General features: G+C 44.4%; 1 protein-coding gene across 1 annotated transcript; it reads right to left on the bottom strand.

The window, feature by feature from the left end:
* Positions 1 to 11,262: 11,262 nt before the first annotated feature.
* On the bottom strand, positions 11,263 to 96,637 carry SEC14L2 (SEC14 like lipid binding 2). Its single transcript, XM_040352039.1, has 12 exons — positions 96,485 to 96,637; positions 75,437 to 75,518; positions 68,595 to 68,638; positions 65,635 to 65,697; positions 47,087 to 47,275; positions 42,400 to 42,495; positions 39,192 to 39,252; positions 35,412 to 35,495; positions 33,550 to 33,656; positions 29,108 to 29,247; positions 19,389 to 19,558; positions 11,263 to 12,559 (listed from the first exon to the last, which is right to left on the bottom strand). Exons 1-12 carry the CDS (start codon positions 96,536 to 96,538, stop codon positions 12,417 to 12,419), a joined length of 1,233 nt encoding a protein of 410 aa, XP_040207973.1. The 5' UTR covers positions 96,539 to 96,637; the 3' UTR covers positions 11,263 to 12,416.
* Positions 96,638 to 117,447: the final 20,810 nt, after the last annotated feature.

Genomic DNA, 117,447 nt, shown 5'->3' with positions numbered 1-117,447 from the left:
TGACCGTGTGTGGGGAAAATGTCGTTTTATGTCTTCTGAAAAACGACAAAAAAAAATCGAAAATGCTTCAATTTTTAATGTCGTTTTTCAAAACGTTGTTTTTTGTGTCATAAAAAATGACCGTGTGTGGGCTAAAACGACCTTTAAAACAACGTTTTTAAACCCGCGCATGCTCAGAAGCAAGTTATGACTTGAGCTTGAATGGAACAGAGTGCCGCCGTATGTGCTGAACGTAACCGCGCTTTGCTAGTGCATTTTGAAAAAACGATAGTGTGTAGGCAACGTCGTTTCTTAAAATGAAGTTTGAAAAACGTTGTTTTTTTCATGAGAAAAAACAACGTTTTTCTACAAGACAAAAAACGACCGTGTGTACGCGGCATAAAAGTCACGCAACTTATGGTTGCAAGCGACTTTGCCAGGCGTTTTGCTGGCAATTTGAGTACTACTTTGATGCGGCTTTAGATGTAATGTCGGATCCAAATTACATCAATATAGATGAGGATGCAACTTGGAGGCGACTTCCATTATCCCCTTCCCGCCCTCGCAATCGCCAAAAGATGGCTACAGTGCGGGCCTACTTTGCTAGAAGGGGAATCCATAGACATTCTCTGTGATCGGAGTCCTTCAGGCTCAGCTGATCACAGAGCAGGGTAAAGTAGGGTTGCCACCTGTTTGGGATTCACCCGGACAGCTCGGGTTTTGAATCATGTGTTCAGGGCTCAGTGTTCCCCCTTACATCAAGGTTTACAGAGCATCCCTTATGTTAGAGTCCCCAGAGTTCTCCCTTACATCAGAGTCTGCAGAGTCCCCCCTTACAGTGAAAGGGAACTTTGTGAGTTCTGATGTAAAGGAGAACTCTTGTTATTAACTTCATATGATTAGAAATGTTATTTAATAGCAAAATATATGTAAAGTTTATACTATTAAAAAACAATTGCCATGCGCCGCTAAAGTGTTCGGGTTTGACATGAAGAAAAGTTGGAGGCCCTAGAGTAAAGGGCCAATCACATCAGTCCTTTACCACGTGATCAGCTGTGCCCAATGACAGCTGATCATGGTTGTAAACACAAGCCGGTTATTGGTTTTCATTTCCTACCGCTTACAGCATGAAGAGGGGAGAAGAGAGCTGACAACCAGGTGGTGCTAAAGGGACATCTACACTGATTATCACAACAGTGCTGCCTATCAGTGCCCACTAGTGCTGCCAATCAGTGCCCACTAGTGCTGACAATCAGTGCCCACTAGTGCTGACAATTAGTACCTCCTGATCATTGTTGCCAATCAGTGCCCACCAGTGCAGCCCATTAGTGCCTCCTCATCATTGTCACCTATCAGTGCCCATCAGTGCAGCCAATCAGTGCCCACTAGTGCTGCCAATTAGTACCTCCAGATGATTGTTGCCTATCAGTGCCCACTAGTGCTGCCAATCAGTGCCCACCAGTGCTGCCCATTAGTGCCTCCTCATCATTGTCACCTATCAGTGCCCATCCCTGCAGCCTCATCAGCACACATCAGTGGAGAAAAATTACCTGTTTGCAAAATTTTATAACAAACTATGAAAAATGTTTTTGTTTTGTTTCTTTCCAAATTTTCAGTCCTCTTTCATTTGTTTAGCAAACAAAAAAAACTCAGTGGTGATTAAATACCGCCAAAAGAAAGCTATATTTGTGTGAACAAAGTGGTACAAATTTAATGTGGGTACAGTGTTGCATGACCGCGCAATTGCCATTCAAAGTGTGACAGCGCTGAAATTGACCTCGCCCGAAGGGGGTAAAAGTGCTCAGTAGGTAAGTGGTTAAGGTCTATAGGCACAAGGCAGATAGTCAAGTCACCTTGAAGTAGTACAGGAACCTTTTCTAAAGTCGTGCTAATTAAGACTCTCTCATTGACTAACATGGGATTTCACATGTCATGCGACTTGGGAGATCTCAAGTCACGGCAGTGTGAATCAAGCTTTAAGCATACACATTATAAGTGCTAGCAAACATAACAAAACATACACAATTCCTTCTAAATATAAGGGATAAAACTGTATTGAGTTAATAAATAATTCTTTGTCAGTTTTAAATTGAGCTTTTTTGCAAAATGGTGAAAATCAAAGGAATGTAAAACTGTAAACAGGCAACCTGGAAGTTGTCTTATCACCTAGGTATTGTGCTAACGCCCCCAATCACCATGCTATATGTGCGCTGATTTGGTAAATTTGATAAAATTATGCAGGCTAACATTTTATTGTTATGCATTACATTGCAATGGGGGTTATTCACGAAAGGCAAATCCGCTTTGCGCTACAAGTGTAAAGTGCACTTGAAATTGCACTAAAAGTGCACTTGGAAGTGCAGTCGCTGCAAATCTGAGGGGTAGATCTAAAATTAGGGGAAGCTCTGCTGATTTTATTATCCAATCATGTGCAAGCTAAAACATTTTTTTTATTCTCCTTGCATGTCCCCCTCGAATATACAGCGACTGCACTTCCAAGTGCAATTTCAAGTGCACTTTGCGCTGTAGTGCAAAGTGTATTTGCCTTTCGTAAATAACCCCCAATGTGTTGCAATGCACTGCTGCACATACAGTTAGGCCTCGTACACACGGCCGAGGAACTCGACGTGCCAAACACGTCGAGTTCCTCGGCCAGTTCAGCCCTGAAGCCGCCGAGGACCTCGGCGGGAGGAGAGCTCCCATAGAACAACGAGGAAATAGAGAACATGTTCTCTATTTCCTCGCCGAGGTCCTCGTCGGCTTCCTCGGCCGAAAGTGTACACACGGCCAGTTTCCTCGGCAGAATTCAGCCAGAAACTCGGTCGGAAGCTGAATTCTGCCGAGGAAACTGGTCGTGTGTACGGGGCCTTACATTTTGGCCTCACTGTAATGCAAACATCACAGTCACTGCATTTGTACACCCCCCTTCTGCTGCCTTTGGGCAGGCGGGAAAAACAGGGCTCAGCCACGCATTTTTACCTCCCCCACAAGCACAAGTTTAAACAAGGCCATAGAGCTGTTTTTTTTATTGCTGCTACACATCCAGAAATACTGGTGTAGCACAAAAAGTATTGTTTTCTGTGGCCCAGATTCACAAAGACTTACGACGGCGTATCTCCAGATACACCGCCGTAAGTCCAAATGGCCGCTGGCGTATCTATGCGGCTGATTCATAGAATCAGTTACGCATAGATTTGGCCAAGATACGAGCGGCGTAAGTCTCCTACGCCGTCGTATCTTGGGGTGCAATAATTACGCTGGCCGCTAGGTGGCGCTTCCTTGATTTCTGCGTCAAATATGTAAATGAGCAAGATACGCCGATTCACGAACGTACGTACGTACGTACGCCCGTCGCAATTAATTATGCCGTTTACGTAAGACTTACGCCAGCGTAAAGATAAAGCTGGTCTCTAGGTGGCACAGCCCATGCAAAGTATGGACGTCGGAACAAGCGTATCTTTTTACGTCGTTTGCGTAAGTCGTACGCGAATAGGGCTGTGCGTAAGTTACGTTCACGTCACAGGCATTGAGCTGACGTATCTTTGGGCGTAAATACGACGTGATACTGAGCATGCGCGCGCATGCGCCGTTCGTTCGGCCATACATCTACATGGGGTCAAGCCTCATTTAAATACAACACGCCCCCTACCAGCCTACTTTGAATTACGTGCGCTTACGCCGGCACATTTACGCTACGCCGCCGTAACTTAGGACGCAAGTGCTTTGTGAATACAGCACTTGGCTCTCTAAGTTGCGGCGGCGTAGTGTAAATACGATACGCTACGCCCACGCAACGTAGAGCGGCCGTATGTGAATCTAGGCCTGTGTGTTTACATGAAGAGACAGAAAGATTTGAGGCAGCCTACATCTACAGAAGATCTGTGGTTAGTTCTCCAAGATGTTGGACAACCTCCAGTTTTCTTCAAAAACTGTGTGCAAGTACTGTGGGGGAGATTTACTAAAACTGGTGCATCTAGAAGACTTGATGCTGGTTTGAGGCCAAAGGGTAGTCCGACCAAATATTGATTTCAATTTTTTTTGTTTGCTCACTTTGCATTTTGTGAATTGATTAAAATAAACAATTAAAATATGATATATATTTTTTTCCTAAAAACTAGAATGTATATTTTTGAAAACGTTTGCACAGTACTGTATATATTATATATAAATACACACACTGTATATATAGAGTGTATACGTGTTGTCTTAAAAAAATAACAAAGACACAGTTGCTGACAGATTTATTCAATTTCATAAAAAATAAATGTAAGTGCTTTATGGGAGCTAAAACTGGTCACACAAGTGCAGATCTAGTAGGTCCATTAAATGCTTTTGCGCAAACAATAGGATAATTTTCTCTTTGTCTGGCCCTACATATGGAATAGCAGGTTCTACTAGATCACAGGTGTCAAACACAAGGCCCGCGGGCCGAATCTCATGTGGCCCTCGCACCTCTCCTGCAGCTCCAGCCCTCCTCTGGTCCTACTCCAGACCCTTACTTTCTGCTTTCAAGCAATACATCCAGCTTCTTCCCAGCAGCAGCATAAGTAAAGGGGGTGCACTGTGATGTAAGGGAGAGTGGGAGACTAAACTTCTGATGGTGGGGTGGCTCTTGACATCTAATGTAAGGGGAGGGGATGCGGTGGACATCTAATCTTCCATATACAACCCTTTTGAGGGCAATCATAATGCTGATGCGGCCCACAATGAAATCAAGTTTGACACCCCTGTACTAGATGAATGAATGAGACCACATTTACTGCTTGCTGACAATCAGATACACACATATATTTAGTTCAAGGAGTCTGGATGTTTGTGCTCCATTCACCACATGAAACCGTACGTTAAAGTAATTTGCATTACTTCCAGTTGTGCATTTTATAGTAATGTGCTTTAAACTATTAATGTTGTTTTGACAGCTATTTTAGTGTGCTGTGAATTGACTCAAAATGAATAAGCAAATTTTACAAAGTGTTTTAACCATAATACTACATAACAAATAAAATTGCACATAAATGTATTTTGTGTAAGTAGAGGCTCATACACACAAGCAAAGGTATGCGCAGCCTATTGCATTGGGGTGTGCACCCTAAACATACGTGTGTGTGTCTACATATATACTGTATGGCTCCGGCACATTGATCTCTCTGCCGACAGTGATAGAGAAGTGTGTACACACTTCTCTTATGGCAGAGCCGGTAAGAGGGAGAACTTTCCCATCTTCCTGCAGGTACACAGAATGATGATGCTCATGGGGTGATTAGGCACACGCCTATGCACACAAGTGTACCCCACACCAATACCTTCCTCTTTCCTGTAAAGGTTTCCTTTCTATTGGTCTCCTAAGCATGAATGACTGCTAACTAAAGGCAACATAATCAATAAATAGGAACCGATAAAGCAGATTTTATCTATGCCAATCGTGAATTAAATATATGTTTATAATGTAAACAAGCCTTGGGTTATCAAAGCACTAAGATGCCTGCAAGAAAAATAAAAAATAAAATCTATAGCAAAGTTTTTTGTTAAAAACACAGAAACATGTAAACTTATTATAATAGGTTTATCAACCAAAAAAGATGAAATAAAACTATTTTGTGATCCAGAACTAAAAAGAATTTAAATTAATTCAATCAATTAAAGCTGAACTCCGTACAGATACACTTTTTAAATATATTAACTGATGTGTATGTACCTGAATTTGTATTGAAATTGGTCCCCTGTAATCTGTTAAGAAGTAGCACACAGACTAGGAGAGGGATGGTTACCTTCTGCCGCAGAGGTTAAAAGATAAGTATGGCCAAAGCTATTTTGGCCATACATCTCATGTGGGTCACAGGAGTGCACTTTCTTGTGCCCACTGTCGGTAGACGTCACAGAAAATCAAGACTCTGCATGTTGCCTTAGAGGCAGCTGAATCAGCCTCTCAGTGTGCTTCTGAGAGCCTGAGTCAGCCGCTCCCACCCCCATCTCCTGCCCGATGCTCCAGTGGAGTAGTGACTGATAGGCATCTTTTCCTGCTCAGAGCAGAATGGAGAACTAAGCAAACAGCGCTTACGTGATTGCCCGTTTCTCGAGCCAATGGGAGACAACTTTCTGCATTGGATCAATGCTGCTGCAGATAGATAAGTACTGTATGTATGTTAATTTTTTTTTTATATTCCCACACTTCTCCTTTAGGGATCTGACTGTGTTGTCCGGCAGAAGTGCCAGAATCACAGAACCAGCTTTACACATCCTTTGGCAAGTAAAATAATTACATGGAAGTATTTCAATGCATGCCTGGAATTCAGCTTTAGGCTGGGTTCACACTACTGCCGCATACGGCTCACAGCAGGGGTCCGGTGGGTCCCTGTTCTAGTCCGATTTCAACCCAAGTTTTTGGGCTGAATTCAGACCTGAAATGGACCAAAAGACGCACAGGACCCAATGCAAATTCGCACCTGCAGCGGATATATGTAAACCAGCTCCATAGAAAGCCGGTCACAATCTACTGCTATTGCGAATTGAATGCGGAGAAACCGCATCTAATTTGCACTAGTGTGAACCCAGTCTTAATCAGTATTTGTAAACAGTAACGTAAAATTGTCTGATTGATGAAAAATTCTGAAAAGAAAATAGAACAGAACAATCCCAATGTAAGTATAACAGATCCTGTGGGAACAGCCCTTTTTCTAATTCCTCCCAAATTTCATGTACAAATCTGTGTCGTCTCTAGTAGTAAATCGGTCTAAAGCCTGGTACACAGCATTCGTTTTGTTTTTTTCATTCAACCCAGCTGGTCAATCCGATGTTAGTACAGTGATTTCCCTGCTGAGCTGTTGTGTTCTGACAGGGGGGTGGCCCTCCCTGCCAGAACACGCCAGTCAGCGCTCTCAGCCATAGGCTGATCGGGAGCCAATCGACTGCTGGTTTTCCAGCATGGACATCCGTCAGAAGTTTGCCGAATGGTGCCATACACACAGGCCGAATGTTGGCCAGTTTTTATTGAACCGGCCGATGCCGCATGGCATTTGGCCCGTGTGTACTAGACTTTAGACTTGTGTGAATGTGTCACAGTTGGCTGCCCATTACAGACGCATGGATACACATTATATTGTTTCTTTTGCAAATTTACAAAAATGTAAAAACATCGACACTATTCTTGCATCTAGAGAGGAATAATACATGAGGTAATTAAAATTCAAGTTTTAACAAAGAAAAAAAAAAAAGTGATTCAGGTAGAAACCAACTATTCATGACAAACACAATGGGGTGGGGGTGGGGGATATATCAATACTGGTGCAGACAGAATCTGGAGCTACTGTGCATGGCAACCAATTAGCTTCTACTTTCAGCTTGTTCAGCTAAGCTTTGAAAATGAAAGCTAAAAGCTGATTGGTTGCAATTAACAACTGATCCAGATTCTGTCTGCTCCAATTCTGATAAATTCCTCTCAATAACCAGTGAGGCGAAATTAGCAAAACTGGAGCAGCCAGAATCTGTGTGTGGCAATGAATCAGCTTCTATCTGTCAGTTTCAAAGCTTAAAGCCGAACTAAAGTCTCAGGCCTCGTACACACGGCCGAGAAACTCGACGGGCAAAGCACATCGTTTTGCTCGTCGAGTTCCTTGTGAAGCCGCCAAGGATCTCGGCGAGCCAAATTTTCCCACTGCCGTCAAGAAAATAGAGAACATGTTCTCTTTTTGGCCCGACGAGATCCTCTGAGCAGGTAGCCTCCTTTTTGCTTAAGAGACATGAAATAAACATACCTGCCTGCTCGCAGTCGTCTTTGGAATGCACATGCAGCTCAGTTTCCATTCTGGCACAGATCGTCTGTGCCAGGTTGACTGAACTCATACACATGTGCATCATGCGTCATCCTACACTGGCCAATAAAGAAGGCAGCTCGGCACCTGATAAAAAACAGCAAGAAGATGCCTGCACAGTCAAGGTGAGTATTGGAGACTTTAGGTCTGCTTTAATTGAACAAGCTGAAGATAAATCTGAAGCAGCTGTGCATGGCAACCAATCCGCTTCTGTCTTCAGTTTGTTCAGTAAGGCTTCATTTCCACTGGCGTTTTTACAGCCACTTTTCTGAGCGTTTTTTACAGCTTAAAAACGCCTGTCCATGTTATTCTATGGCATCATGCCCACATAGGCGTTTTTGAGCTGCAAATGGCATAGGCGTTTTTGAGCTGTAAAAAAAACGCAGGACCAGGGCGTTCTGAAGCTCCAGAGTAGAGCTGTAAAAACGCCAGACGTTAAAAAACCCTCAAAAACGCGCGAAAACGCTCAAAAACGCGACCGCGGCATTTTTAAAGCTTTTTTTTTTACAAAATAAACATGGACAGGCGTTTTTAAGCTGTAAAAAAGGCTAACAACAGTGGCTGTAAAAACGCCAGTGGAAATGAAGCCTTAAAGTGTTAATCTTTACAGGAAAAATGTAAAGGTGAACCAACACCAGACACCCTTGCCTCCCCCCTTTCCCCACTGTACTTCCTTACCACCAGGGTTGCCGAGTGGTCACCCCTGCAGCTGCTCCAGTAGTCAATATAACAATGCTGACCAATCAGAATCCATCTGGTCCATCCTGGAAGTTCTGATGAAGATCTGAAGAATCCCCAGACTGCTGGAGCAGCCGCAGGGGTGTTGACAGCTCAGCAACCCTGGTGGTAAGTTCAGTGGGGACCAGGGCGTGGGAAGGATGTCCAGTCTTAGTTCACCATTAAATTTTTTCTGTAATGGTGAACTAACCCATTAAGCTTTGAAAATGAAAGATAAAATCTGACTGGTTGCCGTGCATAGATTCTGGCTGATTCCCCAAATTCTGATTTGCCAAATTCCCCTCCTGTATGTATATCATTGAACTGTATGTATATCATTGAATTGCCGTAATATAAGTACCGTATTTATCAGCGTATATAGCGGGTGCGCGATATACGCCGCTTCCCGCGCCGAGTTTGAACCACTGCGCCGGCATATACCGAGCGCAGTACACTCGGGTATAGTTGGGCAGGCTCGGCTCCTCTCGCGGTCACGTCCTGGACGTACAGGATGCACAGGACGTGACCGCGAGAGGAGCCGAGCCTGCCCGACTATACCCGAGTGTACTGCGCTCGGTATATGCCGGCGCAGTGGTTCAAACTCGGCACGGGAAGCGGGGATCGAGCGGGGAGGACGCCGGACCCGACGAGGAGGACACCACCGAAGCCGCAGATGGACGCCGGACTGACGAGGCCGCCGATCGACGCCGCGCAAGACACCAAAACTGTAAGTACTAAAATGTTTTTTTTACAGGAATGCAGGTCCACTTTAGGGGTGCGCGCTATACGCCGGAGCGTGCAATACCCCGATAAATACGGTACATCTCAAGTGCCACATTAACGGCAATACAACATTTGTGATGACACTGAGCTACAGTTAAGTCTAGACTATAAAAAAAATAAAACAGCCTAAAACAGAAGAAATTCTCTGATTATCAGGTGACACTGACATGACAATCACAAGGATTAAAATGATTTATCTCTGTTGCCAGTAATGTGGCTAAGACATCCTAAAACACTAAAGTGCTTGTCAGAGAGGGCAATCACAAATACTCCAACGTATGTATATCGTAAGATCACTGTAGACTGGATGGTCACTTTTTTGCTGTATACTTTTAGTTACCTTACAGTAAATGTATTGGCTGCCTGAGTGAATACGGTTGTCAGGGAAATAGCCCCACTGTTCAAGGCACTTTCTGCATCTCGCCCCTTTTCTATTCAGCAAACAAAGTGTTTGAAAGACACTCTGAGCATGCTTTATGCCTGGAATCTTAAACACTGCGTTGTAGTGAATAGAGCAGCATATTCTGTCAATGACATCAGTTTCACATTAAGGCTGAACTCTAGGCAGACATAAAAAACACAAATTAATGTGGCTTGGTGTTCATTAATATGCCCCAAGTGTATTTACTTTTTAAATTCAAGTACATTCCTAAACTATACCTCGTATGAGCCTCTTGGAGTCCCCATACAGCAGAGCTCAGGCTGGGAGAGGCAGAAGTAGCACCATCAGGTCTGCGGCAGAGCTCATGTTCTAAAAGGAGCCTGCTGATAGGAGGAGAGAGAGACTGACAGAGGAACAAGCTCATCAGTCTGCTGCTTCTTCTACCACTGTTCAATCACAGGTTGAGGAGGGACAAGATATGTAAGGCCCCGTACACACGACCGAGGAACTCGACGTGCCAAACACATCGAGTTCCTCGTCGAGTTCAGTGTGGAAGCCGCCGAGGAACTCGGCAGGCCGACTTTTGCCATTGAACAACGAGGAAATAGAGAACATGTTCTCTATTTCCTCGCCGAGGTCCTCGTCGGCTTCCTCGGCCGAAAGTGTACACACGACCGGGTTTCTCGGCAGAATTCAGCTCTGAACCGAGTTTCTGGCTGAATTCTGCCGAGAAACTCGGTCGTGTGTACGGGGCCTCAGTGTTACTTAAAGTGGAACGTTAGTCAGAAAATGAAGTCCTGCTCGATCACTTCAGGCTGGCTCCTTTTGCAGATATAGCTATGTAAAACATAAAAAATAAGTGACTATGCTGTTTAAAATCCAGTAATACACTGTCTCACCCTGCTCTGCATCATGCTAAAAATAGCGCCTGTAAAGTGCCTGAAAAGCGCCTCTCAAGCCACCCCAGTGTGAAAGCCCAAATGCTTCCACACTGGGGCGGTGCACTTGCAGGATGGAAAAAAAAGTCCTGCAAGCAGCATCTTTGGGGAGGTGCGGGAGAGGTGTTTACACCACTCCCAAAACGCACTGCCCATTGAAATGAAAACGGGCACAATTAGCCCTTTCTTTGGCCGCTAACGGGGGTTAAAAGCACAACAATAGTGGCCGAAAAGCACCACTATAACAGCGGTAAAGCACCACTAAAACTAGCGGCACTATACCACTAACGCCCATACCGCCCCAGTGTGAAAGGAGTCTTGTACTTGTGTGCAGTTGGTTTTGCACCGAGCCGCCTGGATCCTCCTTTTCTCGGGTCCCTCTTCGGTGCTCCTGGCCCCTCCCTCCTGTCAAGATCCCCCCACAGCAAGCAGCCAAGTCGCAGCTCTGTGTGTCTATTCAGACACACAGCCCCCCTGGCCCCGCCCCCCTCTTCTGGAACGTAAAGTTCCGCTTTAAGTACAGCAGGTAAAAAAACAGATCTTCTGCCCTGCCAGTTACGGCTGTGCTGTGTAAATCTCAGGACTAGATGGACAGATAAACAGCTAAGTTAGCTGGTAAAACATATCTCTCTAAAAAAACAAAAAAACTTTTTACACACACATATATATATATATATATTTTTTTTTTCATATGTGTATTTAGCTGTTTACCTGGAGTTCAGCATTAACAACAGCTGCACAAGCAAATGTTACTCGCCATCATGTACAGTACCAAGAATAGTGTTACCTTTTGTGTTAGTCATTTTGCACCACTGTATTTTTACTTTTCTAACTGCCTTTTTAGATTTATCTCCAATTACCCAATTCTATTTATCATGTACAGTATATAGTTTACTCTCCTTGTTCCTGCATAAGTAACTAGAAAAGGTACAAAGCCACATTTCTAACAAGCAGAAATGTACACTATAACACATTTACAGTATATTACATCGGTGTGAGACTCGTGTGGGCACATTGGATAACAGATTTGTCATTTAACGGAAGGACAACTGGCATGAAATACATGGAGAGGGAAAATGAGTTAATTACTTATACTTAACCACGAAAGTATAAATAAAATTAAGTAGAAATTAGTAACATTTCAGAAAAGTAAGAATTTAAGAAGAAATTAAATGTCAGGATTATTGCCAGTCAGTCATAGTTGGCATTTTAAAGGGTTACATGGTCAATCATCTAATACCCAGCACAAAATAAATCCAAATGACAAGTTATTGTATATCTTATTGCAGAACTCCAGACAAAACCTTCATTTTGTTTTGGGTAGAATGGGTAAGCGGTAGAACCTCTGCAATTTCTCCCTATTGCAGCCTAAAAAGTCTGGAAATAAGATTAAACAGATCTAATGGGGGGATACAGCGATACAAACCTGACAAAGGTATTTTAGCCAAAAGTCTGGCTGGAGTTCCATTTTTATGTATTTTCAGTATTTTTGAAGGATGAATAAAATGAAGCAGACTGGCCTGAGTTACACCAATTTCAAGTATGTTTTTTATGTTTTGTGCTAACCTTATGTACTAATGTTTCAGTAGCCTATTTTTAGCATGTAAAAGATACTATGACAATCAAACACAGTCAATATGTTGCCACTTTAAAATGCAAAAAGGGTAAGTTGCGGTACGCCTCATTACATTTTAAGGTACTTTGTTGTATCCTATATATACATAAACTTCATACATATTATTTGTTTCACAACCAAACTTCAGGGTCTTTGATGGGCTTTACAACACTCATGGAATTTTTGGTGTCTACTTAGAGGCTGAGGCTGGTTTCCAGCTTTTCTTCTAGCTTCTGTATCTTCTCTTCAGAGCTGCGATCTGGCAGCAGGACTTCCACAGTGTAGCTAACTTTCTTGGCGTGAATGAAGCTGTATGTATTGTCAAAGCGAAGCACATCTAAACAGGAAACAGGGGGTGTCGGATTAACAGACAAGCAAATGACTTACTGATCACATCACCCACTGATTACATAAGAACCCATTAGTGAATAAAGTTGGCCATAAACAAGCACATGACTCTGAAAATGCTAGACATAAAGACATCTGATTTTCCTATGTAGCCCCATAATCTGATGCTACTTCTTCTGCATCTCAAATAACAGACAATATGTCAGGTCACCTGTGGCCAGGTGACAAGTGCACCCTGTAGGGGTCAGGGATGCACCGCAGGGAAGTGAACCCTATAGCCGACTACTGCTGGCAGGGAGGAAGCGTGACCCAAGATCACCCAGGGCGCGGAGTCTAAGACCCAGTTTTGTATTCACCAGAGCCCTTGGTGGTAGGGATGGTCTTGGCCGCAACTGGGTCCAGGTCGCGTTCCCGGGATTCCTCAGGTCACACTCCGCAGGGAGAAGGGGGAAGCAGCCAGCAAACAGTGGTGATGGACAGGCCGAGGTCAGGGCAACAGGCAGACAAGGATAACCGTGGAACATGCAAATAGTCAGGGGCACAGGCAGACAGGGAAGTCGGGGACAAGCCAAAACGGTACACGGAAGATGATCGTAGCACTCTGCAACCAGGAACTAGCAATACACTGCAGACAGGAACTGAGCATTGGAACACTGTTGAACAGCACTGCAGACCTGTAGAGCAAAGGTTAATATAGGCTTCCTGGGATGGACTAGGGTGGAGCCATACAGGAAGAGGAAGTGATAAGAAGGGAAACCAGAACAGGATCTGCCTCTAATGAACACATGGAGATCAGGTAGGCAGACAGACATGATGCATATTCATGACAGTACCCTCCCTCTTACGAGGCCTCCCCCTTCCCTGCCTGGGTCCGGGTTTAGAGGGAAACTTCAGATGAAAATTCTTCAATAGACGAGGTGCAAAGACCTCTGATGCAGGAACCCAAGACCTCTCCTCAGGACCAAAGCCTTTCCAATGAACAAGGTACTGAAGAGCGCCTCTACAGAGTCGGGAATCCAGTACTTGACTGACCTCATATTCCTGATTCTCCTCAGAGACTGGTGCCGTGGTGGGGAGAGGACGAGAGAACCTATTAAGGACTAAAGGCTTCAGAAGGGAAACATGGAAGGAGTTAGAGATTTTGAGGTTTTTGGGAATCTGAAGCTTGAAACAAACTGGATTCAGCTTAGCCATTATGGTGTATGGACCAATGAATCTTGGAGCAAACTTCAGAGAAGGAACTCGGAGCTTGATGTTTCTGGTGGAGAGCCAGACTTTGTCCCCTGGTTGAAGAGAAGGCGGTTTACGCCTGCGGCGGTCAGCAAAGCCTTTGAATTTGTCGGCAGCTGCCCGGAGGGAATCATGGACGTCGCTCCAGATGGAATTGAATGACTCTTGAGCTGAAGCCAAAGCTGGGATATCCAGAGAACAGGTCATGGGAAGTGGAAGTTGAGGATGTCTTCCATAAACTGAGAAAAAGGGTGTTCTCTGCGAACTGGTATTCACATGATTGTTATGGGAAAATTCCGCCCATGGAAGTAGAGAGGACCAATCGTCATGATGAGCGGAGACTAAGGTACGAAGAAAAACCTCTAACTCCTGATTAACCCTCTCCGTCTGCCCATTGGATTGAGGATGGTAAGAAGAGGAAAAATCCAAAGCAATATTGAGGGATTTGCAAAAGGCTCTCCAAAAACGAGACGTGAATTGAACACCCCTATCCGAAACAATATGAGAAGGAACCCCATGAAGACGGAAAATCTCTCGAACAAAAATGGGGACCAAAGCAGGAGCAGAAGGCAGACCAGGAAGGGGAACAAAATGTGCCATTTTGGAGAACCGATCGACTACCACCCAAATGACCGTATTACCGTCAGACAGTGGAAGATCGGTGATAAAATCCATGGCAATGTGAGCCCAGGGCTCCTTGGGAATGGGCAAGGGCATGAGGAGACCAGCAGGAGCTTGTGTGGAGGATTTGAACTGAGCACAGACATGACAAGCCTTGACATAGTCTTTAACCTCTGAGCGGAGATTTGGCCACCAATAGTGACGACTAATGAGTAGGAAGGACCGGAGGAAACCAGCATGGCCCGCCACCTTGGAATCATGTCCCCAACGAAGGATCTTGGCTCTTAGCTCAGTGGGGACAAAGGTCTTACCAGGAGGAATTTTTGAGTCCAGGGTGGTAGAATGGGCAACAATGCATGAAGTTGGAATGATCGGCTCAGGTTCAAGAGTGAGATCTTCGTCCAAGGTGTCAAAGGATCTAGAAAGCGCATCAGCCCGACCGTTGCAGGAACCAGGTTTGTATGTAATCGTGAAACTGAAACGGGAAAAGAAGAGACTCCACCTGGCCTGTCTGGGATTCAGACGTTTAGCATTCTGTAAGTACTGTAGATTCTTGTGATCGGTGAAGATCGTTATGGAGTGAGGAGAACCCTCCAAAAGATGACGCCACTCTTCTAGCGCCAATTTAATTGCGAGAAGTTCCCGGTCACCGATGGCATAATTTCTCTCTGCCTGAGAATTTTTTTTGGAAAAGAACGCACATGGTTGACGTCTCTTCTCAAAAAGTTGAAGAAGCACCGCTCCCACTCCCACAGAAGAAGCGTCCACTTCAATAAAGAATGCCTCCTCAGGGTTTGGTCTCCTCAAAAGAGGTCCAGAGACGAAGGCCTGTTTCAGATCGTGAAACGCAGAGACAGCTTCGGGAGGCCAGTCTTTGGCATTAGCACCCTTCTTGGTCAAAGCGATAATAGGCGCGGCAATGGAAGAATAATTCCTGATGAACTGCCTATAATAATTTGTGAAACCAAGAAAGCGCTGTGTGGCCTTGAGGCTAGCAGGAAGAGGCCAATTGGTAATGGCTAAGACCTTCCCAGGATCCATACGAAGGCCCAAGCTTGAAACAAAGCATCCTAGAAACAGGACCTCAGAACATTCAAAGGAGCATTTCTCCAGTTTGGCATAGAGATTATTCTCTCTGAGGCGCTGGAGTACAGTGCGAACATGGTTCCTGTGGACATGCAGATTTTCCGAAAAGATTAGAATGTCATCCAGATAGATGACAACAAACTGGTACAGCAGGTCCCTGAAGATTTCGTTGACAAAGTTTTGAAACACGGCTGGGGCATTACATAACCCGAAAGGCATGACCAGATACTCATAATGGCCGTCTCGAGTGTTAAACGCAGTCTTCCACTCATCGCCTTCTCGTATTCGAATGAGGTTGTACGCCCCCCTGAGATCCAACTTAGTGAAAATGGAGGCACCCCTCAACCTATCGAACAATTCAGATATCAAGGGTAAGGGGTAACGATTCTTAATAGTAACAGCGTTTAATCCTCGATAATCAATACAGGGTCTCAAGGTACCATCCTTCTTGGCAACAAAAAAGAACCCTGCTCCTGCAGGCGATGACGATTTCCGAATGAAACCTCTGTCAAGGTTTTCTGCGACATACTCAGACATGGCCTGGGTCTCTGGGATGGACAAAGGGTATGTGCGACCCCTGGGCAGAATTACTCCAGGAACAAGGTCAATGGCACAGTCAAAAGATCTGTGGGGAGGAAGCACCTCGGCTGATTTCTTACAGAACACATCCCGGTAATCGCTGTAAGCAGTGGGAAGATCCGAAGATACTGATGTGGTAGCAACCGGAAGTTCCCCCTTAGGAGTCACCTTGGAAAGACATGACGAGAAACATGAAGGACCCCAAGCCAGAATCTGCCCAGAAGCCCAGTCCACATGGGGAGAGTGGAGCTGTAGCCAAGGAAGGCCCAATACAATGGGAGTGGAGGCTTTAGGTAGGATGAGAAAGGATATCCACTCCTGGTGGAGAATCCCTATCGACATCCTAATGGGTAGTGTCTGGAAGCGAATAGGACCCCCTGGGAGAATAGTGCCATCAATTGCCGAGACTACCAGCGGCGTAGTGAGGGGTGAAAGGGTAAGCTTCATAGAAGAAGCAGTTCTCCAGTCCATAAAGTTGCCGGCAGCCCCGGAATCCAGATATGCAGAGATCGATAGGGGAGAAGTGCCTACATGAAGGGACACCGGAAGGAGCAGACGGGAAGGTGATGTTTCTGGGTCCAATACTCCACCTTCTAAATGTATTAGACCTGAGCGTTTCCCGGGCGAAGCGGGCAGGAGGCACGAAGATGGCCCTTGCCTCCACAATAGAGGCACAAGCCCAGAGTTCTGCGTCTAGCACGTTCTTCGGGTGTTAGTCTGGTCCGGCCCAACTGCATAGGTTCCTCAGCAGGCAGGGGGTGGTCTACGGGACGAAGTGAGGGAAGCACAGACTGACTACGACCTAGGGAGTGCTGGTGTCTTTTCTCAATGGACCTCTCCTGAAAACGAATATCGATCTGATTGCACAGGGAGATGACATCGTCCAGACCGACGGGGATGGTTCTTCCCGCTAATTCGTCCTTCACTTGGTCAGAGAGGCCATGTAAAAAGGTAGCGACCAGGGCCTCATTGTTCCAGCTCAATTCAGCAGAGAGTATACGGAACTGAAGAGCATATTGACCCACTGAACGAGATTCTTGGCGGAGACGTAGCAGAGCACTGGCTGCTGAAGAGGCCCGAGCCGGCTCTTCAAAGATGTTCCGAAAGAGCTTTAGGAAGTTGAACAGGCTGGAAACTACCGGATCATTCCTCTCCCACATAGGAGCAGCCCAGGCTAAAGCTTCACCGGAAAGGAGGGAAATAATATAGGCTACCTTTGCCCGATCAGACAAGAAGTTTTGAGGCTGTAGTTCAAAATGGATGGTGCACTGGCTAAGAAACCCCCTGCAGGCCTTGGAGTCTCCAGAAAAACGGACTGGAGGTGGTAGCTTCAGTGAATGCGACTCTGCGACTGGTGCGACGGGCGCAGCCGCTGCCGCTGGTTGTACTTGGGGTTGTAGATTCGGGGCTCCCAACGAGGTCTGAAGCTGATCAAAGCGGGAAGCCAGATCCTGAAGGAAACGCATCACCTGAGCCTGATTAGCTTCATGCGTCTCGAGTCTGTGAACAACGCCCTGTAATGGGTCATCTGCAGGAAGCGGCACGTCGGCCGGGTTCATGGCTGTTCAAACTGTCAGGTCACCTGTGGCCAGGTGACAAGTGCACCCTGTAGGGGTCAGGGATGCACCGCAGGGAAGTGAACCCTATAGCCGACTACTGCTGGCAGGGAGGAAGCGTGACCCAAGATCACCCAGGGCGCGGAGTCTAAGACCCAGTTTTGTATTCACCAGAGCCCTTGGTGGTAGGGATGGTCTTGGCCACAACTGGGTCCAGGTCGCGTTCCCGGGATTCCTCAGGTCACACTCCGCAGGGAGAAGGGGGAAGCAGCCAGCAAACAGTGGTGATGGACAGGCCGAGGTCAGGGCAACAGGCAGACAAGGATAACCGTGGAACATGCAAATAGTCAGGGGCACAGGCAGACAGGGAAGTCGGGGACAAGCCAAAACGGTACACGGAAGATGATCGTAGCACTCTGCAACCAGGAACTAGCAATACACTGCAGACAGGAACTGAGCATTGGAACACTGTTGAACAGCACTGCAGACCTGTAGAGCAAAGGTTAATATAGGCTTCCTGGGATGGACTAGGGTGGAGCCATACAGGAAGAGGAAGTGATAAGAAGGGAAACCAGAACAGGATCTGCCTCTAATGAACACATGGAGATCAGGTAGGCAGACAGACATGATGCATATTCATGACACAATATCAATGTGGTTAATGGCTTCCTTCCCTCTAACTGAGAAGAGAAAGGATTGTCAGGGTCATACCCATATGTATTAACAGGTAGCCCTAAACAGCCCAATCCCTGTCGAAATTTCATACTTGTAGATTGTGGACAATGTAAGCTGTATACGGTTACACCAGTCAGGTGTGCATCCCACATTTACCTTCAAGGCATTTACCAATATTCAAAATTAAAGTATAACTAAAAGGCAAAACTTTTTTTTTTTTTAGTTTTCGATAGAGTAGAGAGGGATAAGAATGATTGTCAGTTTTTAATGCTGTTTGGGCCCACCGTTAGGAAGATTTTGCCCTTTCTGTGATGAAATGCGTAGGGAGGAGCGACGTGCTGACGTCACCGCGTATACGCAGGTCCTGGAGTGATGAGCTGCAATCGAAAGTCGGCCAGCTCTGTATTTTTTTATGCCGTTTTTTCTGCATAAATGTAAGTGCTATTATTTTTATCCTTTAATAAAACTATAAGGATTTTACACTATGGAAGCTCTTTTTTTTCATATGGGAACCAATTGGATATACATACCTATGAGGATCTCCATTGGTGAAGACACTGAGATCATTGGTGTGCTACATAAAGGCCCAGGCTGGGTAATAAGTCAAAAGCAATTGTGATCTCCCATAATAGGAGATCATTTACAGCTGGTAAGCGGCAGTGTGTGCAGAGGTGGAGGCTGCATCTTTAATCTCTTCACATCTTCTGGGGTGATGTGTGTGTCACTGCGGACCATTCATTTATTGGCCAAGCACTCATACTATATGGACTATTCATTGTTGACTTTTTATTGTTAACTAACATTTAAACTTGGGATCATATCTCATGTAATCAGATAGAGTTTCTATTATAATATTTCATTCTTCAATGTTACTCACTCTACTGTATGTAATACACTTAAATTTAGCGCAGCTCAATCTTATAATTTACAGTTGTGTGTCTCTCACAGGAAGTTGCAGCTTTATTTGTCATATATTTTTCACTGTATTTAAACACTTTCAATTGTTTCACCGATAGCGCAGTCGTTTATTTTTGTTTAGTTGTATATATCACAGTTCACTCTTGGACTCACATGTTCCAGCCTCAGGACAGGTCAAGCTCCCATCTTCTGGTACCATATGCGCATTGTACCTTTCATTTGGCACAGCTTCAGCCATTTCTCCAGCCTTTTGTCTCTCTCCTGGTTTGGTCTTTCGGAAAACCCCAAACCCAATATCACCACCATCAGACTGGAATTGCCACCTGTGTAAACACAGTTATTGGTTAGTGACTAATCGATAGATTTACAGAAATAATCTACAATGCTTTTGATGTCACAAGCACATATAGTGACTTCTGACCTGCAGGTCCTCTTACTGCACAAAATCTGATTTAAAAAAAATGCACAAAAAAAAAGAAAAAGTATTTTATAGAAAAAGCTTATTTTCCCATTTTGAAAATCATAATGAACAGTGTATAATCACATTTCCATCATCAAGGTTAAAATCATTTAGTGAATGGACCTTCCCAAATAAAAACTACAGTAATTTGTTTGAAAAAAATCTTCCATGCTGTTCCTTCAATTTTTTTTGCGAGCAAAAACAAACACGATTTGACCCCACTCACGATTAAGAAAAAAAAAATTGAACAAACGTTCTTATTGTGAAAATAATCAAATAAAATTCTACTAGTGCATGACTAGCTTTACTCTGTCCCTGTAACAGAGAGTCGTCGTCACTGGGACAGGAAGACAAAGCAAGTAATATTAACTTACCGTATATACTCGAGTATAAGCCGACCCGTATATAAGCCGAGGCACCTAATTTTACCACAAAAAACTGGGAAAACTTATTGACTCGAGTATAAGCCTAGGGTGTCCATCTGCATGCCTCACTGTGTCCATGTGCATGCCTCACTGTGTCCATGCCTCACTGTGTCCATACCTCACTGTGCCCATGCCTCCCTGTGTCCATGACTAGACTGACGTTTAACATGGGAGTCTATGGAAGGGGTGCCCGGCTTTGAAAAATCGGTGCTCCCCAGCCGTTGGTCCCCCAGACAACAAATTTTGCACAGGTGTAGAGGAAAAATGGGGCTACGTCCAGCCAGTACCGGGTCCCCAAAGTCACCGGACAAATGACCGTTTAACATGGGAGTCTATAGAAGTGGTGCCCGGGTTTGAAAAATCAGTGCTCCCCAGCCGTAGGTCCCCTGGACAACAAACTTTGAGAGTGGGGCTACATGTGTGCCAAGTTTGGGGTCTAGGGGACCTACAGCTGTCCGGTACCGGGTCCCCAAAGTCTGGGAGATTAGGCACAAAAAGGTGACTCGAGTATAAGCTGAGGGGGACATTTTCAGCACAAAAAAATGTGCTGAAAAACTCGGCTTATACTCAAGTATATATGGTAATGAAGATTCTAACCCATGCTCATTTACTGAAGAAAAGTGTTTTGTTGCAGTCTTTTTTGTGATCCGATGATGCCACCATTGATTTTTGAAATTCGGCCAACCAAGCCTTCATGTTCCTACAGAAAATAATTTTCGTGGCCGGGAATCTTCTTTTCTCTCCGGGAATTTTCTTTTCTTGCACATGCGCATTTTTTTCTCTATTACATTTCTTGCACGATTCTCCCATCAATGATTAGAAAATCGTTTGTTTTTCAAAAAAATTCCAACATGTCCAATTCCTAAAATTTGATTGCCGCACGAAAATCGGCTATTGCTGCAGCGCACTAACAGTGCAAAATTCATACGAAAATTTTTAGATACGATTTTCGAAAGAAAATTATTTCAAAATTCGAACCGTGTATGGCCAGCATAAGGCCAACTTTAGGCAGAAGGAAATATATCTTCTAACATGTTTAATGGAGGACATCAGAGCACCTGAATGAAAACATGGCAAACATACACTCACAGGGCCACTTTATTAGGTACACCTTGCTAGTACCGGGTTGGACCCCCTTTTGCCTTCAGAACTGCCATCATTCTTCGCGGCATAGATTGAACAAGTGTTCAACAAGTGTTGGAAACATTCCTTAGAGATTTTGCTCCATATTGACATGATGGCATCACGCAGTTGCTGCATATTTGTTGGCTGCATATCTATGATACGATCTCCTGTTCTACTACATCTTAAAGGTGTTCTATTGGATTGAGATCTGGCGAGTGTGGAGGCCAGTGGAGTACAGTGACCTCATTGTCATGTTCAAGAAACCAGTGGGGAGAGGATTTGATCTTTGTGACATGGTGCATTATCCTGCTGGAAGGAGCCATCAGAAGACGGGTACACTGTAGTCATAAAGGGATGGACATGGTCAGCAACAAAACTAAGGTAGGCCGTGGCGTTTAAACAATGCTTAGTTGGTACTAAGGGGTCCAACGTGTGCCAAGAAAATATCCCCCACACCATTACACCACCAGCAGCCTGAACAGTTGATTAAAGGCCTGACCCTACCATCTGAATGTCACAGATGAAATCGAGACTCATCAGACCAGACAATGTTTTTCTACTCTTTTATTGTCCAATTTTGGTGAGCATGTGCGAATTGCCGGTGTGGTCATTTGCTGCTGTAGGCCATCTGCCTTAAGGTTCCATGTGTTGTGCATTCAAAGATGGTATTCTGCATACCTTGGTTGTAATGAGTGATTATTTGAGTTACTGTTGCCTTTCTATCATCTCAAACCAATCTGCCCATTCTCCTCTGACCTCTAAGGTATTTTCATCCACACAACTTCCGCTCACTGGATATTTTCTTTTTCCCGGACCATTCTCTGTAAACCCTAGAGATGGTTGTGCATGAAAATCCCAGTAGATCAGCAGTTTTTGAAATACTACAAACTTCAACAACCAATGGGCACCAACAACAATGCCACCTTCAAAGTCACTTAAATCCCCTCTCTGCCCCATTCTGATACTCAGTTTGAACTTCAGCAAGTTGTCTTCACCACATTTAGATGCCTAAATGCATTGAATTGCTGTCATGCGATTGGTTGATTAGTGTTACCAAGCTATTGAACGGGTGTACCTAATAAAGTGGCCAGTAAGTGTACAAGCTCAATATAGTTTTGGTAGGTACGCAATCTAGGACCCTGATGTTAGACAACATTGCTAAACATTAAGCAATAATCACCTTTAAAGTGGAAGTAAACCCTTCAATTTGATAGTTACAAAAACAGTTAACATTCCCGGGCATGCCGGAAATGCTAGCGGTGACATTTGTTTGTCAACCAAACTGCCAAACCATCCAATGGCTGGTTTCATAACAGGTCACATGTACAGCATCATAGCAGTTGCAGATTAAACAGAGGTCAAGATGGCCTCTTCCTTGGCTGAAAACGATAGGAGGGTTTACTTCCACTTTAAGTGTGATAATGCATGGGTTACAAAAAAGCAAAAATGTTACGGGATAATAGTTCTGTGATAGAAGAAAGTGGAAAATGTCCAGACAATCTCTATTAATATTGCAGAGCTCAAACCAATGCTGCCAGGAACTGAACAATTAGTTAGATGCAGGAAAGTAAGAAGAAATAATCAGAGTAAAATACATGGGTCAGTCAGATTGAATGAAAATAAGTGACCCTTTTCCCCCATCCACACATTCAATGTTGATACGGAAATCCTCCCCACTGTCTCATTGTATTCTGACAGCAGAACTCCCCCGCTGTCAGAATACACTGATCGGCACTACAGCTGATCGAATAGAAATTTTCCAGCAGGCCTTCATGAACAGGAACAGCTATAGATAGATTCAAATTCAGCTGGTTCCTGCTTAACCCGGGCCAGAATGTCGATCCATCTATGGCCAGCTTTACCTGTCTAAGCAATGATTAAGAATAACTGACTCTGGCTCCTTCAAGCTCAATGGGCCACTTTTTATTTTTTATACATACCTGAAGTGCCTGTTGCTAGGCAGATCGTCCTAATCTGCCACTTCCTGATCCGCGGCCCGTCTTCTTTCTTCTGCTCCTCGGCTGCCTCCTGTGGAATGGGGGAGCGGTGTCTTCTGGGACCTTGTGTGTGTCCCAAGAGACAGCATCCATTCACGTTGCACAGCTCGCGCATGCGCAGTAGGGAATCGAGCGGTGAAGCCGCAAGGCTTCACTTCCTGATTCCCTCACCGAGGATGGCGGCGGGGCAGCCGAGACGCAAGCGTTTTCTCGGCTTCGGCTGCCGTCATCGCGGGCACCCTGGACAGTTAAGTCTCCTTATTAAAAGTCAGCAGCTGCTGACTTTAAATTTTTTTTATTTTTTTTTAACCGGACCTCCGCTTTAAACAATGTAATCATTACAAAGAATAGAGATCAATAGAACGTGTGATTCCTAGCTACAGGGGTTGGACAAAATTATGGATATAAGTATGGTAAAAGAACAAAATCGTTACCCAAAATGATGTTGGAGCACCTTTGGCATCCAAGAAGGCCTGAATTATCCTGGAAATTTACCAATATAAGTCTTGGATGGTGGATAATAGAATGTGATACCACTCTTAATGCAAAATCTAGGTCACAATCCTGCGCAATGTTATTTTGTCTCTTTCGATCAGTTAAAGCATTACCCACAACAGTGAAATCAGTCTTCACCACGTGAGGCACACTCCCCTAAGGGGTTACACTCACCAGAACTTAGTATATCACAGGCCTTAAAGATAATCCTTATGTCACTTTTAAAGGAGAGTCATCAGCAATGTGGGCCAGGTTAGAGAATGTGAATCACTCCAGTCATATAAAATCATGGAAAGAAAAATGTCAACATATTTTTACACATTTATTGAAAACCAACTGATGCTCTCCTGTACGGTGGATTGGGGGTCAGGTTTGGTTTACAATAAATGTGTGAAAACAGGATTACGCTATGTTGGAATTTTTCTTTCCATGATTTTATATGACTAGAGTGATTCACATTCTCTAACCCGGCCCACATTCCTGATGACTCTCCTTTAAAAGTGACATAAGGATTATCTTTAAAGGGGTTGTAAAGGTACATGTTTTTTCAATACAATGCATTACGGTGAAAAATCATCTGACAATTAGCGACCCCGAGCCCCCCCGTTTACTTACCTGAGCCCTTGAAAGTCCCGCGTCACGAACGTGCTCGATTGTTGCCCGGGCTTCTCAGCTCTTCATTGGATAATTGATAGTAGCGCAGCCATTGTCTTGTGCTACTGTCAATCAAATCCAATGACACAGCGCGTCGGGGGCGGGGCCGAGTCATACACTTAGCGGCTATGGCCCGCCGACTGTATCACACGGGAGCGTGCCCTGCAAGGTAACCCCCCTTGGAAGAGAGCTTCCCAGAGGGGGTTAGCTCTTGCGGGCAGGAGCCGCGAGAGTCGCTGTGGGACCCCAGAAGAGGATGTTCGGGGCCACTCTGTGGAAAACGAAGTGCACAGTGGAGGTAAGTATGATATGTTTGTTATTTTTTTTTTTTTAAACCACAAAGCTTTAGTACCACTTTAAGGCCTGTGATCAGGGACGGACTGACAACTCATGGGGCCCCCGGGCAATAGAAGATTATGGGGCCCCCGGGCTTACAGATGGTCACAACGCCAGGAGGCAGTGCAGAGGCAGGGCAGCTAAAATCTCTCTCTACTGTCCCTTGTTTTATTGAGCCTGGCAACCCTGATTGTGCCCCCTAGTGGCATGGGGCCATCGTGCAGTGCCCGAGAGCCCCAATGGTCAGTCCGCCCCTGCCTGTGATATACTAAGCGCTGGTGAGTGTAACCCCTTAGGGGAGTGTGCCTCACGTGGTGAAGATCTGGGTGTTTGGTGCGCACTTTGACAACTATTAGGATCATCTGCTATCTTCAGAGTCTTATTCATTGAATGCCATTACATCATTACGTATATTGAGAACTATTTGTTGGTCAGAAATTTGATGGACTGGTACAAGCGTTGTTATAACATGGGACTTATACAGTGATTTGAATGGACTTTCTTGTGTTATTGCATTCTATAGTTTTTTTCTTTAAAGCGGTTGTATACCCGCTGACACTTTTTTTTTATATACACCTGTAAGGCAAAAGGCACCGCATACTAGCTCATTATGAAATACTTACCTTAGAACAAGGCGTCGGTACGGTATCTCACCTGGTCCATGCTGAGGGAGCCGACATGTTGCTTCGGCGTGTCTTCCGGGTATCGCGGCTCCAGCGCTGTGAGTGGCTGGAGCCGCGATATCGTCACCCCCGCGCATGCGTGCGGGAGACTTCTTTCCGGCAAGGTCCGCCGTCTGCCGGGATTTCAGCCGAGAATCCCCTGTGCGCACGCGCCGCTGAAGTCAGAGGCTTATTGCAAGGGGAATATCTCCTAAACCGTTCAGGTTTAGGAGATATTCTTTTTGCCTACAGGTAAGCCGTAATTATAGGCTTACCTGTAGGTAAAAGTAAAAAAATGTACTATACAACCGCTTTAACAGCAGCTTTTAAATCCTTGTATCTTTAACCCCTTTGGATCAATCATAGTGGTTAATGGGATTAGCACAGTTTTGTGTGTAATGTCTACCTGATTAGTTTATAACCTACAAGTAACTTAGCGGTGAGCAGTGTAGATAGGCTGATTTGTACACTTAGTTTAGTAAAATCAGTCTGTATATGCAGAATAGCATGTATGTTCTACTCACTGTGGAGGGGTTAATCCTCTGCATTGTGTAAAAAGGCTCTTTGAGAAATAAAAATTTTCGGCAGACTCAGGTCCAAGTAATGCCGCGTACACATGATCGGACATTCCGACATCAAAACCGTGGATTTTATTCTGACGGATTGTTCGCTCAAACTAGTCTTGCATACACACGGTCACACAAATGTTGTCGGAAATTCAATACGTCAAGAACGTGGTCACGTACAAGCATGCGTTGAATTGATTCCGAGCATGCGTAGGATTTTTGTGCGTCGGAATTGGTCACAGATGATCGGAATTTTCGACAAGAACTTTTGTTGTCGGAAAAATCGAGAACCAGCTCTCAAATATTTGTTGTCGAAAATTCCGACCTTATGTACGTGGCATATGAGTTACCAACTCGCATGTTCATCAGGTACTTACAAATCCAACACGCCTTCAGAGCACAATTCGCGACTGGTACCCCCCAACTGGACATCAATCCCTAAATGGAAGTGATACGAAGCTCTGACTCTAAAAAACAAATCTCTTTTTTTTTTAGTATGTTACTGCTACCTCTATCCTCCACATTGGCATATGCGTTGAAGGCCAGATGGGAGGGGGACGTGGGGGCAACAGAGGATGAGGAATAGAGTGAAGGCCTTGACACATGCAAACTAGTATCCCCAAAACTTTCCGACTGCCTCACACAGATCTATATACTCCACCGATCCTATCTTACTCCTCTTAAAATATCTACGTACAAACGAGACCAAACTGCTATCTGCCCAATGTGTAACTAGGCACATTCCATCACTTAATTTGGAGCTGCCCTAGGGTACGAGGCTACTGGACACAAGTGGTACAATTCCTACATGATACAATGGACACTGCATCCCAAACCTTGCCTACTGGGGATATACCCAGAACCAGATATGGATAGATTTACTAAAATCTTTCTAAATGAAACACTTTTCTGCACAGAAAGTCCTGGCAAGACAGTGGGTGAGACCTAATTCACCTGAGCTCAGTACATGGGTAGCAGAAGTAAATAATAGCTTACCATATAAAAAAAACTCATATATAAGCACAGAGGATGTCCATCAAAATACAATAAAATTTGGGATGAATGAATGAATGACTTGTATAGCGCAACGCATGCGAACTGAATCGCCTCTGGGCGCTTTTTCCAGCCAGTATCTACTTGGCTGGTGCGGTCATTATTACCCCGGAGGATCATGACACGCTAAGGACACACAGTCATACACACATATAAATAGGGGATAGGTGGATACAAGCCACAGAAACCCTTAGTTAGCAGGGAGAACCTTTCTTTGCATACCTACAGGGCCGCCATCAGGGGGGTACAGGCAGTACACCTGTAAGGGGCCCGGAGGTCCCCAAGGGCCCGGGTGGCAACCCCCTCTTTTTTTTGTAAGGGGCCCGGAGGTCCCCAGGGCCCCGGATGGCAACCCCCCCTTTTTTTTTACATAAATTTATATATATATATATATTTTTTTTTTATTAAAGGTCCCAGAGGTCCTCAGGTGCCCGGATGGCAACCCCCCCCCTCCCCATTTTTTATATATTTTTTTCTGACTCAAGAGCGGGGATGCCAGCGTCCCTAACAACCAGTGATTATCAGTGACACCACCCCTTGTGACGTCAATGACCCAGCCATGCCCTCAGTCAATGATGTCACAAGGGGGCGGGTTCACAAGGTGAACTCCCCGGGTGGCCCCCGCCCCTTAGTTATTAAAGAACAGGATCTGGGGGCCACCTTGTTAAACGGCGCTTGTAGATTCCGATAAGCCCCCTGCCCGCAGACCCCCACAACCACCGGCCAGCATTGTGGGGAAGAGGCTCTTGTCCTTATTATCTCCATCATGGGTGCGAGTGGGGCCCCATGTCAAGTTTTGCCTAAGGCCTCACAAAGCCTAGAGCCGCGCCTCTGCCAGGGCAACCCCCCAATCCGTGGCCCCCCCACTTCTCAATTCACGCCCCCCCCCCCCCCGGCCCCATAATTCCTGATGGAGGCCCTGCATACCTGCATATTGCCCTCCATCGTAATTTCTGTTATCTAATGGAGACTGAGTGTTGAGGAAACATATGTCAACTATGTACCAGGATTATTATTATTAATAATTTTTCTGATATATGTGTAAATGTGTAAATGCGTGTCATAGCATGTAGTATAATATATACGAGATGTCTGTAAAGAGATAACCATTGGTAAGATCGTCAATGCATATTTGACATTTCCTATGCATATAGTCCATTTGTAAATTGTTATTTTTTGTTACAATAAAGATAAGATACTGTTTAAAGTAAAAAAAGGCTATTTGATCCTGTATGCACAGATCCTTCCCTCCTGCACTGTCTATCTGGGGAAGGCCAGCTAACACACAGGCAGGATAGCCAACCTGCACATGCTCAGTTGTGTCTTTTTGCTGGAGAGAACATGTCCTTGTTCTCAGAGCTAACTAGGTCACATGATATTGACAACACACATGTGGGCATGTATACAGGCTATAGCGGAAATCTCCTCCTACCTGAACACACAGCTCTGGACAAACTCTGCAGGTTATGATGTGACCGTGGTATACAGATCAGCCAAAAAGGTATATAGTGGCAGTATTTTAATGTAAAAATACGTTTTATAAGCTGTGGGCACTGTGAGTGGGCAGATGAACTATTTTTATATTACTGGGTTTAGTAACACTTTAACCATGTCATATCGTGCTTATGCTTATCAGACAACGTTTTCCCAGGAAACTGTATAAGCCATCATAACCTTTGATACTGTACCTTGCATTCCCGCAAATAAAATGACAACTTCAGTCACAGAGGCGCCAGTTAAGGGAGCACCAACAATTTGCCCTCTTTGAAACTCAGTAAGCTCTGGCATGACTCTGGATTACTAGCTGCGCACACATTGAATGTCAAAAGTGAGACTTCCCACAAGTTAGCCAAGTGTCTAATCACACTGCGGAAGCAAAATTTTTTTGCATGACTTCTGCTTTCAAAGCGAAACATGTTGTCACTTTCAAACCTGCAAATCATGTAGTGTTTTCATACTTTTGGCCAAAATCTATATTTTTATTAAAGATCAGTCCGTATTCTATTGACAGAGTCAATATTACTTTACTTCATGTAGGTCCAGTTAACGCTCACAAAAGTGGAGAAATCAATTCAAAAGGGAGCTTATGACTTACTAACCTGAGCACACAACCTGGAAACAGAATCTCATACTCCATTTGCTGGCTGGATCCTCTATTGATTGTTGTATTATTCTCATAATTCTGCTGCACTTGGTCTCTCACACAGTAGGACTTAGGGACATCTCCTCCATAATTTATCTGTAAAACAAAAGTCACAGTCAGTGTACATGGAAAACCAGTATATACAAATGATGCTGTTTTTTTCCTTTGCTGTTCATATTCATTCAAACCTTACTTAATCCCATGCTTATGTTTGTCACTAAGAAGGCTTTAGCCCCATCTGCATTCATTTTCATCAGCTGAAACAGCAGATATGGTAATGATTCAACGAGAGATGCAAGATCTAGTCCATGGATGTTCTATTATTATACAGGATTTATATAGTTTGTGCAGTGCTTTACAATATAAAGGGAGACAATACAGCAACAATACAATTCATTTCAAAAGGGTTAGGAGGGGCCTCCTCCTGCGAGCTTACAATTTAATAGGGAAGGGCTGGTGAAACAAAAAGGCAGTAACTGTGAGGGGTGAACTGATGAGAGAAGTAGAACATTCGGTTGTTAGCCGAAGGAAGGATAGGCTTCCCTATAGAGAGGAGTGTTCAGGGATCGACTAAAAGTGGAGAGAGTAGGGGATTGTAACGGAATGGCCCGTGACACCCAGAGACTTTTGAAGGATGGGGGGTACTCCTGTGCCAGCTGCACTAATGACTCTTGGGTCTAGGGTCACCCTATGTCCCTTAGGGGCATAGGATGACTGAGAAATGATATCATAAATTACATGAGATGGGACATTACTGATAATTCATGTATTGCAGGAGATCTTGAAATATTACAAGTTGTTCCTTATGAACAGGTCAATAGACTGTTGCGGTGTTAATTGAGTCGGGCTGCTAAGATATTCCATTGTCCATTGTGTGATGCTAATACTGTTTTGTGTCTATTGTACTAAGTAAGTCTGTAAAGGTCAGATGTCTAACTTGGAGGTGTTAATTGAGTCTGGCTTCTGAAAGACCTTTCATTGTGGATGCTAATGACACTGTATGGTGTGAAAAGTCTATTGATGATAAGATTGGGTGGAGCGTTTCATTGTCCCTGTGCTTACTGAAGCATGCTTGTAACTGTATAAAAACCTGAGAGCTAACCATTAAAGATTCATTCATTTTGGAACCAGTAACAGAGCTGTCTGTCTCGTTATTTCTGGGGAAAATCCAATGGGTCCTGTCTGCTGGATTTTGGATTGTCGGATAAGCTGTCATGGTTGGTGGAATGGAAAATCGTAAACGGTGGTCACCGTTACAGGGATAACCGGACAGATTGGGTAGTGAGTTCCAGATGATGGGAGAGGCACTGGAGAAGTGCTGGAGATGAGCATGAGAGGAGTAGAAAAGGGAGCTAGAGTAGGAGGTCCTGGGAGGAGCAGAGAGGACAGTTTGGGTGATAGCTGGAGATAAGATTGGTGATGTAGCTTGAGGCAGAGTTGTAAATGGCTTTGTATGTTATTGTTTGTGTTTTAAATTTTATTCGTTGGGCAATGGAAAGCCAGTGGAGGGATTGGCAGAGAGGGGAGGTGGACACTGAACGGTTGGTAACGTGGATGAGTCTGGCATTCATGATAGACTGAAGAGGGGATAGCCTGTGAAGAGGAAGGCCAATGAGGTGGAAGTTACAATAGTCAAGGCAAGAGATGTTCTAGGAGCCAGGACATTTAGGGAAGCATTTCTCTGATTTACCCATGGTGTAGGTATATTGCACCACGTCAGTATTTGTTCTTCATAGCTGAATGTTTTTTTTTTTTTTTTGTGTCCTTTGAGGTTTGTTAGACTTGGGCTGGCTTTGCAGGAGACATTCAAAGTACTTCTACAGAAATCCTGAATCCACCATTAATTCTATTTCACAGTGCAGAGTGGAGTTTATGCTGGAGAGAAAAATTGATCTGCTTAGGCAGCTCTTGAATTTGTGGAGGCCTTGAAAATTGCCTAAAGCTCCTGAAGTAAAAGTAAACATGAATACTACACCAATAGTCCAAAAGTAATATTTTATAATAAATATTCAGGTTTACAATCCAATGTGTTTCAGTGATTGTAAAGTACTCTATTTCATCAAAGTGTAGACAAAGATGAAAATGGGAGGCTAAAAAGATCTCAGAAATTAAATATATCACTAAATTCCTTCCCTTAAAATCAGCCATAGTAGCTGATTGATATTAGCCTCACATTTCAGAAGACCTTGTTCCACATAGTAAAAGGTGTTCCATTAAACTGGAATTCCAGTCTATATCTAACTAAGCCTAAACCGGATCTTACCCCCCTTCTAACTGTTATTCCACCTACCCTGTAGAAGGAAGAGGCTTATACTTACCTATTCTTAGGGCACTCTGGTCCAGTCGTGTGATTGACTCCCAGCGGCAGCTTCAGGGGAGTGGAGGGACAGCTGACAACAGATGCCCCATAGTAAGGCTATGGGTGACATAACCGTGCATTTCAGATGTTGTCAGCAATATTTCCTCTCCCCTGAAGCTGGCCACTGGGGAGATCATGTGGCTGGACTGGAGCTCTGTCTGTGACAATAGGTAAGTGTATGCAAACTGACTTTCCATATTCAGCTGCTGCTTGCTTAAAAATGTTTATTTTTTTCAGAGACACTGCAAACATCTAAGTTAGTACGAATTTAAAGGAGAGTTTCACCTTTTAGAACATGTTATTAAGGATAACATGTAACAAGTTCCAGCACAGTAACCCCCTCACCCCACGACCCCACTCTCCCCCGTGACAGTGTATGTGGGTTCCTCTCCCTGGCACATTTAAATCAGCGTGGCTGTGTGGAACTCCGCCTGCACAGCTGCATCATTCCGAGATCTGTGAATAAATGAACTACAAGTTCCATCTTCCCCTGCAGCAGATGGGCTTGTAGTTTGAATGGGCTGCAAGGGTGCTGATCAGTTCGCTCGCAGACCATTCACACTTTACACTCTGAAATTGACAGCCCATACAGAGGTGTGGACACAGAGCTGTAAAAGTGTCTGCACGAGCCTGACATTGCACCTTCAATCCACTGGTGAAAAAAATTATAAATGCATATTTTTCCTGCAAAAACATGTGCATTTATTTATTTATTATAATACAAAGGTGAACTTATCCTTTGATGCATACACAATTTGGATATTCAATTATACTTGTGAACTCTAAATTGAATCTAGTGTTGCATTATGAGAAGCACAGGCACCATTTTACATGGTGTCTTAGTATTTTGTATTATTTGGCGTTTTGTAGCACATAGACTGGTCATTTTGCTGATGTTCCCCAAAACCAACACAAAATAGGCAAACATTACTAGTCCTCATGCAAACTCAAAAATACATATTTTACAGGCATTTGAGTTATTTTTTGAGCCTCTAAATGCCCCTCCATGTTAGCCATGTGTCCATACACACTATAGGTGTGAGGCCTCGTACACACGACTGTTTTCCTCGACAGAATCCATCAAGAAACTTGGTGGCAGAGCTTTTTTGCAGAGGAAAACGGTCGTGTGCATATTTTTCATCGAGAAAACTGTCGAGGAACTCTAAGAGAAAAAAAGAGAACAAGTTCTCTTTTTCCTCGACGGGAGTCTCAATTTCCTCGTCGGGCTGGTTTTCGACGAGAAACACGTTCGTGTGTATGCATAGAAACCCGCACATGCTCAGAAGGGTGGCGCCAGTGGAATAAATCTTCCCCTTTATAGTGCCGTCGTACGTGTTTTACGTCACCGCGTTTGAGAACGACGAGATTTTGTCTTGACAGTGTGTACGCAAAGAAAGCTTGTGAAGTTTCTCGACAAGCCTAACGAGGAACTCGTCGAGGAAAATGATGTTTCATTTACGACAAGTTCCTCGGTCGTGTGTACGAGGCCTCAGGCAGAAAACCCCCCACCAAAGTTGTGTTCAGTAGGAAAGCTTTTAAAAAGTTAACATTCTGGCAAAACCTGCATGCAAAAAAACTTTTGTGCTGCAGCTCCCCCCAGACCCCCCCCTCTTTTACTTACCTGAACCCGATCGTTCCAGTGATGGGAGTGAGCCCAGCAGCTATAGCCATTGTCTCGGGTCCTCGTTGGATAGATTGATAGCAGCAGGAGCCATTGGCTCTCGCTGCTGTCAATGGACGCAGCAGCAGGACTCGGGAGCGCGACCGCACGAGTTCCCCCTTGGAAAGCGGCTCTATGTGGGGGCACCTGAGACGAGGAGGAGCCAGGAGCGCCACGGGGGGACCCCAGAAGAGGAAGATCAGGGCAGCTCTGTGCAAAACCCTTGCACAGAGGAGGTAAGTATAACATGTTTGTTATTTTTATTTTATTTTTAAACAAAAAAAACAATGCTTTACAATCACTTTAAATGCTTATGAAAGCATTCAACAGTCACACTTCATGGCTTATAAATAAACTTTAATAATACTTTTACTTATACCTTGGATTTACATTTTGGATCACCGTCAGGGTCTGTTAGAGTTCCTCCATAGTACTTAGGGATCTGGTCTGCAGCTATATATTTCTGAAGTACTTCTTCCCAGTTATCTAGAGAATACAAACATAGTCGGTAAATTACACAAATAGTGTTTCTAGACAGTCAAAACAGAATCCCACACATGGAAACCCAACAGGCAATGATTATTTTGCTGCAATGGAAGACAAATAACTATCTCACTGTGCTCAGACATTTAGCTGAAAGTACAGCCTTTGTGAAAAAAAATATGTAGGTTGCCCTTACTAACCCTGACCTTCCTTTTTTTAAAAGCTAGTTTCCTGGCTTTCATGCCAAGGCTAATGGTTCAATTCTTTTTGAGTCACTGTCCTGGAACAAGTATAGAAATAAGTAATATGGAACATCTCTAAGGCCCCATACACACGATAGAATCCATCCGCTGAAAAATCCCAGCGAATGGGTTTCAGCGGATAGATCCTATGGTGTGTACACTCCAGCGGATCTGTTTCCGCGGATATTTCTCCCCTGGGATGGATTCCAGCAGATCGAATATTCGCTGACATGCTAAACAAATCTATCTGCTGGAATCCATCCCAACGGATGGATCCGCTCGTCTGTACAGACTCACCGGATCCATCCGTCCGAAGGGATCCCCCGCATGCGTCGTAATGATTCGACGCATGCGTGGAATTCCTTATATGACAGCGTCGCGCACGTCATCGCCAGAGGATTTTGGCGCGGATTTCAATGCGATGGTGAGTACACTCCATCGCAGAGAAATCCGCTGAAATCCTCGAGAGGATTTATCCGCGGAAACGTTCCGCTGTGTGTGTATGGGGCCTAAGGCCTCTTTCACATCAGCACCGATCGGGTCCCCCCGTCCATTTTTCAAGTGAACCCGATTGGACCCTCATTAATCTCTATGGGGTGGCGGGTGACAGTGGACAGGTGTCCACTGACACCCGCTGGCATCCGATCTGATCCGTTAAAAAACAGACGGGTGGTGATACGTTCGCCATCCGTCTGGCGAATCGGATGACATTCAGATAAAAACAGACATGCAGAATGTTTTCATCCGACTGCCCCATAGAGGAGGGCGGACACGGAACTGTCATCCACCTGCTCAGCGGGGCTGAGCGGACAGATCCCCCGCTCAGCAGATGGATCGGCTTGGACAGAAAGGGGCCTAAGGCGTCGTACACATGTCCGAGAATCTCGTCAGAAAAAACCCATTGTGTTCCCTGACGAGATTCTTGGCAAAAAAACTCTTGCCCCTGGAGTGTACTGACTTTCATTTCAAAAGAACCGCGGTTCTCTTAAAAGGAAAGAATGCGGTGACGTCATTGTGTATAACGAGCATGCGCTCGTCACATTCGATGCCGTCGCCGCCATCCTGCTTCACCTTACCTAAGCCGTGGAAGCTACCGCGCATGCGTCAAAGTAATTTCGAGCATGCTCGGGTTTCCACGGCGACAGGTAAGTATACACACTCTCGGGTTTCTCGTCTGGAAACAGGCAAACGAGAATCTCGACGAGAAAAAAGAGAGCAGGTTCTCTTTTTTTCTCGTCGAGATTCTTGCCTGATTTCCAGACGAGAAACCTGAATGCCTCGTACACACGAACGGGAATCTCGGCAAGAAGCAGTTTTCTTGCTGTTTTTTGCCGAGAAACCCGGTCGTGTGTACGAGGCCTAACACTCATAAAAGCATGCATGTTCATCAAATACTATTTTTGCCAACATAGCATAGTACAACAGCACCACAAAGCGGCCACATGGGTCACTAAAGCTAGTGGTTATGAGCTTAATAATGGTTACCTTTGCAAACAAAAAAAAAAAGGATCCATACCTCCTACTACAATGATCTTTCTTCTTGTGTCCTCACTCAGGAAATGTTTGATAAGGTTATATGCCACTGGGAAGAGTTTAGGAGCTGCAGCACAAAAAGACAAAAAAATGGTAAAATGATCAGTCTTAATAAACAAGAAATCAAAAGACATTTTTAAAACATGCACAGGCTAAAAATGTTTGGTTTGGAAACTGATTTTTTTTTTACTGGAGTACAGTATTTTTCTGAGGTGCTGTATATTTTTAAAGTCTATTGCCAGCATTTTGTTTTGTTTAAAGTGGAGAAGAGTTATCATTTCTTTCAGGTGACACTACCGAGGAGACAAGTAAACCTTCTAACAAGACATTTCCTTCACTCCCAGTTAGCCCAAGTTCACACCTATGCGTTTTCCGTTTTGCAGAAACACACTACAGTTCATTTAACCACTTAAGACCCGGACCAAAATGCAGGAAAAGGACCAGGCCCTTTTTTGCGATTCGGCACTGCGTCGCTTTAACTGACAATTGCGCGGGTCGTGCAACGTGGCTCCCAAACAAAATTGCCGTCCTTTTTTCCCCACAAATAGAGCTTTATTTTGGTGGTATTTGATCACCTCTGCGGTTTTTATTTTTTGCGCCATAAACAAAAATAGAGCGACAAGTTTGAAAGAAATGCAATATTTTTAAGTTTTTGCTATAATAAATATCCCCCCAAAAATATATAAAAAATAGTTTTTTTTCCTCAGTTTAGGCAGATACGTATTCTTCTACCTATTTTTGGTAAATAAGCGTTTATCAATTGGTTTGCACAAAATTTATAGCGGTTACAAAATAGGGGATAGTTTTATTGCATTTTTATTAATATTTTTTTTTTTACTACTAATGGTGGCGATCAGCGATTTTTTTCGTGACTGCGACATTATGGCGGACACTTCAGACAATTTTGACACATTTTTGGGACCATTGTCATTTTCACAGCAAAAAATGCTATAAAAATACATTGTTTACTGTGAAAATGACAATTGCAGTTTGGAAGTTATCCACTAGGGGGCGCTGAAGGGGTTAAGTGTGACCTCATATGTGTTTCTAACTGTAGGGGGGCGGGGCGGGACGTGTGACATCATTGATGGCCTTTGCCTATATCAGGGAACCGACGATCAATGACAGCGCACCAACGAAGAACAGGGAAGGTGTGTTTACACACACCTCTCTCCATTCTTCAGCTCTGGGGACCAATCGCAGGACTCCGGCGGCGATCGGGTCCGCGGGTCCCGCGGCCACGGAGCTTCGGACTGGGTCGCGGGCGCGCCCCACGGCTGGGCATTTAACAATCACGTACAGGTACGTGATTGTGCCCAGCCGTACCATTCTGCCGACGTATATCGTTGTTAGGCGGTCCTTAATTGGTTAACATGGTTTCCTATGATACATGTTCATATCTATCCAAGTGTTGCATTTTTGATGGGTTTTGTGTTTTTTTGTTTATGTCAAAAGAGGGCGGGGCCACTAGGTGATGTCACCTACCTATTTAAGAACTGTCAGATGGAGGAGCAGACAGCCAGCGGTTAGCCATCGACAAAAGCGTAGCTTTTTTAATTTAAATTTTTTTTTGGGTCCGGCAGTGCAGCTGGCATTGTGACTGACGATGGATCTACAGTGCCTTGAAAAAAAATATTTATACCCCTTGAAATTTTCCACATTTTGTCATGTTACAACCAAAAACTTAAATGTATTTTCTGTCAACAGCGGCACATAATTGTGAAGTGCAAATTATAAACCGTTTTAATTTTTTTTACAAATAAAGATGTGAAAAGTGTGGTGTGCATTTGTATTATACTTTGTAGAACCACCTTTCGTAGCAATTACAGCTGCAAGTCTTTTTGGGGATATCAGCTTTGCACATCTATAGAGTGACATTTTTGCCCATTCTTCTTTGCAAAATAGCTCAAGCTCTGTCAGATTGGATGGAGAGCGTCTGTGAACAGCAATTTTCAAGTCTTGCCACAGAATCTCAATTGGATTTAGGTCTGGACTTTGACTGGACCATTCTAATACATGAATATGCTTTGATCTAAACCATTCCATTGTAGCTCTGGCTGTATGTTTAACCACTTAACCACCGCACGCCGTAGAATAACGGCGGCAGGGTGGTTCCTTAACTCTGGGAGGACGTCATATGACGTCCTCCCAGAATCGCGCTCCCGCGCGCACCCTGGGGCGCACACACGGGAGTGTCCCTGACCGCCGGGTCCTCACGGATCACGGTAAATCGCCGCTGATAGCGGTGGTTTACCACGTGATCGCTCAATCCAATGACAGAGCGATCACTTGTAAACAAACCGGCGTCATGTGATGACGCCGGTTCCTCCCTCCCCTCTCTGTACCGAACGGTAAAGTGTGAGAGGAGAGGGGAGAGAGCGGAGGCAGCAGCAGTGCTGTGGGCTGGATCTGTGACAAATGCAGTCACAGATCCAGCCAACCATCCATCCCTGCCCAATACATACAATACTCTGCCCCATACTGTGCAATCCCTTCAATACCCTGCAATGCCCCGCAATACTCTGCAATGCCCCGCAATACTCTGCAATGCCCCGCAATACTCTGCAATACCCTGCAATGCCCCGCAATACTCTGCAATGCGAGCGTGTGCAATTTTGAAGGGTGACATGTTGGGTATCTATTTACTCTGCGTAACTTCATCTTTCACATTATGCAAAAGAATGAAGAAAAAATACTAATTTGCTAAATTTTATAACAGAAACAAAGAAAAATTATTTTTTTCTACTGAATTTTCAGTCAACGGTGATTAAATACCACCAGAAGAAAGCTCTATTTGTGTGAAAAAAAGGACGAAAATTTCATTTGGGTACAATGTTGTATGACTGAGTAATTGTCATTCAAATTGTGAGAGCACCGAAAGCTGAAAATTGGTCTGGTTATTAAGGGGGTTTAAGTACCCAGTGGTCAAGTGGTTAAGGTTGTTGTCCTGCTGGAAGGTGAACCTTCGCCCCAGTCTCAAGTCTTTTGCAGACTCTAATGCCATGTGCACACGATCGGTTTATCCGATAAAAACAGTCCGATGGACTTTTTTCATCGAACAAACCGATCGTGTGTGGGCCCCATCGGTCTTTTTTCCATCGGTGTAAAAAAATAGAACATGTTTTAAATTTTTCCTATGGATAAAAAACTATAGTAAATTCCGATCGTCTGTGTGGAAATCCATCGGAGAAAATTCCAATCATGTTCAGAATCAAGTCGACGCATGCTCGGAAGCATTAAACTTAATTTTTTTCGGCTCGTCGTAGTGTTTTACGTCACCGCGTTTTGGCACGGTCTGAATTTAGTCTGATAGTGTGTATGCAAGATTGATGAAAGTCAGCTTTATCGGATATCCGACGAAAAAATCCATCGGATTTTATTCCATCAGAAATCCGATCGTGTGTACAACGCATTACAGGTTTTCTTCTAAGATTGCCCTGTATGTGGATCCATCCATCTTCCCATCAACACTGACCATCTTCCCTGTCCCTGCTGAAGAAAATCATCCCCACAACATGATGCTGCCACCACTATGTGGAGTGTTCAGGGTGATGTGCAGTGTTAGTTTTCTGCCACAAATAGCGTTTCTGAAAAACTATGTAATAAAGACTGAGGGAGAAGCTTTTTTCAATCAGAGAAGGTTTGGGCTTGCATAGATTACATATAAAACAAGCAGATAATTAATATTTTTTAAGGATCATGTAATACCACCATAAAGCATATTATTCTCATACTTTTATTATAATAGTTATGTATAGCTTACCTTTAACTACAAAAAGTCTCTTCAGTGCCTCTGGGTAATTATCTTCAAACATTTTCAAGACCTGGAGAATAACATAGAATTGCAATAACTGTTCTTGATATTTGCATAAAGTGTTTTATAAGGAGGCACTTAGATAGACACCTTGCTGTAAAAATTCACTTTCAGAGCTCATGCACACAGGCATAAAGGGGGTTATTTACGAAAGTCAAATCCACTTTGCACTACAAGTGCACTGCAGGTGCACTAAAAAGTGCACTTGGAAGTGCAGCCACTGTAGACCTGAGGGGGACATGCATGGAAAATAAAAAACAGCATTTTTGCTTGTACATGATTGGATGATAAAATCAGCAGAGCTTCCCCTAATTTCAGATCTTCCCCTCAGATCTACAGCGATCTAAAGCGACTGCACTTACAGTGCACTTGTAGTGCAGAGTGGATTTCCCTTTAGTAAATCAACCCCAAAGTTTTTAATGCAGAATCTTGATGGGAGCAGAAAAAGGTCATTCATAGTTTATACATTGTACACATGTAACATTTGTGCTAACATTTACGTGCATACAGTATACTTGGACTCTATTGGCCACCACTGCTGCTCAAAGCCAGCATACAAATATTCACAATGTGTCGCCAGAGGCCCCACCGCCGCTGATCACACAATACTAATGTTTGCATTTTCCTGAGTCATTTATGACCTTAGACAACTCAGAATGACTGAAGGCTGAGGTGCTGCCATTGCATAGGAATCATCCAAGGGAAAATATAAATATCAATAATGTATAATCAGCGGCAGCAGCACTGGTGGTTTCACATTGTTAATATTTATTTACATGTACAAGGAAGAAAAATGTTTGGACTGCGATTTGGATGACCTGCATTTACAAATGCACGTCAAATGCAGGAAAACAACACCCATCCAAAAATATACAGTAGATGTAACCAATGAATGGCATTTTCTTATGATCACTTGCTCAACACAAAGGATTTTTAATCTTTAAGTGCCTATACATGAAAGTGTTGTCATGTCTACATTGCCACATGTACAGTATGTATAAAAATCTGTACATGTGCAATAATATTAAAATAGGATGATTTATAAATTCCAGAGTGCCAAGACTCATTATAAGCAGTTGTCACTAGGGATGAGCTTTATGTTCGACTCGAACATTGGCTGCTCGCCCGTTCGCCGAACAGCGAACAATTTAGGGTGTTTGCGGCAAATTCAAAAAAACACCGAACACCCTTTAAAAGTATATGGGAGAAATAAAAAGTGCTAATTTTAAAGGTTAATATGCAAGTTATTGTCATAAAAAGTGTTTGGAGACCTGGGTCCTGCCCCAGGGGACACGTATCAACGCAAATATTTTTTTTAAAAACTGCAGTTTTTTCGGGAGCAGTGATTTTAATAATCCTTAAAGTGAAACAAAAGTGAAATATTCCTTTAAATTTCGTACCTGGGGGGGGTGTTTATAGTATGCCTGTAAAGTAGCGCATGTTTCCCGTGTTTATAACAGTCTCTCTCTTCACAAAATAAAATTTCTAAAGGAAAAAAAAGTCATTTAAAACTACTTGTGGCTATAATGAATTGTCGTATTCTGGCAATACGGATAAAAGTAATTGAAAAAAACAAACGGTATGGGTCTGCCCCCCCCCCCAGTCCATTACCATGCCCTTTGGGTCTGGTATGAATATTAAGGGGTCCCCCCCAAATTCCATATCAGGCCCTTCAGGTCTAGTATGGATATTAAGGAGAACGTCACGGTAAAACCACATTGCGCTAGAGGAGGCGGGGTCACCCGTACACGTCACTGGGTAACCTGGCCTTTCTCCTTGCGCCACGCACGTGACGGGTGGACCCGCCCTCAGCTATGAAAGAGCTGTCAAGGCTGGAGAGCGTCATTCAGCCAGGCACCTCCTATGGAGGCGTTATCGTTCGTAGCGGCGGGGCTTTTTTTTTTTCTCCGTATCATTCAAGACTGGATTACATCGTTGGAATCTTTTTTTTTTCTCTTTTTAATAAAGAACTTGTCCCAAGCGGTCGCCTGTGGTTTTTAACATTTTGACACTTTTTTGTGAAATGGTAGGGGTACAATGTACCCTGTTACCAATTCACATGGGGGGGCCGGGATCTGGAGGTCCCCTTTGCTAAAGGGGGCTTCCAGATTCTGATAAGCCCCCCATCCGCAGGCCCCCACAACCACCGGGCAAGGGTTGTGGGGATAAGGCCCCATGTTGAGGGCATGTGGCCTGGTACGGTTCAGGAGGGGGGCGCTCTCTCGTCTTTTCCTGCGGCCTGTCAGGTTGCGTGCTCGGATAAGGGTCTGGTATAGATTTTTGGGGGGTACCCCACGCCATTTTTTTTTAATTGTCGCAGGTTCCCCTTAATATTCATACCAGACCTGAAGGGCCCGATATGGAATTTGGGGGGGAACCCCACGCATTTTTTTTTTTTCAATTTTGGTTCAGGCCGTTTTTTTTCAATGACTTTTATCTGTATTGCCAGGACCCGACAATTCATTATAGCCGTGAGTAGTTTTAAATTACTTTTTTTCCTTTAGAAATGTCATTGTGTGCTGTAAACACGGAAACATGCGCTACTTTACAGGCATACTATAGACACCCCCCTTTTATTGTTTCACTTTAAGCATTATTAAAATCACTGCTCCTGTAAAAACTGCAGTTTTTAAAGTTTTTTTTTTGCATTGATACATGTCCCCTGGTGCAGGACCCAGGTCTCCAAACACTTTTTATGACAATAACTCGCATATTAGCCTTTAAAATTAGCACTTTTGATTTCTCATGTTCGTGTCCCATAGACTTTAACGGTGTTCGCGTGTTCAAACAAATTCTTTGCCTGTTCGCATGTTCTGCTGCAAACCGGGGGGGGGGGGGGTTCGGCTCATCCCTAGTTGTCACAAGAGAATTTCTCATAGTGCCATAACAGTTAAATAGCAAAAAGGGCAATAAAAACCTTGTCAGTTAAATTGCAGAAATCATTTCAGTATCACTTGTGTATGTCATGTTTTTTTCTATACCAATTTTATTGTTAGTCGTTTAATCCAAAAAATTACGAAAACTGACAAATTGATCATAAACATGGGCACACGGGCATATAGATATGGTACAGGCTGAATGTTAACTTCACATCAGGTATAGTAGCGCCTTCTCAAATATATATTCCTAATCGAATATCCATGTATGCTATGCTTACCTCTCCATACAAATCCACCCCTGGTTTCCATAGATGCTTAAGTCCCAAACCTTCCACATCATAGATCATCACAACTTCTTCAACTCTTTTCCCCAGCTACAAAAGACAAAAACATAAACACATTTTTACCTGGGTGTTGTGCTATTTGTGATACTGTGCTGATAAATCAAATATGTCACATGTATAAAAATAGTAATGATTTTGGGTGAAGTATATTAACAGGTCTTTTCATATGAATGTAAAATCTAAAGTAAATGCACATGTTACACACTAAGGGGTAGATTCACGTAGATTTCGGCCGGCGTAGCGTATCTCAGATACACTACGCCCCCGTAAGTTTGAGCAGCAGGTCCTGTATTCACAAAGAACTTGCGCTGTAACTTACGGCGGCGCAGTGTAACTGGGCCGGCGTAAGCCCGCCTAATTCAAAATAGGCTGGTTGGGGGCGTGTTCTATGTAAAATACTAGTGACCCCACGTATTTGACGTTTTTAACGAACGGCGCATGCGCCGTCCGTGGACGTATCCCAGTGCGCATGCTCCAAATGACGTTGGCAAATCGTCATGCTTTCGCCGTGAACGTAAATTACGGCCAGCCCCATTCACGGACGAGTTACGCAAACGACGTAAAATTTTACGCGGTTCCGACGTCCATACTTAACATTGGCTGCGCCATGTTTTTGGTGGTTTATCTTTACGCCTGAAAACCCCTTACGTAAACGGCGTATATTTACTGCGACGGCCGGGCGTACGTTCGTGAATAGGCGCATCTAGCTGATTTACATATTCTAGGCGTAAATCAGCGTACACGCCCCTAGCGGCCAGCGTAAATATGCAGTTAAGATACGACGGCGTAGGAGACTTACGCCGGTCGTATCTTAGCAATATTTAAGCGTATCTCAGTTTGAGAATACGCTTAAATATACGACGGCGGGGATTCTGATTTACGACGGCGACTTATCTACTGATACGCCCGTCGTAAGTCTCTATGAATCTACCCCTAACTATACAATCTCCTTCAGATTTACCAACAACTATATAAAGCAGAGGTCTACCCTCAGCATCTGGCACATTTTTGGGAATGCCATATGACTGGTCCATGCTACACTATGTGGCTCCTTTCATCAGTCCCGTGTCCAGTAGTAACATGGAGATCAGTGGATAGAACCAGAGAGCAGATGGTGGCAAATCAACTTTGCACTATAAGTGCAAACTACAAGTGCAAAGTGAAGTCGCTGTACATTCGAGGGGGACATGCAAGGAAGATGCAAGGAAGATAAAAAACAGCATTTTAGCTTGCATATGGATAATAAAATCAGCAGAGCCTTCCCCTCATTTCAGATCTACTGCTCAGATTTACAGCGACTGCACTTCCAAGTGCACTTTCAGTGCAATTTCAAGGGCACTTTGCACTTGTAGTTTTCACTTGTAGTGCAAAGTGGATTTGCCTTTCGTAAATAACCCCCATTGTCTTAAAAGTCACTTTATACACATATACTGTATATATTTTTAAATAAAGGTTATATACTTTATTTTAGGATTTAAATTCATATTACCGTATTTATCGGCGTATACCGTGCACTTTTTTCCCCCTTAAAATCAGGGGGAAATCGTGGGTGCGCGATATACGCCGATACTGCTGTTCCCGGGCGCCGCCGAAATAGACCGAGCCGAGTGTACTCTGCACACGGCTAGGCTCGGCCACGCTAGGCTCCGCCCGCAGGCACGGGAGAGGAACCGAGACAAGCCAAGAGGAGCCGAGCGCCGCAGCGTAGAGCCGAGTGTACTGCGCACTCGGCTAGGCTCGGCCACGCTCGGCTCCGCCTGCAGCCACGCGAGAGGAGCCGAACACACAGGAAATCCATCTCCTCTCGGCGCCAAATCCAAAAACAAACACCGCTGCAACCCCGGGCAAGGTGCGGATGGACTGGACGGACCCTGCAAGGAAGCCACAGACGGACACCTCCAAAGCCGCAGGACACCCACAAGGCTGGACAGACCCCACGCAAGGAAGCCTCAGACGGACACCCACAAGGCTGGACGGACCCCGCGCAAGGCCGCAGATGGACGCCAGACAAGGCCGCTGATGGACGCAGGGCAAAAATGTAATTTTTTCCCCTAAAAATACCTTCCAAAGTTTGGGGTGCGCGGTATACCCCGATAAATACGGTATATACTCTTTATTAGCGCGACTAGTCCCGTTTGTCATTTTGTTTACATGATTATAGTGTATGTTTGTGTCGCTGCTTCTTTTCACAGGAATATTTTTTCATACCTTTTTATATTATTAGCGCGGTATACACACACTTTGATTAAATTTAAACATACTATAACAGATCTCTGTGTCTGGAGGCTTTCATAGCCATAGTAGCATAGTAGCTGTTTTTGTGGATTTTGCAGACCAGGTGCATCAATCTTAGATGACTAGTTTCATACGGAATGTGATTGCTGAGAAAATATTTGTGTTAAGTGTAAAATTAAGAACAATTTTTAAACTTAAAGGAGTTGTAAAGGCAGAAGTTTTTTTTATTTATCTTAATGCATTCTATGCATTAAGATAAAAAGCCTTCTGCATGCAGCAGCCTCTTCGGCCCCCCTAACACTTACCTGAGGTCCCTCTCTGTCCAGCTCTGTCCACAAGTGTCTTAGTTGTCCAAGATTCTTCTTCCGATTGGCTGAGACACAGCAGTGGCACCATTGGCTGTCACTCAAATTAATCAAAGTCAGTTAGCCAATAATGGGAGAGAGGGGGTGGGGCCAGGTCGTGGCTCTGTGTCCTGATTGGACTCATAGCAAGCTGCTTGCTGTTGGGGCATTGAACAGGAAGGAGGGGCCAGAAGAGCCAAAGTGGAGGCTCTGGGCTGCTCTGTGCAAAACTTACAGGAGTTGTAAATCCAAAAAAAAATGTATGCTGAAATGACTGTTTACAGGGTATAAAGACATACTAGTTAACTGATTCCTTTTAAAAACGATTAAAAATAGATAAAAATCAATCATATAATGTACCTGTAGTTTCTAGTTTCGTTTTTGCTGTTGTTTCCTGCCTCTCTGCTGTACAGAGCATACAGAGCCACAGAGCAGTGATGGTTTGGAAAACAAAACTGATCCAAAGGGGAGGTGCTGTGGGGTTTTAGACACACAGTAATCACACCTCATTGATTAGTGACCACAGAGAGAAAGCTCCCAGCACTGTGGTTATCAGGAAACAGACAACCAGGAAGTGTGGAGATCAGAGAAGAATTACAGCAACTTGAGAGCAAAAACGAACAATGAGGACATGAAAACAACACTGCATTAACCACTTGCCGCCCGCCAATGACAGATTGACGGCGGCAAAGTGGTTGTAGGATCCTGACTGGATGTCATATGACGTCCTCAGGATTCTGAGCCGCTGCGCACCCCCGGGGGCGCGCATCGCGGCGATCGTTGTTGCAGGGTGTCAGTCTGACACCCCGCAACACCGATCTCGGTAAAGAGTCTCTCACGGAGACTCTTTACCACGTGATCAGCCGTGTCCAACTGTGGACACGGCTGATCACGATGTAAACAGGAAGAGCCGTTGATGGCTCTTCCTCACTCGCGTCTGACAGACGCGAGTAGAGGAGAGCCGATCGGCGGCTCTCCTGACAGGGGGGACTAACGCTGATTGTTTATCAGCGCAGCCCCCCCTCGGATCGCCACACTGGACCACCAGGGAAGCCGACCCTGGACCAGGGAAGGGCAAAAAAAAAGCATTAAAAAAAATAAAAAGTTGCCAATCAGTGCCCACAAATGGGCACTGATTGGCACACATGGGTAAATCAGTGCCGCCCCACAGTGTCCATCAGTGCCACCCCACAGTGTCCGTCAGTGCCACCCCACAGTGTCCATCAGTGCCACCCCACAGTGCCCATCCATGCCCAGTGCCCACCTATCAGTGCCCATCTGTGCCACCCATAAGTATCCATCAGTGCTGCCCATGAGTGCCCATCTGTGCCGCCTATGAGTGCCCAGTGCCGCCCATGAGTGCCCAGTGCCGCCCATGAGTGCCCATCAGTGCCGCCCATGAGTGCCCATCAGTGCCGCCCATGAGTGCCTATCAGTGCCGCCTATGTGTGTCCATCAGTGCCGCCTATGTGTGCCCATCAGTGCCGCATACCAGCGCCGCCAATCAGTGCCACCTCATCTGTGCCCGTCAGTACTACCTCATCGATGTCCATCAGTGCCATCTCATCGGGGGCCCATCAGTGCCGCCATATCAGTGCCCGTAATTGAAAGAGAAAACTTACTTATTTACAAAAAAATTAACAGAAAAAAATAAAAACGTATTTTTTTTTCAAAATTTTCAGTCTTTTTTTAGTTGTTGCGCAAAAAAATTGCAAAGGTAATCAAATACCACCAAAAGAAAGCTCTATTTGTGGGGAAAAAAGGACACCAATTTTGTTTGGGTACAGTGTAGCATGACCGCGCAATTGCCATTCAAAGTGCGACAGTGCTGAAAGCTGAAAATTGGCTTGGGCGGGAAGGTGCGTAAGTGCCCTGTATGGAAGTGGTTAAAGTAAAGGAAGCTATTAAGATAAAAAAAAAAATTCCTTTACAAACCCTTTAACTACATAGAGTAGGTTAGTATAACATGTTTGTTATTTTTACAGGAAAAAAAACAAGACTTTACAATCACTTTAAGCTTGTCATGCTCTAGGAATTTTCACCTTCTCAGTCTGACGACGGCATTCCAGACTCATACGTTCACAATCTCTCATTTTTGTCTTAATGAGGTCCTGTTTGGAAGCAGAAAACAGCAGCCCTTTGGGATCCAGAGGCCCGATGACATCATACCAAATAGGACAGCCTTCCTGATCGTAACCACACAACCCTCCCGATAAATACTTCTGGACTACCTGGAGAAATGAGAGTTCAAAAAAGTAAAAAAATGTATAAAAAGGATTCATAAAATAATTTCATCATTTACAAGAGATGGACAGTATTTTAAAACTACCACTCCCTGGTCTAATAAATTTTGCATGACTAAAAAAATTAACCACTTTTCTACCTTGGTAATTGTTTCACTTTTTTCCACACACACATGTTAAAAGCGGTTTTGTTGCTAGAAAATAACTTTAAACCCCCAAACAATTATATATTTTCTGAAAGCAGAGGCCCTGTAAAATAAAACAGTTTTTGACAATTCCTTTATGAAAAATAAAACAAAACAAAGTCCCCCAGTGTAGATCGATCACGAATCCTGCCACCACCACCGACCCGAAAAAAAAAAAAAAAAAGGTCAGCGCTGTGGTAGTTTATTGAGCCTTCCTGTCAGCGAATCAGGACGTACAGGCAAGCAGATACACCGACAGTGTGCAGGAGACATGGCATCATAATCTGCTGTTTCGCTGGTGCAATGCTTTACAGGCCTCAAATCTAAAAAATAATTAATGCACATTTTTTTTACCTGCAAAAATAAAAAAAAATTTGGGTCGGCGGTGGCAGCGGGCGTTGTGATTGACAATGGATTTACACGAAGGGACATTGTGTTTTCATTTTTACTAAAGGAATGAGTAGGTGTACATTCACATGGGGGGGGGATCTCGATAAGACCCACACAACCACCAGCCAGGATTGTGAGGAAGAGGCGCCTATTTCCCCATCAACATGGGGGCAAGGTGTTTGGGGGCATTTTGATGGCATGTGGTGTGGTATGGTTCAGGAGGGAGGGGCCCGCTTTCTGGCCTGCCAGGCTGCATGCTCAGATAAGGGTCTGAAATGGATTTTGGGGAGACACCTTTTGCCATTTTTTAAAGCATTTCAGTGTGTTTTTTTACAGTCATCAGTTGTTAAGGACACGGCGAGTGGCTTCCTGGCCTGCTCATTAAAAAACAGCTAATTGTAAAGATGCCGGGGGCCGTTGGCTCCAAAAATATTCATCTGAACCACATATAAAATCACAGCTAAACTGCTGCTTAGGAAATTCGCTGGAAAATGGAGGAGAAATTTGCACCAGATATGTGTGAACCTAGCCTAAAGAGTATATGTGGGAGCTGAGATCTTGAAGTTTTTCCCATTAAAGAAAAACCCTGGACATGGTAGTCCAGGAATCTCATAATGGGAATTCCCCAAAAGCAAAGCTGGACAAGTACATGTCCAGTACTTTAGTAAATACCCATGGGGCAGTGGACAGTCGAAAGGGAAGAGCGAGAAACTTTTAGCGTTGTGTACCCACAGCAAAACACAGACATTTTTGATGCATCATAAAGACAGGAGCATGTAGGTATTTCTCCTTGAGGTTCACAAATGCCAGGCAGTCATTTGGGTGAAGGGAAACAATGACTGATCTTTAGATCTAGTATGGGAGGAATACCCCACTTTGGGAACCGTGAACGAGTTTGAATAGAAACTATGACTATAACCTCTTGACAGAGGAATTGCATGGAAGATGGCAAGTTGGACAACATGAATAGGAATGGAGATTGATATTCTACTCTGAGAGAAGTGAGGAGGACTTTGTATGTTTTAAACATTTGGGGGTCAAAGAGTGGCAGAACTGTGTCCAGGGCTTGGTCTTAGTCTTACCTCACAGGCTTTGAAAATAGCTTTATATAGCCTCTAAACCAAACTAAGGCCTAACTTTCTTGTGCTGGAGCAAAAGGGAACCGATGATGTCTTTGATAAACTTATCTAGGGACACATCAAAGAGACATTTTGCATTAAAGGGCAAGTGCAGGAAGTGTTTTTTGCATCGGTGCTGCAGACCAACATCTAAAATAAGAGTGCACTCAAATCAGGGAATATTATAATGGTCAATGGTATCCCCTAGCCTTTCCACACTGTACAGTAGGGCCAAAGGCATGATCTCCAATTGCTGAAGGACAAAGTGTTGGTTGGGATAGATTCAACATCCTTAGACATATTTTTGGACCAGACATCCAAGGTCTGGCAGATGGACATGGCTGTATTGGCAGGATGTAAAGGCAAGGCCTGCAATGGTGAATAAGGCTTTGAAACAGTCTTCTATACATTTATCTACAAGATCCTAGAACACAGGAATGTTCTCCACAGGGACAGTCAGAGTCTTGTTAAGACAGAAAATGTCCGGATCCACTACAAGGAATATTGCTGGCCTGAGCGTTTTTGGAGGAATAAACACCTTATCAGGATTAGGTCACTCTCTATACAACGCAGGTTGCAGAAGCAAGTGCACAAGGAAATGTGTAGCAGGCTGAGGACTATTAAGGGAACCCAGGCTGGTATTTTTAGAGACAGCTGATGCAGGTTGCCTCAGGTATAAACATGTGAGTACTAGTCCACAAAAATCGAAATATTATGCAGAAGCTTAGGAATTACTGGATGTCAGCATATTGAGCCATTTTATGTACCAGCTCATCCAAAAGGGATGGGCTACCATTCTCTTCATCTCTTGCTGACTGCACATAAGCAACTGAACCTACAGGGAGCACACTTGTATTCCTTACTGGACAAAACTGAGGAAAGAGCAATGCCGGAAGGAATTAAAGAAGATTCTGAGGAAGATGTAAGTTGTCAGTGGATTCTAAACTGGCAAGATCTACAGGACCGCTACCCTTGCACTGATGATTTACCATACCACTGATTGCAAAGTAAGGCCCCTTTCTCACTAGTCGATGATGAGGTCCACCTGCAGTTTTTCAGGTGGACCCGATCAGACCCTCTATTCACCTCAATGGAGTGGTGGGTGTAAACGGACATCTAATCTGATCTGATATGTTAAAAACAGACAGATGGGGATTGTTCCCCTTCCATCTAGTGGATCGGATCAGATGGCAGTTGGGTGTAAACGGATAAGTGGTTCGTTTACATCCAACCACTTGTAGAAGAGAGCGGGTTATGTCCGTGTTGGCTCTGGCCAGGGAGGGTGACACGGGAATAATAGCTGCATTAGATGCCAAAAAGGCGTTTTGACTCTTTCGAATGGCTTTTCCTCTGGAAGGTGCTGGAATGTTACGGATTTTGGCCCAGGTTTATTTCCTGGATACAACTCCTCTATAGGGATCCGACTGCTAGAGTCCGGGGGAATGGCCTGTTGTCCGCTCCCTTTGGTCTACCCAGGGGCACCAGCCAGGGCTGACCTCTCTCCCCGGGGCTCTTCGTCCCTGGCGATAGAACATCTGGCAATCTTGATACGTCAGGACCAAAGGGTGAGGGGCTTACAAATCGGGGTACTTAAGGGGAAAGTATCACTCTATGCAGACAGTACCCTGCTTTATCTGGCTGATGTAGGAGTCTCCCTAAACTCTGCACTGGAGATTATAGACCAATTTGGGGGATACTTTGGGATCCGCATCAACTGGTATAAGTCGGTCCTCTTCTCCCTCCACCCCTTGGGTTCTGGGACGGTCACAGGCACCCTGCTTCAGTGGGTGGAGGAGTTTAGATTCTTGGCCTGCAGGCTTATATAACAGATAACATTTCCCCCCTTCTGGCTCAACTTGGTAGGAAGTGTCAGCTGTGTCAGCTGTGGAAAACCCTTCCCCTGTCTCCAGTAGGTAGGGTGAATTTACTAAAGATGGTATTCCCCAATTTTTTATACTTCTTCAGGAACACCTCGACCCCTATCCCTAAATCCTTTTTTCATAAAATGTTTCAGCTTTTGTTTAGGCGGGGAAAACCCAGAGACTGGCGAGGCAGATGCTCCAGCTCCCCCTTTCTCAGGGGGGTTTGGCGATGCCCCACTTCCAGCTCTACTACTGGGCTGCAGTGCTAGTGACGGTCTGGTGGTGGTTTAGTCAGCCCAAAAGGAACCCTGCAGTAACTCTTGAAATGCCCATTTTAGGATCCTATGCAGCTCTAAACATGTCCTACAGAGGGCCCAGGGCCCACCCCCGAGCGACAACCCGATGCGCACTACAGTACACATGTGGCAACAGGCAAGGGCAGTTTATAAGACCGATTCCACAATTTCCCCCCATACACCCCTCTGGGGCAACCCTACACTCCCATACTTCTATAAGTTACCGGACCCCCAACTATGGGCATCCGAAGGGCTCGACACTGAGGGCTAAATATGGCATTCCCGCCTAAATGACATTTAGGTACTATCAACTTCGACACGCGATGCAGGCCCAGTTCCCCAGCCCTCTTACCCTCCAAACCTCTCTCCTCCCTCTACTTTTACCTTTCACTAGCCCACATGACATCCCTGACAAAAGTATATAACAAATGGAAGGCTGAAATCCCAGAATTGACTGAGGAAGAGTGGGAGGACTGGTTGAAGGACTATATTAATAAGATTTCTGCAAAGGATCGCTTTATCCAACTTAAATTTCTACACCGAGCATACTACACCCCCGCGAGACTGACCAGTATATACCCTCACGTGAGCGCCCTCTGCTCTAGATGCATTAACTCCCCGGGCACATTCTTCCACATGGTATGGATGGACATGTCCGCTGATCTGTCCCTTCTGGGAGGGTGTAATTGAGGCCCTGGGGTCATTTGGAGACTGGTGTCTCAGGTTGGATCCAGCCATGGCATTACTTGGCAATGTGGAGAATGTTGAGGCCTCTGGACATTTGAAACGATTTATTTTTTATGCTCTACACTACGCTAGAAGAGAGATTCTCCTCAAGTGGAAGCAACCCACCCCACCTATGCATCACATGTGATTAACTACAATTAACTCTGTTCTACCATTGTATAAGCTGACCTATGAGAGCAGAAACTGTCCTAAATTTTTTTATAAAGTCTGGTCGCAATGGATTGATGCAAATTTGCTCGGAACCCTAGGGCTCATTCTGAAGTCCTAGGTGTCACCATATGAACATATTCACCTGCACACCATGGATCGTAGATTAGGTCCAAAAATGTATTGCAAAAAAAGCATCACAAAAAGTGCAACATTTCGAGGCCATGCAGGACCTCTTCGTCAGGCAAAGAGGTCCTGCGTGGCCTCGAAACGTTGCACTTTTTGTGATGCTTTTTTGCAATACGTTTTTTGGAGGTAATCTACGATCTATGGTGTGCTGGCGAATATGTTCATGTGGTTGATTGTTCCAGTGCCCAGCTGGTGATCGCTTCAGCACCCACCTCTTATCTATGAGCCGTCTCTCCAGGAACGTGTGCGATTAGAATATTGACTAGACTAGGTGTCACCATTGCGCCTTACATTCGAATTTTGTGCTGTTAGTTTTGACGGCCTCATAACAAGCTCCAGAGCATCAAAGGTTCTGTTTTTTTTCTCTCTAATAAGAAAGAAAACGTCTTATCTAAAATGCCAAAGTTCAAAGTATAAATAAAGATACAGTGCCTTTAAATACTTTCCTATTTCCATGACACTGTAAGACTATAGATATTGCCTCTTACAGACCTATACACACACACACAATAGCAATATCTGTTTACCTAGTGACCCATATATTTTCCATCTGTAGTTCCCTACAACAAACTCACTCTAAAGGGACGTTCCACTTTATGACCTTCTCTCCCCCCTTCTCCATGGACGTCCTCCCAGAATCACGCTCCTGCGCGCCCCCTGGGGCGCGCACACGGGAGTGTCCGTGACCACCGGGTCCAGCGGACCCGGCGCATCACGGATCGCGGTGAATTGCAGCTGATAGCGGCCGTTTACCACGTGATTTCTCCGTCCAATGACGGAGCGATCACATGTAAACAAACCAGCGTCATTTGATGACGCCGGTTCCTCCCTCCCCTCTCTGTACCGATCGGTACAGTGTGAGAGGGAGAGAGCGGGTGTCAGCAGTGCTGTGGGCTGGATCTGTGACAATTGCAGTCACAGATCCAGCCATCCATGCTAAGCCATCCATGCAATACCCCCTGCAATACTCTTCCTTCCCTGCAATACTCTGCAATACCCCCTGCAATACCCTGTGCAATACTCTTCCTTCCCTGCAATACCCCCTGTAATACCCTGAGCAATACTCTTCCTTCCCTGCAATACTCTGCAATACTCTGCAATACCCCTGCAAATACTCTGCAATACCCCTGCCAGTACTCTGCAATACCCGGCCAATACTCTGCAATACCCCGGCCAATACTCTGCAATACCCAGAAAATACTCTGTAATACCCCGGCCAATACTCTGCAATACCCAGAAAATACTCTGCAATACCCAGAAAATACTCTGCAATACCCGGAAAATACTCTGCAATACCCAGAAAATACTCTGCAATACCCAGAAAATACTCTGGAAAAAAAATGCGTTTTAATCACTTCCCGCCCGAAGTCCTTGAATTTGTGCAGGGATATCTGAATGATGCCTGCAGCTACAGGCATCATTCAGATGTCATCTTTTTCAGCCGGCGATTCTCTACACCAAGGATCCTCAAACTACGGCCCTCCAGCTGTTGTAGAACTACACATCCCATGAGGCATTGTAACACACTGACATTCTCAGACATGACTAGGCATGATGGGAATTGTAGTTCCTGAACAACTGGAGGGCCGTAGTTTGAAGACCCATGCTCTACACCATAAGAATGATCATGGCGGCTGTTCCGCCTCTTGATCATTCTTACGGGAGGCGAAACGGGACGTCCCCCCCTCCCGTCGCCCTCCGGTGCTTCTTCCGACTCACCGCTACGATCGAAGCCAGGATCGTTTTTTTTTTTTTTTTTTATTTCAGGCTTCCCAACCTAGAGGTGAGATGTGATGTCTTATTGACCCCATATCTCACTGAAAAGAGGACCTGTCATGCTATATTACTATTACAATGGATGTTTACATTCCTTGTAATAGGAATAAAAGTGATCAAAACATTTATTTTTGGGGAAAACGTGTCAAACTAAAATAAAGTAAAATGAACAATTAAAAAAAAAATACATTTTAAAGCGCCCCTGTTCCCGTATACAGAAGCGAACGCACACGTAAGACCCGCCCACATATGAAAACGGTGTTCAAACCACACATGTGAGGTATCAATGCGAACGTTAGAGCGAGAGCAATAATTTTGGCCCTAGACCTCTTCTCCAACTAAAAAGATGTAACCAGTAAAAAATATTTAAAGCGTCACCTATGGGGATTTTTAAGTAGCGAAGTTTGGCGCCATTCCACAAGTGTGTGCAATTTTGAAGGGTGACATGTTGGGTATCTATTTACTCAGCGTAACTTCATCTTTCATATTATGCAAAAACATTGAACTAACGTCAATGTTTTCTTTTTTTTTTTAAAGCACAAAAGTTTTATTTAAAAAAAAAGCGCGTTTGAAAAATTGCTGTGCAAATACCGTGCGCAATAAAAAGTTGCAACTGCCATTGTATTCTCTAGGGTCTTTGCTAAAAAAAATATATATAATGTTTTGGGGTTCTATGTAATTTTCTAGCAAATAAATGATGATTTTTACATGTAGGAGAGCAATGTCAGAATTGGTCTGTGTGCTCCAGAACGCCTGATGGTGCTCCCTGCATGTTGGGTCTCTGTATGTGGCCACGCTATGTAAAAGTCTCACACATGTGGTATCGCCATACTCGGGAGGAATAGCAGAATGTGTTTTGGGGTATCATTTGAGGTATGCATATGCTGTGTGTGAGAAATAACCTGCTAATATGACAATATTGTGAAAAAAATAATAAAAATAAAAAAAATCTTGATTTTGCAAAGAAAAAAAAGACAACTTCAAAAAACGCACCATGCCATTTTCTAAATACCTTGGAATGTCTTCTTTCCAAAAAGGGGTCATTTTGGGGGGTATTTGTACTTTTCTGGCATGTTAGGGTCTCAAGAAATTAGATAGGCTGTCAGTACATCAGGTGTGATCAATTTTCAGATATTGGCACCATAGCTGGTGGACGCTATAACTTTCACAAAGACCAAATAATATCCACTAATTTGTACTTATTTTTACCAAAGATATGTAGCAGTATAAATTTTGGCCAAAATTTATGAAGAAAAATGACAAATTTGCTAAATTTTATAACAGAAACGAAGAAAAATTCATTTTTTTACAGAATTTTCAGTCTTTTTTATTTTATAGTGCAAAAAATAAAAAACCCAACGTGATTAAATACCACCAAAAGAAAGCTCCATTTGTGGGGAAAAAAAGGACAAAAATGTAATTTGGGTACAGTGTTGCATGCTGAGTAATTGTCATTCAAAATGTGAGAGCACCAAAAGCTGAAAATTGGTCTGGTTATTAAGGGGGTTTAAGTGCCCATTAGTCAAGTGGTTAAAGGAAAATTAAATAAAACATTTCTTGCACATGATTGGATAGTGGAAGTCATCAGAGCTTCTGCTCATTTAATAAAAACTGGAGCAATTGCAGTTGCAAATTTCACAGTCTAATTGCCTTTCGTAAATCAACATCGTGCATTAACATATATTGTTATCTGCCTGTTCGCAATGTACGCTGAGCTGTGCAGCCCAGTGTACAATTTTGGCATCTTATGAGATGAATGAACTCCTGTGCAGGCGTGGGAGTGACGTCTTCCCAGCCCGGGAAAACCGAAATGGTCAGAGTAAGGAGCCCAGAAGAAGACCAGCCGAATATGTCAGCAGCTGGTGAGGGTGCTCGTGGATATCAAATCTCTGGAGTGGAGGCAAGTATAGTTCCACTTTAACGTTACATAATGTAGAAGGGAAAGCTAGTTAAAAAGATAAACAGAAATTTTTAACTATGCTTCCTATGCATACGGCTACAAAGACTTACTACTTTCACTAACTTATCTCAAGTAATCTCAGCCGGTAGGGAGTGATGTCATCTCAGCCCAGAAAATCTAAATGGCCAGGTTAACCCACAACACATATATAAACTTATACATTGGCATTCAAAAAGTTTGTGGAAAATCATTTTATTAAAAAAGCAAGCATTTTAATATGTCTATAACAGAGTAAGTTACGTGTTGTAACATATATGAACAGGTCGTTTTTACCGGTGTCATATTAAAACGTATGTGTAAAGTCAACCCTCTGTGGCGCAACATGAAGTCTGTCAAAACTGAGGCAAGAACTAACATGAATTTATGGTGAAATTTGGTTGGAACAATGTAGACATCATTACCATTTTGAAAACGTTTATGAAACTGGTTCACTGAAAAATATCGGCAATTTACAAATGGATAACCTGTTTCAAAGAAGAAAGAGACAGCGTTGAAGATGATGAACGAATGGGCAGACTATCAACATCGGTTTGTGAGGAAAAAAAAATCAATGCTGTTAATTGTGGGTGACCGACGATTAACGTCAGAAAAAATTTAGCTAACACCCAGAAGACAAAGCTCCATTGAAGCAATAGCTATCTAAAGCTGGTCATAGATTGTGTGATTTCCTTCTCTATTGCTTGATTCCCTATGAAAACCCTATTGGAATCCCTACTGCGGAGATATTGTGATCTCCCAATGGGGGAAGCGGTCCCTGCCGAAAGAACACACAGTGATTACTGCTAGTGGCTATAGCCACTGGCAATAATTGCATGAAAAATCTGACGGGCTGGTTGTACCCAAGTTGATCAATCGATCAGCTTGGGTACAATCAGCCTGCCCATACATGGTTCGAATCTCGGCACGTTCCTGCTGAACTAGATAAGATTCGAACCATCTATGGAAAGATTAAAGTGGAACTTTAGTCAGAAAATTAAGTCTTGCTAGATCACTATAGGCTGGCCCCTTTTGGAGGTATAGCAATGTAAAACATAAAAAAATAAGTGTATATGCTGTTCAAAATCTAATACACTGTATCACTCTGCTTTGCACATGCTCAGTTGTTCTCCATTTTTAAGAATTTTTAGGCACCGACGAGTTTGTAGAGGCCAATCTGCTGACAGTCTTAAAGCAGAATTAAACCCTCTTAGGCCTCGTACACACGACCGAGTTTCTCGGCAAAAACCAGCAAGAAACTTGCTGGGAGATATTTTTTTGCCAAGGAAACCGGTCGTGTGTACATTTTCGTCAAGGGAACTGTCGAGAACCTCGACGAGACAAAAAGAGAGCATGTTCTCTATTTCCTTGACGGGAATGGAGAAAATTGGCTTGTCGAGTTCCTTGACAGCCTGACAAGGAACTCGACGAGGAAAACGATGTGTTTTGCCCGTCGAGTTTCTCAGTCGTGTGTATGAGGCCATATCCTTTAGGCCCCATTCACACCTCCGCGACAAAATGCCCGACGCCGGACGCTCGTGCCGCTGGAGGGGAGAATTCCCATTGCTGTCTATGAGATGGTTCACATCTCATAGACGCCGTACGCCTGCCGCCAGAAAAAAAGTCCCGGACCCTTTTTTTCAGGTGGCATTGGCGTTCGGCCATACAAAGCAATGGGAAGGCTTTGTTAAAAAAATTTTTTATCAAGTTACACACTCGCGGCAAAATACGCCGCGTACGCGGCGTATCTTGTCACGGAGGTGTGAATGCAGCCTTACAGCCAAGAAAGCTGCTTCTGCTTGATCTGCAGCTGCCATGGTGCCGCAAATGTGATTAGTTATGACACCAGCCATCTGATGGTTTGAGTTTGGTTGAGAACACAATGTGAGACAGTTAGCAATACCGGCATTCCAAAAATGTAACTGTTTTTTTTTTAAACTGTTAAATCAATGGGTTTAGTTCCACTTTATGCAAAAAATATGTGAAAGTGTCTGCGCTATGAAATACAGAAATGGGGAAGGGGAAAGGGAGGGGTGAGTGGGCAAAGATCCGTGGACCTGTGGGGTGGTGGGGTGTACAGACACAAATGGAAGTGACCTACAACCGAAAATTAGATGAGTGCAGTCTAGCCTAGACTGTATAGCAGTGAACACACAGAAAATCTTCCAGTGTAAATGGTTAATATACTACAACTCAAAAAATCTTGAATTGGAGATGAAAGTAAAAAAATAAATAAAAATAAACAGAAATGAAATCCTACAAAAAGTACAAAACTGAGTGCAGTCCAAAATTCCAAACAGGTTCAAGGTGGAGGTAAGTGAATAAATGGTTAAATGTGAAAGGTACCAAACTCAGGTGAGTGAAGGTATGTAGCCAGGTGAAATCCACACACCGTGCACCCCTCACCAATAGTGAATCTTGACAGCTTACCTCCCTACTGACATTCAGAGCCAAATGGATAATCACTATACCAGCTTCCTATTTGGTGGGTGTCTTCTTGTCAGATCTCAGTAGTTGATCATACATGTAAAGATAATGGTAAAAGTATTGTAGCCTTATCCTCTTTTTAGACAAGGAGGGAAATACTGCGCAAGAGAGTGGTCAGATGTCCACTTACACAACTTACAGAGTGTGTAGGGAGCGTGTGCCTATCTCCACGAGCACCGAGCTCGTATCCTTGTCTTCTTCCTGCTACCAATTTCTCCCCTTAACATCCATAGAGCCGTCCGCTCGTAGCGAGGTATGAGAGGTAGGGGTGGAAGAAGAGAAGGGGGCACATCGCATAAAACCGTACAGCAAAATAAAATTTAATGGGTCATAAAAACAATCGGTAAAAGACTCACATGGGGCAGTCTAATGGCGGTCACGTAGCCACGAGCACCGCGCTCGTCCACCGTCCGTCAGGTACTGCTCCTGGTAAATGCTCTGTTGTCCCGACGCGTGTTCGTCACATCACGTGACTTCATCACTTTATGATTTACTACTGGGGCTCTGGGCTTCAGCAAAGTGGCAGCCTCCAGCAAGAAGAAATAGGAACAATGCTGGAGGCAATTTACAGCACACACTCATTTAAAGCGGGGGTTCACCCTATAAACAAGAAAAAAATATATTTTTTTCTTCTAGCATAAAATCAGGCATTGTAGCGCGAGCTACAGTATGCCTGTCTCAAATTTTTAATCCCCATACTCACTGTGTAATCGTACATAGACGATTCCGACTGCCCACGGGGAATGGGCGTTCCAATCCAGACGGAAGGTGATTGACGGCCGGCTCTGGCGCGTCACGCTTCTCCGGAAATAGCCGAAATAGGCTTGGCTCTTCACGGCGCCTGCGCATAGCCTGTGCGCAGGCGCCGTGAAGAGCCGAGACCTACTCCGGCTGTCTTCGGGGAGCGTGACGTGCCAGAGCCGGCCGTCAATCATCCTCCCTCTCCATAGGCACGCCCATTCCCCGCGGGAGTCGGAATCTATAATGTACCAGTACACTGTGAGTACGGGGATAAAAAATTCGAGACAGGCATACTGTAGCTCGCGCTACAATGCCTGATTTTATGGTACAATGTTGACACTGAGGGTGAACTACCGCTTTAAGTAGAGTAATTATAAATGTAGAATCTATGTTTCTTAAAGTTCTGCTGTAAGGGAGGAAAGGGTCCATTCAAAGCAAAAGCAAGCTGGTCAGGAGGAAAGATTATAGCGACTGCTTTACGGATCGCTGAGGGATTTCTGTTGATTTTTGGAAGGGAAAAAAGACAGTAATATCTGCTTATTGTACCATGTGAATTTTCATTAAAGAGTCATCTACCACCACAATAATGCCCCTGCCAATTAATCTCTTCAATCATTAGACATCGACCTTATAGTCCTCATTTAGCATCTTCTGACTTATTATATCTTAACTTGAAAAAAAATTTTGAATGGTAAACATTTTGATACCAACAATAATATAAAAATGGCTGCTTTGCCATAGTTAAATTCCCAGGACGCTCAGTTCTCCTGGGATGATTTAAATGGCCGATATCGCTTAAAGAAGGTTCTGGATGTTGATAGGGCTTATGTATAAAAATATAGGTTATTTAAAAGACTGTGTTATTTTCTATTTTCAACTTTCACATGAACTTTTTTAATACCACACACACACACACATATAATTATATATATATATATATATATATATATATATATATATACACACACACACATATACATACATATACACACAGTTGTTTTCATAAGTTTACATACCCTGGCAGAATTTATGATTTCTTGGCCATTTTTCAGGCATTATGGATGAGAACACAAAAACATTTCTTCCACTCATGGTTAGTGTTTGGCTGAAGTCATTTAGTATCAACTGTATTTACTCTTTTTAAAATCATAATGGCAACAGAAACTACCCAAATGACCCTGATCAAAAGTTTACATTTTACCCTGGTGATTTTGGCCTGATAACATGCACACAAGTTGACACAAAGGGGTTTGAATGGCTATTAAAGGTAACCATCCTCACCTGTGATCTGTTTGCTTGTAATTAGTGTGTATATAAAAGGTCAATGAGTTTCTGGACTCCTGACAGACCCTTGCATCTTTCATCCAGTGCTGCACTGATGTTTCTGCATTCTGTCGTGGGGAAAGCAAAAGGATTGTCAAAGGATCTGCGAGAAAAGGTAGTTGAACTGTATAAAACAGGAAAGGGATATAAAAAGATATCCAAGGAATTGAGAATGCCAATCAGTAGTCTTCAAACTCTAATGCCGCGTACACACCATCACTTTATGTGATGAAAAAAAATGACGTTTTTAAAAACGTCACTTTAATTGACTGTGTGTGGGGGAAAACGTCGTTTTATGTCTTGTAAAAAACGACCAAAAAAAATTTAAGCATGCTTCAATTTTATGTGACGTTTTTCAAAAGTGCACTTTTTACTTCACAGAAATTGACCGTGTGTAGCAAAAAACGTCGTTTTCTAAGACGTTTTTTCATCCACGCATGCCCAGAAGCTACTTATGAAGCAAGCTTCAATGGTAAAACGTGGTGGAACGTAACCTCACTTTGCAAGATCATTGTGAGAAAACGATGGTGTGTAGGCAACTTCGTCTTTGAAAATTGAAGTTTCAAAAACGTCATTTTTTACTTCACAGAAAGTGTCGTTTTTTTTCATCACATAAAGTGATGGTGTGTACGCGGCATAAGAAGTGGAAAATTAGGGGTTCTGTTAAAACCAAACCACAGTCAGGAAGACCAACTAAAATTTCAGCCACAACTACCAGGATACTTGTTTTAAATGCAAAGAAAAACCACAAAATAACTTCAGGTGAAATACAGGACTCTCTGAAAACATATGGTGTGGCTGTTTCAAGTTGCACAATAAGGAGACACTTGAAGAAAGATGGGCTGCATGGTCGAGTCGCCAGAAGAAAGCCATTACTTAGCAAGTATTCCACTTGCAATAAGCCAAACAGCACAGAGACAAGCCTCAAACCTTCTGGCACAAAGTAATTTGGAGTGATGAGACCAAAATTTCGCTTTTTGGCCACAACCATAAATGCTACATTTGGAGACGAGTCAACAAGACCTATGATGAAAGGTACACCATTCCTACTGTGAAACACAGAGGTGGATCGCTGATATTTTGGGGATGTGTGAGCTACAAAGGCATAGGAAATTTGGTCAAAATTGATGGCAAGATGAATGCAGTATGTTATCAAAAAATACTGGAGGAACATTTGCATTCATCAGCCAGGAAGCTGTGCATGGGACGTACTTGGACATTCCAACATGACAATGATCCAAAACACAAGGCCAAGTCATCCTGTCATTGGCTACAGCAGAATAAAGTGAAGGTTCTGGAGTGGCCATCTCAGTCTCCTGACCTCAATATCATTGAGCCACTCTGGGGAGATCTGAAACATGCAGTTCATGCAAGACAGCCCAAGAATTTACAGGAACTGGAGGCTTTTTCCCAAGGGGAATGTGCAGCTTTACCATCTGAGAAGATAAAAAGCCTCATCCACAAATACCACAAAAGACTTCAAGCTGTCATTGATGTTAAAAGGGGCAATACACGGTATTAAAATGTAAACCTTTGATCAGGGTAATTTGGGTAATTTCTGTTACCATTATGATTTATAAAGAGTAAACACAGTTGATTGATAATAAATGGCTTCAGCCAAACACTAACCACGAGTGAAAGAAAAGTTTTTGTGTTATCATTCATATTCTCTAGAAAATGGCCAAGAAATCATAAATTCTACCAGGGTACGTAAACTTATGAGCACAACTGTATACACACATACACACATGTATACATACAAGTATATACACACACACATACACTGAATATATACAGTATATATGATGACGATTCAGTTTTACCATGTGATGAATGTTAAGGATTTTCGTATGTCCAGAAGTACAGGTCATGTATGAAACATCTTCAACATTACAGAACAAGTCCAGTTTATTATGATTAATAAATGATCCTTCTTGACAGGGGAACTTGAGAATAATACCAGTAAAGAAAGAGTATGAGAAACTGAAATGCGTTTTTATAACTCGATTAACAGGTTAAAACCTTTCTGCTGATGCACCTTGCTCTAGTGTCTACTTATCTTGAGATAAGCAGACATTATCGATTATAGCCTATGGAGACTTTCCATATCATGCACTTATTCTATATCATGCACAAATAAGTATATTAGGGAAGAAAATGATTGTCCTGAGAATCTGCTATAGGAAGCCTTGTGTACAACCATCTTGTAGTACAGTATACAATTGTCCATACATCTGCCAGCCAAAATAAGAGGCCATTATGGCTGGAAGCACCACTTCTTATACCACATTAAAGGATTGACCTGTACGTATTTCCTGGCACACATGAACAAGGGTATCAGAGTAAGGGTTTTCATTAATCTGACACCTATCTATATGCAGAGCAGGTTTTCCTAGCAGATTAGTTAACAGGATTTTACACGTCTGGACTGCAGCCAGTTAAACTGCTCAGTAACCGTCACATAGCATAGATGGGTTGCGTTTTAATTATAACATTAGAATCTGGTCCTGGAATAAAATTACAAATAGGCTATGATGAGTAGTAAACCTTTACTATATAAACCTATGTATACAAGTAGGTAAAGTTACAGGAAAAATCTTGGATTAAAAAAAAAAAAAAAAATGATATCCCCTGTGACACGCCAGAGTTAGCTCAATGGTAGTGTCAAAACAGTGCGATTACTCCACGCCAGATATAGTTTTCAGGGCTTTCCTGCCCACTTTTATTTGAACAAAAATCAAAACTTCACACATGTATGTCTTCCCACTCAGAGGGTTCTCACCATCACAAAACATTTAGTCTACTAGTTCTCTTGTGCAGGGTCGGTGCTACCAATAGGCAAACTAGGTGGCCACCTAGGGTGCACTGCTGCCTAGGTCACCCGGCCGCTGGTGTCCCTACTCTTCGCGATTTGTAAGTTTTCGGTGCTTTATTATAAATAACTCTGTAATAAATGTTATAACCTTTAGTTGGCACTGCTAGGATAAGGTGTGCACATCTAGGGGAATGCAGGGGACGCCTATGCTGCATGTTACTCATGCAGCTGCTCTGTAGTGTCATAGAGGTGCAGCACTGGAGGACATGTCCTGATGCAATAGAAGCAAACATCCCCTGCATCTCTATGATCAGTGCTCTCTACTGCAGCCACATGCTTTCTCTAGTGTCGGCTCCTGTCACACTGATGCTCAGGCAAAGGGGGTGAATTCAGGGGTGGAGCCAAGGGGCTAAGCGGCAAAACTAGGTTTTTCCTGGGGTATCAAAAATCCTTGCACCAGTCCGGCTCTTGTGGCAGCTTTACAGCGCCAAGTACCTCTTCAGGGTCTTCCTGGCTATGAGTAGCTTTTTGGTCTTCCTGACCTGGAAACACATTCCAGTGTTTATGCACAGATGCTGCACCTCAGTTCTACGTCCTTCTTACAACTTCCTAGCTGCCCTGTCCATCAAGGACTCTCTCTTAAGCCCCATACACACTATCAGTTTTCCTGCAGGTTTTCTCTTCAGGTTTACCAAAACCATGTAGTGCAAGGGCCTGCTTGATTGCATACAAATTGAAACTCTTGAGGTTTGACCTCATATTAGATGGTTTTGGTAAACCTGAAGAGAAAACCTGCAGGAAAACTGATAGTGTGTATGGGGCTTGAGGCTTGGACCTAGCTCTTTCCCGACCTGTACACCATAGTGCACAACAGCACCTTTCATGGCTCCCTTCACATATGGACCCTCCACATGGACCCTCTCGGGATGGTGGGGCTCTGAGCTGTATCTCTGGCTCTCATATGAAGCCAGCACACACCTGTGCCATTAATGTGCTCGCTTCCTACAAAATCTGGCGTAAACCATAATTTTACTGCTACATTTCTACAACCCATGCTGCAGCCTTGCTCTGTAAGTCTTTAGCCTTTATATTATCAATATAATTCTACAGAAGATAGAATAAAACTGTAATGAAAATACCATATACTATATGCACCGTACGTAAAAATGGCAGTTTACAAAGTTGGCCAGATGCTTCTATTGCTTGGCTTGACCTTCACATGACCAGCTCTATACCAGTTTTGCCTATACACCATCATGATCTGAAAAAATTATTTGCCATCCATAGTGCATAGGAGGAATAACATGATCATATCAAGCCTATATATTTTAAGTTTATGTAGTCAGCATGCAAAAAGGATTTCTGTACTGTCAGTTTGACACCTATTGGCAATCTAAAGGCTGATTATTATAAGCCCACACAAGCACAGCCGTAGTCATTTACTGACCATTAGCCCACGTTCACATTGGGCCAATTTGGCATGCAATTTGACATGTCAAATCGCATGCCAAACCGGAGCCTATTGCCGGCAATGGAACCTTACGAAATGACGCCGCACTGATTCCCCAAAAAAGTTTCTGCATTACTTTTGGTGACTTTGGGGGCGATTTCAATAGACATCTGTGTATGAACCCACCCAGATGTCTGTCAAATCCCACTCAGAAGTCGGACTAAAATGCCGGTTTGGAATCGTGCGAGTTTAGCAGAACTCACACGATTTCAAACCCGCCCTCTGTGTGAACGTGGACTTAAACTCAATGTAACCCCTAATCTTAGCCCCATTCCTTTGGTGAAATTTATTATTTTGCAGTGATAGACATTGTAAACGTACAGTAATAAATACTATAATACTGACAAACAAATGACTAAAGCTGAAAAATACTACTGTGTTCAACCATCGTGGAATAAAAAATAAATTGTATTTCCAGTGCACCGATTTCTGCATAAAAACCAATCGTGTTCAAAACGATGCGGGGCCATTTGTTCAATCAAATTTAAAGTAGTCTACTCTAGACACTACACGTAAGGACTTTAGATTTCCCAGAAGAATTTCTCCTGCGTGCAGATGTACTTGCGCTTACATGTGCTTAGCTGCAGAAATCCAGGCTAAACAGTCCTGCAACACAGACATTTCTTATTTATGTAAATGCAGCTAGCTATATGCGACTGAACACCTAGGTGTGGACCCCGTCATTGTAAAGCAATTTACGCTTCCAAATATGTGTTTAGAAATGGGCTCTAATTGCATCTGAACATATTTCAGTGCCCATGTGCATGGGGCCTAGGGGTCTGAAGCACCCATAAAATGAAACAGTAATGTGTATATTTCACTCACCTCAGGAGGTTGCCAGTTCTCCAGCACTCTGTTAGAATCCATATGCTTCCGAAATTCCATATGCTGCATAAAAAGTTCAATTAATTCAACTTAAAGAATCATTGGTATATAATGCAGTAACATAACATCATAGGAATTGTAAGGCTTTTAATACAGAAAGCTTACAACCATACAAAGCGATATTTATATCTTAAAAGATTTATTTTTTCCACTGAAGTTAACAATATAACAGGTATAAATAGCGACCACTGAACCCATTAAAAAATGTATTACTTTATTTCTTACAAAGAACTAGCAAAAGTTGTGCTTCCCTGCAAATCATAACTCAGAAAACTGTGATAGGAAGGGGCAAAGTCAGGCTCTACTGCACTGCATACAGATGTCCTTCTAACTATGGAAGCTTCCCTACAGGAAAAAAAGAGCAGAGTGATGATGTCATCATTGTGCTGCTGTTCTTCAAGCATTCAATCACACACACTGGGGCAACACCAAGTTGTATTTTTCAATTGCGGAGGTCATAGGAATGGTTCTGCTGTTATTGATAAGGGGTATTTGGATTACTACACTGGATATACATAATTACAAATCTTTAGGCCTTATACACCCATGCAAAGGGCCATGTTTGTCTACACAGGGTGCCACAGGTGTTACATGCATCCACATGCAAGTAGATGCATTCATGTCTATTGGGATGCAGCAGCTGCAAAGACTCAGCCGCAGGTACCAATTTGACAGCCATGCAAGTGCGTATCCCTAAACGAGTGTGCGTTTGGGGACATGTATCCACAAATGACCAGCAGCCGTGTCCATGCATTTGCTGCGTCTCAGTAGACATGAAAGGGACTGCTTGCACATGGATGCACGGAAAACTTGTACATGTGGGTAAGACAGCCCTTTGCTCGGGTATACGGGTGTACAGATAGGTATGCCCGTGTGAATGAGGCCTTAAAGCAGTACTATTTTTTATTGTACCTACAGGTAAGCCCACAATAAGGCCTACCTGTAGGTACAGTGAATATCTCCTAAACTTGTGGTGTTTAGGAGATATTCACACTGGATGCAGCTGATGATGTTAGCAGCGCATGCGCTCTGAAGGTCTGGCATACCGTGGCGGACCTTCAGAGCTCAATGCCACAGCCGAGGGCTCCCACGCAAGTGACACGGGAGTGACATTATCGCGGACCAAGCCAGTCATATACCGGGAGCCCGCAAACCCAGAAGGAAGACCGGGGGAAGATGGAAACCCTGTCAGTGGTGACAGCGCACACTGGAGGGCTTCGTTCTAAGGTAATTATTCCATAATGTGTTAGTATGTGATGCATACTAGCACATTATAACATTGCCTTACAGGGGATTTTTTATTTTTTTTAAATGCAGCGGTTTACTACTGCTTTAAAAGGATAAAGGAGCTCTGTAATTTTTTTTAACTGTTGCCTGGAATTTACACGTGCAGCTACTTTTTTGGCCTTGCTTTGAGATCAATTATTTGAGAACTTATGGCCACCATAAATCATCATTTAAGTAAGGCTTCATGCACACTGGACATTATAAAAACATTAGTAGCGTCAGCTGTAGAAAGCTGTAACTGTAAAATTCGTTTCTCAACATTTTTGCAGTAGAATTTTTCAGCGTTTTTTTTATCAAAACTATACTCCCACAAAAGCTTATGGCTCAAAAACGATAAGAAATGCCAAATAGCCACAATTTTCAGTATTTTTTAGCATTCAGCTTTTATCCGAGTTAGAGCGTTTTACAGCTGAAAAATTCCTCTTAACCACTTAAGCCCCGGACCATTTTGCGATTCGGCACTGCGTCCCTTTAACTGACAATTGCGCGGTCGTGCGACGTGGCTTCCAAACAAAATTTATGGGTTTTTTTTCCCACAAATAGAGCTTTCTTTTGGTGGTATTTGATGGTGGTTTTTATTTTTTGCGCAACAAACAAAAATAGAGTGACAATTTTGAAAAAAAAACAATATTTTTAAATATTATAATATATAATAAATATCCCAAAAAAAATATATAAAAAAACATTTTTCCTCAGTTTAGGGCGATACGTATTCTTGGTAAAAAAAAATCGCAATAAGCGCTTATTAATTGGTTTGCGCAAAAGTTATAGCGAATACAAAATAGGGGATAGTTTTATGGCATTTTTATTTTATTTTTTTTACTAGTAATGGCGGCGATCAGTGATTTTTTTCATGACTGCGACATTATGGCGGACACATCGGACACTTTTGACACATTTTTGGGACCATTGTCATTTTCACAGCGACCAATGCTAATAAAATGCACTGTTTACTGTGAAAATGACACTGGCAGTGAATGGGGTTAACCACTAGGTGGCGCTGTAGGTGTTAAGTGTTCCCTAGGAAGTGATTCTTATTGTAGGGGGGGTGGGCTCTGTGTCACATGACACTGATCTTCGCTCCGAGTACACAGAGCCGAGATCAGTGTCATTGTCACTAGTCAGAGCGGGGGGATGCTTGTTTACACAAGCATCTCCTTGCTCTATACCTCCATGAGACGATCGCGGGGATCCCTGCGGCGATCGAGTCTGCGGGACGCGCGGCCCGACTCACGGGGATGGGGGCAGGGTCGCGAGCGCGCCTCGACCACACGGACAGGCATTTAAAGGGGACGTACAGGTACATTGATATGCCTGTCCGTGCCATTCTGCTGGCGTATATGTGCAATAGGCGGTCCTTAAGCGGTTAAAACCCACTATTTCTGGGGGGGGTTTTCCAGTCAGAAAATGCCCCTAACAAAAAACAGCCTGCGTGTGCATGGACACATAGGATAACATGCTGGGGAGTTAACTGGCTGCAGAAAAAAAATCGTCTGAAGCAAAAAACAGCAGCTGTAAAAACGTCCAGTGTGCATGATTCCTAAAACTGAGTCTAAAAATAATGTTTTCATGCAGAACATATGGTTACAGTCTTGCACGTTTATATTCCTCACCTTTCGGAGCATACTCTCTGATTTCTGCAGGTTAAAGCATCGGGCTGGGAGATGGGACAGAGAAGAGAGGAGATTAGACAGAGATTACAGGGATATTACATTACAGACATATAATCCATAATCCTTAACCCATTTATTGCCAAAAGGTCCTGCAACACAATGAAGCAGATAACATATTGCAGGCTCCTAGACAGCAAAATACTTTCAGAAAGTAAATGTTATAGCGATGACAGCAAAATATTTATTGTCAGAGGTGATCTGCAAATAGTGCAGTTGCTCTTTGACCCTACGGACTAACTGGTTATTCCACAAAGGGCACTGGGAACAAAAGTGAACAGGCAACATTGTTCGAAAGATCATATATATTTTTTTTGTATCCATTTAAAACACATGAAAGAAAAAAAAAAAAAATCTAACAGCTGATACAACAAAAAAAAAAAAGTGCTACTACGTGCCACATAAATACCCATATATCCCAAACCAAAGAACATCATTATATTATCATCATGTGTAGCTTTATAAAGTAGATCCCCGATAATGGGATACACCCTAATATGTGTATCCCATTAACTCTTGAATTGCAATGTTGCATTCTGACCACTGATGAAGAGGAGACTGAGGAAACCCTTCTTCCCGCCTGCAGCAGACTGATAATGGCACCTCAGCCAGGCTTAGTCACTGGACTTAGTCAAGGATGGCTTTTTAATGATAAAAGCTGGAGCTTATTTGGAAAATGATAATATTGCTGTATATTGTGTTCAAAATGTATTCATGCAGCACATACCGTATTTATCGGCGTATAGCGCGCACTATTTTCCCCTTAAAATAAGGGTAAAATCGTGGGTGCGCGATATATGCCGATAGCCGCTTCCCGCGCTCAGTTTGAAATCCTGCGCCGACATATACCGAGTGCAGTACATTAGGCTCGGCTTCGCTTGTGCTCACGCATAAACGTCACAGAGCGTGAGTGATGCAGAGCCTTGCCGAATGTACCCGAGTGTACTGAACTCGGTATATGTCGGCGGAGGCGTTCGAACTGAGCGCGGGAAGCGGGGACTCGACTTGAGGCGCGCGCTGGAGAAGCCGGGAGGACACCATCGAGGCCGCAGATGTAAGTAATGAAATCATATAACATTTTTTTTTACAGGAATTTCGGGGGCACTTTAGGGGTGCGCGGTATACGCGGGAGCGCGTTATACCGCGATAAATACGGTATAAAATTACCGAAAGGTCCATTACAATATTAGTCTAGAATTTCCATTCATTTTGCAGTAGCAAAAAATAATATGGGCCCAAAATGCTAAATTTTAACCAGGTCCTCAAGGCACATTCTCACACAATATAGCAAGGCCCGCATTTGAACTACGGTTTTACCACCCACCACAGCCGCTCATCTAAAGCCTACATAGTAGGACACTGTTTACATGTTACATGTTCTGAATGCCTGATAGCAGCTGGGTAGCCACACTGGATCTACCACATATCAATCTTCAGGCCTCGTACACACGACCGAGTTTCTCGGCAAAAACCAGCAAGAAACTTGCTGGGAGATATTTTTTTGCCGAGGAAACCGGTCGTGTGTACATTTTCATCAAGGAAACTGTCGAGAAACTCGACGAGCCAAAAAGAAAGCATGTTCTCTATTTCCTTGACGGGAATGGAGAAAATTGGCTTGGCGAGTTCCTCGACGGCTTCACAAGGAACTTGACGAGCAAAACGATGTGTTTCGCCCGTCGAGTTTCTCGGTCGTGTGTACGAGGCCTCAGAGTACTAGTTAGTGAGAACCTAGGGTCATTTCTGAGGTTCCAATAGTGAAATAAAGATGGAAAGCAACCAATGTTCTTGGGTCCTCCAAGGTCATGGGTACGGCAGCAGTTTGCCATATCTGTGACTCCATTACCAATATAAATCAGTTGTGTAAAATAGAAAGAGGAACATTTGTGAACTTTTTTTTTTACTAAAATGTGAAAAAAAGGTTTAAAAAGTGTATTGCTTGCACTGGTGGGAGCGATCTCTTGCAATCCTAGTTTTGTTGAGACAGCCATAGGGGTTGATTTACTAAAATTGGAGAGTGCAAAATCTGTGCATGGTAGCCAAGCAGGCTCTAACTTCAGCTTGTTCAATTAAGCTTAGACAAAAAACATCCTGGAAGTTGATTGGTTTCTATGAAGAGCTGCACCAGATTTTGCACTCTCTAATTTTAGTACATCAACCCCAAAGTGTGTCTGTCAGTGGAAGTAGCTCTGTAGATTATTTGACAGGTGAGCCCTGAGGAGATCTACCTGACACGGGTTGATTTACTAAAGCTGGAGCGTGGAAAATCTGGTGCACCTCTGCACAGAAACCAATCAGCTTCCAGGTTTTTTCTTGTTAAAGCTCAAAAGGTTGTAAAGTTAATTTTTTTGTTCCTAAATAGCTTCCTTTACCTTAGTGCAGTCCTCCTTCACTTACCTCATCCTTCCATTTTGCTTTTAAATGTCCTTATTTCTTCTGAGAAATCCTCACTTCCTGTTCTTCTGTCTGTAACTCCACACAGTAATGCAAGGCTTTCTCCCCGGTGTGGAGTGTCGTGCTCGCCCCCTCCCTTGGACTACAGGAGAGTCAGGACGCTCTCTAAGTTGCAGATAGAGAAAGGAGCTGTGTGTTAGTGGGCATCCTGACTCTCCTGTAGTCCAAGGGAGGGGGCGAGCACGACACTCCACACCAGGGAGAAAGCCTTGCATTACTGTGTGTAGTTAGGCCTCGTACACGAAAGAGTTTCTCGGCGAAAACTAGCAAGAAGCTTGCTGGGGTTTTTTTTTTTGCCGAGGAAACCGGTCGTGTGTACACTTTTCAACGAGGAAACCGCCGAGGATCTCGTCGGGCCAAAAAGAAAGCATGTCTTCTTTTTCCCCGACGGCAATGGGAAAAGTTGGCTCAGCGAGATCCTCGGCGGCTTCACAAGGAACTCGACGAGCAAAACAATGTGTTTTGCCCATGGAGTTTCTCGGCCGTGTGTACGAGGTCTCACAGACAGAAGAACAGGAAGTGAGGATTTCTCAGAAGAAATAAGGACATTTAAAAGCAAAATGGAAGGATGAGGTAAGTGAAGGAGGACTGCACTAAGGTAAAGGAAGCTATTTAGGGGGGGGAAATTGTACCTTTGGATAAGTTCACTTTAAAAATAAAAATGCATATTCTTTTTTGCAGCTAGTAAAGGGAACTTCTCCTTGTACTGCTGGCCACAGGGAGGGGGGGCAGCAGGAGTGGGAACATGTTCCACCCTAACATCAGGTGTAACATGTTCCCAAAGGTGAACGTATCCTTTAATTGAACAAACCGAAGTTAGAAGCCAATTGGCTACAATGCAGAGCTGCACAGATTTTGCACCCGCCAGTTTTAGTAAATGAAGGCCACAGCTGCAAACAGTGAGAAAATGGCAGTGAATCTTTTCCTTCCTCGTTCTATGCTTCTTTATTTGAACTTCTGCGTAGGTGGATAATTACTGATCATCAACACTACTACGTTATTGAAGAGTGGGGAGTGTTAGGATGAAAGTAGTAGGTATACATAAATGCATGGTATAAAAGCAGAATCTAATTTAGCATTGATGGCAAATGTGTTTACAATAAAATAAAAGCACATAGCTATGGTTGTACTTTACACTGGACATGTCATTAAATACTGACTTAAAGTGGAGTTTCCATCCCAAATTTTTTTTTCATTATTGTGCTCATTAGACCTAAAAAAAAAATGTTTTACTTACCTGGAAATGCCTGTTGCTATGCGGTCCCACGAAATCTGCCTTCGGAATCACCTAGGATTCTGATATCATCTCCCTCGGCTCCTAAGCACGCTAATGCTCCTGGGAAATGTGTGTCATAATTTCCCAGGATGCAGTGTGCTCCCCCATTATAACTCCCCATCCAAGACTTCCAGGAAGTGCTTGTGGGCTTCACAATGCCCACAAGCAAAATGACAACGGTGTGGACATAGGGCCTGATCCTCAAAAGGGATACGCCGGCGTTTCTACTGATACGCCGTCGTATCCCTGTTTCTATCTATGGAACTGATCCACAGAATCAGTTTCACATAGATAGGCAGGGACTTACACTGTCGGATCTTAGGATGCAGTACCGCATCCGCCGCTGGGGGCATTTCTGGTCGAAATGCCGCTTCGGGTATGCAAATTATCACTTACGGAGCTTTTACGCTTCGTTTTTTCTCCGTAAGTATTAGTTTGCTGTCGCAAAATTAGGGCTGCTTTTACAAGGCCTAAACTGTTTACACCTTGTAAAAGTAGACCCTTCTACCCCGCGTCGCTGTCATTTTTTTTTTTAATTTTTTTTTTCCTGCCGCAACTCGTTTTTTTTTTTTACACCCGTCGCGATTCTCAAAACCCGGCGCAACGTAAAACCGCGCAAAGCACGTCGGGAAAATGACGTCGGGAGCATTCGCAGTACGTCCGGCGCGGGAGCGCGCCTAATTTAAATGGGACTCGCCCCATTAAATTAAGAACGCCTTGCGCCGGACGGATTTAAGTTACACCGCTCAAAATTTCTAGGTAAGTGCTTTGTGGATCGGGCACTTAGGTAGAGATTTTGCGGCAGTGTAACTTAAATAGGAAAAATTACGTTCCACCGGGTTTTTGTGGATCAGGCCACTAGTTTTAGAAACTATCTTTTTTGAATAACTATGTGGATCGGCGGCAGATTGTAAAATAGTAAGTGACCGGATTTATATTATAAAAACGCATGATGAAAGGACATACTTTTAAAAAAGGCTAATTGTGGTTGGAACCCCGCTTTAAGGGATAGCTGCAGCACCAAACTGATAAGGTTGGGAATCATGTCTGAAATATTGATTTTACTTTACAAAAGTTAGCAACAAATGATCAATGAAAAACAGCAACCATTATCTGTGATAAAAAAGGTTTAAAGTTGAGGATAAAATAATGAAACAAAGATAATAGTATTTATAATAAAACCATCATTGGCTATTTGTATGTACTTTAATCACTAGTTGATTAGTACTTTGAAGTTTTTTGTATCGGTGAACTTGTTTTCATTGGCATTAGTCTAAGATAAATGATTATCTCCATGTAATATAATCAATCTGATATGCACACTTGTTATCCTGGGAGATATTGCTGCAATTATATAGCTAAAGGTCAGATGTGTGATACTAAAATGCCAGCTTGGTTATCATCTAAGACAGTGAAAATGCCTACATAAGGATGAAAAAGAGGGGCAGTTTGCTCATATCTTCATTATTATTATGCCAATATTTCAGGGAGCAAAGTACTGTACTGAGATGTGAACTGATTTATAACCAATAGCAATACATATATATATTTTTTTAAAGTAGCAAAACTCCAGCAAATTTATATTGCACCCACCACATATTTGTTGTATAGCTGTTAGCATCTTCACTGTGAACTGTGCAACACTTTCTTCCCCAGAAGTCACGTTGATAGGACTCACCCACTCATCCTTAAAGGGGTTGTAAAGATTATTTTTTTATTTTCTACATAGGTTACTGCTAGTGCATTGTTGGTTCACTTACCTTTTCCTTCGATTTCCCTTCTAAATGTTTTTTGTCTTTGTCTAAATTTTCTCACTTCCTGTTTCTCCCCGGTAAGCTTGCCCCCATCATCTCAGCCATTCTGGCTGGGGGTTAGTCAGTGTGCTCACCCTCTCCCTTGGGACTACATCCCTGTGGGGAGATGCTGTGTTCAGAGCGTCTCTCCAAAGGCATGTGGTCCCAAGGTAGGGGGTGAGCACACTGACTAACCCCCAGCCAGAACAGCTCAGGTTATGGGGGCAAGCTTACTGAGGAACAGGAAGTGAGAAATTTAGACAAAGAAAAACAACATTTAGGCCTCGTACACACGACCAAGTTTCTCGGCAAAAATCAGCAAGAAACTTGCTGGGAGATATTTTTTTGCCGAGGAAACCGGTCGTGTGTACATTTTCGTCGAGGAAACTGTTGAGAAACTCGACGAGCCAAAAAGAGAGCATGTTCTCTATTTCCTTGACCGGAATGGAGAAAATTGGCTTGTCGAGTTCCTCGACGGCTTCACAAGGAACTCGACGAGGAAAACGATGTGTTTCGCCCGTCGAGTTTCTCGGTCGTGTATACGAGGCTTAGAAGGAAAATCGAAGGAAAAGGTAATGGACCAACAATGCACTAGCAGTAATCTATTTAGAAAATAAAAAATGAATCTTTACAACCCCTTTAAGATGGCCATACACAATCTCTCATTTTGCCCATGGGGGAATCCCTTTACACCCCATCAACTCTAAACAGCATAGATGGATGAATCTGCATGCTGGCTATTGTATTTTGACAGATGGCACTCACAGCTGTCAGAATACTGGAGCTGCCCACACCTGATTGGATGAAGGCACTGTTTGGTCAAGAAGTTCTTGTCCAGCTTCTCTGACAAAAGTGGATTGAGAAATCCACTTATGTCAAGCTGGGTGGTGCCAACAAGGCCCACGGAACATATTTCTGCCGATTCAGCAGGAATCAGCTAAAGAATGAATCTGTGGGCAATGGTGGCGTGGCACAACACGGATCCCACATCTCCCTCTCCTATATGCATGTTCTTGGTATTTGACTGACAGCACTAAGCACTGTGCAAAGAAAAGGAGCCCTAAATTGTAGTACATACTCTCAATCTCTCACTCTCAGTCCGAATGCTGCAGGACAGGAGGTTACAGGAAGCTAATATGAAGCCAGATTCCTGCATTTATAATAGTTATATTCATAAACATACATTTGGATTAAAAAGAAAAAATACTTATAGATTATTTATTTTTCTTTAATATCTGCCTGGTGTTCCACTTGGAGGATCTCACCTCGGAGCCATCGCAGCAGATAGTAGTCATCCTGAGAGTATGGAGGGAGGTTGGGTAAAAGGTCCTTTACATTCTCACGGAACTGGGAAAAGAAGAGTCAAATGTATTAATCGTCCTAAAGTGACACTCTGACTTATAATGCAACTATTATACACACAATGAGAATATCGGACAAATGATCGTCCGTTTTTAATTTTGCACGAAAATGAAGAAATTACTAAATGTACGAAAATTCTCGTATGAGGCCTCCTACACACGACCGAGAAACTCGACGTAAAAGAAACATCGTTTTCCTCGATGAGTTCCTTGTCAGGCTTGTCGAGAATCTTGTCAAGCTTTCATTGCGTACACACTGTCAAGACAAAATCTCGTTGTTCTCAAACGCGGTGACGTACAACACGTACAATGGCACTATAAAGGGGAAGTTCGATTCCACTGGCGCCACCCTTGGGGCTGCTTTTACTAATCTCATGTTACTGCGTGTTAAGTAAAAGTTTGGTGAGAGACGATTTGCGTTTTTTTAGTCGCCTGACGAATGTGCTATCTCCATTACAAACCCTACTTTTACCGAAGGCACGCTCCCGTCTCATACTTTATTCTGAGCATGCGCGGGTTTCTAAGCATACACACGAACGTGTTTCTCGTCGTAAACCAGCCCAACAGGAAACACAACAAGGAAATTGAGACTCCCGGCGAGAAAAAATAAAACTTGTTCTCTTTTTTTCTCGTCGAGATCCACGACAGTTTTCTCGACTAAAAACATACACACGACCGTTTTCCTCAGCAAAAAAGCTCTGTCACCAAGTTTCTTGATGGATTTTGTCGAGGAAAACGGTCGTGTGTACGAGGCCTGACAGAATCCAACTTTGGGAAAGTGATGTAATGTGTTGTATTCTTTTGTTTCCGAACATGTGTGGTCTTGCTCTTCCGATTTTTTTTTTAATGAATAATGTACTTTTCAAATGAAAATCGTACGATCTGGTATCATACAAGATATTTTTTTGCACTTGTCCCTTCGGTTAATTTTGGTTAACCTGCCATTGATCGCCTCTCGAAAGCTGTGTACTAACCATTCGATTATTATATGATCGCCTCGAAAGTAGTATTTTTCATCCGATGTTCTGATCTTGTGTACTACACAGCAAATATACACATATGTTATAGAAAGAATTGATATGCTACAGCTCTTTACACCAGCATAAATAGATTTGAGAAGACAGTTGCTTGCTCCAATTGTTTTCAGTCTCCTCAGGTAACAATCTCATATCTGAGTCTGAGGCCTCGTACACACGACCGAGTTTCTCGGCAAAAACCAGCAAGAAACTTGCTGGGAGATATTTTTTGCCGAGGAAACCGGACGTGTGTACATTTTCGTCGAGGAACCTGTCGAGAAACTCGACGAGCCAAAAAGAGAGCATGTTCTCTATTTCCTTGACGGGAATGGAGAAAATTGGCTTGTCGAGTTCCTCGACAGCCTAACAAGGAACTCGATGAGGAAAACGATGTGTTTCGCCCGTCGAGTTCCTCAGTCGTGTGTACGAGGCCTTATGAAAAAAACAACCACCTGCTGGTCAGCAGAACAACTGATAAGACTCGCTGATTAGAAAACCTTACCCAATTTTGACCCCTCTTGGAATTAATAATAAGGTTGATTAGAAAACCTTACAGGATCTATTTTGGGACTATCTTTCTAAATGGGGCCTCCCGATCTTAGTGCCTTCGATGGTTGCATCATTATGCATTATGCATCCACATTTGACTGCCCTCACAGATATATAGATTTTAGAAGGTCTCCAGAGCACCAACTGCATAAATGAACTGGAAACACCTCAGAGCTTCTTAGTTTGACCTTTAGTAACCCTATAATCTATGAGGCATACTGATAGTTGATGAAAAAGAATATTACAATGAGCATTATAAACATGTTATTATTTTGACATTAATTAGAATTGACTTGGTTTTGACATGATAAATAGGCGCTTCAGTAAAACACAAAGAGACGATCTTTCGTGTACAAAGAATAAAACTGGCATCTCATTTTGACAGAGAAAATCTGCCCTGACAGTAGAAAAACAGTTCTAAACTGAATTATGTACAAAGAATCTTCTATATTATATAGGGTGACCAGACATCCCCGGTTTCCGGGGACAGTCACGAATTGAGGACACTGTCCCAGGACCAAGTCTGTCCCTGGATTGGATTTGAACAGGGGCTGGGGAAATTTCAAAGACAGAATTAGAAACAAAAAATCGGAATTACACACCTCTGCTCCGCCGCTCCTACTAGCTTAGGAGGGTGATTTTTTTCCATTATCTGTGCCCCTTTCTGATGATCATGTGCTGTTCGGAGCAGAGGGATAATTTCTTCAGTTAAGTCCTGGCCAGCCACATGCTTGCTTATCTCCTTGCCTTCCCTGGCAGAGTGATCTTCCTCCGCTCCCCACCCAGTAGTAGCCGGGGGCCCAGAGAGTAAGACTTGACAGGCTGTGAGGCGGACGGCGATGGGCCGCGGAGTCGCGGATTGCCGCCATTACTAAAAGAAATATGTCCCCGGATTTCATTTTAAAAATCTGGTCACCTTAATATTATAACTACTTTGACTTGTTACAGGGATCCATTAAACTGGGGTGACACCCATAGGACCCCCACCCTTGCTATAACAGTCAGGTGGTCTACTGGCACCATGATAATTAGGCTCTGCTGCATGATGGGAAGTGCTCATAGAAACATACAAAAGTGACGGCAGAAAAAGACTGAGTAGTCCATCGAGTCTACCCACTTTATATACAGTAAAACCTTGGTTTGCGAGCATAATATGCTTGTAATCCAAAGCACTTGTATAGCAAAGCATTTTTTTACAGGGTATAAAAGAGAAGAGAGGCGCCTCTAAGTGTAGCAATAAGTTGCTAAATGTTGTACCTTCATTAATTGTAACCATATTGCTACACTTAGAGGCTCCTCTCTTCTTTCTTATACTCAGTTGTGCCTTGTACACACAATCGGAATTTCTGATGAAAAAAGTCAGACGGAATTTTTTCATCGGATATTCCGACCGAGTTTAGAAATAGAACATGTTTTATTTTTTTCCGATGAAAAGAAATCGAAAATTCAGATCGTCTGTGTGGAACTCCGACGGAGAAAAAAAACACACATGCTCAGAATCAAGTCGACGCATGCTCGGAAGCATTGAACTTCATTTTTCTCAGCTCGTCGTAGTGTTTTACGTCACCGCGTTTTGGATGGTCGGAATTTGGTCCGACAGTGTGTATGCAAAACAGCTTGAACGGAATTCCGACTGAAAATTCCATCGGAAATCATCAACTGAGATAGGCAAAACAAAGGTTGAAGGATGTATTCGCAAAGAAATGAATCAGACCTGACACTACCATATATAGAGAATGGGCAAGTATGGGTTTTTATGGTCAAGATATCTTAAAACAGCCATTGAAGCTGATTCACTTAAGGGATTGAGAATCTTTACACAAAAATTGGGTGAATATTTACTTAAAGCGGTGGTTCACCCTCAGTAACAACATTATAGCATTATATACTTTATATTATATATACAGTATGCCTTTATTTATTTTTTTTGCCCCGTACTCACTGTGTAATCCTATAGTGAAGATTCCGACTCCCCGCGGGGAATGGGCGTTCCTATCCAGAGGGAAGATGATTGACGGCCGGCTATGGCACGTCACGCTCCCCGAAGATAGCCGGAGTAGGTCTCGGCTCTTCCTGGCGCTATACGGCGCCTGCGCACAGACATCGGAGCTGACTGCGCAGGCGCCGTGAAGAGCAAACACCTATTTCGGCTATTTCCGTGAAGCGTGACGCGCCATAGCCGGTCGTCAATCACGAGCCCTCTGAATAGGAACGCCCATTCCCCGGAAACTTTAGTACGCGATTACACAGTGAGTACGGCGCCAAAAAAATATATAAAGGCATACTGTAGCTCACGCTACTATGCTGAATGACATGCTAGAAAAAAATTGTTTTTAGGGAGAACCCCCACTTTAATTTATCCAATCATCCAAAGCAAATTCCTTAAAGTTATGTCACACTGGTACTTAGTACCTGACAGGTTATCTAAAAAGTTTCTCCCCATTATCTTTTAGGACTGCGGTCAGGTGAAAACCATGTTCCATACATGGTGGACTTGTTCCAGAGTTATGAGCTTTTGGATTAGGATGCCCGCTCTGATTTATTCTGTCAATACGTACCTAAAACCCATGTACAGCACTCTTAAACAAGCCTGTAGAGCAGTGGTTCTCAACCTGGGGGATCGAATGATGATTTGCCAGGGGTCACCGAATCCTGGGCCGTTCCTGAAGCCCGCACCACTCTCCCAGCCTTTTTGGGGACTCTCAGCTGGGCTGTTCCTGCAGCCCGCAGCCGCCCATTCAGTTCACTGCATGGGTGGGGGGCAGAGACTAGAGGTCAGTTGACTAGTGAGAATGTGAAGTGGGAGGGGCTGATTTCGGCATAGGTGTCACTGCTACGAGACACCACGAAGTCGGAGACACAGTGAATAACACTACCTGTGATTATAGTTGCATTAACCTCCCTGGCGGTATGATTCTGTCTGGAATTACGTACCAAAAGCGGTACAATTATTTGCAAGGAAATTTGGCGTTTTATATTGTAGGCCTGTAATTTTTAGAAATAACTCACTTAAATCTGACCAAACAAGAATCTAATAGGCATCCCGGGTATGACATTTTTAAAAAAACAAAATTATAAATTATAATATAATAAATAATTATAAATAATTATAACAAATAATAATATAATTCTAATAAAAATTATTCAATAATTTAATCTAATCAAAATCACTGAAATTTTCTCAGTTGCAAAATTGTCGCTGTCATTATTTTTTTTTTTTATGACGAATTTTCCCACAAATCGCTATCGCACAATTCTGCAAGTGATTATAATTTATTATCCCTGTTTTTTAGCTGATCTAAAACTATTTTTGACATAAAGGGACACTTTTGGTTGCTATGGACAATCTACAGTTTGCAGACAGAAAGAACAGTTTTTATTATATAAAAGTACATGCAGGGCACTGGGCAGACCACTAGGAACAAGGGGTGTGTATTTTTTACATACAGTACTGTAATCTATAAGATTACAGTATACTGTATGTATAGTGTTTGTTTACGTTTTTGAATTTGGCGCTGTTCTCCGCTCCCGTGCGTCGTAACGTCGCAGGGAACGGAGATCGGCGGCACAGGAGGACGCTGTGTGAATCGAGCGAGGTCCCGCTCGCTCACACAGCGCGGTGACATCGCTGGATCCAGGACAAGGTAAGCCAGCGCACGCTGCAGGCTCTGCATAGCTAGCCCGAGCGTGACTCGGGGTTACCGATCGCAACATGAAAAACCCACCCCAAGTCACGCTCGGGAATACCGCCAGGCAGGTTAAGAGTCCCCTCTACAATTCTCAGATCAGCAGATGACCTTGATAAAGAGCACCTAAGTTGGCTGATCAGAACTCCCCCCAGCACTGCCACTCATCCCATCCCCTCACCACCAAGGAGTAAGAGAAGGAATAACAATAGAGAATACATGGAAGGAAGAGGAAAAGAGGGCGAGGAACAGAGCCAAAGGGAGAGAAAGAATAGGAGAAAGAACAAGAAAGACATCTAGAGAGAGGGATGGATGGGGGAAAAAAAAACAAGAAATTATGATAGAGAGAGACAAAAGGGAAAGAAAGGAGAACACAGAGAAAGAGTGGTACATCCTAAAAAGTACCATAAGGGGTTTAATACTGTACAAGTGGAAGGGGCTCGGTCAGCGCTAAATGTCCCTAGGTTAGGGGCACAAATTTCTTGTCTTGCCTTGGGTGCTGACAACCCACGCTACGAAAATAATTTTACTGTTGGGGGTCCCACAACATGGGAAATTTTATCAAGGGGTCACGGCACTAGACAGATTGAGAACCATTGCTGTAGAGGGTGTTCCTAAGCACACCCAATTGTTAATATGTTATATATTTCTGGCAGCAAAGATAGCTAGCTACCTCTTGGAAAAGCCATGTAGTAGATATTAATGTAGCTAAACGCAAACTTGACTGGATAATGTTGCATAAAAGAAATCGCTAGTGGGCACCAGGTCTAAAAACAACACTTTGACAGTGTTAAGTCATCGTGGATACGATATCTACAGCCTTCAATGTGACTTCTTGTTAATGCTGCTCCTGGGGGGTTGGCACTGGGTAAGCAAATATCCTCCCCATTATTCTTCTTTTTCTACTATCTCTCTAACTTGAAAATGCTTATTATATTTTATAGTCCTAAAAAGGAGAAGGGACTTTCTTGTCGTCCGTCATGTAGTGGTGGTCATTATGGAGGGAACTGGGCGCTTTGGTAACTACTGTATATGTTGGATGATGTATATGTCGGTTGTATGACACCGATCAACCAATTCTTGCTGTTAGAATATGATTAAACCTTTTTATTTTAAGATTATACAAATTGACTTCTTACTATCACTATTTATTTTTAGGCTCGCTTGTTGGTTATTTCCACTGACTGGTAACTGATCTATTACCAGCCCTCTGCATTGGCCTTCTTTACCTGGCCATTTCTGCGAGCATCTACTCTATCTACAGGACTTTTATGTCCTGGGACCCATAACCCCCTCAACACTTTAATGCCCAATTGGGCACACAGGTATCAATATTATGTTAGACCTTATATTGTCTTCTTTTGGGATCTGGGTTTAATGATCTCTCCCTCTTTGGCACACCTTGCTTTCATATTATACACCATACGGTGTACCTTGTGGTTACTTTCTATTCTTATTTTTACCACGCTTGTTATGGCACCCTTCGGCTAAGGCCTCACAGCACGTATCCCGATGTTTTGTTTTCTTCTCCCCCCCCCCACCCCGTCCCTCCCTTCATCCCCCCCTTTTCCCTTCCCTCCCTTTCACTCCACTGTGTCCCCCCCCCCTCTTGTCCCAAAATCCCTGCCCCTCCTCCCCCTCCTTCATTTCCCATTCCCCCCTTTTCCCCCCCCCCTTTTTCCCCCCTTTCCTCCCCCCTTTCCCCCCCCCCTTCTTTTCCCCTCTTCCCTCCCTTTCCTCTACCCTTCTCTCCCCCTTTCCCCTTCCTTTTTCCACCCCCCCCCCGGTTTCCCCATCCCCTTCCATTTCCCTTCCCTGTTTTTTTACTTTCCTCTCGCTTTTCCTTCCCCCCCCTTGCCTCTTCCTTTTTATCTCTTTCAACCTCATTCGATTCACCTACCCCCTGGGTGTTTTCTACTATGTTCTTTAAGCACTTGTACTGTATATGCACTCCTTTTTAGGATCCTATCTGGACTTAGTTCCTCTTATAGGCTACAGCCTTAATATATATTTGTTCACCATATTTTTTTCCTTTTTTTTCCCCAACCCCACTTTTTCCCTCTCCTTCTCCCCTCCCCCTTCCCCCCCCCCCCCTCCTCTTTCCCCTCTGACTCACATCACTGCATGTACTCTGCACTTTGCAGAAGCTCCCTGATAACTTAGACTCACACACGCAATCAATTTATTATGTATTGTTTTATTATCCAGGTCTGTTCCACTAGACTTGGTCTTAGTTCACGTGCACTTACCGTCCAACTGGGACCCTCTCTCTGGGAACAAGGGACCTTGTGCCTCTAGTTATTAATAACAATTGTGTTGTTTTTTAAATGCCTGATGTTTGTTCTATGTTATGTTTTTAGACCGTCTCCTGACGAAGCGAAAGCGAAACTAGTCGAGACTCGAGACTGCTGGTCTCATGATTTAAATTTTCTCACCGATACTTTACCCCGTCTGTTAAATGGGGATTGCACAACCGATGACCTGATTGTGGTCAAGTTTGTATCTCTGTAATGTTTTTATGTTATGTAATTTTACTCTTGTCTTTAATGTTTATTTGTTAATAAATATTTTCTTAAACATGAACTATTCAGGCTTTTGAACCTAATTATCAAGTACCGGTATAGTCCTCCCTGCCCACATTATTCCACTGGAGTTTCAGGGTTCATTGGGGAATCCTTGAGACCCCTCTATTTATTCCAATTCTTGCTGTTAATAGCCCTTCCTGGACTATCTCACCACCTTCCCTCACCCAATACTCTCTACATGCTCCTATTTAGAGGATATTTGGTTACAAGTAGTCCATTTGGTGATATGCCTGGGAACTATTCCATCTTTGAGCTTGTCTGAATATATTTGGTCTCCACATGTGGAGATTTCCATGGTGTATCTCTATTCTTTTTGATATACTGGTCTGAGCTATATTTGCCTACCATTTGTCTGTACTTTTGTATTTCTTACTTGAAAAAATGTAAAGAAAAAGCTAATTCCTGTTCGCTTTGAATACTCAAGCATGTACAGTTTTTTTTACATAACTGGACAACTGAAATAAGTAGTCGCACAATTGTTGAGATTCTCAACTCCTTTAGTAAATCAGCTCATTTGTTTTGTTTTTTAGTTAAGGCCTGTAATATCTATTGTAAAAATTACAAGATCTACGCCCTGTGTAGAAACTGAATGTATTTTCCAGTTGATCATACTATACTGGATGCCCGTTTTCCTCTCCTGGTGACTCTCTTCTCTGATTTTTGGTCCCACAGAAATTTTAGGCCACACAATATCACTAGTTGGTATGGTGCAGAAAGCTGCCAGAGCCACAACAATCAATGATGCTGTATGGCCCGGGAGCTAAACATAAACAGCACTTAACACCCACTGAGGAGATAGTATCTGTTATGGACACTTCACCCTCAGTGCCACCTACTCATTGTACCTCAAGGGGTGATGCCTAAAGTTGGGCATACATGGATTGAAATTCAGCTGGTTCAGCAAAGACCAGCCAAACTTCGATCCACGTATGGGCTAGCTGGTTGTACACAAGTCGATCTATCAACTATATTATTGTGTATTTGCCTTATTCATTGCTAGAACACAGGCACCAGCTTGCTAGAAACCAATGTCAGAGGGCTGGACTTATACTGTGCCCAGATCCTGCCCCATCAGGTCTGCTAGACTTGTGATTGAGGGTGAAAGGCAGTGGGTGAATCCTATAGCAGCTATTAGACTGAATTGCAGCTATGAAATCTGCCCACTGGTGTCCACAGTCAATCACAAGGCTGGTGGACCTGAGGGGGACCTAGCCTCTCAGAGTTCCCCATTAGGACCGCCTCCCATCTGATCGACAGCATACGGCAGTGGGCTGATTCCATAGCCGCTATTCAGTCCAGCAGCAGCTGTGAAATCCACCCACTGCCTTCTGTTGTCAGTCACAGGGAAGCTGGACCTGGTGGGGAACCAGTATCAGAGTTCCTCTAACAGGCTCCACCCACCTTACAACAAAACCTCTCCACCTCCGTGCCTGGCTGTGTGATGAGCAGTCACCAAGCAGGGGACAACATGAAGCCTGTAAGTTTATCAGGTTTAGCATTACAGAGCTGCATTAAGGGAATTCCAGCCTTAGTGCTGCCTGCCTCTTGCAACAAATTTATATACCTGCTCCTAGCATGAATCTGTTGCAAACAACAATATTTGTGGAGTGCAGGTGCAACAGAATCCTTAAGAGTGTCTATGACAGCGGTGTCAAATTGGTGTCTCTCCAGCTGTTGTGGAACTACAAGTCTCGTCATGCCTCTGCCTTTGAGAGTCATGCTTGTAACTGTTAGCCTTGCAATGCCTTAGGCCCCGTACACACGAGGGGACATGTCCGATGAAAACGGTCCGCGGACATGTCCGCTCGGAGATTTCGGTCTGATGGTTGTACACACCATCAAACAGAAATCCGCACGGACACGATACGCGGTGACGTTGCCGCGCCGACGATGACGCGGCGACGTGCGCGGCCCTGGAAGGTCAATGCTTCCACGCATGCGTCAAATCACTTCGACGCATGCGAGGGCTTTCGGCCGAGCAGACATGTCCGGTGAGTCTGTACAGACGACCGAACATGTCCGACGGACAGGCTTCCAGCGGACATGTTTCTTAGCATGCTAAGAAACATTTGTCCGCTGGAAACCTGTCCGATCCGCCGGAAAATTGTCCGGTCGGCCGTACACACGACCGAACATCTCTGCGGAAACTGGTCCGCGGACCAGTTTCAGCGGACATGTTCGGTCGTGTGTACGGGGCCTTATGGGACTTGTAGTTCCGCAACAGATGGAGGGCCGCCAGATTGACACCTGTGGTCTATGACATTCTTTATGAATTGTAGGAAATGTGTTTTGTTAAAAGAAAAGAAAAGTGAGGGTCTCTTCTGTTCGCTTATCCACCAGCCAAGTATACTCACCAATCAAATGGAAGCCATTGCTTTGGTATAGGAGAGCTTGTGATCTTCCCCATGTGATCATTCCCTTGTGATTTCCCCCAAAAAACACTTTGGCTTAAAGGAGAAGCCCAGCAAAGCTTGCTTGGCTGTACTTCTCCTTTGGATCAAAGGAGTGCAGATGAAGCCCGCTGTCTGCTGACATCACAGAGCTGGTCCAGGATCTGGAAAGATTGTGACCATGTGGTCAGGATCCACCCGCATGCCTAGACCAGCACCTGGCTTAACACCCGGCTCCTGCCCCCTCCACAGCCCAGCACTCCAGTGAGCAAGAGGGGGGAGGCAGAGCAGAGAGACGGTGACTGACAGTCAGCAGCTCTATGCTCAGGAAGCTCTGAGAACCAAGCGATAGGCAGTGTTTGATCGCTCAGTTCTCAGCCTTAGAGCCGGAAGAGGACAGATGCATTGGACCGATGCTGCATCCACCTAGGTAAGTTTTTTTTTTTTTTTTAATTAAGAAACCCTGTACTTCTCTTTTAAAGTGTATCTATGGTAATAATGTAAAATCATATTTTAATTTCCACATTGCATTTCAATTATTTCTAGCCTACTCCTATTATGTAATCTGAAAGATCTTGAAGTTTGTAATCCTCACACATTTACTTCTTTGACGTCTATGATGCTTGTTCACTGTGCCCTGTCGATAGGCACTGCTGTGTCACACATTTCACAGAGCCTATCTAATCTAAACTACAGAGGTGCTATGAGGAGGAGTTTCAAGTATGCGGAGTCAGTACAGGAATCACTGCTTGCAGGCAGCAAGGTACCATGGGATATGTAGTCCTTAGAAATGAAAAGTAAACAGCAGAGGAGACGCTGCAAATCATGCTGGGAAACCAGGAAGTTGTGGAAAGAGGTGGCCAGCAGACAGGCAGAACTCACAACACGAAAGGAGATCTCTCCAGTAAGTTTATATTGGATTGTTATTACCATGATGATGCTGGTGCATGTTGTGACCATAGAACTCGTTTAAGTTTGGCATTCTAAAAATGTTATATGCATTCTCATTAACCCTCATTCACAAGTGTTCACTTATTCCTAAATGCAGTTCAGTCAGCTTGTCAGAGTTTTTGGTGAAAGTTAACAGAGTGCTATTTGTCTAGGTCTCTTACTATCATCAAAAGCCATGTGACTAACGTATCAGGTGTATGATGGCACTAAGGTCATAAACACCGTGGCCTTAAGCAGTCAAGGTCTCTGCTTTGCTCTATGAACCTGATTAGATAAATGAGTTGTATTAACTATTGGATAACACCCAGCTTACCCATATCATACAATACAGTGGTGGCTTCAATATGACTGTGTCATGATTATAATGCATGCGACTGGGTCATAGACAAAAAGAAAAAACGATAAAAGATTTCGGAAAGTTTTAACCCTTTTCACACTATTGGTTTTCCTGAGCAAGTTTGGCCCATATAAAAGTACAAGGGTAATGTTATGCAAGTAGGACAAATTTACAATTTCTACACAGCTACATTATTAAGAATGTGACATGCTATCATTTAGAATTGTTTCTTACATCATTTCTTGATAGCTAACTTTTAAACATCATCACAATCAATATTAGCTGGATACACACTATTACATTTTCTGTATATTTTTTCCTTCAGATTTACCAAAACCATATCATATGGAGGTCAAACCTTAAGAGTTTAAATTTGTATGCAATCAGGCAGGCCCTTAGGCCTCGTACACATGGGCAAGAATCTCGTCAGGAAAAAAACGTTATTTTCCCTGAAGAGATTCTTGGCAAGAATCTCTTGCCGTCCGAGTGTACAGACTCTCGTTTCAAAAGAACCGCGGTTCTCTTGAAAGGAAAGAACGTGGTGACGTCATCGCGTACGACACATTCGATGCCGTCGCCGCCATCTTGCTTCACCCTACCTATTTCGTAGAAGGTACCGCGCATGCGTCAAAGTCAATTCGAGCATGCGTGGGTTTTTCTCGTCGGGAAACAGGCCGAGAAGAATCTCGGCGAGAAAAAAAGAGCGCAGGTTCTCTTATTTTCTCGTCGAGATTCTGGCCAGAGTTCCTGACGAGAAACCTGAAAGCCTCGTACACACAAACGGGAATCTCGTCAAGAAGCAGTCATTTCCTATGGTAATCCTTGAAGATTAGCTTTCATCACTGAACGGACATCGTCAGGGAAAGAGTCCTCTACCTCTGACAATGTCCGTTAAGTGGTGTTGTGACGTCATCACACACACGGGTGGACAAGCAGTGGTGCTTTTGTTGTACACACTGGTCTCTATGCATCTTATGTGAGTGGTATTTATGATAAATGTAATTGCGATCTTAAATACTACTCTACAGGATTTGTATCTCTGCTCCTTCTTTGCTCCATTATGAGTTTGATGTGAGATGCCAAGTCACCCTAGAATCTGCGAACATTAGAGCTGCATGGCAATTATGTACTATTGATCTCTTACCAGGGTTCTTCAAAAAGTTTCCCCACTTTTTTTTTAATTCTATTAAATATAAAACAAGTATGAAAACTGTTTAAAGACACTGTATAACTTGAGATCCTATATATACAGTAAGGAGTGTGAGCACCAGGGGGCACTTGGAAGTGGACACTTGTGTGTAGGGCACTTTTGGGCACTTCACCACTATCACAGGAACAAAATTAGTTTGTTTATTCAAGGATTCCTCTTAAACTGGGACTTGCACCTGAGTTGTTTTACATTGAACTTATATTACATATATTTTTTGTGTTTCATAAAACCGTTTTCACTATATTGAATACATGTAGTAGTGGTGATGTATTTTCTTGCGATTTTTGTTAAAAGGAATAGTGTGCCTATTTTAGTTAAAGTATTCATTGTTCTGTATTCGGATGATCAGTGTGCTGCTTTTTTATATTAGATAGATAGATATTTAAGTTGTTAGGTATAGAGATAAATAAATTACATAGACAGAGAGAAAGAGGGAGAGAGAGAGAGAGATATTAAAGCGGGGGTTCACCCGTACATAAAACTTTTTCCCCTTAGATGGATGCTCGTTTTGTCTAGGGGAATCGGCTAGTTGTTTTAAAATATGAGCATTACTTACCGTTTACGAGATGCATCTTCGCCGCTTCCGGGTATGGGCTGCGGGACTGGGCTTCCGACGGTTGCATCCACCGCGTCATGATTTTCCGAAAGAAGCCGAACGTCGGTGCGCAGGCGCAGTATAGAGCCGCACCGACGTTCGGCTTCTTTCGGCTACTAGTGACGCGATGGATGCGACCGTCGGAAGCCTCTCGGAAGAATGTCAATCAAGAAGGAACGCCCGCTCCCGAAGACCCATACCCGGAAGCGACGGAGAAGATGCATCTCGAAAACGGGTAAGTACAGCTCATATTTTAAAACAACTAGCCGATTCCCCTAGACAAAACGAGCAGGAATCTAAGGGGAAAAGAGAAAAAGAAAACATCATTGGGTGAACTCCCGCTTTAAATATACTGTATATATTGATAGATAGAACTATAGAATGATAGATAGATAGAGACAGATAGATGTCTTCCACTCACCCAACAAATACAATTTAAGATACTAACAATAACTTACAAAGCCATCCACAACTTGGCCCCCAGCTACATCACTAACCAAGTCTCAAAATACCATCCTAATCATTCTTCGTTCCTCCCAAGACCTCCTGCTCTCTAGATCCCTTGTCCCCTCTTCCCATGCTCACCTCCAGGACTTCTCCAGAGCCTCTCCCATCCTCTGGAACTGTCTACCCCAATCTGTCCCACTATCTGCTACTCTGTCCACTTTCAGACGATGCCTGAAATTGAATTTCTTCAGAGAAGCTTGTCTGGCCCCCACCTAACGCTACATTTATTTTTCTCCTTCAACTCACCCCCCACAGTTATTACCCATTGTATCTATTGAAACTCCCTCCTACAGATAAAGCTCTAACAAGCAGGGCCTTCTGATTCCTATTATATTCAAGTGTATCGTAATTGTACTGTCTACCCTGGCTGGCTCCCAGTTGATGGTGGCTTCACATGTGGACTCTCTGATCAGAAGTGCATTCTTTGATCAAAAGTGCGAGTTAAAAACCAGGATTTGGCTATCATTTGCTTCTGCTTGCAGATTTGTTTTTTCCCCTCTTTTTCTCTGACACTTTTAAAACAGCTTTTTTTTCTTTTTCCTTTCTGCTAATTAAGGGGAGGGTTTAATTGTTCACAGGTGTGTGTTTGTTCACAGGTCTTCACAGGTGAGTATTAAAGTGGCTGTACAAGCTCCCAGAGGAGCTGGCTCCCAGTTGATGGTGGCTTCACATGTGGACTCTCTGATCAGAAGTGCATTCTTTGATCAAAAGTGCGAGTTAAAAACCAGGAGTTTGAAACAGGAGGTAAGACAGGAGTCTTCATTATTTTTTTCAATCACTGATCCAGAACAAGCTTGCAGCTAATAAAGTTGGAACTCTTGCTATATAGATTCAGCGGTGCAGCAGACGTTCTCATCTTAGTCTGCTCACCCCAGGGATAGTGAGAGCAGGACGCTCTCAAACGAGTCGGCTCTCCCCAGGGATAGTGCAGCCAGGCAGGGTCCACCACACCCCCCTAGCCAATTGATCCAGGATTGCACCGATCGCCGTTAAGGGGTCAGGAAGGAATTTTTTCCCCCGATCGCTGCAGATTGGCACAGCACGCCTGGGGTTTTTCGCCTTCCTCTGGACCAATCGGGGAGAGAAGACTCAACGAGTGACGGCTCACTTGGACAGTCTTCCACCCATCACGTCCGGCGTCTCGCGGCTCTTCCCGCATCCGCGCCAGACCAGGCCTCATTCGCGGCCGCCGCAATTAGGAAAGACTGATGACAATGTGACTGGCGACAATGGCTAATCTGCGATACTCTGCGCACTCTATTCGGGGTCTGAGACAATTCGCAACAGCATTACCAGCCGTCACCAAAAAGGCCTTAAAAATAGAGCAACTTTTGAGATTCGATCGACCATCAAAAATTTTAACTATTTAACCCAGCTCGAGCACATATCATGTGCTTTGATCAACACAAGATCGGCAGTAAAACACCGATTAGAAATCCACGATTTCTTACTACAAAACGATCTAGACTGCCTCTTTATTACAGAAAGCTGGCTCTCAGACGACTGCAACACCATTCTCGGAGAATTGGTGCCAGAAAACTATCGCATTATAACGGAAAACAGAATAGGGCAAAGAGGAGGAGGCCTGGCGGTGATCCACAAGAATCGCATTACAATCACTAAGCCAGCCCTTCAAAATCCTCTTCCATTCATGGAAACCCTTACTCTTCAACTTCAAACTTCCCTCCAGGAGACTGTTCACATTCTCCTCTGCTATAGGCCACCTGGGCCAAAATCGCAGTTTTTGCCATCATTAACGGAGTTTATATCCACTTATACCCTTAACAGCAAACACCTTTTGCTGCTCGGGGACTTTAATCTGTGGGCCAACTCCGCACAGGATCCCATTGCGGACGCCTGCATTGATCACCTGGAGGGATTAGGGCTACAGCAACTTATATGCGGGCCAACACATGCTTCAGGTCACACACTCGACCTAATTTTCAGACAAAATCTGAAAATAAGCATTTTAGAAAATGAACCATTGCCATGGACAGACCACCATGCAATTAATTTCATAATCTCCAAAATTCCCCCAGTGATAAAAGTACCCAAGCCGGTGACAATACACTGGGCTAGATCTCAGAAGAAGCTCCATTCGGAACTCTTCAAATCTACCTTGGGAAACAGAATCAAAACAATCCATCCACATCAAACAGCCGCAGATACACTGGATGCCATAAACGCAGCCCTGCTACAGTCAGCCGATTTAGTAGCACCGAAACGCAAAGCCTGCATCCGAAAAAGAAAGTCCGGCTGGTTCAACAACCAGCTGTCGCTTCTGAAGCAAGAGCGCAGAAGGGCGGAAGCCGCCTGGAAAAGAAGTCCTGCAGAGGATAACCTCATCATCTACAAGGCAATAACAACACGATATCATAAAGAAATCTTCAAAGCCAAGAAACATCATTTTTCTATGGCGATTAACAGCGCCCTAAACCGCCCCCGCGAACTCTTCAAGATGGTCACCCAGACCATGAACCCAGGATGTCTTGAAGTCCCCAACTCAGACACCCAAGAGTTCTGCAATGAACTATCGGATTTCTTCATCAACAAAATTGAAAGAATCCGGGAAAGCATCATGCAAAACAATACCCCCCTCAACCCCACCGTCAATCAACCACAAAACACCCACAGAAACGCTCTACAATCAACAAAGTTCACTCTGGAACCGATCTCCATCGATACCACAAAAAATATCATTGGTGCTTTGCGGAACAGCACATCGCCCAATGATATCATCCCCACCAAACTGCTGAAGGAATGTGCCGACATCCTGGCACCACCCATCACACAGCTTATAAACCAGTCATTTAAGGAAGGCACAGTGCCATCCCTGTTGAAAGAGGGCACAATCCAGCCCATCTTGAAAAAACCTAACCTGGATCCCAAGGACCCAACTCACCGCCGTCCCATAACAGGCCTAAATGTTCTCTCCAAGATAATGGAGAAAGTAGTGGTACAACAGCTGCAACAGCATCTAGATACCCACAATCTACTGGATCCATTACAATCAGGCTTCCGTCCCGGACACGGGACAGAAACGGCCTTACTCAAAATATGGGACGATGCCCTCGAGGCCGCAGACGAAGGAGAATCTTGTCTCCTGATTCTGCTGGACCTAAGCGCAGCCTTTGACACGGTAGACCACAAACTGTTACTGATGCGACTAGCCAAGGTAGCAGAAGTCGCAGAAGGTGATTTACCATGGTTTTCTTCCTTTCTTGAAAACCGATCACAAACAGTTAAATTGGGTTGTTTCACGTCGGAAAAGCGCACGGTGTCATGTGGAGTCCCCCAAGGATCCCCCCTGTCACCGGTGCTTTTCAACATCTATCTTCGCCCTCTCTTTGATATTATCAGTAGCCAAGAACTACTCTATCACTCTTATGCAGACGATACGCAACTGTATTTTCGCATCTGCAACAAAAAGGATCATCATCTCAGTTTAGAGAAATGTCTCTCTTTGATAGAAAACTGGATGACTAAGAGTTATCTTAAACTCAACAGTTCAAAAACAGAACTCCTTATGTTTCACGCCAGCCGAAAGAGTCAACTGGCAACAACCTGGACACCCCCGCCCATTCTGGGCCAAATCATCACCCCTAGCTCCAAAGTCAAAAGTCTCGGGGTCATCTTCGACACCTTCATGACAATGGACGCACAAATAGGGTCAGTAGTCAGCGGAGCGCACCATCTGTTGCGCCTACTACGCAGACTTATTCCATTTATCCCCAAAGAAGACGTAGCAGTCGTGGTGGGAACAATCGTGAATTCCAGACTGGACTATGCAAATGCCCTTTACCTCGGACTCCCAAAGTACCAAATCTCTCGTCTGCAAGTCGTACAAAATACGGCCGCCAGACTTGTGACTGGGAAAAAAAAATGGGAATCAATCTCACCTTCGTTGAGAACCCTTCACTGGCTGCCAGTAAAAGACAGAATTGCATTTAAAGCACTCTGCCTGACACATAAGTGCATCCATGGGAAGGCTCCGCAATATCTTTGCGACAAGATAGAACCTCACAATTCGAATCGCGTTCTGCGATCCACCGACCAAAATCTGGTCAGGGTACCAAAAACCAAATACAAGTCCAAAGGAGAAAGAAGGTTTGCTTTTCAGGGTCCTAGACTATGGAACGCTTTACCAACCAGCATTCGGTTGGAGGAAAACCACCTGACTTTCAGAAGACGAATCAAAACTCTGCTCTTTTGATGTCATGAGACACGAACAACTAGCGCCCAGAAGCGATTCAGTTCGCATGCGCCGCGCTTTATAAGTTTTTCATTCATTCATTCATTCATACCCTCATGCTGTAAAGTGCTGTGTAAACTGTTGGCGCTATATAAATCCTGAATAATAATAATAATAATAATAATAATGCTAATAATAATAGACAGGTATAGGAATGAATAGATCGTAGATAGATAAGCGATAGATAGATAGATAAATAGACAGATAGATAGATTAGCGATAGATATAGATAGATAGATAGATAGATAGATAGATAGATAGATAGATAGATAGATAGATAGATAGATAGATAGATAGATGTTAAATAGACAGGTAGAGGGATGAATAGATATTAGATAGATAATTACATGGGGCAGTGCGATGAGCAGTGTTATTCTATGACACCCATCATGGATCTGTGATGGGACGATAACATGACAAGTGTCTAAGCAATGAAGCCCATTCTTTCTATGGTAGAATTCTCCAGGGGTGGAAGGGTTAAGAAGTATTGTGTTGTGTCTTGCAGTCTTGTTATTACACACCCTAGGTGTCACGCAATAGGGATTAGCAGACAGATTCCAGTGATCATACCAGCACACATAATAATAGAGGAGTCCTGGGTGTGAGGAGATGTAGGGGGGTGAAGGATGTGGGGGAGTAGCTGTGGTCTGTCTGGTACCATGCAGGGCAGTGAAGATGTAGGGGTGGAGGAGAAGCTGGGTCTGGCTGGTATCATGCAGGGCAGTGAAGATGTAGGGGTGGAGGAGAAGCTGGGTCTGGCTGGTATCATGCAGGGCAGTGAAGATGTAGGGGTGGAGGAGAAGCTGGGTCTGGCTGGTATCATGCAGGGCAGTGAAGATGTAGGGGTGGAGGAGAAGCTGGGTCTGGCTGGTACCATGCAGGGCAGTGAAGATGAAGCTGGGTCAGGCTGGTACCATGCAGGGCAGTGAAGATGTAGGGGTGGAGGAGAAGCTGGGTCTGGCTGGTACAATGCAGGGCAGTGAAGATGTAGGGGTGGAGGGGTAGATGGGTCTGACTGGTACCATGCAGGGCAGTGAAGATGTTTGGGTGGAGATGTAGCTGGGTCTGACTGGTACCATGCAGGGCAGTGAAGATGTAGGGGTGGAGGGGTAGATGGGTCTGGCTGGTACCATGCAGGGCAGTGAAGATGTAGGGGTGGAGGAAAAGCTGGGTCAGGCTGGTACCATGCAGCGCAGTGAAGATGAAGCTGGGTCTGGCTGGTACCACGCAAGGCAGTGAAGATGAAGCTGGGTCAGGCTGGTACCATGCAGGGCAGTGAAGATGTAGGGGTGGAGGAGAAGCTGGGTCTGGCTGGTACCATGCAGGGCAGTGAAGATGAAGCTGGGTCAGGCTGGTACCATGCAGGGCAGTGAAGATGAAGCTGGGTCAGGCTGGTACCATGCAGGGCAGTGAAGATGAAGCTGGGTCTGGCTGGTACCATGCAGGGCAGTGAAGATGTAGGGGTGGAGGAGAAGCTGGGTCTGGCTGGTACCATGCAGGGCAGTGAAGATGTAGGGGTGGAGGAGAAGCTGGGTCTGGCTGGTACAATGCAGGGCAGTGAAGATGTAGGGGTGGAGGGGTAGATGGGTCTGACTGGTACCATACAGGGCAGTGAAGATGTAGGGGTGGAGGAGTAGCTGGGTCTGACGGGTACCATGCAGGGCAGTGAAGATGTAGGGGTGGAGGGGTAAATGGGTCTGGCTGGTACCATGCAGGAAAGTGAAGATGTAGGGGTGGAGGAAAAGCTGGGTCAGGCTGGTACCATGCAGGGCAGTGAAGATGAAGCTGGGTCTGGCTGGTACCATGCAGGGCAGTGAAGATGAAGCTGGGTCAGGCTGGTACCATGCAGGGCAGTGAAGATGAAGCTGGGTCTGACTGGTACCATGCAGGGCAGTGAAGATGAAGCTGGGTCAGGCTGGTACCATGCAGGGCAGTGAAGATGTAGGGGTGGAGGAAAAGCTGGGTCAGGCTGGTACCATGCAGGGCAGTGAAGATGTAGGGGTGGAGGAGAAGCTGGGTCTGGCTGGTACCATGCAGGGCAGTGAAGATGTAGGGGTGGAGGAGAAGCTGGGTCTGGCTGGTACAATGCAGGGCAGTGAAGATGTAGGGGTGGAGGGGTAGATGGGTCTGACTGGTACCATGCAGGGCAGTGAAGATGTAGGGGTGGAGGAGTAGCTGGGTCTGACGGGTACCATGCAGGGCAGTGAAGATGTAGGGGTGGAGGGGTAGATGGGTATGGCTGGTACCATGCAGGAAAGTGAAGATGTAGGGGTGGAGGAAAATCTGGGTCAGGCTGGTACCATGCAGGGCAGTGAAGATGAAGCTGGGTCTGGCTGGTACCATGCAGGGCAGTGAAGATGAAGCTGGGTCAGGCTGGTACCATGCAGGGCAGTGAAGATGTAGGGGTGGAGGGGTAGATGGGTCTGGCTGGTATCATGCAGGGCAGTGAAGATGTAGGGGTGGAGGAAAAGCTGGGTCAGGCTGGTACCATGCAGGGCAGTGAAGATGAAGCTGGGTCTGGCTGGTACCATGCAGGGCAGTGAAGATGAAGCTGGGTCAGGCTGGTACCATGCAGGGCAGTGAAGATGAAGCTGGGTCAGGCTGGTACCATGCAGGGCAGTGAATATGTAGGGGTGGAGGAAAAGCTGGGTCAGGCTGGTACCATGCAGGGCAGTGAAGATGTAGGGGTGGAGGAGAAGCTGGATCAGGCTGGTACCATGCCAGATGCAGTGAGTGAGGGTAATCGAGTTGGGTGATGTGGGTGAGTAATAATGCGGATATGACCCTGGCAGTGCAGTGATGAATAGACTGTGCACACTGTCATACAGTAGAGTAGATGAATGGTGTGTATGAGGCATAGCAGCAGGCTCTCACCTTGGCTAAGGCCTCTTCTTGTTTAGGACTGAGGTCCCCGACTCTTCCACTCATCCTCGTAGCCGGCCCTGGTCCGCTCAGCTCCTCTGTATGTGTACCCGGAAGGTGTGTCACTGTCACACTCGGCTCTTCAGTCCTCCCGGTGTTATTATATGACAAGCCGCAGGCTCCGCCCCCCGCACCACAGCCAGCCCCTCTTCTTCTTCTTAAAGCGACAAGTCACAGGATCAGCAAGTCAGAGTCTCCCTCATGTCCCCAGTGCTGCTGGGGTGTCTGTGACTGTAACCCTTTGTATTCAGTGTCCAGCACTTGGGAGTTTCAGATTGGTCTAATGGTGGCCATACACGCTTTATTTATATTATCCAATCGATGTGCGATCAAAACAATCTGTAATCAATCAAAGACTTGCTTTAGATTGGATTCAGTCCAACTGAAGCAATTTTATTTCCTTTAACAGCAGGCTGAAGGAAAGAAAATAACTTGATTCCACCGACCCCCACCAACACAGTGTTAATGGGGGGTCCCTCCCACTGCGTTATTGTGTTCTGACAGAGGGAGCCTTCCTCGCCATCAGAATAAAATGATTACTGCATCCAGCCACAGCCAGCGGCAGTAATCGTACAAAACCTGCCCATAGGTGGATTGACATTTGGAGTAGTTCCCGCTAAATCGGCCAAATTGCCATCCGTCTATGGCCGGCTTAAGTCAATCAGGGTGAGAAATGATCAATCAATTCTTCACGAATGTGATCAGATGTCGTTTGATCAAATTATGGAATTACATGAAGGAAAAAGATGTGATCAATAATTTATAATCATAAATCACAATCATATCTTAACTATTGATCAGAATCCACTTCCCCATAAGAGACGTATTGTATCAGTTGCTAGGTATGGATTGATTATTCCTATTGGGAGAGGTTAGAAAAGAGGTAAACCTTTTAGACCCCTTTCACACTGGAGCGGTGCGGGCGTTAGCGGTAAAGCGTCACTAGCTTCAGCGGCGCTTTACCGCCATTATAGCGGAGCTTTTCGGCCGCTAGCGGTGCCATATTTACCCACGCTAGCGGCTGAATAAAGGGTTAACAGCGCCTGTTTCAATGGGCAGGGCGGTGAAGGAGAGGTGTATATACCGCTCCCGCACCGCCCCAAAGATGCAGGACTATTTTTCCCGTCCCGAAAGCACGACCCCCCCCCCCCCCAGTGTGAAAGCACTCGGAGGCATGAGGCACTTTTCAGGCGCTATTCTTAGCGGTAAAATGCCTGAAAAGCGTCCCCAGTAGGAAAGGTTTCTTACTGAAGTGTGTATGGCCATCATAAGGCCTCATTCAGGTGTACATAAAGCAGAGAGACAGTCATTTTTGTGTTTACTAAAAGTGAGAAGCTGCAAAAAGTATAGCTGCTGACTTTTAATAAACACACACTCACTTGTCAGACAATCCAGCCATGCGGCCCCTTAAACCTTTGCCTCTCTCTGGCGCTGGCATCACAGGTGTGGGTACCCGGCTGAGACAGCTTATGGCTTCACAGCCGAGTGCTAACAGCGCATGCACGCATCATGCTGCACCTTCTCAATGGCCTGACAATCTTCTGGGACCTGTGATGTGTCCCAGAAGATTCAAGGGAGAGAGGGGGAAAGGAAAACCTCTGCTCGAGTCGCCTAGGCGGTCCGAGCAGAAGTGGGAGCTGGGTACCTGTCAAAACTATGGGCCATATTCTCGTAGAATCCGCGGCGGCGTAGCGTAAGCCATTTACACAACGCCGCCGCAAATTACTTGAGCAAGTGCCGTATTCTCCAAGCACTTGCTCCGTAATTTGCGGCGGCGTAGTGTAAATGGCCCGGCGTAAGGCCGCATAATTCAAAGGGGGCGGCTTGTATTTAAATTAAGCGCGCCCCCGCGCCGATCGTACTGCGCATGCGCCGGGCGTAAAAATAGCCCAGTGCGCATGCTCCAGCTCACAACGGAAAACGTCAATAACGCCGACGTGAGCGTTATTGACGTAAAGTCCTATTCGCGAACGAGTTAGGAAAACGACGTAAACGACAGAAAAAGACGACGCTGACCCGACGCCATACTTAACATGGCATACGATGGACCTTCGTAAACTTACCCCTCATATAGCAGGGGCAAGTTTACGCTTACGGAAACGTTGTAAATTCACTGCGTCGACCGCGCGTACGTTCGGGAATCTCGCATAAATAGCTAATTTGCATAGACGACGGAGAAAACGACGAGGCGACACCTAGCGGCGGGAAAAAATTGCATTTAAGATCTGACAGCGTAAGAGCCTTACGCCTGTCAGATATAATGGATATCTATGCGTAACTGATTCTAAGAATCAGTCGCATAGATACGACGGCCCAGATTAGGACTTACGACGGCGCAAATGGCGTTGCGCCGTCGTAAGCCCTTTGAGAATCTGGGCCTATGTACCTAATCCCCCCCCCCCCCCAAAGAAAATGACATGCCAAATGTAGCATATAATGGGATAAGAAGCCCTTAAAGCAGAAGTTCCACTTCCACTTCTGGGTGGAACTCCACTTTAAAGTAGAACTTTAGTCAGAAAATGAAGTCTCACCCTTCTCTGCACATGCTCACTTGCTCTCTGCCAAATTTGTAGAGGCCTATTTACTGACAGCCTACAGTTTTCCTGCTGTTCAGAGGCTCTGGGCAAAATGGCAGCCTCCAGCAAAAAGAAACAGGAGCAATGCTGGAGGCAATTTACAGCACACACTCATTTTGATTGCATAATTATTAATGAGGAATGTACGTTTCTTGCTAAAGGATGTTATTTTTATCAAGTATTTATGGTTAAAGTTCTGCTTTAAAGCTGAACTCCATAAAAAAAAAAATGTTTTTTCCTTGCAGTGGGACTGTGCCAGAACTGCACAGGTTAACTTCTCGTTTTTTCTAGGGGAGAGGAGAGCGGAGATATACTTACTTAACCACCAAAAGATTTGGCTGCTCAATGACCAGGCCATTTTTTGGGATACGGCACTGCGTCACTTTAACTGACAATTGCGCTTGAGCTTTCTTTTGGTGGTATTTGATCATCATTTTTATTTTTTGCTAAAATAAATATCCCCATGTTTTAAAAAAAGAAAAGAAAATGTTTTCCTCAGTTTAGGCCAAAAAGTATTATTATACATTTTTTGGTAATAAAAATCGTAATAAACGTATATTGATTGGTTTGCGCAAAAGTTATAGCATCTACAAAATAGGGGATAGATTTATATATTTTTTTTACAAGTAATGGTGGCGATCTGTGATTTTTTTTGGTACTGCGACAATGCGGCGGACACATCGGACACTTTTGACACATTTTTGGGACCATTGGCATTTATACAGCGATTGGAGCAATAAAAATGCACTGATTACTGTGTAAATGTCCCTGGCAGGGAAGGGGTTAACACTAGAGGGCGATCAAGGGGTTAAATGTGTTCCCTAGTGTGTGGTCTAACTGTGGGGAGAGGGGACTGACTATAGGAGATGACAGATCGTGGTTCTCAGCAGGGCTGTCTTAATGAGAGGGCACTGCCCAGGGGCCCCAGCTGCATGGGGGGCCCCTGCACTTTCCCCAAAGCAGCTGGTCCTAGAGCCCATGCTGCCCCAAAATTGGGGGCCCCATGATGGCACTGAGAGTGATGGATACACAGGGAAGGCAGGCTGGCAGCGGTGCGCTGTGCTCTGCAGAATGATACCTATTTCACAGCCAGCAATAAGGGGCAGAGCAAGAGTGCCAGTGATGCTCTGACCCCTCCCCATGCAGCTTGAATGCTTGGGACTCAAAATAAGGGATGTAAAGAGGACACAGTGTAGGGGGTATCAGGGATGTAGTGGGGTCACAAGGTCACAATACAAGGGGTATCTTATGGTATATGGTTACAGTGCTGGGGGGAATATCTAGGGTGTAGGGGGTCAGAGTGCTGGGGGACATCTGGGGTGTAGAGGGGTCCAAGTGTTGGAGGGATATCTGGGATGCAGAGGGGTCAGGGTGCTGGGGGGATATCTGGAATGCAGAGGGGTCAGGGTGCTGGGGGGATATCTGGAATGCAGAGGGGTCAGGGTGCTGGGGGGATATCTGGAATGCAGAGGGGTCAGGGTGCTGGGGGGATATCTGGGGTGTAGAGTAAGCTGACCAGATTTTTAAAATGAAATCTGGGGACATATTTTTTCTTTATTGGTAATGGCAACAATCAGCAACTCTCTGCCCGTTGCCACCCGCCTCACAGCCTCTCAAGTCTTACTCTTCGGGCCCTGGCTACGACTGGATGGGGAGCGGAGGAAAACCAATATGCCAGGGAAGGCAAGGAGATAGGCAGGTGGCTGGCCAGGATTTGAGCCAAGGCAGAAGAACATGCGAGAAAAGCTGAATGTGCATGCACCCGAAACTGAAGAAATATTCCCTCCGCTCCGACCAGCACATGAGCATCAGAAAGGGGCACAGATAATGGGAAAATACAACCCCCCTATGCTAGTAGGCACAGCGGAGCGGGGGGTGTGCAATTCTATTTTATTTTATTTTAATTCTGCACTGATTGTCTTTGAAATTGCCCCTGCCCCCTATTAAATCCAATCTGGGGACAAAACCAGGGACAGACTTGGTCCGGGGACAGTGTCCTCAATCAGGGGACTGTCCCCTGAAACTGGGGATGTCTGGTCACCCTAGTGTAGAGGGCTCAGAGTGCTAGGGGGATATCTGGGGTGTAGAGGGGTCAGAGTGCTGGGGGGGCATCAATATAGCAGATATATTATATGCACAGGACAGCTTTGTTACTTTATGTATGTAGTATTTCCCCGACTGTTTCTTTGCTGTACAGAATGATTGTTCATGTAGTTAACGTGGAGCTCCACCCAAAAGGGCAAGCTCCGCTTGTCTGCCTCCTACCTACTTGATGTCTGTTTACCTGCACTGTCTCCATTGTAGGGGCCCCAGAGCATTACTTTGCCCAGGGGCCCATGATGCTATTAAGACGGCCCTGGTTCCCAGCTCCTAAGAACTCACAGGGCCGGATTCAGAAAGAGATAAGACAGCGTATCTCCTGATACGCCGTCGTATCTCTGAGTTCGGCCGGTCGTATCTATGCGACTGATTCAGAGAATCAGTTACGCATAGATATACCTAAGATCCGACAGGTGTAAGTGACTTACACCGTCGGATCTTAAGCTGCAATTTCAGGCTGGCCGCTAGGTGGCGCTTCCGTATTTTTACGCGAGGAATATGCAAATGAGAATTTACGCCGATTTTTTACGTCGTTTGCGTTCGGCTTTTTCCGGCGTATAGTTACCCCTGCTATATGACGGGCAGCTAATGTTAAGTATGGCCGTCGTTCCCGTGCCGAGTTTTTAAATTTTATGTCGTTTGCGTAAGTCGTTCGCGAATACGGCTGGACGTAATTTACGTTCACGTCGAAACCAATGACGTCCTTGCGACGTCATTTAGAGCAATGCACACTGGGATATTTTACGGACGGCGCATGCGCCGTTCAAACAAAATGTAAAAAACGCGGGGTCAACACAAATTTAAATAAAACACGCCCCCTACATCCCCATTTGAATTACGCGGCCTTACGCCGCAACACATACGTTATGCCGCCGTAACTAAGGGCGCAAGTTCTTTCTGAATAAAGAACTCACGCCCAAAGTTAGAGCGGCGTAACGTATCTCAGATACGTTATGCTGGGCGGACAGATACGCCAATGTATCTGAATCCAGCCCACGATCTGCATCTCCTTAGCTCACAGAACAGGGACGTGTATGTTTACACACACATACACGTCTCTGTTCTGCCTCTCGTGTCCGCGATTGCTCGTGGCCGGTGGATATCGCAACCGCCAGTCACGAGCATCGTACCCCCGCTATCCTGCTTAAAGGGACCGATGTACAGCTATGTCGGTTGGCTGGATAGTGCGGATCTGCCACCGTATAATGACAGCGGCAGGTCGGCTAGTGGTTAAAGTGCTTATAAAGGCAGAAGGATTTTTTATCTTAATGCATTCTATTCTAATTGAATGTCATTGCTGAGCCTGTCATCTACTAGAACCCCCAGGTTTTTTTCCATCCTAAATTCCCCCAGAGGTTCTCCCCCCAGTGTGTAAATTGCATTCATATTTTTGCCGCCCAAATGCATTATTTTCAATTTTTCCACATTAAACCTCATTTGCCATGTAGTTGCCCACCCCATTAATTTGTTCAGATCTTTTTGCAAGGTTTCCACATCCTACTTAGCTTAGTGTCGTCTGCCAATACAGAGATTGAACTGTTAATCCCATCCTCCAGATCATTTATGAACAAATTAAATAGGATTGGTCCCAACATAGAACCCTGCGGGACCCCACTATCCACCCCTGATCATTCTGGGTACTCCCCATTTATCACCACCCTCTGAACTCGCCCCTGTAGCCAGTTTTTAATCCATGTACTCACTAGGGGCACTGCCCAAAAATTTGCGTCCAATTTGTCAAGGCAATGGCTGGTGTTGGCGCTTCAATCATCACGGCACAATGGTTAATATGGTGTCAGGATGATAGAAGCGCATTATTTCTATTATTACATTGTAATATAAAATGAAATAGTTTAACTCACCATAATGCAGAATCAGTGGGAGCCCTGAGAGTGTCACTTGCTACGTCACCTGTTATCAGATGCAGCGTGTCACTTGCCACAGTCGCCTGTCACCAGATGCAGATGGTCACTGCCAGTGGCCAGTGACAGTGTCCCAGTTGTCCCAGAGTGAGGGCGGGCAGTAAGAGATGATGTCATCAGACATCAGGGACAAAAGTAGGGGGTCCAACTATAAAATGCAATTATATACACACACACACACATAAATATACAGGGCCAGATTCTCAAAGGCGTTACGACGGCGCAACACCATTTGCGCCGTCGTAACACCTCATCTGGCCCCGGGTATCTATGCGACTGATTCTCAGAATCAGTTGCGCATAGGTACCCATTAGATCTGACATGCGTAAGGCTCTTACGCTGTCAGATCTTAAAAGTAATTTTTTTTCCCGCCGCTAGGTGTCGCATCGTCGCTTTTCCCCGTCGTCTATGCAAATGAGGTAAGTACGGCGATTCCCGAACATACGCGAGGTCGACGCAGCGAATTAACGTCGTTTGCGTAGCGTACCCGACGCGTAAGGTTGCCCCTGCTAATTAGCAGGCGCAACCAATGTTAACTATGGCCGTCGTTCCCGCGTCGAATTGAATAAAAATAACGTCGTTTGCGTAAGACGTCCGTGAATGGCGCTGGACGCCATTTACGTATACATCTAGGCAAGTGACGTCGGGGCGACGTCATTTAGCGCAATGCACGTCGGGTAATTTACCCGACGGAGCATGCGCAGTACGCTCGGCGCGGGAGCGCGCCTAATTTAAATGGTGCCCGCCCCATTTGAATTGGGCGGGCTTGCGCCGAGCAATCTAACGCTACACCGCCGCAAGTTTACAGGTAAGTGTTCTGAGAATCAGGATTTAAACCTGTAGACCTGCGGCGGTGTAACGTAGAGCTCATACATTACGCTGCCCAGGAGCAGCGCTAATGTATGAGAATCTGGGCCACAGTGTCTTGAAAAAGTATTGGTGGTTGCAGCCAGGTGGAGGGGAGGACAGAATGGGAGCAGCCAAGTAGAGGGTGAGGACAGGGTGGATGCAGCCAGGTAGAGGGCAGGACAGGGTGGATGAAGCCAGGTGAAGGGGAGGACAGGGTGGATGAAGCCAGGTAAGGGGGAGGACAGGGTGGATGAAGCCAGGTAAGGGGGAGGACAGGGTGGATACAGCCAGGTGGGAGGGGAGGACAGGGTGGAGACAGCCAGGTGGGAGGGGAGGACAGGGTGGAGACAGCCAGGTGGGAGGGGAGGACAGGGTGGATACAGCCAGGTGGGAGGGGAGGACAGGGTGGAGACAGCCAGGTGGGAGGGGAGGACAGGGTGGATGCAGCCAAGTGGGAGGGGAGGACAGGGTGGATGCAGCCAGGTGGGAGGGGAGGACAGGGTGGAAGCCCCCCTTATCCCCCTCACTCCCCCCACTTGGAGGTAAGTTCTTACCTTGGATGAATAAAAATTTGACTGGTTTAGCAGTGACCGGTTGAATTTCGATCCACTGATGGCCATTCCCATTCAAGATGAGTTGATCTAATGATCGACTTCTCTCAAAAGGGACTGTCCTACTCCCGGAGGAGTCCTACTGTCAAAATACAATAGCACACAAGGGAGAATTCCCTCATCCACCTTGAGCAGACTGACTGATAAGAAAAAAAAAAGATCTAGTTTAACCTCTTGTGGACCTCCCCACCTACATTTACTGTCGCAGGGCAACCGCTCTGTGCCAGATCATGTACTGGTACGCGATCTGACACTTCTGAGTCAAGGGCGTGTGCGAGCGGTGCCGGCAATCTGCTCCCGCTGTGATTGGGCACAGCTGAAGCCAATCAGCTGCTCAGGTGGACTCGATTTCCACCAGGACCTGGCGATCGTTCGTTACAGAGGCAGAACGGCAGTCTGTCTAGGTAAACAAGGCAGACCGCCATTCTGTCAGAGGGGAAGGTACTGATCCTGTGTTTCTGCTGAGCAGGAACACGGTTCTTTACCTCCCCCTAGTCAAAGCAAATACCCCACAGTTAGTAGGCACAACATAGGCATACATTTAACCCTTTGATCGCCCCTGATGTTAACCTATTCCCTGCCAGTGTCATTAGTACAGTGAGAGTGCATATTTTTAGCAATGATCACTGTATTGGTGTCACTGGTCGCCAAAAAGTGTCAAAAGTGTCAGTTAGGTCCGATTTGTCAACCGCAATATCGCAGTCCCACTAAAAGTCCCTGATTGCCACCATTACTAGTAAAAAAAATAATAATAATAATAATTAAACAAATAAAAATTAAGGGCCAGATTCACAGCGGAGATACGACGGAGTATCTCAGATACACCGTCGTATCTCTCAGAGTATCTATGCGACTGATTCATAGAATCAGTTACACATAGATAGCCCTTAGATCCGACAGGTGTAATTGTTTTACACTGTCGGATCTTAGGATGCAATACCGCGGCCGCCGCTGGGGGGAGTTTGCGTCGTAAACCAGCGTCGGGTATGCAAATTAGGAGTTACGGCGATCCACGACGGTTTTTCGCGTTCGCTACGTCGCTGCTAGTCTAGTTTCCCGTCGCAAAGTTAGTCGTCGTTTTTGGTGCCCTAACTTTACACAGCACACGTATGTGCTGTATAAAGTATGGCCGTCGTTCCCGCGTCGAAATTTAAAAATGTTTCCTTCTTGTGTAAGACGTCCGGGAATACGGAAGTACGCTACGCACGTCGCCGTTCAAAAAAATTACGTCACTTCGCGCAAAGTAGGGTTGTCCCAATACCACTTTTTTAGGACTGAGTACAAGTACCGATACTTTTTTTTATGTACTCGCCGATACCGAATACCGATACTTTTTTTTAAATGTGTCCCCAAATGCAGCCATGTCCCCCGTATAGCAGCCATGTCCCCCGTATAGCAGCCATGTCCCCCGTATAGCAGCCATGTCCCCCGTACAGCAGCCATGTCCCCCGTACAGCAGCCATGTCCCCCGTACAGCAGCCATGTCCCCAGTACAGCAGCCATGTCCCCCTTACAGCAGCCATGTCCCCCTTACAGCAGCCATTGTCCCCCTTACAGCAGCCATTGTCCCCCGTACAGCAGCCATTGTCCCCCGTACAGCAGCCATTGTCCCCCGTACAGCAGCCATTGTCCCCCGTACCTACTGTTATCACCGCGGCGGGGAACATTACAGACAGCGTTCGTTTGAACAGCTGTTTTCCCCGCTGCGCATAGACACTCCCCCTTGGACGGATCTGTCCAATCACGAGCAAGGGGGAGTGTCTATGTGACTCCCCCTTGCTCGCGATTGGACAGATCCATCCAAGGGGGAGTGTCTATGCGCGGCGGGGAAAACAGCTGTTCAAACGAACGCTGTCTGTAATGTTCCCCGCCGCGGTGATTAACGTGGCAGTGGCGGCGGTTTTGGCGGCGGGGGGGGGGGATTTAAGTATTCTATTTTAGTATCGGGGGTATTAGCAGGAGTACGAGTACTCCCGCTAATACTCGGTATCGGTCCCGATACCGATACTGGTATCGGTATCGGGACAACCCTAGCGCAAAGCACAGCGGGAAATTCAAAAGGAAGCATGCGCAGTAGGTCCGGCGCGGGAGCGCGCCTAATTTAAATGGCACACGCCACTTTGAATTACGCGGCTTACGCTGGAGGCCGCCGGCGTAGGTTTTCATTGCAAGTGCTTTGTGAATCAGGCACTTGCTATGATGTATCTACGATACGTTACACCGCCGCACTTCTGCGTGAATCTGGCACATAGTTTGTAGATACTATAACTTTTGCGCAAACCAATCACTATACGCTTTTTTTTTTTACCAAAAATATGTAGCAGAATAGATTTTGGCCTAAATTGATGAAGACATTTTATTTTTTATTTTTATTTTGTGGGTTTGTTTTTTAGCAGAAAGTAAAAAAGATTGTATTTTTTCTAAATTGTCTGTCTTTTTTTGTTTATAGCAGAGGTGATCGAATACCACCAAAATAAATCTCTGTTTGTGGGAAAAAAGGACAAAAATGTTATTTGGGTACAGCATCGCACGACCTCGCAGTTGTCAGTTAAAGTAACGCAGTGCCGTATTACAAAAAATGGCCTGGTCATGAAGGGAGGTAAACCTTCTGGAGGTCAAGTGGTTAATCTCCACTTGTCTTACAAAGCATTCCATACCCACTAGCACAAAACTGGGAAGGAGAAAATGTAAACTTCAGAGCTTTTGATGAAGTAAACCTTCCGGAGCTGAAGAAGTTAATGGGGCTTTCACACTGACGTGGTTTGCCTGAGGCATGGGTGTAGCACAGTGTACAGGCATACCCCACCCCAAAAGTACACAATGGGACCACAGCATGTATGTAAAACAAAAATGTACTTAAAGCGGAGTTCCACCCAAAAGTGGAACTTACGCTTATCTGATCCCCCGTACCACATTTGGCACCTTTTGGGGCTGAGCGGATACCTGTTTTTTACAGGTATCCTGTCCCCACTTCCGCAAGACCGGCCGCAGCTCGGTCCCCCTTCTCCTTCCTCCCCTTCAGCCGGGCCAGTGAGAGAGCAAAGCGTGCTTTGCACATGCGCAATAGACCCGGTCATGAAGCCGAAAGGCTACACTGATGGGTTCCCTTACACACAATGGCAGCACCAGACCAGCCAATGGAAACATCAGCTACGGTGTCAACATCGCTGGACTCTAGGACAGGAAAGTGTCCCAATGTTAAAAGTCAGCAGCTACAATATGTGTAGCTGTTGACTTTTCATTTTTAAAGGAGTGGGCGGAAATCCGCTTTAAAGTGAAGCAATACCCTTTTTCACTTCTCAATGCATGTACTGCATTGCAATAGTCATTTACAGGCACAAAATCGGATAAACCGGGAGCAGTGCCATGTCAAGCTGACTAAGATTTCCCATTGACTCCAATGTTAAAAACTGGGAGCAGTGCCATGTCAAGCTGACTAAGATTTCCCATAGACTCCAATGTTAAAAACTGGGAGCAGTGCCATGTCAAGCTGACTAAGATTTCCCATAGACTCCAATGTTAAAAGCTGGGAGCAGTGCCATGTCAAGCTGACTAAGATTTCCTATAGACTCCAATGTTAAAAACTGGGAGCAGTGCCATGTCAAGCTGACTAAGATTTCCCATACTCTCCAATGTTAAAAACTGGGAGCAGTGCCATGTCAAGCTGACTAAGATTTCCCATAGACTCCAATGTTAAAAACTGGGAGCAGTGCCATGTCAAGCTGACTTAGATTTCCCATAGACTCCAATGTTAAAAACTGGGAGCAGTGCCATGTCAGGCTGACTAAGATTTCCCATAGACTCCAATGTTAAAAACTGGAAGCAGTGCCATGTCAAGCTGACTAAGATTTCCCATAGACTCCAATGTTAAAAACTGGGAGCAGTGCCATGTCAAGCTGACAAAGATTTCCCATAGACTCCAATGTTAAAAACTGGGAGCAGTGCCATGTCAAGCTGACTAAGATTTCCCATAGACTCCAATGTTAAAAGCTGGGAGCAGTGCCATGTCAAGCTGACTAAGATTTCCTATAGACTCCAATGTTAAAAACTGGGAGCAGTGCCATGTCAAGCTGACTAAGATTTCCCATACTCTCCAATGTTAAAAACTGGGAGCAGTGCCATGTCAAGCTGACTAAGATTTCCCATAGACTCCAATGTTAAAAACTGGGAGCAGTGCCATGTCAAGCTGACAAAGATTTCCCATAGACTCCAATGTTTAAAACTGGGAGCAGTGCCATGTCAAGCTGACTAAGATTTCCCATAGACTCCAATGTTAAAAACTGGGAGCAGTGCCATGTCAAGCTGACTTAGATTTCCCATAGACTCCAATGTTAAAAACTGGGAGCAGTGCCATGTCAGGCTGACTAAGATTTCCCATAGACTCCAATGTTAAAAACTGGAAGCAGTGCCATGTCAAGCTGACTAAGATTTCCCATAGACTCCAATGTTAAAAACTGGGAGCAGTGCCATGTCAAGCTGACAAAGATTTCCCATAGACGCCAATGTTAAAAACTGGGAGCAGTGCCATGTCAAGCTGGAAAAGATTTTCTATAGACGCCAATGTTAAAAACTGGTAGCAGTGCCATGTCAAGCTGACAAAGATTTCCCATAGACGCCAATGTTAAAAACTGGGAGCAGTGCCATGTCAAGCTGACAAAGATTTCCCATAGACGCCAATGTTAAAAACTGGTAGCAGTGCCATGCCAAGCAGAGGCGTCCCTAGTGGGGGACCAGAGGGGGCCCTGACCCCCCCAACATCATGCTGTGCCCCACCATGTGCCCCCCCAAAAAAAAAAAATATATATTTTTTTTTTTGCAATTTTTGTATTTTGCTCCCCGAGAGGGAGAGCGTCCCCAGTCAGCTCTGCGGGGGATTCCTCCCCCTCCCTGTGCTCGCCGACACTGCATAATGCGAGCGCTCACACAACCAGATATTCTAGCCTGGGCCGTGTTTAAGTGTGTGCACTGCAGACTGCAGTACACTGTAATCACTGAACTACATTATCTCCATCCCTTCTCTCCCCCCCATCTGTCTCCCTCCCCCTCTCCTGTTCTTTCAAAACATTCACAATTTACTTTCACTTTCAGTTAGGCAGATAATATACGGTGCAAATTTCTTTCCTACATCCACAGATTGCAGGAAAGAAACTTGCATGATTCCCCCATCAACACAGACAGTGCTGACAGGGGAATATCCCTCCTGCCCAGCAATTATATTCTCCCGACAAACAGTGATTATCACTAGTGACTATACAGCAACCACTAGTGATAATTATAAGAGAATCTGCTCATTAATGGTTCAAATCTCAGTCAGTTTATGCTGAACCAGCTGAGATTTAAACTGTCTATGGCTGGTCTTAGCTCTTAGGCAGCCCATACATTGATAAGCACTGTGGAGTGTCGGCTTCCTGGCGTGATCGGGCATGTGGGATTTCAAACACACCCGAGTCCATCTCTATTGGTTGTAGACAGTTGAGCTCCCTGCAGGTTGCTTAGCAGTAGTGGACCCTTCTCTGACATGCTGATCGGGATGCAATCCAGGTGATGCTCTTAGTCAAATCCTAGTCATAAATATAAGTGATTTTATTGATCAAAGCCCACACTTTACAGGCATAGAGCCCACATGGCTGCTGATCATACGGTTGATTATATTTATGTGGTTGTACTCTTGATGCTAATAAATACTGTGTTTATTAGATCTGACTGGGAGCATCACCTGGATCACATGCCGATCAGCATGTCAACAGAGAAGGTTATACAGCATTAATGCTGCTAGGTGACCAGCTGGGGGCTCGGCTCTCTATAACCAATAGTGCCAGCCTTCCCCTGCATGCACCCATAATGTCACCAGCACTAGGTCCTAATAGACTGCCGCCGCTGCCAAGGAGACAGATGCCAGACCAGCGCTGTAAATAGCAGGGACAGGGCAGCTGGGGATCCCCACTGTGGCAGAACACCAGGGCCCGGTGGCAAGACAACCTTTGCAACCCTGATATTTCTCCCACTGCTTTGGACCCTTATATTTTCTTGGTGTGCTGGTGACATATATCTCTTGTTTTCTGCCACCCTGGGGGGCCCCAGTATAGTAGGAAGGGAGCTCACTGCAGAACATGTGAAAGGGCCCATAGTGGGATCGTAGTAAAGGGCCCCAGGATATATATATATATATATATATATATATATATATAATTGCATTTTATAGTTGGCCCCCCTACTTTTGTCCCTGTCCCCCCATGTGCCCTCCCTAAATATGAAAGCTGGAGACGCCACTGATGCCAAGCTGACAAAGATTTCCCATAGACGCCAATGTGTCTGTAAAGTGAGGTTAAGTAAAGCGGGGTATGCCTGTACCTACCGTTTTCGTGTGGGTTCCCTGCACTTTGACATAGATTAGATCAATCGGTTTTGGTGTGTTTTGTGAAAGCCTGCATGCAGAAATTTTGGTGCGCTTTCAGAAAACACTGCGAGAAAAATGCAACGCATCAGTGTGAAAATGCCATAAGCCTTTTTTACTGTGTTTAAAGAGGAGCTCCAGTCTTCTTCCAAAAAAAAAAAAAGTCAGCAGCTATAAATAGTGTAGCTGCTGACTTTTAATAAAAAGACATTTAGCTGTCCAAACTCAGGTACCCGGCTGCTCCCCCCAAAAAAATGACAAATGTGGCAGTGGAGGGGGAGGGGGGATGCAAACAAGCCGAACTTCCCTTTTTGGGTGAAGTTCCACTTTTAAGCAATACTTATTGTTGTGACATTTTTTTTTTCATTTACTACAGGTACTTATATAGCGCTGTCAATTTATGTAGCGCTTTACACATATGTACAGTATATTGCACATTCACATCAGTCCCTTTGCTCAAGGAGCTTACAATCTAATTACTTAATGCAGTGGGAGCATGTACCCTTTATCCTTGTACCCTATTCTAAAACTTCAGTAAAGAAAAACTGAAAGAGACAAAGTCATTTTTAATTTTTGTAAATCCAAAGCTTTCATTAAACTAATATCTGGTAATCCTGATATGAAGGTACTTTATCAGGCACTTCCTGTCATAGGTGACACTACTCCGTCTACCTCCCAACTGCCATCCTGCACTGCCAACCAGTCATATGCCGAGTCTCAATGTGCATACATGGTCCACTGTTGTCACCACCAGAATGATATGTAGCCACTGCTGCAACACATGTATTTAGGGCTGGTTCACACCACAAAAATGCACTCCAGATACGTTCCCAATGCGTTTCTGCATGTGCGTTTTTATTGCATTTTTGATGCGTTCCAGAGCATTTTCAGTTTTTAATGCGGTTCCAGATGCATTCCAGGTGCTTTTTTTTTCTTCTTTTTCTGTGTTTATTTTTTGCACTATACTTGGGTCCAGTGCGTTTTTGATGTGTCCTGGTGCGTTTCAGTGCTTTTTTGATGTGTTTTACTGCGTTCCAGTACAGTCCAGTGCAGAAAAAATGCAGCATGTTCTACTTTTTGTTCTGGACCTGACTTCACTGGTGTGAACTATGCCATTGAAACCATATAACCTACTTTCCATGTGTTTTTTGATGCAGAAAAAAACGCACTGGACTGCATGTGGTGTGAACTAGCTCTTATGCCGCATACACACCATCACTTTATGTGATGAAAAAAACGACATTTTCTGTGAAGTAAAAAACAACGTTTTTGAAACTTCAATTTTCAAAGACGAAGTTGCCTACACACCATCGTTTTTTCACAATGCTCTAGCAAAGGGAGGTTACGTTCACCACTTTTTTCCATTGAAGCTCGCTTTATAACTAGCTTCTGGGCATGCGCGGGTGTAAAAACGTCGTTTTAAACGTCGTTTTTTGCTACACACGGTCAATTTCTGTGAAGTAAAAAACGACGTTTTGAAAAAGGACACATAAAATTGAAGCATGCTTAAATTTTTTTTGTCGTTTTTCACAAGACATAAAACAAAGTTTTCCCCCACACACGGTCATTTAAAGTGACGTTTTTAAAAACAACGTTTTTTTTCATCACATAAAGTGATGGTGTGTACGCGGCATTAGACAGGAAGTGGCTGCAAAAAAGACAGAGGAGGCCAGCAGGACTGAGATGACACACAGGAAGGATAAAAGATAAAAACAGGGGCGGACTAACAACTCATGGGGCCCCCGGGCAATAGGAGATTATGGGGCCACCAGGCAATAGATTATGGGGCTACACAGCCTACACACAGTAAACATATATACACAGTATACATACACACACTGAGAAGGTACTGGAGAGGCAGGGCAGCTATAATCTTGAGATTTTTAGACCAAAAGGTAAGGGACATTTCAGGGACAGATGTAAAAAAACACAGATTTTTACATACTGTCCCTGGTTTTACTGAGGCTGGCAGCCCTGATGGGACCCCCTAGTGTCATGGGGCCCTGGGGCAGTGCCCGAGTGCCCGAATGGTCAGTCCACCCCTGGGTAAAAATAATATTTTCTAGAAAACTGTAATTTTTTATGGCACATAGTGCACAGAACAAGCAAGGTTCACTTCTTCTTTAATAATAAGAAAGGATTATAGCTCACTTCAGAAGAGCCCTAGGTAGGCAGACAAATGCATTCCTTTGCTGATCTGGTCAAGATATAGTTTGTAAATGATGGATTAATAGCAACATGAATTTTGTCTCTGATCTCTGCACTGCAAGAACTGATTTGGAATTGGTGTGTAGGTCAGTCCACAATGATCATGCGCATAAATCATTTTTCAGGTAATGATAGCACCAGCTTAATGCAATCAAAGTCTGCTGCAGAATGCAGAAACACTGATAACACTATCAGATGCGATCACAAAGCTACCAAAGGCCTTGTAGCAGTAGGACATACAGTATGAGTCACTAAGGTTTATCATACAGTTACATACGTCATCCATCAGCAACCTATGTGTTGTTATTCATTGAGGTAAATGCACAATGAGAAAAATTATAAACGCAGCACTTTTGTGTTTGCCCCTATTTATCATGAGCTGAACTCAAAGATCTACGACTTTTTCTATGTACACAAAAAGCCTATTTCTTTCAAATATTGTTCACAAATCGAAATCTGTGTTAGCCCAGGTTCACACTGGGCTGCGGGAGTGAAGCCGTGCGAGTTCAGCTGGACTCGCACAATTTCATAGGATTCATGTGATACAGTGAAAAAACACGAGGGTTTACAACCCCTTTAAATAAGCCCTCAATGGTTTTCCCAGGAAACATTTCCTTCAGTGCAAGTTCACACCGCAATGTTCCTATGTGATTCCTGTGCAAAGCGATTTTCAGCCCATATGGGCTGTAATCGCACCAAGAGTAGTGCATGCACTACGTTTTATAAAATGCGCTGCACCTGCGGTACCATGTTTTCTGGTGCAGGCAAACTCTCTGCATTTGGGGTGTCCACACTATTCACACTTATGCATTTTCCTGCAATAGAATGCATGAACTTAAAGCGGAGTTCCACCCAAAAGTGCAACTTCTGCTTAATCCACTCCTCACCCCCTTACATGCCACATTTGGCATGTCATTTTTTTTGGGGGGGGAGGAGTGGGATATCCTGTCCCACTTCCTCCTTCCACCCAGGGACCGCTAAGGCGATACGTCATATCGCCTTTTGGCAGCCCCTCCCTGTAGGCGATCGCCTGGGACACGCGACAGGTTCCAGGCGATCGCCTGTCCAATCGGGTAGCGCAGCGCCACTCGCGCATGCGCAGTGAGTGCCTGGCCGTGAAGCCAAAAGCTGTCACGGCCAGGTGCCCACAGTTAGGATGGAGGCGCCGGTGGAGAGGGGGGGCGAGGAGCGGAGCTATGTGCGGCGCTTCGCTGGACCGTGGAGCAGGTAAGTGTCTGTTTATTAAAAGCCAGCAGCTATGCTTTTTGTAGCTGCTGACTTTTAATAAACATCAAAAAAGGCTGGAACTCCGCTTTAATGCTTTAGGCTCGGTTCACACCTAAACCAGCCATGGATCGCACAGGAACGCTGTGCGTCCCTGTTCTCTGTTTCAGGGATGAATCAGGGAAGAATATTGGATTGAATTCGGCCCTGAAACAAAGCCAAAGACGCACAGCGTTTCTGTGCAGTGCGCTCTGCAGCCGCCCCGGAGATATGTGCATAGGGCCAGATCCACAAAAGGGATACGACGGCGTATCTACTGATACGCCGTAGTATCCCTGTTTCTATCTTTGGAACTGATCCACAGAATCAGTTTCCAATAGATAGGCAGAAGATCCGACATGTGTAAGGGACTTACACTGTCAGATCTTAGGATGCAGTACCGCATCTGCCGCTGGGGGCATTTCGAGTCGAAATGCCACTTTGGGTATGCAAATTAGCACTTACGGAGATCCACAAAGCTTTTACGCTTCGTTTTTACTCTGTAAGCATTAGTTTGCAATCGTAAAATTAGGGCTGCTTTTACAAGGCCTAAACTGTTTAGGCCTTGTAAAAGTAGATCCTTCTATCCCGCGTCGCTGTCTTTTTTTTTAAAAAAAAAATTTTTTCCAGCCGCAACTCGTTTTTTTTTTTTTTACGCCCGTCGCGATTCTCAAAACCCGGCGCAACATAAAACCGCGCAAAGCACGTGGGGAAAATGACGTTGTGAGCATGCGCAGTACGGCCGGCGCGGGAGCGCGCCTAATTTAAATGGGACTCGCCCCATTTGAATAGGAACGCCTTGCGCCGGCCGGATTTAAGTTACACAGCCGAAAATTTCTAGGTAAGTGCTTTGTGGATCGGGCACTTAGGTAGAAATTTTCCGGCAGTGTAACTTAAATGGGAATATTTAAGTTACGGCGGCTGGCTGTGGATCTGGCCCATAGTTCCCAATTTTTCCTAATTTCGAAGGACTGTCCTTGATTTGGAACAAAGTCCCCTTGTCCCTCATTTTGGTCTGATCTATATATTTGTATATAAAATGCACTATTTATCTTTCAAAAAGTATTTTCCAGGTCTAAACCTTTTATCCAATGTCTAAATTACTGCATTTTTACATTTCAAAAGCAAATATAAAGGAATAGAAGTGGTAATAAAGCACTTGTAGGTGTAGCCAAACCTTTTTTTCCCCATATAATTCTCTTTAAGCCCTGGTTCACACTGTTGCGATTTGACAATGTCAAATCGGCGACATTTGTCGGCAATGACGCTCGTCCTCTGCTGCGGACGGCGCTGGACTCCAGGACAGGTAAGTGTGCCAATATTAAAAGTCAGCAGCTGCAGTATTTGTAGCGGCTGACTTTTAATTTTTTTTTCAGCGGTCATCCGCTTTAAGGTTAGAAGCATTTTTTTGAAAGCAGATACATTGTATTCGGGACTGTAGTTTACTGCCATTTGAAATGCCAAATGCTTGTAAATGCATCTAAATGCAGAAACCTGCGTTTATGCACGTTATAGTTTATAAGCGTTTTGAAAGTTAAAAAACTTCTGACCATTTACAATGTGGGAAAAAAACTGCCTTTCCAGAACCCTTGTGGTGGCCTGCACGGAGGGAGAGAGAGAGAGAGAGAGAGAGAGAGAGAGAGAGAGAGAGAGAGAGAGAGAGAGATAATAATACTTGTTTTTCCTGCATTGGGAGCATTTGGGAGGGTCTACTGAGGTTATCTGTAAAAAACGCATCTAAACGCAAACGCTCATAAACGCGGCTAAGCGTGCATAAACGCGGCATGTAAAAGTGGCAAAACTGACGTTTTTAGCCGTTAGGTACTAACTGTCAAGTTCCAGCGTTTAGAAGAAGTTTTTAAACTTCCTTATGTACATGAAGCCTAAAATTGTCGTTTTTGACGTTTTTTTTTTTTACCAAAGTAAATTATTAGGGAAAAGATTACAAAGTATGCCCAAAGACCCCATTAAAATTAATTAAATTTAGCACATGTGGGAACAATACAAATCTAGATGCAATGGGGTTGATTTACTAAAGGCAATTGGGCTGTTCACTTTGCATGGGAGTTTTCTCTTAGCTTACTGAGCATAGTGAAGATTCACTATGCAAAGAATACCCAATCACAAGCAAGAGGAATAAAAAAAAAAAACAGTATGGTTGCTTAGATATGACTGGGTAATTGGAGTCTGCAGAGCTTCACCTCATTCACTCTAGGGAAAAAATTCCTTTGCAAAGTAATGATTTTATTTGCCTTCAGTAAATCAGCCCCAATGAGTGAGGACCCAAGCAAGATAAGAAGACATTACCATATGGACAATAAATGTTACAGTAGATATAATGGATATATACCATCAAGCGCATTTTGAAGAGTGATGTCACAGGATGGCAGATGGCAGCAACAGATATTAACATAACTCTGTAGAAATTAAGCTTTAGAAGGAGACTGGAAACACATGTTCCTTCAATGACAAAGGCGGAGAGGATAGGTACAAAGGTTGAAGGAAGAGATATTAGCAAAGGCAGAGTTCAAGTCTGAAAGAGTAGAAAGGGGAAGAAAAGAATGGGGCAAAAGGGTAAGGGAAGTGGGAGAAGGACAGAAATTGTAGCTTTTTAAAGGGTACAGGTGCATCTCATAAAATTAGAATATCACTGTCACTGACCTTGGGCTGCAGGAGAACCATTGCCTGGAGAAGTCTGTGTTTTAATGTGTTCTTAAAGCGTAGTTCCACCCAAAACTTCTGCTTTTCGGAATCCTCCCCTCCTCCGGTGTCACATTTGGCACCTTTCAGGGGGAGGGGGAGCAGAAACCTGTATAATACAGGTATTTGCTTCCAATTCCAGGCCGTAGTATCCGCGGATATCTATGCCACATCCGGCCCCTCCTCCTTCCCCCCTGCTGTCTTCTGGGAGATACACATGTCCCAGAAGACAGCAGGGACCAGTGAGGACATGCAGCATGATTAGCACATGCACAGTAGGGAACCAGGCCGT

Source organism: Rana temporaria, chromosome 1 (assembly GCF_905171775.1).
Source record: "Rana temporaria chromosome 1, aRanTem1.1, whole genome shotgun sequence".
NCBI lineage: Eukaryota > Metazoa > Chordata > Amphibia > Anura > Ranidae > Rana > Rana temporaria.
Note: the sequence above shows the minus strand (reverse complement) of the source record. Positions and strands in the feature narration are given on the sequence as shown.

Excerpts from the sequence above, each read along its gene's own strand:
- SEC14L2 (XM_040352039.1), bottom strand. The coding sequence starts at position 96,538 with ATGAGTGGAAGAGTCGGGGACCTCAGTCCTAAACAAGAAGAGGCCTTA. Across the intron at positions 39,253-42,399 it reads GGGTGGATTTGTATGGAGAG|GTCTTGAAAATGTTTGAAGA; the intron begins GTAAGCATAGCA and ends GTTATTCTCCAG. Across the intron at positions 29,248-33,549 it reads ATCCAAAATGTAAATCCAAG|ATAAATTATGGAGGAGATGT; the intron begins GTATAAGTAAAA and ends TTTGTTTTACAG.